Source organism: Cryptomeria japonica, chromosome 9 (genome assembly GCF_030272615.1).
Source record: "Cryptomeria japonica chromosome 9, Sugi_1.0, whole genome shotgun sequence".
Taxonomy (NCBI): Eukaryota; Viridiplantae; Streptophyta; class Pinopsida; order Cupressales; family Cupressaceae; genus Cryptomeria; species Cryptomeria japonica.
The window spans coordinates 119,290,973-119,435,151 of record NC_081413.1 but is presented as its reverse complement, the minus strand read 5'-3'; the positions used below and the strand labels follow the sequence as shown (position 1 = coordinate 119,435,151).

The following is a 144,179-nucleotide window of genomic DNA, read 5'->3' as shown; positions in this document are numbered from 1 at the left end:
AGATATATATATGTACACCAACATTTAGAGAAAGAAACTAGACATATATGCACATACAGATATGGAGACGTATAACAAAGGTGCTGACAACATAGGAATGAAAGGAATAGTGACAAGCTTATACGAACATACAAAGATAAAACTAACTATAGAATTATGTGTAGATATAAGCTTATTTGGTTAAACACCCATTTTGTCTGCACTACTATACCTGCATATGTGTATGTGCACATATGAAACCCTTCTTGTACAAAGGGAATCCTTTAGGAAGGCATCGAAACCAAAAATATATGCACATATAAACCAGGAGGCATATAAAGAAACTTGTGGATATTTTAAGAATGAAAGGAATACCAATAAGTGTATACAAACACAGAACGTTATAGGTAACTATACGTGTGTGTGTACATATAAGCTTGTGGGCTTGAAGACCTATAAATGGAACCTTAATCAAGCCAAAACTTGCAGATAGATGCACGCACTCACCAAATGCACAGACCGAACGACGGATGGAACCCTAAACAAACCAAAACTTGTAGACCAAAAACATTTGAAATAATAATGAGAAATGAAAACCAAACAAATAACAACCCATCAATTACCATTCGCCACACCTCCACATGGTCTAATACATTCAGCACTCAGTGAACACCAAATAGAACCTTAATCAAGCGAAAACTTGCAGAGGTTTGCACTGAGCCAACACCCAAGAACCCTAATCAACAAAAAAATCGTAATCAAATCACCAAAAAACTTGACATTAAACAAATAAAAACCTTTCTATGCGATCAAAATAGGTGACCTGCAACCACTCTAATGCACTCACAGCCCAAGCCTGCACTCAACGAACTCCAAACGGAACCTTAATCAAGCCAAAACTTGCAAACGGATGCACACACTCACCAAATGCATAGACCAAATGACAGATGGAACCCTAAACAAACCAAAACTTGCAGACCAAAAATATTTGAAATGATAATGAGAAATGAAACCCAGACAAAGCACAACCCATCACTTACCCTTCGCCACTTCTTCGAGATTCGTGCAAGGGACACATGTCAAAATATAAGCCAAACAATCAAGAAGCCACCTATCGCTCGCTAGGAAAAGTGACCGGTCATCTGAAAGCAACAGTCGCTAGATTGTATATAAACAAAGGTGCAGACAATGTACGAATGAAAGAAATAGTGACAAGCTTATACGAATATACAAAGGTATAGCTAACTATATAATTCTATGTAGATATAAGCTTGTTTAGTTAAACACCTATTTTGTCTACACTACTATACCTGCATGTGTGTATGTGCACATATAAAACCTTTCTTGTACAAAGGGAAGCCTTTAGGAAGGCATCAGAACCAAAAATATATGCACATATACACATGGAGGCATATAAAGAAACTTGTAGATATTTTAAGTATGAAAGGAATACCAATAAGCATATACAAACACAGAACATTATAGGTAACTATATTTGTGTGTGTACATATAATCTTGTGGGCTTGAAGACCTATTTTGTCTACACCCCTATGCCTCCATATGTGTATGTGCACATATGAAATGTTTGTTGCAGTAAGGCAAGCCTTTAGCAAGATATGGAATTTATAAAAGGACACAAACAATTATCAAGAAGAATCAAACATATATGCAGCTACACATATGCAAACAAACAAACAAGGCTATCATAAGAATAGGCATGAGTCCAACACTTGGAATGCCTATGATTGTATGTGTACATATGTGTAACTACACATATAAAAAAATTTAGTGAATGCATTTGTATACGTATCTTAGGTGAATGCAAAGACCTGTAAAGTGCAGCTAACTATTAACAAATGTCATCAAAACCAAAAATCTAGGCATTGTCATCAATGCCTTCAAAATTTTAGAAACGTATTGGTTATCTATCATTATAATGATTGTCATAGAATTGTCTATAATGTAGCAGGATTGTATGCATATAAAACATGTAAAAATGCAAAAGAGGAAACATGATAAGTCTTATATGAGAGCAAAGTATTTTAAATAGCCAAGAGGTGCAGTTTAGAGCTAAGGGTGTGCGGAGAGGCAATCAATCTCTGCAAGTAAAGCATTGCACTCAGTTTTATTATCAACCTCGCAGACCTTGTTAATTGTAACCTTCAACTTAGGCTTAGAATTGTATGTGTCGGTAGAAACCAATAGAGTGAACATGTAGTGATGTGAAACAACTACATTAACGATAGCACGAGGTGTTTGTGTTGTGTTGACATCATTTTGGAGCATGTAAAGCTCTTTTGCAGTTCTTTTTATCAAATATGTTCCTACCTCATCAAAAGCAATTGCCCAAAAAGTTTCGGTTGCATCTTGCAATTTCATTGGTAAAAGGTAACTATAATTGCATTATGCCATGCTCATTTGACATCTAGGACAGAACCATGAATCATCAACCTATTGAGTGCATTTTTTTTTGCAAGGTTTACCATTAACTTTCAGTGGACAAGCTACATAATAGAAGTCATCATCTGTTATGTTCACAAATCTAAAAACAACAACTATAGTGGTTTGAATTGTTTCTGGTCTAGCACTCATGTCTTCATGGATTGATGCAATAGTCATCTTCCTATATCTTCCATCAATATGAGTAAATCCTGAAGAGAAATCATGAGTATGCAATGGAAGAGGTCCTCTTAGCATGAGGGGTTTTGCCTTTGGGAAAGGAGGATTAATATGTAGTGTTGTTGCAGATGTCATATTGACAACCTTCCCATTAAAGTACCCTACACCGCCATTGCGTATAGCAAGGATAAGAACAGCATCAAGGGTTAACATATTTTTTAAATCATGGCCTCTTTGTTCTGATGTTAACCCCCATAGATTGACATCAATTGTGGGACTGGACAGATCATTAATTTTAACAACTTGCTTCTTAGTTTGACTATCATCCTTTCTATGGATTGCAATAACATCTCCAACATAGACAACAACACCGATGATGTCAATCAATGTATTATTAGTCAACTGAACCACTTCACTAATTGGGGTAAAAGGGGAGCAGCTCTAAGAAGGATCAACATCAGGGGTGCAACATTTCAATATTGAAGCATCAGATAAGAATTGTTAGTTAAGATGAGAGGGGGGGTGAATCATAAAAAATTCACTCTATAATATATTCACTAGATTCAACCTTAGTAGCCTTTATTGATATGCAACTATGACTGTAAATCATTCAATACTCATAAACAAATACACTTAAAACATCATAACACATTTAACACTAGATTTAACGTGGAAACCCAAATAGGGAAAAACCACTATGGGATTTCGGACCCACTAAGAAATATACCTTTCTAGAGTATGCTCAGTTAAAAGCTAATCCAGTTACAGATTACAAAGACACATTGCTAGATGTGACCCGGTTAAGGGATTTCCCTCAGACTTGTTAGAGTCTTGCACTTTGTTAAAAGTGACCTTGTCAAAGGATTTCAAACACTCATTTAGAATGTTACCTTGCTAGAGGGTTTACAAATAAGACTATTAAGTCCACTCGGTTAAGAGATTTCTTGTCACTTACAAACTAAATAACAGTAATAAAATATATCTGCAACTTCACATCTGAAATGCTAAAGCATATTCTATATGCTCAAAACAATCTTTTCATAACACTTATCTTGTCCCTTGTTGGGTTTGTCAGGCTTCTCAATTTGTTCTTCAATCAGATCTTCAAGCTTCTGTGCTCGATAAACATTACTGTAGCATCATTGTGCATACATTTACCCGCATACATTGTTCATCAACAATTCCTTATTTATAAACAATTTCTAACCGCTTAATCTCCTTGATCACATTTCCCATGATCAATCTTAGCCATCAAATTATCAAACTTGACTAGGTTCAATGTATCCTTCGATCTAAAAAATGTTGTACCTCGCCTTGGAATTTGCATTCCTTCCTTGGAACTTGTGCTAGGTTATTGCGGTTCAATCTGTGTTGTAGATCTTCCTCTTGATTTTTCATTGTCATAGATCCTTAACAAACTTCTTGTGTGACATACCAATCATTTATTCATCTCCAGCTCATCAGCATCCTTCATTAAATAATGCTTTTATTCATCCAATGCATTATGTTATTACTCGATTGTTACTCGGTTAATACTGAACTTCACTCGATAGACATTCTGCCTTCTTTAACCGATATCGATAACCTTAGGGTTTACCGACTAGGTACTTTAGGGTTTACCGACTAGATTCTTTGCTCGGTGACATGGTACAATATTAAACTTATAATCAACAACATATGTAGGATATCAAAACAATCAAAACAACATGATCTCATCATTGTCTAACACGGTAATAGTTGCCCATTGAATAACTTATTTCTCCCCTTCATTATCACATTCTTTTTGTGTCACTTACCGACCTCTTAATACTCATCAAAACATACTTCTCAAGATATGGCAACATCATACTGAATCAGAAAATCAATTTCTTGACATCAATGACAAAATAATATTATTAAGACAGTAATCATCCTTCTTTAGTTATATCAATAATCTCCAACAACCTTCTCAATATCCTTATTGAAATGCCAACAATCTCCTTTCTATTGTAATACCAACAATCTCCTTTTGTGAAAATGCTAACAATCTCCCCCTTTGGCATTGATGGCAATACCAACTTGATTTATTCCAGTTGATTCGGATTCAGATGTTGTATAGACTTCTCCTGAAGTTTTTTGGAATTCTCCCCCAGTCATTAGTCTTCTGACAGCTTCTTCTGTTAGTTTCTTATAAATTAGTCTTCTCCCCCTTTGACAACAATGCCAAAAAGAAAAACTAATTCATGATTTCTTCCTTTGTGACGTAATTTCCTTGCAGTCTCATTCACAGTCAGAGCATCTTTATCTTCAATCACTTTTTCCTGTACAACTTTAGGCAACCTCCTAAAGTGTGTAAAGCAGAATCAACTCATAAATAGTTATCCTTTAGATTCATAGAATTGATGCTTTCACCGAACTCTATCAGTGAGTACGAGATAGGGGTAGGACCCCTAACTGACTTCTGAGATACTCAAAAGTGTCCCTTGGCAATGGCTTTGTGAAAATATATGCTATTTATTCCTTTGAACTGATATATTCCAGCACAACTTTCTTCTCTTGAACTTCTTCTCTGAGATAATGATACTTTATAGAGATATGCTTTGTCTTAGAGTGCATTACCGGATTCTTTGAAATGTTAATGGCACTAGTATTATCACAGAATATAGTTACTGGCTCGATAACTTTCTCATTCATACCTTCCAATAGTTGTTTGATCCATGCTATATTGGTACAATTCAATGTTGCAGCGACATATTCAGCTTCAGCTGTTGACTGTGAAATGCATCCTTGTTTCTTGCTAAGCCAACTTACTAGTCTATCTCCCAAAAAGAAAGCTCCACCGCTTGTGCTTTTCCTGCCCAATCAGCATCAGTATAGACTTTTAAGTCAAAAACATTTCTCTTTTGATACACTAAGCCATAATCTTCAGTGCCTCTCAGGTATCTAAAAATTCTCTTGATTGTTGTCAAATGAGTTTCTTTGGGATCTGCAGAAAATCTTGCAACTATACCTACTGCATGTGCTATATCTGCTCTGATGTGAACCACATATTGCAGCTTTCCAATTATAGATCGGTAAAGTGTCTCATCAACAGATGCATATTCATCACTCTTTGATAGTTTACAATTGATAGTCATAGGAGTACTTACAGGTTTAGAATCCTCCATTCCAAATTTCTTCAAAATTTCCTTTATATACTTGGATTGAGTAATGAAAATATCATTTTTCATTTGTAGTATCTGTAAACCTATAAAATACTTTATTTCACTGATTAATGACATCTCAAATTCTTTGCACATTTCATTTCCAAAGTTCTTGCATAAGGAGTCATTACCACAAAAAATAATATCATCAACAAATATGGTTGAAAGTAGTATACCATTGTTTTCATCATTTTTCATATACATGTTGTTGTTTTCACTTGTCCTTATAAATCCAATCTTGATAAAAATGGAGTGCAGTCTTTCATACCATGCTCTAGGTGCTTGCTTTAAACCATATAATGCTTTGTTCAGCTTACATACCTGATCTTTATTCTTGTCTTCAATAAATCTTTTAGGTTGTTCAATATAAACTTCTTCTTCTAGTATACCATTCAAAAATGCAGATTTAACATCCATTTTATATACCTTGAAATTTTTGAAAGCAGCATATGCCAACAATGTTCTCACTCCTTCAAGTCTTGCCATAGGTGCAAAAGTCTCACCATAATCAATTCCTTCTTCTTGAGCATATCCTTTGCAAACTATTCTTGCTTTATTCTGAATGACCTCTCCTTTTTCATTTAGCTTGTTTCTAAAAATCCACTTTGTACCGATTACATTTTTCTCTTTTGGTCTTCGGACCAGTGTCCATGTTTCATTCTTCTTGATTTGTTCAATTTCTTCTGTCATAGCATTTATCCAATGTTCATTACTAAATGCCTCTTTTACTATCCTCGATTCAAATTCAGATATCAAACATGTGTTTTGTCTCAGTTTGTTCCTTGTCATCACTGGATCATCCTTATCTCCTATAATCTAACTTGATGCATGATTTCTTTTGACATACTTGGCTAATATGGGCTTGGTATGCTCTGTTTGATCTTCTTCATCACTCGGTAACTGAGTATTTTCTTCATTTTCTTCATCAACTTTCTCGGTAGGATTTCTCGGTTGAACATAAACAAATTCTTCATAATTTTCTGGTTCTTTGGAATTTCCTTCATCATTTCTTTCTTCAAATTCATCAATTTTCACATTTGCACTTTCTACTATTTTGTTAGATGATTTGATCAAACATTTAAATGCTTTACTTCTAGAAGAATAGCCAAGAAATGTTCCTTCCTCGCTTTTCTGATCAAACTTTCCATTTTTGTCATCTTTGTGAACATAACATCTACTTCCAAATATTTTAAAATAACTTACATTGGGTTTCTTATCATACCAGATTTCATATGGTGTCTTCAAAGTTCCTTTCTTCAGTTGTACTCGGTTCAGGGTGTAAACTGCTGTGTTGATTGCTTCTCTCCAAAATGTTTGAGGTACCCTCTTTTCTATCATCAAAGTTCTAGCACAATCTACAATTGATCTGTTTCTTCTTTCAGCTATCCCATTTTGCTGAGGTGTTCTCAGTGCAGACACTTGTCTCTTTATACCATGATCATTGCAAAATAGATTAAATTCATCAGAAATGAATTCTCCTCCTCTATCAGATCTTAGACATTTCAACTTTCTTCCTATTTCTTTTTCAACTCTAGCCTTATACCATTTGAACATTTGAAAGGCTTCTGATTTTTCTTTTAAAAACATAACTGACATCATTCTTGAGTAATCATCCATAAATAATATGAAGTATTTATCTCCATAATAACTTTGAACTTTCATAGGACCACAAAGATCAGTGTGCACAAGATCTAAAATTCCTTTATAAGTGTAGGACTTACTTGTAAAGCTTGACTTTGTCATCTTACCGATCTGGCATCCTTGACGTATTGCATTCTCTGGTTTTTCCAGGCTCGATAGACCTCTTACTCAGTGCTTCTTACTTATTTTGATCAGGTTATCAAAATTTACATGACAAAACCTTTTATGTCATAACCAGGTATCTTCTAGTTTAGCATACAGACAATTGTTTCGAGTTGATTCAAGATGAAATGTATTACCTTTTGTTTGTGTCCCGGTAGCAGCCAACTTTCCATGTTTGTCATGAACTTTGACACATCCCTTCTGGAATTCTATTCGATATCCTGTATTGTTTAGTTGTGCTACACTCAACAATTTGTATTTCAAAACTTCAACCTAGTATACATCATCACATTTAGCATTGTCAAGAAGTGTTATAGATCCTTTACCTTTCACTGGACATGGTGCATCATTACCAAATCTTACATATCCTCCATCATAGTCTTCTAATTTAACAAACTTGTGTTTATCACCTGTCATGTGATGTGAGCATCCACTATCTATGATCCAAGAATCATTTTTATTTATGTGAGATATTAGGGCTTTTTATTCATACCTTTCTTCATTTGATCCATCTTTGATAGCCACATAAACAACTTCCTCTATATCAGTCCCATCAGATTTATCATCGTTGGATTCCTCATCAGCTACTAGGCATGTCTTTCTATCTTTCCTTCTGAAGTCTTGGTGTCCTTTGTATTGGTTGTCTTTCTGTCTGTCATCTTGGTATTCTCTCTTTTCACTAGATTCTTTGTCAGGACAGTTAGAAGCCATATGTCCTATTCTATCACAGTTAAAAAAATTTAAAGGTAACTTTCCTTTATACTTACCTTTCCCTCTCGGTAACCTTCTAGCTAATAATGCTTCAAACTCTTCTTGCTTTTTGATTTCTTCATATAGTTTGTGTACCTCTTCCATGTTTTTGTGAAATCTTTCACTTGCTCCACTGTGATTTCCTTTAGTATACTTATACATTCTATCATTGTAATCATCAGATTCACCAATATGAAAAGAACTGAATGTAGATTCAACTTTATTTATTGAGGACCCACTGTTATCAAAATTACTTAACTCAAATGCATGTAGCTTACCGATGGTAGCATCCAAAGAGACTAGCATGTTTGGCACAGACCTTAATTCATTGATTGTAGAGACTCGAATGGCATAAGCAGGTAGAAGTGTTCTAAGCAACTTACTTGTTGCATCCTTTTCTTCAATTGTTCCTCCTACTCCTTTGATTTGATTAACAATTTCCTTTAACCTTGTACTATATTGGGTTATGTTCTCACCTTCATTCATTCTCATGGATTCAAGTTGACCTCTTAGACTGTCTACTTTTTCTCTTTGAACATGTTCATCACCACCATACACAGATATAAGCTTGGTCCACATCGCTTTGGCATCACTCCAGCCTTCTAGATCATTAAACTCTGAGTCGGTTAATGCAGATGTTATTTCAATCATAGCTTGAATATGTTCTTGCTTTGCCTTTATCTCTTCCATTGTCATCGAGTTGGTGCTAGGTGCTATGTAATCATTCTCCAGATAATATATTGCATATTCTCCAATTCCTGATAAATGCAGCTTCATCATTTTCTGCCATGTGGAGAAACTTGACTTGTTCAACTTTGGTGCATCCCTTTTATACATCTTTGAATCTTGCCTCAAGTACCTTTAAACTTTTCTTCCGGAGTCCAAAGCTCTGATACCAATTGTTAGTTAAGATGAGAGGGGGGGGTGAATCATAAAAACTTCACTCTACAATATATTCACCAAATTCAACCTCGGTAGCCTTTACTGATATGCAACTATGATTGTAAATCATTCAATACTCATAAACAGATACACTTAAAACATCATAACACATTTAACACCAGATTTAACGTGGAAACCCAAATAGGGAAAAACCACTATGGGATTTCAGACCCACTAAGAAATATACCCTTCTAGGGTATGCTCGGTTAAAAGCTAATCCAGTTACAGATTACAAAAACATATTGCTAGATGTGACCTGGTTAAGGGATTTCCCTCAGACTTGTTAGAGTCTTGCACTTTGTTAGAAGTGACCTTGTCAAAGGATTTCAAACACTCATTTAGAATGTTACCTTGCTAGAGGGTTTACAAATAAGACTGTTAAGTCCACTCGGTTAAGAGATTTCCTGTCACTTACAAAATAAATTAACAGTAATAAAATATATCTGCAACTTCACATCTGAAATGCTAAAGTAGATTCTATATGCTCAAAACAATCTTGTCATAAGACTTATCTTGTCCCTTGTTGGGTTTGTTGGGCTTCTCAATCTGTTCTTCAATCAGATCTTCAAGCTTTTGTGCTTGGTAAACATTACTATAGCATCATTGTGCATACATTTTCTCGCATACATTGTTCATCAACAATTCCTTATTTATAAACAATTTCTAACCACTTAATCTCCTTGATCACATTTCCCATGATCAATCTTAGCCATCAGATCATCAAACTTGACTAGGTTCAATGTATCCCTCGATCTAAAAAATGTTTTACCTCACCTTGGAGCTTACATTCCTTCCTTGGAACTTGTGCTAGGTTATTGCGATTCAATCTGTGTTGTAGATCTTCCTCTTGATTTTTCATTGTCGTAGATCCTTAACAAACTTCTTACGCGACATACCAATCATTTATTCATCTCCAGCTCATCAGCATCCTTCATTAAATAATGTTTTTATTCATCCAATGCATTATGTTATTACTCAATTGTTACTCAGTTAATACTGAACTTCACTCGGTAGACATTCTGCCTTCTTTAACCAATATCGATAACCTTAGGGTTTACCGACTAGGTACCTTAGGGTTTACCGACTAGATTCTTTGCTCGGTGACATAGTACAGTATCAAACTTATAATCAACAACATATGTAGGATATCAAAACAATCAAAACAACATGATATCATCATTGTCTAACTCGGTAATAGTTTCCCATTGAATAACTTATTTCTCCCCTTCATTATCACATTCTTTCTGTGTCACTTACTGACTTCTTAATACTCATCAAAACATACTTCTCAAGATATGGCAACATCATACTGAATCAGAAAATCAATTTCTTGACATCAAGGACAAAATAATATTATTAAGACAATAATCATCCTTCTTCAGTTATATCAATAATCTCCAACAACCTTCTCAATATCCTTATTGAAATGCCAACAATCTCCTTTCTATTGTAATGCCAACAATCTCCTTTTTTGAAAATGCTAACAAAGAATATCTCTAGATGATTGTTTAATTTATTGTATTTTGTGTTCACCTCCTTTATGTTGCCCTTTGAAATGACATAGTGAGCACCCACCTCAACACGATCACAATGTAGTTAGGCTATTTGATCGAAGCATGTGACCCTAACCTCACAACCCTCAGTGTCTATAATGTCAAAGTTGAAGACTTGCCCATTCTTGGTAGGTGTACTATATGGACGTATTTGGTATTTGTCGGTGACTTGTCCCTTGATTGTTCATTTGTTTTGGTAGGGATTTAAACTTTTAATAGCGCTTATGTTATCAGAGATCGTGGTTTGTGGAGATGGTAGTGCACCACCAAACTGAAGGGAACATTTAGAGGATGAAGGTGTTTCTTGGCCCAATAATTATGTTTGTTGTTCTTTGAATAGGTATGCAAGTTTACCAAAGAATTCATAGTTACTTTGTTTGACCTCTAGACTAAGTATTATAATATTCCTATAAAATGAAAATAGTTTTGTTTAAGTTTGTGAAGTTTGTTGCAACAAAGGATTCAATATCAAAGAAGGATATTTTTATAAACACAGTAGCTTTCCTACCTTGTGTTCCATACATATCTACAAGTATAACTTGTCAAGAGAACTATAGAACCTATTTTTAGAGTGTCTAAAAGTATCAGATCTGCATACTTAGGTGGCAGAATTGCCAGTTGTATGTATGTGCCATCAGACAATGCAAGTTTATATTTGTGTGTGTCATCTTCGACACCCTGCATTTTCTCGAATGACAAAACCTGGAGCAATGCTAAAGGAAGGTCTCCAACATTGATAGATTGAATTGCACATGGGGTGGGGGCACACTCTTGGGAAAGTGCCTACAAAAAGATAATATCAACACTGAGGACTTAATGTGAAGGGGTAGTAAGAAATATATATGACCATCGCTTCACATATAGTTGAGTTTTTTTGGAATGCATGCAATTAAATAATCTTGAACCATTGAATGTGGAAATGGTATAGAAAAGCATCAATTAAAGAATGCATAACTATATTTCTATATGCTAGAAAATAGAGAGCATGTACAAATGAAAGGCATGCAATCAATTAAAAAATTATTACGAACAAGGGATATTATCAAAGTAATGACCACAAAGTTGGGGTTTTGAAAAGGCATAATGTATCAACTTACCGAAGAGTCTGTTGCAGACTATTGTGAAGATTCAGAGGGAGCTGATGGAGACAACATATTGAAATGAGATCTTTAAAATTGAGAGGAAGGCTCTTCTATGGGAGAACTAAATGTGCATAAGAATACACATTTATTAACAATCTCTTATAATATTTTGTAAGCATGTTTTAATTTTTCTAAAAATTGCATATTGCATAGGTTGTTCTGAAACAAAGCTATTCATAGATAAAAACGTGCAGAAATCAATAACTTAGAGATATGGAAATAATTTTGCGTGTTTTTATTTAACCACAAAAAAGAAGGCATTTCATTTGTAGAGAAGACATATGCACATCGGAAGAGAAGGATAGTTTACCTAATTTTTAGTGGACAAATGATTCCAGTTTCACTGTGAGGAAAGGAGTGTTGTCGTCTGGACTAGTATGTTGCCTTGCAGAATAAAGTTTCTTTTGACCCTATTAGCAAACATGTTGTAAGGAGGTTGCAAATTTCCTTATTAGAAGACATAGAACGACATAATGGATTGAGAAATTATGTGCCCAGGACAACCACCAAACTAAACCTTAATGAACCGAAAACTTGCAGACCAAAAACAATTCACACGAAAATGAGGAATGGAAACCAAAACACATGAAAATTGCAAACACCCATTTCTTTCAATAATCACCTTAATTATAAACTCATTGGTAGGTCTATCAGAAGATTTATTTAGATATTGTTCCACATTTATATCTCACGTATTTCCATATCATTTGATCAAAACTATTCAGTATAGTCGTATGAAGGGCACCCAAATGGGCCACATTCTAATTCAATTAAGATGGACTGCTTAATATTTTCAATGATCAAAGTGCATGTCTCCCCCTCCAAAACTATTAATTACATACCCATTTCTCATTTTAATGTCAAATCCTCATCTCTCAATGGACACTTATAGTTTATGCCTGCTCAATCGTTAGGGTTGAGAAAAGCCAATACAGTTTACAGAGCAGTGAAAGATTCTAAGGAAGACCCAAACTCATACTCAACATTTCAAGGAGAGCTCAGAATTAAAAATAATGGGAAAAACCGAAGGAAGATAAGTTCAAAAATTGAAGTGCAAGCTCCCCTTGATGCAGTTTTGAATGTTTTGACAGATTTTGAGAAATTGGTTGACTTCATTCCAAGACTTGCTCTCTGTCCCTTACTGGAAAGACAAGAGAATTATGCCAAGCTATATCAGGTATTCATCCAGACTTCATCGTATATATAGATATATGTGTCCAAACAGATTCAGAGTCATACGTTGTTATAAAGCACGGCGATCTTAGCAATAGATTCATATTTGTGTTTCTTTTACTTAGGCAAACAGGGTTACACTGCTTAGAGAGCATACCATAAAAGTATAAAATCCAGGATAGCTTTTAGCTAAGAAGCTAAATCGTGATGGGTATTGCATCTAGCATTAATGGTAATTGCTTCTATCTTACGACTAGAAAATTTCTAAATAATAGTCACTCCACTAAAATAGAAAAAGAATTCAAATTATCATTTTCCCATAATTTAAAATTTGTGTAAAAATACTTCAACATACCTAACTATACACCATTAAAGTGAGAAAAACATTTGCTAATTGTTTTAACATGTCTTAAAGCTACTTAAAAACATCCAAAGCATCCAATCTTACAATTATTTAGCTCAAATAATCTAATACATCAGAATGATGTGATACGTAAGAGGGTATGTTCTAAGAAAAAATGACTCAACAAAAATCCGAAGTGCAATAAATTACTTTGTTAATATGATCTGAGGTTTTATAGCAAGCTATTTTGATCGGCTACAAAAGTTTTCTTAGTGTAATTTTAACACAATTTGTAATTTTTTCAATGTAATGGCTATCCATTTATGTGTTCATATATGTCTTAATATACATGTTCATATTCAGCACTTCATATATGTGTTTTTGTATTTCTTTATATATATATTCCTATCCTTTTATATAGAGTACAATACAGTGTATTTGTATTTCTCTATAATGTCAACATTCGTTGTAAAACATACAATGGACCAGAAGGAAACCCAAAATAGAGTAAAGTAAACCAAAATAGAAACATCACAGTGTCATGTGGATATTTCTTTTGTGTTAATTGTAATAGGTACACCGAGACAAAAATCACAGTACCGATTTATGAGTTCTACATATAAGAATGGAGTATGAAAAGTATGAAGATCACTTCAAATAACAAAATATTATCAAAATAAGAACTAAACCCATGAGATAGTGGCTAAACAACTCTAATCAGTATCTACACATGCAACCCACCCATCTTGATTATCATTCCACTTAAGGATCTTATCTCCTAGTTCAAAAACACCTATTGGATCAATTAACTGTTCAATAGTGGGTATAGGAAGAGGTCGGAGACTGAGTTCGTTAATACTATCATCATCATCCCCCATACTAAGAATAGTGGAAATAGGAGTGGCAGCAATAGGAGGAGGGGTTTTGGCATGCATGACCATTCTACGTTCCAGTTGATCAACAACCCTTCTGAGGTTCTTCTTTATCTTGTTGCTCTCTTCCAAAAGCTTCCTCATGACAGTGTTAACATCCTCTCTTTCTTGGATCCCTCTATTCATTATAAAATTTTGTTCAATTATTTGTGTCACTATTTTGTGGGAACCAACAAGTGAAAATGCATCATTAAGAAAATTCTCAAATATCATTAAAATAGCATGTTACCTTGCATATTAGTAAACACATATTCAATATTCTAGTTTTCTTTTGGGTTGACCGCCCCTTTCTACCCCAAAAAAGGTAAGAATAGAGGAGAAAAAGGCGGCCAATGCCAAAATAAAGTAGTTAATTGTTGAAGAATGCAAGAAGGACTAATTCATTGTCCATGACAACCACCAAACTAAACCCTTATCAACCGAAAAATTGCAAAGCAAAAACAATTCACAGGAAAATGAGGACTGGAAAACAAAAGAGAAGAAAATTACAGAAACCGATTTGATTCCCTAATCAAAAAATAGAAAATTGCAGAGGACCCTTAAATAAAAAATTAAACCTTTTTAGGCAGTGAAAAATGTGTTAACATTACAGTAAAAAATCTTTGTAGGTGGTCAAAATAACTCACCTCCACGCGATCTAATGCATTCAACACTCAGTGAACACCAAATAGAACCCTAATCAAGCGAAAACTTGCAGAGGTTTGCATCGAGCCAACGCCCAAGAACCCTAATCAACAAAAAAAATGTAATCAAAACACCAAAAAACATGACATTAAACAAACATAAACCTTTTCTATGCGGTCAAAATAGGTCACCTGCAACCACTCTAATGCATTCACCAAATGCACTCACTGCCCAAGCCTGCACTCAACGAACGCCAAACGGAACCTTAATCAAGCCAAAACTTGTAGATGGATGCACGCACTCACAAAATGCACAGACTGAATGGCAAATGGAACCCTAAACAAACCAAAACTTGCAGACCAAAAACATTTGAAATGATAATGGGAAATGAAAACCAAACAAAGCACAACCCATCAGTTACCGTTCGCCACACCTCCACGTAGTTTATTGCATTCAGCACTCAGCGAACACCAAACAGAACCCTAATAAAGTGAAAAATTGTAGAGGTTTGCATCGAGCCAATGCCCAAGAACTCTAATCAGCAAAAAAACGGTAATCAAAACACCAAAAAAATGACATTAAACAAACAAAAACCTTTCTACGCTATCAAAATAGGTCACCTACAACCGCTCTAATGCATTCACCAAATGCACTCACAACCAAAGCCTGCACTCAACGAATGCCAAATGGAACCTTAATCAAGCCAAAACTTGTAGACGAATGCACGCACTCACCAAATGCACAGACTAAATGACATATGGAACCCTAAACAAACCAAAACTTGCATACCAAAAAAATTTGAAATGATAATGGGAAATGAAAACCAAACAAAGCACAACCCATTACTTACCGTTCTCCACTTCTTCGAGATTCGTGCAAGGGACACACATCAAAATCTAAGCCAAACAACCAAGAAGCCACTTGTCGCTTGTCGAGAAAAGTGACCAGTCACCGAAAAGCAATTGTCGCCGGATAGCCCCTACTAAAAGCCTATCGGCTTAATAAATATTGAATATAATATTTTTTTCTATTATTAATAAAATAAAAGTTTTAAAAGTACACAATAAAAATGAGAATTATAAGTTTAATATTATGTGTACACGTGTAGCAGAGAAATGCACTGATCTTAAATGTAAAAATAATATATATAAATATTAAACCAAATAGATATTTTTTATTATTTATAAAAGAAATTATTCAATTTTTATTTAGTAAAAGTTATTTTCTAAAATATAAAATATGAAAGATATATTCCTCTTGTTAATGGGGTTGGGTGGGTTGATCTTCTTATGAACTTGAGACTTGGGGTTAAATGGGAAACACCAGAGGCAGGTTGGATAAAAGTTAACTTCAATGGATCCTCAAAAGGCAACCTTGGGAGGAGTGGGGCGAGATGTGTAGCACGAGATCATAATGGAAAGGTGTTGATAGAAAAGGTAGACTACTTGGATGAAGTTACAAATAATGAAGTGGAGTTTTGTGCTACTCTACTTGGTCTAAAATGTGGGCAATAACTGAAAGCAAAGAAACTGCATTTAGGAGATTCGCTCCTCACAATTAATGCTATTAGAGAGAAATTTACATTGAATTGGAAGCTAAGGAAATGGTTGAAGTTGATTTGGGAGAAAATATGGGCAATAACTGAAAGCAAAGAAACTGCATTTGGGAGATTCTCTCCTCACAATTAAAGCTATTAGACAGAAATTTACATTGAATTGGAAGCTAAGGAAATGGTTGAAGTTGATTTGGGAGGTGATTGGGTGGTTTGAAGAATTTAAAATAACGCATGTTTATCGCAAGGGAAATGAATTGGTTGATTCTCTTGCCAACTCAATTGTTCAATAAGTCATCCATGATGACGAGGCAAAAAGGACAGGGGAATCATTCCATGAAATGCAGATTCATTATTACTCGAGGGTGGAAGAGAGGGTGATTAAATGGGGCATTTACACAATTTCATGCTTGCTCACAGAGTATCAAGAAGCATTTGTGTGAGGTACCTAGTTAATCACTTTTGATTCATTAAATAGTGGTTGCAGCTGGGAGATAACATGTCGTTAGTTTCAATCTGGCAAATGTATGTTTATAGTAGGAGTTATGGATAGCCCACTTAGGTTGGTGAGTGGTAAGAGACAAATGACTTTTATATGTGAAGTTAGTGAGAAGAGATTGAAATATATTTTTCAGAAATGGTCATGGTTTGATCATGCATGCTGTAAAAGTGGTATTAAGGGAGGAAGTTCTCAAATATGATCACCATTATAGGGTTAACATTGATGTTGCGGCTATGTTTTTTTTGCCACTCTTCTTGACGTTGGACAAGTAAAGGAGATGGCTAGGGTTATCTGCAAGAGACTCATCTGGAGCACTTTTCTAGGAGAATTAGATGATGTTTTGGAGAATGTGGATCTTGAGAAGGTTGTCCCTTTGTTGAAGGACTACTATGTTGTGCAACGCTACAAGTGAAAGGTTGAGAAATTATCACTAATTCACTCCATCATTCTCTTCTACCCAAATTAAAGGTTGTCTTGAAAGAAGTACTTTGTTCCTGAAACAAATGTTTGAGTTAGTGTCGAATGTTGGTGTGGGTTGAGAAATTATCACTAATTCACTCCATCCTTCTCTTCTACCCAAATTAAAGGTTGTTCTTGAAAGAAGTACTTTGTTCCTGAAACAAATGTTTGAGTTAGTGTCAAATGTTGGTGTGGGTTGGCTTAAAAATTATTTGAAAGAGGAGTTGTTGGGCTATGGGAATGAAGATGAGGAAGAGGAAGAATTTGCGATGGAAATCAAAGAAGAGGTAGTGAAATCAGAAGGGTAGGTTACTCTCAGTGAGCGCATGGAGGACCATTTTCAATGCGGTTCGAATTGTGTGGTGCAAGGCTGCATGGAAGGTCAAAAGACTCATAGAGCCGATAATTAACATGGGTTTTGGTTTTTTGTCTAGCATTTTGCAGAAGGTATCGATAGCTTTAGTACATGCTTAGTTAAAGGTTAGTGTTTTTCCACTTCTACATTTTTACTCTAGAGAAATTTTGTACTTAGTTTCTATATGAGAGGTTTCTAGAATCTCTATTATGGTAGTTGTATAGTTTGTTTGATCGGATGGCTATGTTAGTCGTTGGGGGCTTGGCCATATATGACATGGTGGTTTTTCATAATCTCCCTAGCATTGAACCCATTCTGGGTATGTCAGGAAATATACTTGTAATACTTTCATATTTTAATATATACAAGTGCAGCCCCTTAGCTACCATTTAATTATCAAAAAAAATATACATATAAAATATATATTAATTATATTTTTTAAGTAAAATTTAAAATTATATATAAAATAAAATAAAATTATATAATATAATTAAAAAATTATGTTGGGTTGACCCCGCAGTGCAACGGTAAGTTTCAATCCACTGTTGATAGTGGGTCTTGTGTTTGAATCCCTGCTCATTCGCTTGTGTGTGCTTGCGCTGGAGGAGGTCGTTGGTTCATGCTTTCAATCCTGTCATGTAGCTTGTGGTTGGTGATGTCTGTTGGAGGCGTTAATGCCTCTCATTGTACAATTCTCGTACACTGACGTGGTGGTGTGTCCTATGACCGGCAATTCGATGAGGGTGTTAATGCCCCTTTCAATGCTAACTGTGTTGACAGGCAGATTAATTGAATGATGTGGTGCGACGAATAACACATGGAGTGATAAGGTGAGGGAGATAGAAGGGGTTATGATGGTGTGATAAGGAGAGACCATGGAGAGATAAGGAGAGGAGATTGGAGAGATAAGGAGGTAATGGTTGTTGATGTTAGAACTAATGCTTAGAGGTGTTAATACCTCAAATATGTAAAATCAGGGATGAGGCCCCCTAGTTTGTGGCCTCACCTGGAGATTGGACCAAGCTAAAAATCCATGTCATCGATCAAAAAAAAAAAAAAATTGTGTCTAGATATATGTATGTTGGTAATAAATTGGTATTAATATATTTTACAATTAAAAAAAAAAAGTTTTGTTAAAATGACTTTGTCTAGAATCAAATGAATCTATGAATATAATAATATAATAACCATACTTGGAGATATCCTTCCAAGGCATGCATTTCAGTTATATGAAAAATAGACACTTTTAAAGAATGTTTATATATAGACACTCCTAAAGTAAGTATATGTATATGTATATGTATATGTATATGTATATGTATATGTATATGTATATGTATATGTATATAGATATGTATATATATGCATGCATATATATACGTACACACACATATATGTGTGTGTATATATATGTGTGTGTATGTGTATATGTGTGTGTGTGTGTGTGTGTGTGTGTGTGTGTGTGTGTGTGTGTGTGTGTGTGTGTGTGTGTGTGTGTGTGTGTGTGTGTGTGTGTGTGTGTGTGTGTGTGTATTATATATGTACATACATACACACACATATGCACACACACACACACACACACACACACACACTACTAGTTTATTTATAATTTTAGCTTGAATTAATTAAGAAATGGTTTATTTAATTTATATTGTTTACTTTATTTTTAATTTAAGAGCTAGTTTTAGTTACTTGAGATTTGTTTTATAGTAATTTTATTTATTTAATAGTTGTTTTGTTCTACATTACAATTTATTTAATTTTGTCAGTAAATTTGATATGCCAAGAATATCTAAGCGACTCATAAAATATCTTTCTAGAGTGAGTCCATAGTCCAATCTTCTAAAAGGCTTTGTGTAAGGATGGGCTCATGTTCTCCATTAAAAGAGGAGGTTGAAACCTCACCCACTAAAGACAAAAGAGAGAACTAAAATAACTAAGGGATCTTAAATTATCCCAAAGTATAGTCCAACTCGTAGCATCTAAGCCCAAAATATTTATTTCTTAGCCAAAACCAAAGTCTTGCAAAAGAAAGCATGGCCCGCCTTCCTCTTCCAACAAGAGAAAATCCAAAAAGAAAGAACAACCAAGGCGGTGTTCTCATCACCTCATGAGTAAAGGTGTTATGCATGGATATATCTCTCATGAGAAGGAGAATGTTTTTAGTGTGGAAACAGAGTCAGAAAGAGAAGATTTGTACAAGTATAGAGAACATGAAGCCTTGAAACAAAAAATACATGAAGTATATATAAAATCTATCTCAAAACAGGAATCAGATGAAGAGCCATTTATGCCCAGGAAGAAGGTCAAACCTCCCCAAGGCCCAAATCAACAAATTGAAATAGTTTCCCCTATTGAATCTCATGAAGGCATCAAGATGGAGGATGTACCAAAAAAAAAATTAAAAGGAGAGGAGAATAATGAATTGCAAGAGGAACTTAGCAGAATTAAGGAATTAGAAGATCAATTGAGGGAATGACAATAGAAATAATTGGGACTACAAGGGAGGGTCAAGAACCTAGAAAGTTAATTGGAAGTTTATCAGCAACATGGGATATGATTGGATCTGCTAGCACACATAGCTATAATTGAGATAAATGAGTCAAACCCTGTTCACAAGGTTGACCTTCTTATGGCTCCTATATTTCCAACAACATTTACTCTTGGGTTTGCATTGAGAGATAAGATGTAGCAAATGTTTAATTAAAACAAGATTGAGAAAAAGAAAAGGAAGATACTAAGGCAAAGCATAAGGTTGAAATTGAAGAAGAGACTCAAAGATTATAAATTTAGTTGTCAAAAATGAGAAACTAGTTGACTTAACAACCCAAGTAGTGAATTGTAAAGCCCCTGCTCGAGTCTATGCATTGTATTTGGAAGAACAATTTTTATTCTTTTAGATTAGACAATTGATTAATGATCTCCCTATTTCTATAATCACACCAATGTCATTTTTTACTACCCTTAGAGTTACCCTAGATATGCAAGCTCAACTTTGCAAATTCTATTTGCATAATTTAGTTGCTCCATATAATATTGCATGGAATCCTCTAATTTATGTAGGAGATATTCAGCTCCTCAAATTTTTTGCATCATGTCCATTAAAAATGAACATCAACAAGGACTATTGATACAAAAATACCAAGAAAGGGAGAAATCAATTCCCCCTCAAATAAGAGCAAAGGCCTTAGATCCAGACAATGTTGTAGAGGAATGGATTGGGTTAATCAACAATCCTAGGGTACCTATCAAAATCCTAGAATGTAGGCAAGAAGTGTTGGCTTGAATATGGTTTTATTCCACTCACATACACTTAAGTTTATGTAGGTTTCTAACATATCACTTTATTAGATATTCATTGCATAGTATTTAATAATGTTTAGTATATTTAATACTTTTAGTTGGTAGTTAGTTGGAGGTTATCGCTACCTCATCACAACTCTGCTATTTATATAGGTTGTTTGTACATTTTTAATCATCTCAATACAATTGTTCACATTTGGTGAACTAGCATCTCTTCGTGTTGTTTCTCTTTGCATTGTGAAGGTTTCTTTTGGTTTTGCAGGTTGTTCTCCTAGGTGCTCCAACAAGAAGATTACAAGAGATTTAAAAACTTGGTTGCAAGACCAAGCAGAGAGGCATTAGGATTTTTTCAAAGTAGGTGGAATAAGCTCACTTCAAAGTTGAAAAAGAAAGCACCCCACTCTATTTATAATTATCACAACTTCTAGGGAAGACAAATATATCAAACAATCAATGGACACTTATATTACATGATTCCCCTCACATTTGATTTGCCTCGTCATCTTTACCCAATTTTGAATTGGTTGGGAAGAAGAGTTGTGGATGCAACAACTAAAAGGAATAGATGGGAGAAGATAGCAAAGTAGAAACAGTTCTATCTAAAGTAGGGTGAAGGAGTGATTGAACCAATAGACTGCAGACTCATAGCACTACAATATAAATTTGAGACCCTATCTTGTTTAAGGACAAGTAAGACTCTAGTTGGGGGGAGTGATGATCCTAGGGAATGACCTTGTTTGTCCTATTTTCCTTGTTTTAGTTCATACTTAAATTCATGACATTTTATGTCTTTAAGACAATTAACTAAACTTTACTAAGCTATCAAAGTTTAATAGATGACATATATGTCATATGATAAATGGATTTATTTTTTTGGATATCATGTGGATGCTATTGTTTTTTATGTTATAAATAATAGTTAATGTGATTGAATTATTTTTGAGAAACTAACTTACAACAAAAAAAATCAATTGCTAACCCACAATTGAAGGTAAGTACCCATAGCATGTTGTTTCTTGAACCTCCCAAGGTAACTTGGTTGTGGTGGTATCAGTCACATTCTAGTTGTCACTTAGGATGTGGAGTGTTTGTTGTTACTTTGTGTCAATGAATAATAAATACAATCAAGGAAAAGGAGAAGGTTGTGGAACAATAAGAGCATGGCTCATAAATACATTGTCTTGTTCTTGCACATGTCCTATTCTAACTAGTCTTGATGTAATGTGAGTTCTATTAGAATTGTAACACCATCGACTCATAGTTAGGCCTTTATTACTCTTGGTAAAAATGGTGTCTTAACCTTGCATTTACATGAGGTTGCTATATAGTAAGTTTTCATTTGAGTATGAAATGGTGCGAAATTCTCCCTCAAGCTTCTGGTTGGCTAGATAAGCATTCCAGTAAAGTTACGTTGCAATATCACAACTAGTTTTGAAGATATTAAATTATCCATTTTGGAGGGGTGCAATGAAAAGTTTAAATTTAATTTTGAGGAATTTAGAGGCCCTGAAATACCTTGAAAAGTGGCATAAGCGGCATAGCGGATTACAAGGCAATAGATAACTTCCCGATCTTTTCGACGCTTCAAACAGCTCGTCAATAGGACACACAGGTCTCAAGTTATGGCCTCCGGAAGTTTGTACTCCTAAATAGGGAATACAAAATACATCATACACATAAATAAGATGTAAAAGGGAGGGAAACGTGTTGATGTGTGTTTTAATATATCATAGGGAATCTAGAAGGGAGATAAGGTTGACAAAACCTTATTGGGTGGTTTTAGCCCATGGTTTTGTAATATCGTTTGATAGTTTCTTGTATTGTATCTCCTATATATGAGGTGCGTGAGATAGAGGTTGTGTAAGAGTCTTATGGCTAATGAGTTACCTCTGAATCTCTGATTAGTGGTACTCATGTGAAGAGCTTGCTTTGCAAGTATATTGTAATCTATTTTTTTATTGTTGAATAATATATTGGGTGGCTTTTGGAGTGTGGGGTTTTTTTCTCCCGACAGGGTTTTCCCCACGTAAATTACTATGTTATGGTTTGAATGTTATTATGTCTATTTCCATTTTTTGTAATTGTTGTGACGATCTGTTAAAATTTTTACATTATCCTCCTCTCAAGGTTAGTGTAGGAAGTTGTTATGCTACTTGACTTATTTACATGTGGTATCAGAGCTTGATCACCTTTGGTTTCAGTTGTGTGTTGTTGGGTTTTTTGAACTAATCCAGGATTTGAGCAGGAGCTTGTGCAGAAGACACTTTTTGATCTTGTTGCAAGAATTTCAGATGGAAAGTTTGTTAGGGAGAATAAAGGTGGAGAAATTTAATGGAACGAATTTTGAGATGTGGAAGTTGAAGATGGAAGATCTGCTAATAGATCAAGATTTGTGGGATGTTGTTGATGCAAATGTCCAAAGACCCTCAGATCTTACTGCAGCAGCTTAGTATGATGTTATGGACCAAAAATCCCAGGGTCTAATCAGATTGTGCCTGACAGAGTATGTTCTGATCAATGTCCACAAAGAAAACTCTGCAAAGAAGTTATGCACTAAGCTTGGTGAAATGTATCAAGCGAAATCTTTATTAAATCAAATTTTCTTAAGGAAGAAATTGTATCCCTTGAAGACGAAAGAGGGTAGATGAATTGCAGACCACCTAGAAGCATTCAATATATTGGTGGCTCAATTGGTATTTGTCAGTGTTAAGATGGACGAAGAGGAGAAATGCCAGATCTTGCTTTGTTTTTTGCTTGATTCATGGGATTCTCTTGTTATGGCTATCAGTAGTACTTCTGTTGTTTTCAAATCTGAAGATGTGGGGGGTGCCCTACTTGGTGAAGAGATGCGGAGGAAGGTATCCATCAGTTCATAGGAAGCCCTAACCATTTGTGGAATACCTAAGGAGAAAGGTAAGAAGAATGAGAAGCGCGATAAGTCCAAATACAGAGGGAGATCAAAATCTCCTGGAAACTCCAAAGTCATTTGCTAGAATTACGGTAAATTGGGTCACATCTGTAAGGATTGCAAAGAAGAAAAGAAGAAAAAAATAGAAAAAGTTTGATTTTGATTTTGAGTCTGAGAAGGAAGATGGTGATGCATTCATTGCAGCTTTGGTGACTCATGCAGGTAATGATGTGTGGTTAATTGAATCAGGTGCATCTTTTCATATGACTTCCTATAGAGATTGGTTTTCTAAATATGAAGAATTTAATGGAGGTAAGGTGTACTTGGGTGATGATTCACATTTAGACATTGTTGGTCGAGGTAAATTTAGAATCAAGATTTCTGATGGTAGAATAAAAAATATTAATGGTCTATTGCATATCCCTAGATTAAAATGAAATCTATTATCTGTGAGCAAACCGATAGATGCGGGTGTGCAGGTAGTCTTTTCTGAAGCAAGATGTAAGATGATTAAGGGTGTTATGGTAATTGCTAGAGGTGTCAGGTTCAACACTTTTTTATAAGCTAGACACATACACTGTTGAGTGTAATAGCACTTATGTAAAAAGTAAATATGTGGATACTTCATCAGAAGATTTGAGGGTTTCACCTTCAGCAGATGGAAATGCCTTTTGGGTACCTAAGGGTGCTCTTTCTTCTGAAGCAAAGTTACCTGCAGAGAAGACTATGTTATGGCACCAGAGGCTTGGCCACATTGGCGAAAAGGGTCTAAGGACCTTAAAAAAAAACCTTGTTGAAGGTTTGAATGATTGCAATCTTGACTTTGATTTTTGTGAGCATTGCATTTATGAAAAATAAAATCGCGTTCAATTTTACTCGAGTTCTCATAAAACTTGTGGTGTTTTGGATCTTATTCATTCTGATGTGTGTGGTCATGTAGATGTTCCTTCAATTGAAAAATCCACATATTATATTTCATTTATTGATGATTTTAGTAGAAGGACATGGGAATATTTTCTCAAGAGTAAATCTAAAGTTTCTAGTCGATTTAAAGAATTTAAAGCAATGGTTGAGTTGTAGACTGGAAAGAAAATTAAATGTTTGAGGACTGATAATGGCAATTATTTTTTCTCTAATGATTTTGATATATTATGTAAAGACTGTGGCATTAACAACAGAAGAAAACTCTATATTCTCCATAGCAAAATGGAGTTGCAGAAAGAACGAACAGGACACTGATGGAGAAGGCTGGGAGTATGTTGAGTGCTGCTAGTCTAGAACAAAATTTTTGGGTTGAAGTTATTGTCATTGGTTGCTACCTGATTAACAGGTCTTCTACATCAACTCTTGTTGATAAAACGCCTATGGAAGCATGATCGGGTCACAAGCCTTCATTGAGACATCTTAGATTTTTTGGTTGCGAGGCATATGCATATGTGCCAAAGGAGAAGCAGACAAAGTTGGAGAAAAGGTTGTGAAATGTATCTTCATCGGGTACAGTTATGGTGTGAAAGGATACAAGCTTTGGGTCCTGATAAGGAGGTAGTGCAAGTGGGTTGCCCAATAAGCTTGTATGTCATTAGGTGATAGGTCCTTCGTTAGTTTCAAGGTGTAGTCACCAAAAACAGAGTGCAAAAATCTCAAAGGCAATCTAGAAACTCTCCTTGTTCCACCTCCCTAAGTTAAACTCTCCTTGGTTACTCAAGGGCTTCAACTCCATAGTTGTTGGCTTAGTAATCTAACACTTTACTCACTCAATTGGGATTCATTCCCTTTGTCCTTGATCTATTCTCTAACTGCACAAGGTCTCCTTTTATTGGATTGCAAGTTTGTGTCAAGTTATACCCCCATGGGTGTCTTTGGCCTACTACGTTTTGGAGTGTAGTGGTCCTTCACAAGTGCTACAAACCAACTTATGGAGTCTACCTCACCAAATATGTTCAATGTATGCAAGAAAAACTTGTCTCAACTAGATTTGATGGGTTTTAGGCTTTACATCCTCCATTTGTGTGCCCGATTTGACAAAAACCCAAGTTTTAGGCCTAAATCGGGCTACTAGGAATTAGCCCTCCTTTTGGGGTTTTGTGCTCACCCTGCTCCAACGATGGACTTCCAGACTGAAAGAATCTCATATATGGATACCCTTTTGGGATTTTTTGAATATTTTCTGAGTTTTAAGGTCCATTAAGCCTTCTCCATGATTGTCCCAAAAATGGGTGCAAAAAGGAGGGTCTGTAAGGGTTTTGATGGCAAATATTGTCTAACAAGTTGGAGACCTTCAATATGAACCATACAAACTTGGTTCTACCACTTTACATGCTAATTAGGCCATGAAAAGATATTTTTTACACCTTCCAAGGGTTAGGAAACAAGATTTACAAAAGTTGCTCATAAGGAGCATGCAACATTGACAACTTTTCCATTATTGTTGTCTACAAACACTTCTTTAGTATGGAAACCAATTACATTCTAAAACATAAGAACATGTTTATCATTAGAGACACAAAATTATCACACTAGCCCTACACAAAAGGCATTAGGCAATTACAAACAAAGAGTTGTTCACTATCAAGGAAATTATGACTGCATTTTTGCCTTCTCACTGTTTTTCACTTTAGACCTGCACTTTACACTGTCAAGATTCTTATTGAAGGTCTGATCAGTGCTTTTTAGCAATACTCTATCTTTGGATGCTTGATTTCCTTCATACCTGCCACTTGGAAGATGAAGATTACAAAAACCAATCAACCAAGAATACAAAAATCAGTCATAAATGACTGTGACAGCCAACTGGGCATTACAACCTTGCCTAAAGGATCATTAATTGATCTTTGGCAACCTCAAGACCCATGGGCAGGGTCAAAAACCATTCCCTAATCTTGTTTGCAAACAAATAGAGAGAGTTACAATGCTTTACAAACTCCAATGTATGGTGGAGAGTAAGCAAGTGAAAGGAAATTAACTCCAAAACAGTGACTCACTGTTTTACATCATTTTCACAAACTGAAAATGCAATCAACCTCATTATGGCTTAGAAATCCTCTTTTCCTTTTACATTCATCCTTAAAAATCAAAATAGGTCTGATTATCTGATGAGTGCATTTTCTATAGAAGAGCAAAGCATCAAATTTCTTCAAGACCCTAGCCAAATGGCACACTTGCCTAGGGCTCTATGGCCACAAAACTTCTTGCACCTGCATTTTGGAAATAAAAGCATGTATATACATATCTTAAAAGTTGACCAATTGGTTCTTGAGAATCCATGAATATTTAGGGCTTCAAGAAGCCAAGTTGGTCAAGCATCCTTGCCAATTTCCTAGACAAGGCAGTGAAACTGTCAAAACTAGATAATTTTGCACATAACTCAAAACTTAATGAAATTCAATGCCACCAAAGGGAAAAGCTTAAGGAAACATAAGAGAACTAAAAAATGCAAAAATATTATGGCCACGTACATCAGGTGTACCGACTGCTGCTCACATGGAGTCAAAACATAGGGAAAACAAGGTAAAAAGTAGTGCAAACTTGCAAAATGCTTGATAAATCTAAATGATAAACCCTTACAATGGTTCAAACAAGAGAATGAATACCTTTCCAAGTCAGTTATCCTCCTGTACGGACAGGTACATGTCCAAGAGCACACAAATTTGACATTTTCAAGTCTAAAATGACAACTATTGATGCCTAGATGATGCAAGGTTGATCTCAAAAACCACCAATCATCTTAGAACACTACTCACACCTAAAAATCAAGCACAAAACATGTCTAAACACTTTTCAAAACAAAAACACATTAAAAACTCACTTTTCCCAACATTTTGCCAGGCAACTCCAAACTGGTAATTTTGAGCAAAAAGATGAAAACAGGAAACCAAGACCACACAATGAGTTCAAAACTCATCTAAACAAACTAGAACAAATTCAAAAACATCTTAGACAACTTTCCAACTTAAAACTAATAAAAACCAAACTTGCTACCAAACTTGTGGTGAAAAATGAGGCTAGGTGCTCCTGCACCAGGTCCATGTTGCACAAAAGGTAATTCATAGTAGAAGTGTTATTTTTAGATAAATTAAGTCTCCTTTTGTTACCTTGCAGCCAGAATAGACTTAAAAAAAGATGTGATTCAATTCCCTTCTACACCTGAAATAGTTGAATCGAGACCCCTAGATAGGCAAGAAGTTGAGGAGAGCTCGACTAGCTTTGAATCTTTAGAAGAGGAGGAAGAACCTACAACTCAACTTGTTCAAAAGTCTACAAGACATAGACAACCACCTGAAAGGTATTCACCTGATGATTGGAGATGTATTTTTGCTTTGAATACTAATGTGGATGAACCAAAATTTGTAGAAGAGGCATTAGGTATGAATGATGCACAATCCTAGAAGATTGCTATGGAAGAAGAAATGGCAGCTTTGAAAAAGTGATACATGGGATCTTGTAACATTGCTTGAAATACGGAAACCTGTTGATTGAAAATGGGTGTTCAAGAAAAATATTGGTCTAGATGGAAACATTGAGAAGTATAAAGCAAGGTTGGTTGCAAAAGGCAACCCTCAGGTTGAGGGTGTTGATTATGGTGAGATATTTTCTCCTATTACCAAAATGGCATCCATTAAATTTTTGCTTTCTATTGTTGTTGCTTATGATTTAGAGATTGAGAAAATGGATGTGAAAACTTCTTTCCTTCATGGTGATTTGGACGAGGATATTTATATGACATAGTCAGAGAACTGTGTGTGAAAGGTAAAAGTAATTTGGTCTGTAAATTAAAGAAATCTTTGTATGGCCTCAAACATAGTCATGGGATGTGGTACCCGAAATTTGATACATATGTGTTGAGTTTGGGATTTGAACATTCTAAATTAGATCATTGTGTTTATTATGAATCTGATGGTGATCATTTCTCGTACATTCCATTGTATGTTGATGATATGTTATTCATTGGTAAAGGGAAAGGTGTGATTTTAGAACTAAACTCTTAGCTCGCTACTAAATTTGAAATGGAAGATCTTGGTGCAATGAAACACATTCTTGGGATGGAAATTAGAAGAGATAGAGTGAACAAAAAGCTATGGCTAGGCCAGAGTAGGTATGTGAATTCAGTGTTACAGAGGTTCAACATGCAGGATTGTAGACCATTGTGTATTCCTTTTACAATTGGAACAAAATTATATGTTGCAAATTGCCCTACATCCCCATCGGAGATGGAAGACATGAGAAAAGTACCTTACCAAAGTACAGTTTGAAGTTTGATGTATGCTATGGTCTATACTAGACCAGACATTGCCCAAGAAATGGGAGTTTTGTCCAAATATATGTCTAATCCTAGTAGAGTTTATTGGGATGTGGTCAAAAGAGTCTTCGGATATTTGAAGGGTACCTCGGAGTATCCTTTGTGTTATCATGGTAATTTAGTTGGAGACTTAATTTCCCTTTATATTCATGGTTATGTGGAATCATACTGGGCAGGTGATATTGATAGAAGAAGATCCACCAATGCTTATGTGTTTACTTTATTTGGTGGTGCAAGTAGCTGGATGAATACGTGACAGGTTGTGGTTTCTTTATCCACTACTGAAGAGGAGTATATGGAAGCTACTCATGCTTGTAAAGAGGCCATTTAGCTTAAGAGACCATGTTCAGATATTGGAATAAAATAAGGAGCAGTGACAGTTAGAGTGTGATTTGCCTAGCTAAGATCCCGACATTTCATGCCCAAACCAAGCACATTGATGTTCAGTATCATTTTGTCAGAGATATGGTCGAAGATGGCAAGGTGAAGCTGGTTAAGGTAGAAACTTTGATGAATGTTGCAGAATCTTTAACTAAGTTTGTGAGCATGGAGAAGTTCAGATGGTGTTCAGAATCTATGGGCCTCATGGCCCCTAGCAATTGATTCATTGTGTTGATACTCTCTTTGCTCTTGCAAGGTGTTCGACAAGTGGGAGAATGCTGGGAAAAATGGTCTCTCAACCTTGCATTTACATGAATTTTCTATTTATAGTAAGTTTTTATTTGAGCACGAAATGGTGTGAAATTATCCCTGAAGCTTCTGGTTGGCTAGATAAGCATTCTAGTAAAGTTACGTCGCAAGATCACAGCTAGTTTTGAAGATATTAAATTTTTCATTTTGAAGGGATGCAATGAAAGGTTTAAATTTATTTTTGAGGACTTTAGAGAACCTAAAACACCTTGAAAAGTAGGCATAAGTGGCGTAGCGTCTTACGAGGCAATAAAGCACTTCGCAAGCTTTCTGACACTTCAAACGATTCGTCAATAGGACACATGATTCTCAAGTTATGGCCTCCCAAAGTTTGTACTCCTAAAATAGGAAATATAAAATACATCAGACACATAAATGAGTTGTAAAAGGGAGGGACACGTGTTAATGTGTGTTTTAACACATCATAGGGTATCTAGAAGGGAGATAAGGTCAGCTACACCTTATTGGGTGGTTTTAGCCCATGGTTTTGTAATATCGTTTAACAGTTTCTTGTATTGTATCTCCTACATATGAGGTGTGTGAGATAGAGGTTGTGTGTAAGAGTCTTATGGCTATTGAGTTACCTCTGAATCTCTGATTAGTGGTACTCCTGCAAAGAGCTTGTTTTGCAAGTATATTGTAATCTATTTTTTATTGCTGAATAATATATTGGGCGTCTTTTGGAGTGTGGGGTTTTTCTCCCGAAAGTGTTTTCCCCATGTTAATCATTGTATTATGGTTTGAATGTTATTATGTCTATTTCTGTTTTTTTTAATTGTTATGACGATCTGTAAAAGTTTTTGCATAAATAAATCCTCCTCTCAAGGTTAGTGTAGGAAGTTGTTCCACTACTTGACTTCCTTACAATTACAAGTTATGGAAAGAATAAGTTGTTCCGCATTTTCATAAAGGAACAATAAGTGTTAGATAATTTGTTTGAAGTCCTAAAGTAATTTACTCTCAAGTTTCAGGTATAAATCCTAAATCCTATCAAAATTGGATGGTCGCCCAATTACTAAAAATATATTAGTCAATTGGTTATTAGATTTTGTCATAGCTTTCTTGTTAATCAATGATATCATTACTAGCTTATGTATTTCCTTTGAATCTAAATAAATGAAAGAATGTTAATGAATTTCTGAGTTTTAAGACCAAGCATTGTTAGTAGAGGTCACAACAATCAAGGGCCACTTGATGTATTGTAACTCTCTTTGTAGTGTAGATTACTGTTGTTTACCAGAGTTAGATTGTTAGTTAATTTGATAGATTAAATTGTCAAGTTAATTTCTTTGATTTAGATTAATATGAATAGTTGATAACATTGTTAGAATAAGTCGCGTGTCATAAGTTGTATCATAGTCAACAGTCTAGCAATTAATCACCTATAGCCATTGTTGTGTTAATTGATTAGTGACTCACAACAACTACTATGTCAATTGATCAGTGACCCACAATAAATGTTTTGTAGTTAGACTTACTTTCAAAATTATTATGTTTTCAATTCAGTTTATTTCATTTCAATTAACTTTCTATACACAGCCAATAGAACAGCTTATAGAGCCCTTAGCTGCACATATGGTACCAACATCATCCAAGAAGACACATCCCTAGTTGATAATTAAATGAACCCCTATGAGATAATATGTTTTTGATAAAAAAAAAAGCAGCATTAACAAGGGCGTTGACCCAACAAAGAGACCTCAATCCCTCTATAATTAGCGTTAACTTGCTAATTGTTTTTGAAACAAAGCAGCGTTAAGAAGGGTGCTGACCCTTTACAAAGCCAAAGGCTATCAAAATTTAAAGACCATGCAGGGGTGCAAACCCCAAAAGGACAAAGTCGGACCAACCAAACCAACCAGATAAACCATCAACACCCAAAACCAAATCAAGAGGGGGGAGAAAACCCCGACTCTTGAGAAAGGAGGGCTTGGGAAAGGTGGTTAGATTTTCCTTTCCGCCTACGACAAACCATATTATCTCATAGATATTATCTCATAGGGATTGAGGTGGTTAGACCTCAATCCCTATGAGATAATATGTTACTTGTTAAGGGGATGTGTTGTTTTGTTGAGTCGTATGCATGACTTTTATGCAGCAATCTATTACACTTAGTAGGAGTTGGTCAAAGATATGTTACTAAAGTTGGACATCTCTAAAGCTTATGATAAAGTTTCCTGGAAATTCCTATCTAGACTACTTAAAAAAATTGGTTTCAAAAGAAAATTTCTTAAGTTGATTGAAAATTGTGTGTACTCTTTGTCTTACTCTATTCTTATTAATGGTAGCCCTCAAGGTCACTTCTAGGAATTTGGGGGTATAAGACACAATAGTCAAGTAAAGGCTTTAAACCTTCCTCCCACCTTCAACTTGTTTCTTATCAATATTTTTTTAATGACACCTTTCTTATGGTAGAAGATTCTATTAATGAGGCTACCAAACATATTAGAATCCTCTCTAATTATGCTCAAGTTTGAAGACAAAAAATCAACATTAACAAAAGTGACATTTTCTTTTTGAAAGTTCCTATAATATTACAGAACAAAATAGCTAAGATATTTAATTGTAGTATCTAGCAGCTTCCTACCTCTTATTTGGTCATGCCTCTTACTATAGGGAAAATTGATAATTCTACTTGGACTAATTTAAATTGAAAGCCTTTATAGGAAGTTGGCAGCTTGGAAGGGGGTTCCTTTTAAGCAATGTTGGCAAACTTTAGCTTCTCAAAGATTCTCTTCAAAGTACATAAGTCTATTTGTTATCCTTATTCAATATACATGAGATTATGCTTGATAAATTGGAGCAAATTCAAATAAGATTCCTTTGGTTTGGTTTTGATAAAAGAAAAATAAAGGATCTCATTGGTGGATTGGGACATTGTCTGTTCTCACAAGAAAAATGGAGGCCTTATTATTAATGAACAACTCTCTCTTATCTAAAATCAGTTGGAAACTTCTAAAGCAACAGATGGAATAGGCTAATATAATGAAATAAGCATTTGAATGGTAGAGATGGGGTCTCGTTTCTTCACTCTAATCAACTATTGAGAAGCTCTAACTTTTAGAAAAAAATTTAAAGAATAAAAAGACTTTGAGAAAGAGAATGTGTTAGAAGATTGGTAATGGTGAGAAGGTTTTATTTTGGGAATGTTGTTCGGAATCCATGAAGCTATAGCCTTTAGGATCCCACCAGGTTACAACCAACCATAGAGAAAGTCAAGAAATGCAACAAGAAATTTTGATTGATTGATGATACAAAGAGTATGAATGTTTTCTTATATCGGCAAGGCAATAGTGAATGGAGGGCACTGAATTAGATATGTGTCCTAGTCATGTGCGGAAGTAGATAGGGTAGGTAATCTCAACTACCTAACACAAGTATTAATGCATATTAGGAAATATAATATGACATCTAATATGCCTAAGTGTAACTTAAGCAAGAAGAGTAAATAATCATTTACTCTAACAGGGAAAACTCGTTCATCTTTGTTATACCCTTGGAGTTCCACCCTATATTTTATGTTATTCAAAATGACCTAGAAAGAAGGGTTGGCTATTTGGTGAAAGACTATAGGGATGGTGCTTCCAACTCTCCCTCACGGAGAATTGATCCCAATTTGTATGGTCCTCCTTTTAACCCTATTGGTTGAACTTCTTAGAGTTATCTCCAACCATATGTTTTACATGATTCATTTATTGGTCAACATAATGTGGATGGACTCTCAATATGGGAATTTATCTATCAAGTCTGGTCATGATATGATTTCTCCTAAATGGCTTGCTCCTTTTGATTGGATGTGATTATGAAAGCATAAAACCATTCACAAATTTGGCTTCTTCTGGTGGACAGTTCACCATAGAAATAATCTAACTATCGACAATCTCAAAAAAAGAGGAATGCAACTTGTGAACAAATAGAGGGAAACATTGATCATCTCCTAATTCGTTATGACTATGCTTAGAATATTTAGCAAAGGATCCTTGGCAATTCCTTTGTTAGTTGGGCATGGTAGCTTAACATTAAAAGTATCATGAAGAATTGGATCCACCCCTTCTCTCATCCCCTCATTATGGAAATTTGGTGGCAAGACTTCCTTCAAATCGGGTGGTGTATCTAGAAAGAATGTAATAAAAAGGATTTTAGAAACAACCAAAAATTGTGGGAGGTCTTGGCTTATTCCATTCTCCATAGCATGAAGTAAAATATTAAAGGCGTTGCACTAAAAATCCCAAAAGAAAACCCTTTCAAGCTAGAACTAAAGATTTCCCAAAGATGGGACATCTCAAACTTACTTTTAACTATTGATCTCCATAGGATGATCTCTCATAATTCTACTTTTTGGATCCCTTGATCTTGACTGGTTTAAGATTTTGTTGGACTCTCTAAAGGGAACTTGGTTCAGGGAAGAGGGGATGGAATCCTTAGATATTATAGGGGTCTCATTATTTTTGCATATTGTGTCAACCTAGGAATTCATTCTTCCAACTATGTCGAGGTGGCATTTGTGTTCCATGGGATTCATGATGCTAAAAATAAAAGCTTAACCAAGGTGATAGTTGAAGGAGACTCCAAAAATGTTCTCTACATATTGCAAGGAAAATTCAATCCAATATGGTTTTATCAAGACATCATTCATGAGTTATGTCTTAACATGATTAACTTTGAGGGTCAAATTGTTAAGCACATGTACAAAGAAGGAAATATGACAATAGACCTTCTTGTCAATATGAATTTCAGGTAGATTCAATAATGATTTGGACCTATGCTCCATCTCTGATCATTTAAGAGTTAATATAAAAAATGAGGAAAATATTATCAAATCCCTTAATGTCAAATGAAGTTATAGTTAATCTAGGTGACATGATGGATCAATCTCTTCATTGGGTTCCAAATTATGAAAGTATTAAGAAGGTAATTTTTCATCCCTTCCCAAATTATCATCACATTTCAATATGCTTCCCCTATCTTGTTTTCATCACCATCCATAAAAGCTTCTAGTCTTTTGCCCATATGGTCATTTGTTGCCTTTCTTCTACCTTAATCTATCTGCTAACCATGAGGGGAGACCTTCTTCAAATCAAGCCCAAAGATTGTGAAATCCTTAAGAATGACTAAGAGGTGTGGGGTATTATTCAAAAGGATAATCTATCACCCTACCTTGAAGCCATGAATAGCTATGATTCTATTCTCTTGGTTAAATTTATCAACTCTTGGAAAGTGGGTGTAGTTTGTCTTCATGGCACTTCCTTCCATGTTTCTATGGAGCTAATTTTCATTGCTACAAGTCTTTCCATGGATGGTGCAAGGGTTCCTAAAAAGGTAAAAGAAAACTATAAGGAGGTTATGAGGAAGTCCCTAAAGTATGGGGAGAAGTGAACAGGTTGCTAAATGGTTTCAACAAGGAGTACCTACTTGGCATCTAGAAGAAAATTATGGAGGTTTTAATGATGTCCATTAGTCTTGAGGACTACTATAAGCAATTCCACGCCTACCTTTTTCCTATGTTGAAACTTTTTTTTCACACTATCAAAACAATTTGTCTTAAGTTATTTTCTTTGATGGAATAATTCATTCAAAAAGTCTTTGTCACTAGTAAAACCATGCCCCTCCACAAAATTCTTATATACCTCTTGTATTTGTTTAATTCGACCCACTCTATTCATCCTCCCATAAAAAATGGAAATCTATCACCACTTCCATTTTTTTACGACTATACCCCTCCTTGTGTGGACCCTAGCTCCTTGGTTGACCCATTCCTTCCCTTCAAAAGGAAAAAAGGTTTCATTTAAAGACCCCTTAATGGCCTTTACTTCTTTGTGTCTACTAAAGAGACTAACCATCTAATCTCTCCAAGTCCAGTCTCTATGTTTGATGATAAATCTAATCCTCAAAAATCTCCATGTTAGGACCACTCTACAATCCCTCTTATTATGTGCACTAGAGAAATATTAATATGAAATTGCAAGAAATACAATGCATTGAAAACCCTCATACTCTCAACTCGCTCCCTTGCAACTTTTATATCCATCTTGAAAAAAAAATTAATAACTTGCACAACACCTACAATGGGCATAATGATATTCTAAAGTGGCAACTCAAGTAATGGCATACTACCAAGAAGAAAAATCACAATCATGAATCCATTGCATTATCTAAATCTTTGGAGTGGCTTGATGAAGCTATTGATGACAATGTGTGGGGCTTGTTTAAATGGTTTGTTGCTAACTTTGACAGATAGGATCATCTTGAAAAGGAGATGAAGAACATTAAACATGTGACTAGTTCTTTTGAAGATCAAAAAATAAATAAATAAAAAATTGGAAAAAGAGTTCAAGAGTCTCAAATCCAACCAAGATGATATCTATAAAAATATTTAGGAAATTATTGTGTATTACAAAGAGTCTATGAAGAATATTGTGACTACCCTCTAGGCATTTCAAAGGGAGCTAGAGAAGAGGAAATCCAAACTCAATATGGATGATTTTGCTACCCAAACTCTCCCTTGTGACTATTAACATTTCTAGTAATACTAAGAATAAAGGTAAAGATAAAGTTGTATCCTAGAGTGAACCCCTCAGTTCTTGTTGAAGCCAAGAGCACTATTGTAGAGATAACACTATGAAGAAGAAAGGTAAAGCAAAAAATCTGACCTAAAACACTTCCCCCTTAGTTCCTGTTGAAGAAAAGAGTACTGCTACCAAATATCTATCTTTTGAGGAGGTGGTGGATTTTTTGAACAAACAATGGCAAGTTGTAAAAGGCTTGATGTTGTTGGGTAACCCTTGGTTTTTGTTGGTCATCTACTAGTCCTTTTTAGTTTGGCCAGTGTCGGTTTTTCTTTGCTATAAACTCTTGTTTTATCTTGTCTCACTTCTGGTGCAACTCATCTTATCCACCTTAATGTGTAATGTCCTCAAAATTAATTTTGATATTAATTTTAGATCTGAAAGTAATATTTGCAATTAACACCAAAATAACACCATTTTCTCCAAACTAGCAAGTTAGTCTCTCTTTAAAGACTCCAAATTTAATGGAGGGCCATAAAATGTTATTGATTTGATTTTTCAAATACATATAACATATAATTAATTAATTGTAAAATACCAATTTATAATAACAACAAATATTATAGCTCCACACCACAAAAATTATGCAAAACAAAACTATTACAATTGAATACCACCAATGTCACTCACTATCAACACCATAAATTGATATTGTTTGATTTCCAAACATAAAATACATATAATATGACAGAAAAGAAAACCCTTGCAGCACATACAACACCAAACTACAAAGAAAAATTGGCAACTATGATGGGAAACTCATAGTGGAATACAACCCACAATGCTAAAACAACACAACACTAACCAACCACATGTAGAACCAACACAACACTAACCAACCACATGTAGAGCCAATCTTTGGAATTTGGAAAATGATGAGATATAGAAAACACTCAACAAATATAATGGAATCACAGCAGCAAAACATAACACTTCTAGAATCACTGTAACAACACCAAATGAGCCTCGCACACAAACAATGGAAAACTGTCGAACCTGTTGAAATCTTGAAGCCCTAATGTAACATTGGATGAAGTTAATCTATGCAAAAAATGGGACTTCATCCACCATCCACCTAAACCTTATGGGTTTCCATCAACAAGCCTTTAATATTGTGATAACCCCCGCGTTATCACCTAATGTAAAGTTATGTAATAATATTAAAGGATATGGATCGAGTAAATAAGATTATTGTAAATACATGAATAATATGATAATATAAGTATTATATTAAATAGAGGAAATATATTTACATAATAAAGGAAAGTATTATTTAATATGTAATATATTAAATATATACATATAATAAAAGAAGTGTTATGTTATTATTTTAAACATATAACAAATGAGAGAAGTGTTATGTTTAATATGTATATATGTTAAAAAGAAAACATTATTATTATTATATATCTTAATTATAAAGGCAAACGTTATTTAAATACATCTAAAGGCAAACAAACAAATTTAATAAACCCTCCCGAACCACCCCGCACAAAGAGGTGCAAAGGTAATCGCAGCCTGGGCTGCGATTACCACCCCACCCCTTCATGCGGAAGGGGATCGTGGAGGGTCATAGCCCTTCACGAGGCATTAAAGGGAAGCAGCCGCCGCAAGGAAGGGGAGAAGGAGGGAGCACGGGAGGTCATTCGGAGTAGACTTTCGTGACCAGCGAGTAAGAGGTAAGGTATTACGTATTATAATGAATTAATATATTAATGTTGATTAACGTATATTGTTTATTGAACATAGATAAGGAATGTGTTAAGGCGGTTAATAATATGCATTAAAATTACCATTTACTAAGTATGATATTTAATATGTTAATATTAATTAATGTATATTTCATTTAGCATTGGTAAGGAATATATTAAGGCTAATAATGTGTGAATTAATTAATACAATTAATTAATATACTAATCTACACAGAGAGAAAAATTAAAGAATATAGATGTTATCAAGGAAGATGTAATGCGTATGTTAACAATGATAGGGTACATTTGATATGTATATATGTTAAAGAATACATTAGGAATACATGTTAACATAAAATGCGGATTAGGAAATAAAATAGTAATTGTAAAGCGGAAAATCGCGATCGAACCCTAGTTCCCCTCTTCCAACTCCAAGGAGAGAGAAGGGAGATTCACTAGGCTTGATGGTTTTCACTTAGGGGAGAGACTTTACATTCAAAAGAGGGGTTGAAACCCACAAGATCCAATCCCACACAATGAAAGATTGGATGCTAAATGTGTTTCAAGGGTTAAGAAAGCAAGGCTACCCTCTTTTGTAAAGAATGTTGATAGAAGAATTAAGCTAGGAATGCATAGAAAGTGATAAAGATTCGCTTATAAACTGAGATAGGGATATGATATGAAGCTGCGGACTTGGAATTAGCAGTAAAATGTCGATACGGCACTATCCTACAAATTTGAGCAAAAGTTGACGGGACGATGGCACCCGGCATGCACACGGTCCTCCGAAAAATCCGCGAAACGAAGGGGGATCTGTTCGTCTCTGCACAAGGATTCCAGATCTTCAATTTCAGCCGCGTACCTGCAACCTACACACAGAAAATCAAAGACGATTGGGGGGTTAGGGATTAGGGGTTTGCCTTTAGGTCAAACCCCGGTTTTGGAATTAACCAAGAAATGAGAAATGCTGTAAATGTAATGTAAAACAAGTACTAATACCTTGTTGTAAGGATGTTTGTATCCTTATGTGCGAAGGTATAGATGTTGTTGTTCGTTGTATTGTTGTATGTTGTATGTAGCATGTAGTATGTGATCTCCTCTTCAATGGTTGAATCCTTGTCTTGAATGCAACACTTAGCCTTGAATGGAGACTTAGAATGATCAATTGCTTGAAAGAATGCTTGAATGCTTGAATGCTTGAGTATAGTTTCCACGCTTTTTTCCATCATATCGAATGAAAGAGGAAAATGTAGTTTATATACTTGTCAATTAGGGCTGATAGACTGATTTTCCCGACCTTAGGCCGACCAGGAAAGATAATTTTCCAATTTGCAAACATAAAGACCCGAAGTCCAAAAGAGACCGGGCCCAAAATAGGACCCAGGGACCAGGGCACTGGGCGCCATGGTCCTGGGGGACCAGGGCACTGGGCGCCCTGGTCCTGAAGGACCAGGGCACTGGGCGCTCTGGTCCCACCTCCCGGGACAGCAGGGTGCAAAGGAGGTTCAGGCCAGGGTGCAAGAAAATGCAGTTTTTGGTGTCATAATCAGGTTTCGGGGTCTCCATTCAAGTTGCGTGTTGCATCGCCATCGTGAAGACCCAAATGCGGTCGAAATTGCAAGTGTCACAATTTTAGGACGCTACATTTAGCCCCCACTTTAGCGGGAGTATAAGCGTACGCTCATACTTCCGGTAAAGTACAAGGAAACAACATTGAAAGACTTTCACCACGTCAAGGAGGCAAGATACACCAAGCCCCCAGTGGACTAAGGATCTTACGACTTCGATTGACGAAGTAAAAGGGAAGATCACGAGGGAGAACCATGACTGTCAGTACTAAGGTTCCCTCACTATGAGTCATGCGAGAAAGATATCAAAAATTTTCAAGGCAAAGCTAAATTTGTCAAGAAATTTTCAAGTATCTTGAAAAGATATGGACGGGATGTATGCCCCCCTACGTTAAAGCGATCGCACACGCCTCACTGGGGGTGATTGCTTTAAGGTAGTGATACATATAAGAAATGAGAAAGGAGCACGTTATCACAAGGATTTAGCCCCCAAGTGTGAGATAAGACCAAGGATAATAGATACAAAACACAAAGCACGAGGTGACTTCACTTTCCTCGGGGTCAATATGCTGTATGATTATTCATGTATATCATATGTATGTATGCATAATTGTTCTTCATTCCCCAATCAAGGAAGGTCACCTAGAAGAAGGGAACACATGTGTCTTTTGAGTCAACATGAGAGAGATCGAGAGATCTCAATGCTTTGCATCGTCCTCAAGTAGACAACACTAAGGACAACAAATAGAAGAATGAGAATAACACATAGAAGAAGTAACGAAAGAGAGGAGGAGAGAATCTGCTATGCTAATGAACTAGTCTAGCACGTCATCTACCCCCCGATCTTGCTGATCAATGTTTCGGGAAGGCAGGGAACACGCTAGAGGAGGAACATCCAACACAGCAGATGGAGCTATCACAAGATCCAAACAAGGGCTATGTTCATATCCCAAGCCGCGGTGTTCTTGTCTAGGAGCTAGGATAAGTGCTTTAGAAAATTCGTTAGATAAATGGTTATCAATATCAACAAGTTCATATTCACTATTAGAATGAACAGGACAAGTAGCATTTTCATCATGAATAACATTTTCATCTATATCATCATCAAGATTTATGAAAATAGGATCTTTAACTCGCACAGGATCAAGACCATCATGCATCTTATGTTTAGGAGATTTCGGCTCAATCGTCGGCTGAGGAGAAAATGGAATAATGCTTGTTGAAGGTGTTTTTGGGGATTGCAAAGTTTGAGCTCTAAGACGACGCTTTCGCCGGTGTTCACGTGCAGAACGATTTCGTCTAGTCTTAGTAGGAAGATTAGGAGATTGAGGAGGAGGATTGTTCTCATCCTTAGCACTTGGGTGTTTAGGTTGTGGTCTCTTAGGTTGAATAATAGGAGAAGAGGAAGGTCTCTTCTCTCCATAAGAGGAAGGAGGAGGAACTGCTCCATATAAGGGAGGAATATTTGGTTTAGGAAGGAGACCAAGTCCATCATGACGAGGAGGTATAGGTCTACTTTTAGGAAGTTTATTAGATATAGGCATAGTCACATCCATAGGGATGGGTTGGGAATCTTCTTGAGGAAAGACATTAGTTTTATCTTTCAACGGAAGAACTTCCTTCTCAAGAATGATAGGAATGTCAAGTTTAGGTGTTCTAGGTTCACTTAGAGATAGGATCATATCTGTTTTCCACTTTTGATAAGATTTGAAAAGATGATCACTTCGCGGAGGAAGAGATTGGAATTGTTTAGGCCAAAAGTAATCAAGAGGAACACTAGAAGTTCTTTCAGCTGGTTTAAAGAGACTATGATTGATAGTAACAACTTCACCATTATGGGGAAATTTCAAACACTTGTGAATAGGAGAAGCAATAGCTTTCATGGAAGATAGCCAAGGATAGCCAAGCTTCACACGAAATTGTTCGGAAGATGGAATAACAGCAAAGTTCACATCAAAGGATTTGTTACGGACCTCAATAGGTAATGTAATAGAACCAATTGCAGGAGAAGAAAATGCATCAAATAGTTTCACAACCACATTTGTTTCATCATAGATCACTTGATTCGATTGCAAAGTAAAAAGAAATTCTTCAGTAATGACATTAACCATACAAGAAGGATCAATAAGCACTCCACGGCAAGGTGTGTTCTTGACTTTTGCAACTATATATAAAGGACCATCAGGTGCCCTAATGGTTTCACTAGAATTAAATGTGATGGAAGGTTCTTTAGTGATTTTCTGTTGCTCTACAAAGTTAATCACATTCGGAGTCATGGACACAAGATCATCAGGTGAGACAGAGGAATCAGTAGTATCCATCGCATTAGAGGTATGAGAAGGTAATGGATCAGTGAAAATCTGAAGATTTTGGTTAGGAGGAGCTACAGATGTATTGCCTTTATCATTCACACCAGAAACAGAGATAGTATTATTATCAATCAAATCTTGAATTTTCCCCTTTAAAGCAAAACATTTTTCAGTATCATGCCCAGGCTGACGATGAAATTGACAAAAAGATTTGTTATCAAAATAGGGTGAATTAATCTTTGCAGGATCAATTTGCCTTATAGGAGGAAGAGTAAGCACATTTTGTTCCAATAACTTATTCATAATACTATGCAATGATTCATTCAAAGGAGTAAACTTTCTTTCTCTCTTGAAAAACTTAGAAATAGGAGACACACCTGATGCTGCATTCACATTGTTGTTGATGATGTTTTCATTGAATTTAATGGACTCTCTGTTCGGTTTAAACTTCCCAAATGGTTGTTGACTACTATCACCCTTATCACTCGGAGTCATAGGATGTGATTGTTCCATTTGACTCACAGTCAGTTGATAATTGTGAAGAGTTGCGCACAACTGTTCGAAAGAAGTAAACTCAGAAAACAGGAGTTCGTCTCGAATATCTTTTTGTAAATTAGAAATAAAGATTCTTTGAATATCATTGTCAGGCACTGGAAAAGAAATTTGAGCATACAAATGCTTATATCTACCAATGAAATCAGTCACTTTTTCTTTAACACCTTGTTTACAATGCATTAAATCAATCAAAGTAACTTTAGGACTTATATTGTTTTGAAATTGTTGAATGAAAGCATTTGCAAGTTGTTCAAAAGAAGTAATAGAATAAGAAGGCAACGAGCAATACCATTGTAGGGCTTTGTCTCTTAATGTTCTAGTAAACAATTTCGCAAGCAACCTTTGGTCATAAGCAAAATCAGTACATATTGTTTGAAAGGTCTTAACATGTGTTAGAGGATCACCCTTACCATTATAAAGCTCCAAATGTGGAATTTCAACATGTTTAGGGGGAATAGCTCGAACAATGTCAAGAGAAAGTGGGCTCGCAACATCAAATGTGGGCACACTAAACTTAGATTGATTCATAGAGGCAATTTGTTGCTGTAAAGAAGAGACAGTTTGTGCAAGATTGTTAATGGTCGCTTCAGTCGAAGAGTTCATATTAGACGTGTTAGATTGTGATGGAGGTGTTATGTTATTGAAAGAAGGTAGAGAGTAAGGTGGTGGGACACTATGATAGTTAGTCATAGGAGATGATTGGAAAGGAGGAACACTACAAGGAGGAATGGAAGGGTTAAATGAATTGCCCCCTTGCGTCATGTTCATTTGCGGAGATGTACTAGGAACACTCATTGAAGGAATGAATGAAGAAGTTGGATTGAATGAAGGAAGAGGGTTAATTGAAGAAGAGGGATTGCCCCCATGACTAGTGATCATAGGAGGAATATCTTGTATTGAAGTAGTCATTATGTTTGATGTAAAAGTAGGTATACTAGCAATAGGAGTCGTCAAAGGAATAGAATGATTGTCTTGAGTAGGAGGTTGTGTATAACCTAAGGTTTCGGCACAACTCTTCATAGGCATCACATTTGAATCCACAATGTGTGCAATACCACGCAAAATATCAACTCCATTCTTATCACGTTGAAGCATACATTTTAGACCCTCAATTAAAGGAAGAGCTTGACTATCAGGGTATTCTTGAGACATCCATTGTCAAAAATCGTCAAATTGGTTATCCAATTTTGAAAGTTGTTCTACAGAAACCTCATGGAGAGCTTCTTCATCATTAAGAGGATTAGAGGAATTACCCATGTCCTCGTTAAAAAGGCCATTCAAATTAGGTTCCATCTCCTCAGTAATTAAACCTTGGAAGGACTTAATTCTAAGGCTTCGTCTAAAAGGAATAGTGTAAGTAGGGCTTACTGTTGTAAAACTCATGCACTAGAGAGAGAGAAGATTTTGAATTTTAGAGGTAGCAAATTTCAGTAAAACCAGCCAATCTTCCAGATTTAAGCTGTTAAATACAATCAGGACAATCTCCCGAAATTTCGGAAAAAATGTCCGGGACCGTGGCGCTCGGAGTGCACACGGTCCTCGCAACTTTTTTGGAAATTTGCAGGGATGAAAGTTATGATGATTTTACAGCTAACCTGAAAAAATTGAGTGATTTTACGATCTGTAGATAGGCCAAATTAAAGTTGCAATCTCAAAATTGAACCCTACCAAGATTGTCGAAAAATGCAAAATTTGAATTTTGAAAAAGAGAGGGAAACTGAAATTTTGAATTTTATGATTTTAGAGGGAATACCAAAAGCAATGTAAGTTTTGAAATTTGAAAGTTGACTCAATTTCACGCAAAATTCAATTTTAAAAGCGGAAATCAAAGTTGTAATTAAGCACTTAATTTCAAAAGTCACAAATTGCAAGAATTTGAATAAATCACTGAAATTTCGAATGAATGCCAACACACTTTTCAGATTTAGGACAGTAAGAAACACAATTTTGACACAAATTTCAATTTCAACAATTTTTGAATGATTAGAAGCCTCAATCCAAGCAATCACTAGACCAACTTTGACTATAATTTTGAAGGTGTTAAAATTGATAAAATCAGCCAAAATTCTGGATTTTAGCAGGAAAATACAGTAAGATCTCGCTCCCGAAATTTCGGAAAAAATGTCGGGGACGATGGCGCTCGGAGTGCACACGGTCCTCGCAACTTTTTTCCAAATTTTCAGGGATGAAAGATATTGTGATTTTATTGTGGAATCCAAAGTTACAGCTGATTTGGAGATGTTTTGATTAGTGAAATTATCAGTCAAAGGTTGAATCAAGAGGGTTTCAAAAATTAGGGTTTTGACACTTAACCACTTAATTTTCAAAATCAAAGCACAAATATGAATTGATAATTTGTAATAGAAGGGCAGATCTGAAACAAGCATCAACAATTAAACATTTCACAAGTTTAATTACTTAAAAAGAAAATTTAGGGTTTTTATGCAATTAACCTCTAAAATTTTGCAAAAGATCAAACATGGAAATGTAATCAAGGAATCCAATTTTCAGATCTAACTATGAATAATCAGAAAGGATGTTCACGTTGGGTTCACCAAAATGTAAAGCGGAAAATCGCGATCGAACCCTAGTTGCTCTCCCCTCTTCCAACTCCAAGGAGAGAGAAGGGAGATTCACTAGGCTTGATGGTTTTCACTTAGGGGAGAGACTTTACATTCAAAAGAGGGGTTGAAACCCACAAGATCCAATCCCACACAATGCAAGATTGGATGCTAAATGTGTTTCAAGGGTTAAGAAAGCAAGGCTACCCTCTTTTGTAAAGAATGTTGATAGAAGAATTAAGCTAGGAATGCATAGAAAGTGATAAAGATTCGCTTATAAACTAAGATAGGGATATGATATGAAGCTGCGGACCTGGAATTAGCAGTAAAATGTCGATACGGCGCTGTCCTGCAAATTTGAGCAAAAGTTGACGGGACGATGGCGCCCGGCATGCACACGGTCCTCCGAAAAATCCGCGAAACGAAGGGGGATCTGTTCGTCTCTGCACAAGGATTCCAGATCTTCAATTTCAGCCGCGTACCTGCAACCTACACACAGAAAAGCGAAGACGATTGGGGGGTTAGGGATTAGGGGTTTGCCTTTAGGTCAAACCCCGGTTTTGGAATTAACCAAGAAATGAGAAATGTTGTAAATGTAATGTAAAACAAGTACTAATACCTTGTTGTAAGGATGTTTGTATCCTTATGTGCGAAGGTATAGATGTTGTTGTTTGTTGTATTGTTGTATGTTGTATGTAGCATGTAGTATGTGATCTCCTCTTCAATGGTTGAATCCTTGTCTTGAATGCAACACTTAGCCTTAAATGGAGACTTAGAATGATCAATTGCTTGAAAGAATGCTTGAATGCTTGAATGCTTGAATATAGTTTCCATGCTTTTTTCCATCATATCGAATGAAAGAGGAAAATGTAGTTTATATACTTGTCAATTAGGGCTGATAGACTGATTTTCCCAACCTTAGGCCGACCAGGAAAGATAATTTTCCAATTTGCAAACATAAAGACCCGAAGTCCAAAAGAGACCGGGCCCAAAATAGGACCTAGGGACCAGGGCGCTGGGCACCATGGTCCTGGGCTGGGTGCCCTGGTCCTGAAGGACCAGGGCGTTGGGCGCTCTGGTCCCACCTCCCGGGACAGCAGGGTGCAAAGGAGGTTCAGGCCAGGGTGCAAGAAAATGCAGTTTTTGGTGTCATAATCAGGTTTCGGGGTCTCCATTCAGGTTGCGTGTTGCGTCGCTATCGTGAAGACCCAAATGCGGTCAAAATTGCAAGTGTCGCAATTTTAGGACGCTACAGTACTAAATCATCAAAGTGTATTATAAATGCAAAGGTACCACATGTTGGAGGCTATAGGGAGGAAACTCCCTTAGTTTAAGGGAGGGATTATGAAAATCCCTAGGGCAGTATATATACTGATTATTGATATGCATATGTATGGCTTGGTTGATTAAGTTCAACCAAGAGGAGATGGATCTGGCCGGTCCACTCTTAGGACTTGGGTGATGGGATGCATCACCCAAGGCAAGGAATGACACATGGTATTCCTTGGAGGGCTTGGGCGTAAGAGGTTACACCCAAGACAGGAATCAAAATAACCTTCAATTTCCTTGAGGGCTTGGATGTAAGAAATTACATTCAAGAAAGGAGTTGAATTCACCTTCGACTTCCTGGAGGGCTTGGAACCAAGATGGGTTCCAAGAAGGCGAGCTTCACAGCCGCCTAAGGACATACTTTGTATGGCATTCTTATCATTTTTATTAGATTAAAATTATGATTATGTTAATTAAGTATTTTAAAGTTCGGTTGCAATTTAGATTACATATATATTTATATGTCTGTTGTATTCTAACAATCTGTTTTTGCAGGATAATGATCCCTAACTAGTAGGGACATTACAGTGGTATCAAAGCATAATCCTGCCAACCTGTGGGAAGGGGTTCTTAGTTTATGATCACGTATCAGAGAAAGAAAGGAGCAAAAGCAATGGCCGATCAATTGGCCAAACAACTTCAGATTTTCATGGAACAGACCAATGAGAAATTCGAAAGAATGAGCCAATTAATCCTTCAAAGTACAAACAACAACAATAGAGATATGCAAAACCATAGAAGAGAGGTACACTCTAATCACGTTGATAACGAATGATCTCCTCAGAGTTCTAGACAAACAATTCCCGAATTTCTACCCAGAGAGGAACATGTAAGGGAAGAAGAGGAACCCGCCACACTTGGGGTGGAAGAAATCGCCCAAATTTATGCTAGATTAGAGCTAGAAGTTCAGAGGGTGGTGTCCTTCGGGGACTTCTGTGAATCCAAAACTAGTGAAGGTAGAAGGAGAAAACCTATGGGTAATGACCTTAGAGCTAAAGTCAACAAGATGTCCCTACCATGCTTTGATGGGACAGGGAAGGATGTCGCCCAAGCTTGGGTACAAAAACTAGACACCTACTTTTCATACAGCCCCATGACCGAAGGAGATGCTATTAAATTTGCCATACTACATTTAACCGAAACCACCCATAATTGGTGGCATAACGGTCTCATTACCCTAGGACACAAAAATGTCTCCACCTACAATGAGTTCACCCAAAAGCTCATTAGCCGATTCGACCAGAAAGACTCCGAATGGTACTTCCAAGAGTTAACAAACCTTAAACAATTAGGAACCATTGAAGACTATATAGACCAATTCCAAAACTTGTCAGTAATGGTTCCCGACCTATCCCAGAAGAGGCTCACCTACATGTTCTTAGAAGGCCTAAAAGACTCTATTAAGAATTTTGTGAAACCCCTGGAACCACAGAACTTAGGAGAAACCATCAAGAAAACTAGGATGGTTGAATTTAGTGCTCCCAAGAATTTGTCAACCAAAACACCATATAGGAATGAAAGACCCCAGAATGACCACAGGGAAAAACCCTATTGCTTGTGCAAGAAACCTTGGAGTTACAATCACCAATGTAAGGAGAGAGACAACTTGGTGGAGAAGGGGTTATGTTTTAAATGCAAGGCCCCATGGGGGAGAGGCCATGAATGTAAAAGAGGACAGTTAAATAACACAGAAGAAGTATAGGATGAGGAAAGACCCTACAAAAGAGCCAAATTTGAAAACAACGAACCAAGTACCTTGGCAGTCATCACTCAAGGGAGTGAAAATAGATGCTTCAAGCTCAAAGGAACTATCAAAGGACAGAAAGTAATTGCGTTAGTGGACACAGAAGCATCACATGACTTCATTAGCAAACACTTGGCAGCAAAGAGAAGGTTAAAAGCTCAAGAGTTTGAAGGGTTTGAAGTGATTATGGGCAACGGAGTCATAGACAAGTGCACTAAAGTTATCCCTCAATTGGAAGTCACCCTAGGGGGACATACAATTACGAGGAACTTCTTCCTGGTAAACCTAGAGAATGACATCATTTTGGGAATGCCATGGATAAATTCATTGGGACGATTCACCATGGATAGTCCAAATTGCGAGATATGCTTCCAACATGAAGGGAGGGAGATAAAATTAAAAGGAATTCCCGACGGTTCTCCAAAGATAGTATCTTGCAATAAAATGGAGAAAATTCTTCGACATGATCAAGGAGAGTGGATCGCTCAAAGTATGATCTTGGATAAATCTCAATCCAAAGGTCAAAACATTCAGAGTGATATACAACCCATCCTTAGAAGATACAAAAAGGTCTTCGAAGACATCCCTCCAGGCTTACCCCCAAAAAGAGGATTTGAGCATTCCATTGAATTAGAAGAAGGAGCAAAACCAGTGATTACCACTCCTTACCGCCACCCCCACAAATTCAAAGAAGAGATTGAAAAAACCATAAAGGAATTATTAGAAATGGGACATATCCAACCAAGCAACAGCCCTTTTGCTTCTTTATTAGTATTGGTCAAGAAAAAAGACGGGACGATGAGGATGTGCATAGATTACCAGGCCTTGAATAAAAAGACTATAAAGAACATATACCCTATCCCAAGAATTGATGAACTAATGGATGAACTTCACGGGGCAAAATATTTCTCTAAAATCGATCTAAGGTCAGGGTACCATCAGATCAGAATGAGAAAAGGAAGACATAGCCAAGACTGCATTCAGATGTCACTATGGACATTTTGAATTTTTGGTTCTACCGTTTGGCCTCACTAACGCACCGGCCACCTTTCAGTCATGCATGAATCATACATTCAGGCAACAGTTGAGGAAATTTCTTCTAATCTTCTTCGATGATATACTCATTTACAGCAAGACATGGGAAGAACATCTCCTGCACATCGAAGAGGTATTAAATATTCTTGAAACTGAATCCTTATAAGCTAAAGCCTCCAAGTGTGAATTTGGGATGAAAGAAATCATATACTTAGGACACAAAATTAGTGAGGTAGGAGTAAGTGTGGATGAGGAAAAAATCAAAGCCATAAAGGAATGGCCCATCCCTAGAACCTTAACACAATTAAGAGGGTTTGTGGGACTATGCAGCTACAATAGACGCTTTGTAAAAGGTTTCTCCAAAATAGTAGCACCCCTCACCGACCTAACTAAGAAAGGAGCCTTCACATGGAATGACCAAGCCCAACAAGCCTTAGAACAACTTAAAATAACCATGAGCTCATGTCCCATATTGGCCATTCCCGACTTCTCTATACCTTTTGAACTATAATGTGATGCATCCGGGGAGGGAATTGGGGCAGTCATCATGCAAAAAAAATACCCCCTAGCTTTTGAGAGTCGTAAACTCACCAAAGCAGAGAGACACTACTCTATCTTTGACAAAAAGATGCTAGCCATAATGCACGCCTTAGCCAAATTTCGCCAATACCTCGTCTATGGAAAGTTCGGTGTGAAAACCGATCATAACAGCCTATGCTTCTTCTTAAGCCAAAGAGACTTTAATGATAGGCAACAAAAATGGGTGAGCAAAATACAAGCCTATGACTTCGATATAGAATATGTGAAAGGGGTGAATAACAAGGCAGCAGATGCATTATCCCGCAGAGCACACCTCAATGCCCTTACCAGCATCTCAAGGGACTGGAAGGAAGAAATCCTTAATGAATACAACCAAGATCCACAAACAAAGGGAATCTTAGAGGGAAACCTTCCCAATGAAGACTTTCAAGTTAAAGGAGACCTCATATTGTATAAGGGAAGGGTATACTTGACCCCTCAAACCAAGTTCAAAAACAAGCTCCTAAAAGAATTCCATGATAACCCCCTGGCGGGACACCAAGGATATTATAAAACTTATAAACACATCAGGGAAAAATATGCATGGAAAGACCAGAAGAGAGACATCCAAAAATATGTACAAGAGTGCCTAACATGTCAACGCAATAAAACAGAACTCACTCACCCAGCCGGATTACTTCAACCATTACCTATCCCCAAACAAAAGTGGGAGAGCGTCTCGATGGACTTTATAACAGGATTGCCATGGACACAAGGCAAAGATAGCATCTTTGCGGTGGTAGATAGACTCACAAAATATGCCCATTTCTTTGCGGTCTCCACCGAACACAAAGCCCACCAAATAGCCGATTTATTCTTCAATGAGATTTTTAGACTCCATGGACTTCCCCTGAATATTGTCAATGATAGAGATAGCAAGTTTATTAGTCAATTCTGGCATAAACTCTTCAGAATGGCAGGAACGGTTTTGACCCCTAGTACCAGTTACCACCCTCAAACTGATAGGCAAACTGAAATAGTGAACAAATGGATAGAGGGCTACCTAAGGAATTATGTTACAGGGCAACAAACCGCCTGGATCAAGTGGTTACACCTAGGAGAACATTGCTACAACACAACACACCACATGTCAATCGGGATGAGCCCTTTTCAAGCCTTGTAGGGCTATTAGGCCACAAGTTTTGGAGAACTAATAAACCAAGAAAGCAAAGTACCAAAAGCACAAGATTTCGTTCAACAAAGTAGGGATATCATGAAGACCTTGAAAGAGAATCTACAACAAGCCCAAAATCAACAAAAAATCTATGCAGACAAGAAGCGTTCAGAAAGGACTTTTGAGGTCGGAGACTCGGTGTTTTTAAGACTACAACCATATAAGCAATCCTCCCTCAAGAAGAATGGGGCTGAAAAATTGAAACCACGGTTCTACAGGCCCTATAAGGTAATTTGAAGGGTTAGGGAAGTAGCTTATGAAATAAAACTCCCCAAAGATAGTAAAATACATAATGTATTCCACGTCTCCCGAGTCAAAAAGTTTCTCGGGCAACACTTGGCTCCTTGCAGTGAACTACCACCCCTAGATGACGAAGGGAAACTCACCTTGTACCCCGAGATCATTCTAGATACACGACAGAAAGAGCTCAAGAACCAAACCATTACCGAACACCTGATTAAATGGAAGAATCTCCCAAACGAAGATGCTACTTGGGAAAAGGAGGAAGACCTAAAGATGCTTGAGGACAAGCAAAATTGAGACGGAGGGACTGTGATAACCCCCGTGTTATCACCTAATGTAAAGTTATGTAATAATATTAAAGGATATGGATCGAGTAAATAAGATTATTGTAAATACATGATTAATACGATAATATAAGTATTATATTAAATAGAGAAAATATATTTACATAATAAAGGAAAGTATTATTTAATATGTGATATATTAAATATATACATATAATGAAAGAAGTGTTATGTTATTATTTTAAATATATAACAAATGAGAGAAGTGTTATGTTTAATATGTATATATATTAAAAAGCAAACATTATTATTATTATATATCTTAATTATAAAGGCAAATGTTATTTAAATACATTTAAAGGCAAACAAACAAATTTAATAAACCCTCTCGAACCACCCCGCACAAAGAGGTGCGAATGGGCTGCGATTACCACCCCACCCCTTCATGCGGAAGGGGATCGTGGAGGGTCACAGCCCTTCACGAGGCATTAAAGGGAAACAACCACTGCAAGGAAGGGGAGAAGGAGGGAGCACGGGAGATCATTCGGAGCAGACTTTCGTGACCAGCGGGTAAGAGGTAAGGTATTACGTATTATAATGAATTAATATATTAATGTTGATTAACGTATATTGTTTATTGAACATAGATAAGGAATGTGTTAAGGTAGTTAATAATATGCATTAAAATTACCATTTACTAAGTATGATAATTAATATGTTAATATTAATTAATGTATATTTCATTTAGCATTGGTAAGGAATATATTAAAGCTAAATAATGTGTGAATTAATGAATACAATTAATTAATATACTAATCTACACAAAGAATGATTAAAGAATATAGATTTTATCAAGGAAGATGTAATGCATATGTTAACAATGATAGGGTACATTTGATATGTATATATGTTAAAGAATACATTAGGAATACATGTTAACATAAAATGTGGATTAGGAAATAAAATAGTACTAAATCATCTGAGTGTATCATAAATGCAAAGGTAACACATGTTAGAGGCTATAGGGAGGAAACTCCCTTACTCTAAGGGAGGGATTATGAAAATCCCTAGAGCAGTATATATACTCATTATTGATATGCATATGTATGGCTTGGTTGATTAAGTTCAACCAAGTGGAGATGGATCTAGCCGGTCGACTCTGAGGACTTGGGTGATGGGATGCATCACCCAAGGCAAGGAATGACACATGGTATTCCTTGGAGGGCTTGGGCGTAAAAAGTTACACCCAAGACAGGAATCGAAATAACCTTCGATTTCCTGGAGGGCTTGGATGTAAGAAATTACATTCAAGACAAGAGTCGAATTCACCGTCGACTTTCTGGAGGGCTTGGAACCAAGATGGGTTCCAAGAAGGCGAGCTTCATGGACACCTAAGGACATACTTTGTATGGCATTCGTATCATTTTTATTAGATTAAAATTATGATTATGTTAATTAAGTATTTTAAAGTTCGGTTGCAATTTAGATTACATATATATTTATATGTTTGTTGTATTCTAACAATCCGTTTTTGCAAGATAATGATCCCTAACTAGTAGGGACATTACAAATATCCAATGGGTTTTTGTCTATAAAAAAAAGCAATACAAATCTGCAAGCAAGAGAAAAAATGAGGCAAAATCAATCACTCCAAATAAAAGATTTTTATATTTTATATGATTCTGGCATGCCCAAATTCCAACACCCTGTAATTTTTGCTATTGCCATTTGTAACTTTCAAAAAAACCTTCATTTCCACCTTGAAATCAATTCTTGAGATCCTTCATATCCCAATGCCCCAAATGAGCACATAGATATTTAATTTAATATTTGAATGCTTGAAATAATATATAACTTGTATTAGGAAAAGAATTAATTATTAAATCAATTAATTTCCCTAATGTTGCCCAATTAACCCACAAGGAATAAGGATGGGTTATATTGCTATTGTAGTTAGTTTTAGAAACGAGGCGTAACATAATGGCTATTTTGTAATCAATTTTGGGCCCTTTCTTGTGTTTTGATTAACAAAATTATGACATGGTAATACTTAGGGTCTCTGCTACGTTGCATTAAATAAGATAATATCTCTGTCCATTTTAGATGTGTGCTTTGATTTTCATCAGTACTGCTCAGAAGTGGCTTCGGTGGAATCCCAACTTTTTGGCATCGTGGATTTTTATTTGCATTTTAGTATTTAGATGCACCATATGGAGTTCATGATTACTAGTGCTTAATGCAATCATTGCGGTATACGAACATTCTATATTTGAAATCACAAGATGTACAAGAGATCAGATGGAAATGCAAACTAAAATCCAAGCAAGGTCACCGTTAGATGAAATTTGATCATAAATATTCAAAATGAATCAATAAATAACAAAACTATAGGCCACAAAAAGAACTATTCTTGACAATAGCAAGGGTCTCAAACCTGTAAGGAACTATTCTGAAATACAAACTACCTTCCGCGTATATCTTAAAAATTCCCTCTTACATGGCTGAAGCGCATAAAATATGCAATTGAACTCAGGTGCTTCTTGTGAATACTTTACGGTTGCTTGAACACAGGTGGTTGTTTCTAAAAATCTAACCACCAAAAATTCTTTGAACTTTTATAAAATCCTATTGGACAAGCATATCCTAATAGAACAATCTGTTGAATGGAAAACCTTGTAAAAGGAAAGCTCGGTGGATTAGAGAACAGAAAATATAGCAAGAATAAATGCTTCACCAAAATCTATGCTGGATTTTGAAACCATTCTACAGCCATATAAGAGGAGATAAGCTCCTTTTGGTTATATTGAAAAGAACACAATGCCTAAACATTTTGGTGGCAATTGGTTTTTTCTGTTTGTGATTTTCATCCTCTTCCTCAATCTAGATCATTTTCAAAAAGCTTCTCATCATCAAAAGCATCAATTGCTTCCCCAGAGAACCAAGACACTGCATGGGGGATAAGCTTATCCCTGATTGTAAATCTGCAGAAAACACAAAAAATTACTCTTAGTGAAAACTGACTTCAAATAAACAGGAAATATAAAATTAACCACTTGGTAATAGACAAGAACAAACCCAATCTCGAAGTCTTGCTCCATCGCATTTTGAAATTCCTCAGCCTACGAACCACCCCCACAAATTTATTAGAACACAATACATTAAACACAAAGGATCTCGAATTCAGAACATAGGGAACAAAACAAGCAAAACAGATCACTCATCGATACTCACAGCATCTTCATCAATATCATCATCTTCAGGAAACTTGGGTGGATCAAAGAAATTGAAAAAGCTCTGGCATTTCTCAATTTTGGTCACTGGCTTTACATCCTTGGCTCCTTTCTTTGGCTTCTTCCTCAAGACCTTTCGTGTAAGGTTCTTTCCAGGTAACCAATCAATTTCGGTTCTGCAAGACAAATAAGAACATCATTACATGTATTGGTAAATCAAGTTCATAAAAGAAGATGCAAGTGTTTGACTCACCCTACCACACGATCCAAGATAGGTTCATTTTCATCTATCATGTAGTATATCTTTGTTAACTGCAGGGCAAAAGGAATAAGAAATTATAAAATGAACAATAAATTGGTAATGCATTGAATATAAACATGCCTTAAACCAAGAAGAGAGAATTAAGAAACTAACAATAAAATTGAAATGGACAGACACTAAAGCGAGGATGCTTACCACACTGTTCTTAAAATAAGGGTTCTCACTGAAGAAAAATTCTAACTTAAAACCACTCTCGTGATTGTCACTGTCAAAAGGAGAATATCTTATGTCCTTCAAGAATTTCAAGGCATCTTCATCGCGTTCTGTTATCTGTTTATCAAACAAGTCAACTTTCACTATACTCAAGAACTAGGTTATATAGTACAATAGTCTATTCGGTATTTACAGAAAAAGAGAATCATTCTACCTGCATTGCCAAAGTGTCATTGTTTGTCATGGCCGTCAACCAAAATTCAGGAACTCCCTCTTCTGTCACCATCACAAAGATATCATGATTTGAGCTTCACTACCACCAAATTTCAAACCACAAAAATAAAACTGCTAATTACATACCAAGATCAGCAGCTTCTTGCTTTTTAGCGTCTTCAACATCCACTACTCCATTCACAATGTCATAACGCTGCAATAAAACAAAACTCCATCACAAGCATATAAATTATTGAGGAATGGTTAAACAAACCCAACTCATGGAAAAGTAATTAACCTAGAGCTTCTTCTTTAATGGATAAAACATCTTGACGTTATACTACTGAAAACAGAAATACTAATTTCTGCTTTCTTGAGCTCCAACAGTTCAATCATAAGTAGATGCTACATTATATTTTCAATAGTGTCAAAATAACATAATTGTCATATCTTCCAGAAAAATAACTCAATTGGGTGATATATCTTAATAGCTAAATTTAATTTGTAAAATTGAGGAGCTTCTAAATAATTTGTAAAAATCTCTACCAACTACTGTTGCAAGTTCTCCTGTAATAGATGACAAAAATTACTTTAGTACTATTATATTTATTACATTATGATAGATCTTATCTATTCATCCATTTTTTGCTGCTCTTCTGAGATAAATCATAACCAACATTGGCAACTTGATGAACCAACCTAATAAGCGATAAAAGTCGCGAAATGACATGAGAGCATCTCACAATATTAACTGGATCAAACAAAAATAGTGGTGTGTAAAAATTGGGAGATCCAATCATAACAAAGGAAGGATACAGCGGAATGCAACGGATGAGTACATAAAGTAAATTTAGAACAATGAAGAGCATAAGACAATCAAGGACTGTATTGAGATAATGAGTATCCCAAGAAAAAAGTCGGGAATTAACACTAAACAATAATAAAAGTGATCGATGTATATTTGCATGTTTGTGAATCATGCTCTATCAGAATTGTAATCCGCTACTAATAAAAATGAAATAGAAACAGATAGTAGCATCTAAGTATAGCTTAAGTAATGAATAGCGTGTCTTTCATTGTGTCTCTTCATTGGTCAACCATTATCAACTAAATCTATAAATATATATGAATTTACCATGTATTGAGTCATGCAACATATCTATGAGACTTAATTTGTTGAAAATTACTAAAAGATAAAATGGGTACCTTCTTGTAGAGAGGTTCATAAAGATTTTGATATTTGATCTCCAAGGCAACCTTTTCTTCAAAATAATTGATCTCTAGCTCCTTATGTTGACCCTTTATTGAGAAATAAAAAGTCAAAAATGTCCTCTAGATAAAAATTGTTAAATTGTTTAGCCTGAAATAAAAAATCTAGAATAACAATACCTGCAGTTCTTGCAATGCTTCTACTCGTTTCTTTACTGGGGGAGGCAATGATTCGATGTACTCTGATGAAATGCCGGCAAGAGTCGGGAAATTGTCCTGAAAAATGTCAAGGAAGACTTTTTAAAATTAACTAGTAAAAAAAATTCTTATAATTATCCAACTATATGCAACCATTGAACCAACAAGATTTTACAACTTATCCTAGACCTATAAAGCCCATTGTAATTCAACACCACAAATCGCTAACTTTGCACCAGATAATGAAAACATGTAAATAATATAAGAAGTTGACCACATCATCCAATATTAAAAATAATATGAAATTTTAAGATACCCACCAGATCTTCTGTTGCCTCGCCTCCTGTAAACAAATAAAGAAGATATTTGTCAGGTGCATAAGGTAACCCTCAACCTCAATATATAATTACACAGCCTACATTCAAAACTTCTTGAAAAGCAACTCATCCCTCTAAAATCTCCTTAACATAGAAAGATTAAATTACCATCATGGCTATCACTACCATATTTTTTAACTACATGGCAAATACCAAACCAAGTAACAAAACCCATATAAAAACCATGCAACGCACCAATAGGTGCCTGCAAAATAGTCATTATTATGTTTATTTTGTATGTTTGTATATTTACATTCATTGCATGTAGGTACATTTATATGTATATATACATGGTATTATGTACATGTTTGTATATACTATCATGTCCCCTTTTTCAAGCAAAGTTAATCAAGAGCAAATTAGCCTATTATTTTATTTTCTATAGGCTAAAGGGGTGGTTAAGGTAAATAATTTAAGTTGTTCATTATTAAAGGCTACTTATTCATGTTTTATTGTTGAAGTGTCGCTAGGCCTAGGATTCGAAAGTAATGTTTTTTAAAAGAGACTTTCTTGACAATTTCCAAATATAAGTTTTGGAGGGAAAAGAGAAAAAAGAAAATAATATTTTCCCTCAATGTGCCTATAAAATAAGGAATTGAGCATTGAAGAAGATTATGCATTGTATTGTTGTCAAAACCCCTTTTTTGAAGATCAAACACCTAACGTTCATCTTTTGGCTGAAAGACAAAAATGGATTGGATTTAGAGACAAAAATCCTCATTACCCATTAGAGGCAATTCCATCCAAGGATTGCATATGTGCAGAAACATTATTACAAGAGCATGTTGAAGATTTTAGTTGTACGGAAGAGTGAAGAATTACCATATTTCAGTTAGTTTGTGGTTTTTCCAATTTCAAATTTGGTGTTAATAGTTACTTGTGAGTTTGAATATTTCAATTGAAAGTGATTTCTGATAATTTAATTAAATGTTCAGTAACGAATTTGTTTATATTTTTTGAGCCATACCAATATTAGTTTATTAAAAAAAAAAAATTGCAACTTGTTTATGGTACTACTGTACCATATTAATCTGATTGCAACTTTTATTAAGTTCAAAGTGATTGCTGTTTATAACATTCCTAGTTGTACCACTTATTATCATTGTTGAATTCAAAGAATTATTATTATATTGTAAGGTGGTCGTATTAATATGAGGGATGCGATTCATATTAAAGAAGGCTTGACCATTGTTGAAGCCATGTTATATGATACAAATGCTAATTCCTTGCTGCCATACTATGCTATGATGGGATCGCAGCCTTGTAGCTGCCTTTTTGTTAATATTGTATGAAGCTTTAAATATGAGAATTTTTTTTATATATTTAAAAATATTAGTAGATAGTGAGTTTATCTAAACATTAGAATATTTTCAGTTATTTTTTGTTGCACCAAAACTGATACAAGCTACTTGGCTTGGATGAACACTACAAGTAGTTCAGAGACAAACTCTATAAGCCCAAAACTGGGTCCAGACCTTGGATTATGAGGGTTTTCCTTTTAGGTGTCGTAGATGCTTCAAAACTAGCCATGCAGCAGGGAATTGTGGGCTTGAGAAGAGAAATTTTTCGGCCTCGTGGTGGTCGGGGGCCTCTCACCGGCATTATACGGTTAGGAAATCTCTGGACACTTCTAAAGAATTGTTGGATGATAGGGTTTCTACTTTGGCTGGATCGGATTCTTTATTGACAATGAAAGATTCTTCGGATGCCACTAAGGATGCTTCTAAGATTAAAGATGTTGTGATACAGGATGCTGTTGTCCCCTCTACTGAAAATGGATTGCTGTCTCTTACCCCGCCGGTTTCACCGTGTATTGACACAACTTTTGCCCCACCTGCTGGTTGTGGTCCTGTGTCCGCGATGGTGTCTCTTACCCCGCCGGCTGCTTCACAGTGTGTTGGCACAACTTTTGCCCCATCTGCTGGTTGTGATCGGTGTTGGGCCCTTCGGATTGGTCAGTTGTGGCAGCTAAAGTTGAAGATGGATGGATTACTATAAAGGGGAAGCATTCAAAGACGTCCAAGCCTTCTTTTGATATGACTCTTCGTTCCCACAAGGCCAATTGCAAATCTTGAGGGCCCTTGTAGTTGGTTGTTTGGGCTGGTTTTATTGGCCTTTTCTTTGTATGAGTTGCCTGTTGTCTTTAGGGGCAGTCCCTGTTTTTTTGGTTGTTCTATCTAGCTGGGCTTTCAATGCTTTATCTATTTTATAATCTGATGTAAAGGGTTTTGAGGCCCCTTCAAAACCTGCTTTTCACTTAATCAAAAACTCTCTGAGCCCAAAGATTTGTCAACTCAAAAGCAAACATTAGTCATGATGCAGGTTTTCAGACCAAGTGATTACCATCCATCTCCCTCCAAAAACAGAGTCGTTGAAATAGTTACTATTCTTCATCTCTACAAAGGAGAATTGGAGTTTCAGTTGGCGGTGAACAGGGATCAAATGCACACCACAAGTTTCTTAGGCTTGTCCAATTTACTACTCTGGCCACCAGATGCATTCATTAAGCTCTCCCCCTATTCACAATCTTTCTGATTGCTCACTAATGATCCTGATGACCTCAGAAACACAATCTAATCTGTAATTGGCTTAAATATTTCAATAATGATTCACCAACGTGGATTTAGTTTCATTTATGTGCCAATACAAAGTTTTATGCTACTGAAATCAACATACATAAAATTGCAAATTGATGTTTGCTACTCCTATGGTTGCCATTTACATCTTATACTCAATGTGCAATTGAATGCATGCTGGCTTATGTACCTACAATGCTTATATATCAGATTTTACACACTTTTCATGCTACTACCTGTTGTGACGTTTTCATACATCGCCCCATTCCAAATGGGGACCCCCTACTTTTTAGGCCTTCTCGGTCTTTTGTTTTGGTTTTTGGGGTCTTTTGGTGGCAGTCTCATCAGTCTCTTTGCTTTGCAGGTGTTTGGGGGGTTGAATTGGTCAAGTCTGTTAGTTTTTAGTGATCAGATTAAGAGTATAGAACAGAAAACCAAACTAAAATAAAGCACACACATAACACGCTTATACCCTGGAAAAACCTCCCTCTTGGAGGAAAAAACCCAGCATGAAAGATTCAGATCAGATTCTTATTATGAGCAGATTACATGAATCAGATTACTTATCTGATTTGGATGCCAATCTAGGGCAGACTGAACCTAGCATATGCAGCTGTAGTGTGTCTTCAGGGAGAGTATAATATCGACATCAATTGAAGAGGGAGATCACTCAAGTATAGCGCATCACCTTGCCCAGCAAGTTGTCCAATGGATTCGCTCTCTAAAATGCCTGATTCGCTGACTGTTCTTGCATAAGGCTAATCGCACTTGATAAGGATGTTTGTTGTGTAGAATGGATCTTGTTTATATACAAGATTCATGTTCAAGTCTTCTAAGTCGGCCTTAACTAATTTCTTTATTTTACATATTCACTTTGCACTTTGGCGCCCAATTTGGGGCCTACATAACTTGTGACACGTTTCCTGTTTGAGGCCCAGCCCTATGAAATGCCTAACTACACGTCTCATTTAGGCCCAGCCCTATAAACATAAATGCTTAACCACACGTTTCATTTAGGAATACATAATGTGTTGCGTGGGAACATTTATGGGTCCACACGTTTAGGAAATGGTCCTGTCATAATACAAGATATGGTTATTGGGCCCAGCCCATTACATGACTAATTCACACGCCACATAGAAGAATGGGTCCAGCCCTATTACTTAAGTTGAATTCTAATGTTGCCTTCAGCAATCAGAATTCAACTTTTATTTTTCTACCTAGTTACAAAAACCAACAAAGTCTGCTTTTCCTTTGAGTAATTTTGGTGAAGTCTAGGACCTGTTTCGGAATGTCTTCATTTTGCCAAAAAATCAAACTTACTATTTTTAGTAATTTCTATTTATAGTAAGTCATCCCTGTGTCCTGTTTTGGGGTCTAACGTTGACGTTCTGAAAGTTTCTATTTTTGGAAATTTTATTTCTGACGAGACCATTCAAGCAGGCAATGAAGATCAAGCATTCACGACTACTTCTAAATCCGGAAGGTTTGAAAAGCAGATAGAATCAGTCAAAATTGGCTAAGTATTGGAAGCCCATTCCTGAAGTGGAAAGCTTGAGAAATTTGTCCGTCCAAGAAATCACATCAAATCTATATATGGTAACCTGATCTGGAAGAGGCCCAAAAATTCACCCAAGTTAGGAAGAAAGGAATTCATGAATTCCTCCACCTAAGTAAAAATCCGCCCAGGAGTGAGTTAAGGCGCCAAAATGAAGAATGCATGGAAAGTGTGAAAGATGATGAATTCCACCACCTGTGCAAAATTCCGCCCTAGCATTGTGGAAGGCGCCAAATCCAAGGGATGAAAGAAAGTCCAACAAATCATGAATTCCTCCACTTATGCAAAAATCCACCCTACTCCTCAAGAGGGCGCCAAAATGGAGAAGTCAGGGAGGAATAGAAAAAGTGTGAATTCCTCCTTCATGGTCAAAACCCGCCCAAAGCCAGGTGAGGGTGCTAAAATGGAGTCTCCTTGGAATGCATGGAAATTTGATGAATCCTTGACCAAGTCAAAATGTCGCCTAGGAGTGAAGGAGGGCGCCAAAATGGCATGTCAGGGAGGAATGGAAAAAGTGTGAATTCCTCCTTCATGGTCAAAATCCGCCCAAGCACTATGAAGGGGCGCGAAAATGAAGAATACATGGAAAATGTAAAAAAAATCATGAATTCCTCCCTCCTTGAGGAATTGCGCCCTAGCCAAGGAAGAATGTTGAAATGTCTAAGTCAAAGAGAATCAAGGAAATGATGAAATTCCACGACATAGGGAATTCCACGCCTAAAGTGGAAAAATGAAAATTTGTCTAAGGCATGAAAATCCAAGGGTCAAGGAGGAAATTGAAGGTTAGGAATGGATTGAAAAAGCAGAAAATCCACTCGAGAAAAAAAAATTTAAAAATCCATTTTTGGACACCAAATCTCTAAGAATTTCAATTTTTTTGCAAATTTGGATTCGTAAGAGAATTTTCTATCTCCTAGACCTGGGACCTAAATTTTAGGAAAGTTCCTAAAAAATAGGAGATGTGAATAATTGGTCAAAAAGCTCCCCTGCGGACATGATGAATTCAAAGAGCACAAAAATTCTTTCCTCAAGGAACAAATTTCCAAATTTTCTTTTCCAGTTCCAAAATGTGCCCAAGGTTGGAAACAAGACATAAAAATCAAGGTTCGGGAAGAAAAATTCAAAATTCAAAAAAATTCCTTCCTCAGGGAAAAATTGCGCCCAAGAAGAAGAAATTCCAAGAAAGTGGAAAAATTGACTAAGTGATGGAAATTCCTTCCTTCAAGACAAAATTCCAAGAAAGTGAAAATTGACTAAGTGATGGAAATTCCTTCCTTCAGGACAAAATTCCAAGAAAGTGAAAATTGACTAAGTGTTGGAAATTCCTTCTTTCAAGACAGAATTCTTGGGAAATGTGAAATTTGGCTAAGGCATGAAGGAATTCCTTCCTCAAGGGGTAAAGTAGAATCAAGGTCAAAATGAGGTTAAGGAGGAATTTTTCCTCCACATCAAAATTCCTTCACCATGGAGAAAATGCGCTCCGGGAAAGGAATGGGTGCCAAATGAAGGTAAAGAAGGAATTTTCCTTCCAAGATGAAATTCCTCCATGACATGAAAATTTCGCCCAAGGAAGAAGATGAAAATTCCAAGGCAAGGAAGGAATCAAAGATGAACAGAACGAGAAAATTCCCCTCGGGAAAAATTTTGAAAAATCCATTTTTGGGCATCAAAACATCCAAATTTCAAAAATCTTTCGGGAAAAATTTTGAAAAATCCATTTTTGGGCATCAAAACATCCAAATTTCAAAAATCTTTCGGGAAAAATTTTGAAAAATCCATTTTTGGGCATCAAAACATCCAAATTTCAAAAATCTTTTAGATTTGGATTCGTGGGAGAATTTTCTCTCTCCTAGAACCTAGAACCCTATTTTTGGAAAGTTCCTAAAAAATAGGAGATGGTGGAAAATCATTAAAAATATCCTCCAAAGCAAGGAAAGTTTGAGAAACTTCAAAAAAATTCTTATTCTTCTCTCACTGAAGTTTTCTCTCTCCAAGGTTTTCTCACCAAGTGGTAGCCGAGTCAACGCACGTTGAATTAATGAAGCATCTCTTTGCATGCAACTGTCACATTTATGGTATTATGGCAGATTCCTTCTGCGTGCAGCCGTCACATTCGGGAGATGATGGTGCATTTATGGCATCATGGACGATTTTTGCATAAGGGTACATTCAAAAAGTGGGTACATTCATTGCATAGTGGGCACTTTTTGAATGTAATAGTTAATTAATGCTTTAAGGGTGCCATTTTTGGCAAGATTGTAATTAATTGTATATGGGCTTTATGGGGTATTTATTGTTGCTTCCCACCTTGTTGCATCTTGAGTGGAGAATCTTTTGGGGAAACCCTAATTAGAGCTTGCATGTTATCATAGCTTGAGGCCTATATAAAGGGGTAACCCCCCCCTCATTTGTAAAAGGAGAGATTATTGTCTGAGATTGTTGCTAAGGATTGTTGAAGTAGCCAACTTAATACATTGTTCGACTTTGATGGTGTATTCTTGTTATATTTTAGCAATCTGCATGATCTTGCTCTCTTCATAGATTAGATTTGCTTTCATATTGTTAGAAGAACTGGATTTGATAGGATTACCTATTGCAAAGTCCAAGCTCATACTTTTGGTGTGTAGCTGATTGTTGCGTACTGTGCAACGTTAGCCTGAGCCTCTGTTATGTGTGTATGCTTAACTTCGATTATCAGTGAAGAATGTTCGATTTGATGGTCCACATTGGCGATCTGAAAAACCTCTACACACCCTTTGAAGATTGCACTGCCTTCACATAGTTGTGCTCTGCTGGCGAAGCGAAGCATGGTTTGATTTTGCATAAGTGATCTTGTCTCTTCTTCTTAGGATTAGATTAGACTCAACATAGTTCTCTCTACCCTATTCTCATTTACTTTTCTGCATCTCTTAAATCCAAAATCCGAAAAAAATAGGGCTTTCATTGCAAATCATTCACATAAAAATCCTTGAACTCACATAAGTTTGTTATCCTCTTCAAGTGAATACATAAGGCCCCTTGGGTTAATAGCAAACCCATCAATCAACTAAGTCACATCCATGCATTGAAGGAACCTTGGATTCGATTGTTTGAACTTTCTACAATCTTAGCATGCAATCGTACTTTGATCAAGAGAGAGTGAAGTGACCATTGGTAACTTTATTCTGTGTTAGACACTATCATAAAAAACACGTCAACACTACCAACATATGACCATTCCAATCTATAAGATAATGATATAGTGAAAAAGGTATGTCGATACTATAGATTGCATATGACTAATATTTCTTCTTATTTGCTATTGTCAAAAAGTACCATGCCTGCATAAGCTCAACATGTCAATTATGTGCTTTGCATAAGAGCCTGAATAAGTAATGTAGTTGCATATAATGTACTAAGGAAGTAATGAATCAAACACACATGAAAAGAGAGGTTAACACAAAAAATTGCCCTACAGAAACTGAACATAAGAAAACTCCAAAAGAGGCGGATTAGACCTCCCCTACTTTGCTAGCATCTTGGTAGTTGCTCAACTTGAACCTTCAAATGTGGTCCATACTTCCTCTAGCATTTCTAAACGCTCATAGAACACTCTATCCTTTCTTCACTTCTACCTTGCTGATCCAAATTGGATCATGATGTGTTAGCAAAATACACTAAGTCACTATTCTCAGGAAGATGGAAAATATAGCTTGAAAACACTTCTCGATGATCATTTCCCATTAAGTTTCGCAAAGAACAAATAATGCAGGTGGTTAATAGAGGCAGAGACATGCCCACAGTGATCCAGACACCTTTGATGTGATATTTATTTCAGTAGATTCCAAAAAAGACAGTTCTGTGAGGGTAGCAGAATCATCAATTCAAGCAGGGGGCAGTTGTACTATCACCTACTTATGCAGGCAGCAGCTGCATAACTGTCCATCTCTTTAAGGACAGTTTTGAATCCGCTGCAGTGGTTACATTTTTGTCACCTGGCAATGCGGCATGTTGAGTTTTACCACAGGTATTGATTCTTTCTTTTATTGCTGCATATCGGTGCCCATCTACATATTGTCCATTAAAAAAATTGTATGTGTTCATCACTTCAATTATATATATGTTGGTGGTGTCCCTTCACTAAGGGTCACCACTTGGCCCAATAATTATATTATGTTATTATATAACATAATTATATTATTATATTATTGAATCATTATTATATTATCATATTATTGTATCATAACTAGCAATTGCACCTTGGTGTGCAATGGGTATGCCAAATTGGTGTGGGATGTCAATTATAAAAAAAAAATTGTTCTTGAGAGATAAAGGGGTAAGGAGATAGATCTAAGGGACAAAAATAGAGGATAGGTGAGAATTAGAGATATATAGAAAGATGGAGTGTTAGGGAGAGAGATGCATGAAGAGGTAAGGAGATAGAGATAGGGGAGAGAAATAGAGAGGAATACAAAGATAGAGATGGAGAGGGATAGGGAGAGAGGGAGGGAGAGATATAGAGACGGATAGGAGAAAAGGATAGAAGCATTTATTTAATCGACTCGTGTTTCTCATATCATATGATTCATTAGAAGGAGCAACTATATTCCTACCATGGTTACGATGGAGGATAAATGTATCTAGGTGGCAAGAATTTGCATCAAATTGTTGGTTATAGGAATGATTATTACAACCACATTGGCACTAATGAGTGACAACTAAATGCACATTGAAGACATAGATCCTCAATAACTTAGATATAATAAATTAATTAAAAGTATTTATATATTTATTCACTTAAATATATAAATAAGCTAATTCATGATTTACAAATTTATTTAATTTAACTTATATAAATAATAAAAATATATTATATACTTAGCAAAAAAAATATATTATGTAAAATATAAACTACAAATAACATAATATATGAATGACGTACACATGTATGTTTTTCTCTCCATATGATTCACCTCAACGACACATGATCAAATTTTGAATTGACAAAAGCTTGGAATAGAATCGAGGGTTTCCTACTTAGGTTTTAATCACAAAAGCTCTACAAAATATAGAAAATATTTGGAGATACACTAGTAGAACATCATCATACTATAGGTGTTGATTTATGTAGGCTTTCCTAGTAAGGATGATGATAATACTGTATTGAATTTAGGATGATGTTTTTGTAAGTGGAGATTACATAAGACTTTGATAAGTCATTGTACATATAGAATTAAGACATAAATAAATAAATTTCAAACTTAAATCTAAATTAAAATGAAATTTATTAGAATGATTAAAATATAATTTATAATTTAATATATTATAATTAATTATTGTTTATATATTATATACATTACAATATAACAATTCTTCAAATTTATAATAAATAAAAGAAAAACTTTACAAAAATTTAAACATATATTTTTTATGTAAAAGTTGAACAAAAGTGAGAAATTTAAAAATAAAAATAAAAGTAAAAATCATGAGACCTATGAAGGACCATGGCAAAAGAAGCTAGGGATACCAAAAAAATTAGTTATATGCCAACAAACATATGAATAAAAAATAAATAATAGGTTGGTCACAACTAAAGGAGAGGATGTCCCACAAATTAAATACCCCTTTTTTTATGGGCAAGTAAAAAAAAAGCATGTCGAAAGAGAAGAAAGCAATACAATTTCCAGTGAAGCCAAAAAAAAGGGCAAAAAGTGACCAAGCAGTAGACGATTTTAGGAAAAGATGGTGAAATCTAAAACAAGACGAAATGAGTGAACGTGAAATCGGACGATGAAAAATCTTCTAATCATCTTGCACGCTTCTCTATTACTATGGATCGTTGATTTGTACACTCAACTTGTGGATTTCAAATTAAGATATGTCTTTGGCGTAATTTTTTGGTCTATTTTTTTGCATACATTTGTGTACTACATGAAGTCAATTAGGAGGCCCTTCCACAAATGATGACGTTTGTGCAACAAAGGTATCGATGAAGAAGTGATAGGTTCAAATAAATTATGCATCCACTCAAAGGGATCCAAACATGATTGAAAGGATAATTAGGGTCCACTACCAATGAGCTCATACTATGTTTGCACAATAGAAAGAGAGGGAGAGGAAGAAAGACTTGGGAAAGAGTGAGAAAGAGTAGGTTAAGAAGATAAAGATAGAGAATAAGGTGGAGTTTGCGATGGAGGAGGAGAGGGATATGGTGAGGAGATGGAGATAGGTAGATATGGAAGATATATATATATATATATATAGAGAGAGAGAGAGAGAGAGAGAAAGGAAAGAGGAGAGATAGAGCTAGAGAGATATGAATAGAAAGATATCAAAAGGAGTGAGTGAGAGATAAAGAGAGATAGAAATATAGAGGAGGATTGATGGAGTAAATAAGAGAGAGGTAGAGATAATAAAATATATATAAATAGAGAAAAGGATGGAGAGATAGGAAGATAGAGATGGAGGGGGGCATGAGTGAGAGAAAAAGAAGGTGACATACACAAGTAATAAACATAGAGGCATAGAGAAAGGAAGAGATATAGAGAAGGGGAAAGATAAAGAAAAAGAGATAGAAATATAAGGAGATAGAGAGAGAAATCAAGATCTAAAGATATATAATAAGAGAGATAGAGTTAATGAAAGAGACAGGGGGAGGGAGGGAGGGAGTGATGTATAGAGAGAGAGGTTAGGGGAAGATAGAGATAAAGGTATAGAGTAGGAGAGATGCAGGGTGAGATGAAGTGAATGAGAGTGGGAGAGTGAGAGAGGGAGGGATATAGATAGAGGGAGATACAGAGATATAGAGAGGGATAGAGAAAGATAGAGAGACATAGATAGATCTAGAGAGATATGGATAGAAAGAGATAGACATGAGCAAGAGGGAGATAGAGATTGAGGGAGATAGATATATAGACTAGGATAGATGGATTTAATAAGAGAGAGAGAGGCACAGATAACATGATATAGATAGAGAGGGGGAGGTGGAGATAGAGAGATAGAGATAAAGAGGGTATGAGTGAAAAAAGAAAAAAGGTGACATAGACAAGTAATAGAGAGAGGCATAGAGACAAAGGCAAAGTTGGAGAGATACAGATACAAACAAAGATAGGGAGTGTGTATGACTGGGAGAGAGAAATGGAGAGATATATATAAATAGATATAGAGAGGGTGGATAGGTAGAGAGAAAAGGAGATATGAGAGAGAAGTAGACAAATATAAAAAGAGGAAGCGATAGCGAGAGAGGGGGAGATGGAGAGATATAATAGAAAACAATGAGAGATAGAGACAAAAGGATAAATAGAAACAATATTAGTTTAAAAAAAGACAATTAAATTATATATTTAAATATATTTGTTGTTTAATTCCAATTACATATATTTATAAGGATAGATATAAGTTTAGAAAAGACAATTAAATTATATATTTTATGCATTTTAAATTACTAAATGTAATTTACAAATCAATTAAAATTATATATTTAATTTATATTATAATAATTATTATTAAATTTTCATTAAAAATAAGCTATTAACATATTAACTTGTTATTTATTGATTTTGGTTGAAAGTATAAAGATAAGTTAAATATAAAAATATAAAATAATTAACTTACTAAAACTTACAATTAAGAGAGAAAACTTATAATATAAATATAAAAAAATCGAATACACGGCTATTTCAATTTTTTATGTTATCTTTCAAATTAAATCAGAAACGATGCATGAAGCTGAAATACGTGCCAATCCCATTATTTATAATATTGAATAAGCGGAAAAAAATTGGATATGATGTTGGAAAAAATGAAATTCATATTTTGAATCATATCTTGTGGGCAATGTTTCCCAAATCACCAATATTGATGAGAGTAATTGTTGAATGTATAAGTAGTTATGGTTTTACTTCTCGGACAGATAAATTTGTACATAATGGCCTCATTATTTTGTGTCTTCCCTACAACGCTACAACCTGTAGATTATTCCGATAAAAAAAAGGATGAAAGAACACGAGACGACAATTTAGACTTTGAAAGGGCACCAGCCACATAATTTAATGTTTGTCAGGTGCTTTTAGGCAGTCCATTCAATAATGTGCACACAAAACGAGACCAATGAATAGGCGATGATATTCACGAACCGTCAGACACGATCATCGTCTACCCTTATATCACTGGCAAAACAGTCGAAAACGACAAAAATAGGGAAAAAAATGGACGGATGATATCGGTTCGATCGCCTTGCTGCTCTTCTAGAGCATTACCCATCATTGGATTAAAAACTTTAGCTCGTCCATTTCATAGAAAGAGACGCCTTCGGCGTAATAATATAATATAAGATAATTATATTATATTATATTATATTATATTATATAACCTCAATAATAATAATAATAATATTAATATAATTATTATGTCATAATAATTATATTATTACAAATATTATCCCAATATAATAATTATAATGCCTATCAATATAATTAATATATCACAATAATTATCACAACCTTTATGTTATCTATGTCAGCCTATAGGAAACACTTCATCTTCCTCAAATAGTGATAACCAACGCTGCCAATCTTCAACACTCCCTCTCAGCTAGGGAGGATACTTCCAGCTGCATAAAACATATCACCTCATAGTGATGTTGACCACGATGGCTACAGCCATATGTGGAAAGGAAAGATATCACCTTACTGTGATATCAACCATCATGACTCATCCATAGAAATCACCTCACGTGATATCAACCATTATGGCTTATCCACGGATATCACCTCACGTGACATCCACCATAGATATCTCCTCATGTAATATCCACCATTATGTCTTATCCATAGATATCACTTAACATGATATCCACCATTATGGTATATCTAAAGATATTACTACATGGCATGTCCACGGATTTCACGTCACATGAAATCCATCATAAATATCTCTTTATGTAATATCTACCATTATGGCTTATCCATGGATATCACGTCTCATGATATCCACCATTATGGCATATCCATAGATATTACTACTAGAGATATAAACCATTATGACATATCCATAGATATCACGTCCCATGATATCCATCATAATGGTATGATCAATCAATATCGTAAGATCGTCACCTTACGATAATGATCAGATGTACAAGTGTTCACTATTGAGAGATTGTCACCTCACAATAATGTTCACAAGGGCTCATCAAGCACTGAACCAAAATTGTCCTAGAGTCACACACATGACATCCACCATGAACCATATCAGAGGGTGTAGATAAGAGCTTTCTCCTTAAGTCTCTCAAAGAGAAATGCAATCACAAGAGTTTACACTTTAAAACATCTTTTAAAAATAAGAATACATTAGTGAATAGCATACCTTTCCACCATGTCTCTAACATAGTGATACTTCATCTCCACATGCTTTGACCTTTCATGAAATACCAAGTTGGAGTCTGCATCAATCTTGGTGTATTCCAAGCTCACCAAGTATTCATCTATCCAGGAATATCATGACTTCTAGCCTACATAAATGGGACTCCATCTCATGAATCATAGTCTTTTGATTGATCACTAGAGAAACCATCTTGACATGGTCCACTCCCTCTGAACCAATATAACCAAGATCCTTGGATATCAATAGAAGCACATCCTCTTAGCTGCTCCCTCTGTTACGGAAGCATCCCCTGCTCACATGGTCCCAATCATGGAAGATATCTTGCTTTAGGAGACTCTACTGTCATAAGATCAAATGATGTCCACCATTGATCTACTGTCATAAGATCATGCCCTAGGCAAGAATGTGATCCTCTTGGGATTTAGAACAAAATCCCCTTTCAGTATGCTCCCTCTCACTGAGAGAGCCCTCTTGTCTCAATCTTAAGAATTATGAGCAACAAAGAAACAAATCTCTCAACAAGACATCCAAACGCATCTACCATTGTCCTTGATATCATAGTTGCCACTGCCACGGCCACTGACCTTGACTACGCGTCCACACTTCAAGATTTCAAGTTCTTAAGAGTCATAATCATTTTTACAAATTACATTCTCGCTTTCAATGTAAAGAGGGTGAGATGAAAGTGTTTCACAGAAAGATGCTGAAAATTTAAACTCATGTGAATTGCTTTCAGAGACAACGCTAGACTTTTTGCTTTGAAATTCATGGCTTTCAAAGACATCGGTTTACAATTCTAACCTTTCACAGACGATGTACTCTTCATTGCAAACCAATTCAACACTTTCATTGGCACTTAATTCAACAGTTTCTTCACATGGTCCACAAAGTTGGGCAATGTCAGGGGCAATGATATGCACTTGGTCCATAATGACTGTAATATTAGTCAAATCTGATTCTTTGTCAATCATCGTCTCCTTGTCGCCGCCCCCACCAGTTCTGGGCTGCGCCTCATTGACGGTAATATTTTTACTGTCTAACTCTTTGCTGTTCATAGCCCTTATCTGTGTTTTTATTCTTTATTTTAATCGCTGCTCATCTGCTTGTTAATAAACTTTCCATTGCTTTCCTTAACATCTTTGACTCCTTAATTAAGTCAACCCTTCTCATATGTCTAAGTGTATGAGAATGATGCGAATATTATAACTACTGCAAAATGATATTCCCACGATGATAATGTTGCTGTCTTCAAATACAAGTTCTTGTTAACAAATATGTCACTTGTTTATTAACATCATTCACTTTGATTGATCACTAACCTTTGTAGACTCTTGTTAACATATTTATTAATTGGTAATTACATTTTTATTTTTACCACCCTAAATAGTCAATAGATTTGAACTCTTTTATCATTGGTTCCTCGAAACACGGAGGTGCTGACCCCAACATATATTGCTGTGCATATGGCCAGCATGTTCATGTATCACTGCATATTGATGTTTTCTCTATTTCTCATTCTAATCAGCATCAATTGCCATAGCATGAATATAACCACTGCTTTATATAGACTGTAATCTATTCTTCTTAAAAATCGTTGATCCTTATATCATCGCTATTCTTCATATTTAGGGTTATTAACATTTATATATTCAAAGCATATGTTTGTTTGTTTTAATAAAAGCATATGTTTGTTTGTTTTAATAAAATCAATGCAATTGCTTAACGTTGCCTTCTTATAAGACGATCTCTGCATTATCTATTTTGTCTCTCAATTTGCCAGACATATAGACGATCTAGGCCCTTTGTAACTTCCAGCTAGGTTTCCTTTTGCATCAAGATAATTATTATTTGACAGTCCACCAATCATGTTCAGACCCTGTCTAATAGATGCACTTCCCAATTCAACGACTTCACTAAGAAATGACTTTCTATCATCCAATGGCATTTCAAAATTAGTATTAGCAAACCCTTGAATTCGTTTGTTGACATCCTCTGAAGCAGTTGCTTCTCCTCCGCAGCAAATATGGCTGCTACCACTTCATGGGCAGTATCACAGACAACCTTATTCAATGCATCACCTCTAAGAGCATCTGGCTCACCTCTGTAATGAAACATCTGACGTATAACTCCTGAATGTCGTTGCCTTTCTCTTCGGAATTCTACTCCAGCCTTTGCTACTGAATATTTGATAAGCCTCAAAGTATTTTGCTTGACCCAAGGGCTTTTGTGATCGATGCGTTTAAAAACATAATCGGACATCTCCTGGACAATTGCAAATGGACTGGAGCGAAGCGTCTCGCAAATCTCATCCATCTTATAAATCGGGGTAATTTTATTGTCATCTGTCGTGGCATTGTCGATCATGCGCGACCTCCAGTACGCTTCCACAGCCCTCCTGCTCGACTCTGTGCCTAATCCCCTCCTCAATTCCTTATCTCCCATTAAACCCCACAATAAACATAACAAGGAAATTATCCAATTAGCCGACAAAATTTTGGGTTCAATTCACTCTATCTGTGACACTCCTCCAGCCATGACTTCACATTATTGAAGTGTCCATATAGTGGAATGTGTTGTTTCCCCGTTTCAGTCTTTCATCTTGTCTTTGCCTGTTGAACACATATCCGTATAAATCTAGGGCCTCCACTCCCTGGAATGTCCCTACTGCTTGTCCTTACAATAAAGTTAAATACTCTTTCTTAGCCTTTCCCAGTTTTCGTACCCGCTCTGATACCATGTTGAGTTTTACCACAGGTATTGATTCTTTCTTTTATTGCTGCATATCGGTGCCCATCTACATATTGTCCATTAAAAAAATTGTCTGTGTTCATCACTTCAATTATATATATGTTGGTGGTGTCCCTTCACTAAGGGTCACCACTTTTGGCCCAATAATTATATTATGTTATTATAACATAATTATATTATTATATTATTGTATCATAATAATAAAATATAAGATAATTATATTATATTATATTATCTTAATAATAATAATAATATTAATATAATTATTATGTCATAATAATTATATTATCACAAATATTATCCCAATATTATAATTATAATGCCTACCAATATAATTATTATATCACAATAATTATCACAACCTTTATGTTATCTATGTCAGCCTGTAGGAATCTGATCAACACTTCATCTTCCTCAGACTGGAAGTGATAACCAACGCTGCCAATCTTCAACACGGCAGTTTTGTATTCACCAGCTACAAGATGTAGCAGATTTTTCCAATGACAAAGAAAAATTAGTGTAACTGCTGCAGAAGGTGTCTCTTCCCATTTTAAATCATTCTAGCTTTCTCCTTAAGCTTCTAGAAATACAGAAATATTTAAACCCTTATGGGGCTGTTGTGGTAAGTTGATTGGGACAGCTTTGAATTGTTAACAGCTTTGAGTATGTTAGAGAGTTTGAGTGAGAATGGGAAGTGGCATAAGCACATTACAGAGCTTGTATAGGTGTTTGAGCATGCCATTCATGTAAACAATGTCCATGGAGGCCTCAAGAAGGCAGTAAACGTGTCATAGCTCAAAGGGATAAATGCATGAGGGGGAATACCCTCACTTTGATGGACTTTTCTCCCAATTTCAGTTCTCTAGGTTAAATTCTGTTTTGTGTATTGCTCTTTGTGTTTCATGCTGTTGTCAGCAAGTTTTGTTCTTCCTTTTATAAAAGTAAAGTTGACAATGCAAAGCTAAGTACATAGTGATTGTTTTTTAATTCAAGTGCATCAGGAACAACAACTTATTCAATCAATGAAATTTATAAATAAACAAGATTCATGTTGATGAATTAACTATAGACTGTCCATACTAATTGCTTGACTACTGCTCTAAGTTGTACAATCACTTGCTCTTCCAGTTTGCTTTGCTGTAGAGTAATTGCTTATTCAACATGCTTGACTACTGCTCTAAGTTGTACAATCATATTCTACCTCAAGGACTCTTTCAATGACTTTACATGACCCCAAAGGCTAGATTTATGCTTACATGTGAGCAATTGAGTTATACAAAGGATTCTAAATGCTTTTCACATAAAAGAGACAGAAGATAAATCAAATCAATTTCCTGTTGGTCACTTGATTGTATGAAGCATTTCCTTGGCAAGTCATCATCTGTATTTCCATTTCTCAAGTGTGCAAGTTTGTACCAAAGCAAACTGCTTGATGAGTTCACCTTAAGCTGAAACTGACATGTATGGCTGTGTACTCAATTAGTTAATAGCATGTCCTCAAGCATGTCTGGATCATCCCTAAGCCTTCTTGAATCTTTCTCTCCGCACTCTATTTGTTTAATTCCACTTCTTGGAGTTAGTGAGCCTACACCTTTAAGCACATTGGGAGTCACATCAACAATGAAGTTAAGTTTATCAAATCAATCGGTTCAATTATAGTAATTTCCAGGATTCAATCAGCACGCACAAAAACAACCCTAGAACTGCAAATGGTAAAGGCCCAATAGTCTCAATCTTTGTTTATCTGGTTTGCCCTACATGGGCAATAAAAAGTGATAAAGTGGGAGCAACTGCTACAATTATGACCGTTGCAAGCTAGCCTAAGTTTAAACCCCAGTGGACCCACCTCCACCTATTTAATTTCCAGATGTTTTGGGAGTCACCTTGGTTCTCAACCACACTAAGTGCAAATCACACTTAGATTTTGATTGAATAAAAACCCTTTATGCAATTCATTGGTTTGTGTTCTATCAAAAAAACTGATGGGAGTTACTAAGCTTGGCCCAAGTTTGATTGTCATTGGACTTCTAGATTCTAAATTCTACCTGCGTAACACATCTCAAGTTTGATCCTCTCTAGCCCAAGAAGCCTCACCCAAGATACTCATTTTAAAGCACCATAGTAGAAAAACTCTTTCTCGTTATTGACCCAGAAAATTAAAAGATAAATATTTCTTCAATTAATCAAGAAAAACTCGACCAATATCAGGAAACTAAAAACATTGTAAAATTCATAAAATAGGGAAAAAAGTTTCATTTGACAGTTTCATGCCGAATCAGGATTAAAGAAAAAGTTTGCAAATAAATCATAATTTTTGGTGCCACGGAATTCATGTTTGAGTACAGAGAAAAAATTAGCGCTTCAATTCAGATCAGTTTGCCAAACCTGCCAAATGCCAATTACTCCTAACTCCTGAGTAATCATGATTTTTTGCAGAGTTTTGCTAAATTGAAACTTAAACTGCTTATTATGTCTCTAAGCCAAAAAGTATCTCAAGTTTGACCATGCAATACTAAATCTTTTGTGGTAGTGTTTTGACCTTTGATAAATAATTTATTTAAATTGGAAGTACGGGGGATTGCAACATAATGGTAATGAGTGATATTTGCAAGAGACTAACCCAAGTACAAATCCCTCCAACGAATATACGGCATATGCACCTTGTGGTCTAGGAGCAGAATAATGGAGGCAGAAACAGTATCAACACCTTGTAGCCAAATCACAGTCAGGTGCAAAGGTTTCACTTGTATGGGAGACATTTCTAAGAGCTTGACTCAAGTGCAATTCCTCTAATAAAGATCTTGTGCTTGAGGGAAGAGGCAACAATTTGTGTCAAAGAGGCAGGGTATCACACCCATGCTCAGATCACACCGAAATGCAGGAAATGGCCTCGTATGTGAATATGTTACTCTGGTTGGACACAACAGGATGTAAACCCTAAGAGAACTTAACCTTCCCTTCCAAAGCAATACATCAGCCCATAACTTTAGTAAGAATGTTCCTAAAATTGTGTCTAACCACTTGGGGAACATTCATAAGAGCTGACCCAACTTCAATCCCTCAGGGGAAGATCCTGTGCTTAAGAAGGGAAGGTAAGAATTCTAAATTCGAGGAGGTAAAATAAGACCCCATAGTCTAAACACATTAAGGTGAAAAGATTGAACTCATTTGCGAAAATACTACCTACTTATGGCCGGCATAATTCATCCTAGACTTTAAAGAACCTTAACTTTCCTTCACTGAGCAACAGGACTGTCCATAACTCTAGTAGAATCTAGAAAGTTATGTTTTGGGCGTGAACTATGCTTACAAATCATTCTATTAAGAACATGACCTAAACTTATTTGGAATGTAACCTATGCTTGCAAATGATCAAGAAATAGTGCTCTGAGCTTATTTGGGGTTGAACTTGTGCACACTAATATTAAAAATGTGTTCTCAGCTTACCCAAACAATATTAAAAAAGTGGTCTAACATCAACCAAGCTTTACCAAGCAAAAAGGCAGTTGAACGTACCAGAATTAAATAACCAGATAACTGATATCAAGACAAATAATACAAAAAAAAAGCAATGGGTACCTGGGGTTTCAACCTCCATTGTTAACTTGTCATCTGTTAGAGAGATTGTTTTTCCTCTTGCCTTACAAATACTTTGAAACGCGTTCCTTTTTTCTAAAAACATTGGAATACTTTGCTTTTGCCGGCTAATCTTGGAAGAGGAGTTCTGTAGGAAACTAACATCGCACCGCGGCTTCAAATTTTTGCAGAGAGGCACAAAGCTCGTGAATCTTGCGTGGCATGGTGCAGTGCTACAACATAAGAAACTTCCTATTTCCATTGATAAAAATTTGGAAAATTTTCCAACTGCTGTTGTGAGCCTTCAGAGAATAACGTTATCCGTTCCCAGCTTAAATATACCTGCCGACATTACCTATCGGCGTGGATATGGAATTACCGGACTTAAATCGAGTTATACGAGAAAAATGTAATTTCGGATGTAAAATATTTGGATCTTATATTGGATTAAAAAAATTATAAATGACTGTTTCGTTTTAAGAAGTGGGATTTATGTAAAATTCATATTTTAAAAAAAAATTTAAAAAAAAATCTAAGCTAATACTTTACAGTTAAGAACTAAGGTATTTATTTCATCAAAGTCTATCTTTATTTTTATGGTGTCGGGGTCTTATATTCAATAAGGCTTATTCTTATGAGCACATTCAAATCATTCAACTTTACTAACAAGTCAAATGTCATTTGAACTATAAAAACAATGGAAAAGAATATAAGGTTTTAAACTTTGGTAGCTTATGGAATAATTTATTTATTATTTTTTTTAAAGATTTTTTAAACAAGGGGGGAATCAATTGGTGTAGCCCAACAACTTGGAGCTTAGCTTAAGAGCCCTCCATAAACCCCTTAGGTTGTACACTCGGTTCGATCAAGCCAATAGTCAGATAAACCTAGTTGGTGAGAGTTGAACCTTGGACTTACACGTGAAGAGCCCAAAGCATTAGCAAAATCTTATTAATTGTTCTGGCTAGGAGTGAACCTTTTTTTAATGCTAATTTTTTTATTATTTAATTTGAAAATAAATTCTTAATTAGTTAGATTGGATTTAATTTATGATGTTGCTTCATTGAAATCTCATTTTGCTTCCAAACATGCTCTTTAAAAATTAAACTCTTTGCATAAAAATGATAGTTGAAATAATCAAAATGTTGGTGTGAATAAGGTTTTGTACCTAGTAAACATCTTGTACCTAGCTAGTTCCTAATGGGAACTTGTTCACGCAACTTGAGTTTACTTAGGTCCTAGGTGTCATTCAAGAAGTTAGTTATAATGAGGCCATGTTCGCCTCATCTACTTTTAGATGCCTAGACATTTAATATTTGCATTAGGCATTTAATGTTTGTGTCATGCTAGTTGTTCATACTATGTTACATATTGCCTTTATAAGCAAGGCATCTCATTGCAATATATCATGTATCAATCATGTAGTCATCATAATGTATTCATTATTTGATGGAAAAACATCTTATGTTGTTGCTTCTCTCTTGTCGTGTGGAGGTTATTTGGTGTTGCTAATCCTAGGTGCTCACTCGTATTAGTGTATGAGTGTTCTTGTGTTTCCAACATAAAAGAAAGACACTTTTAAAAGATTTTAGGTGCATAATTTAATTCCAAGTAAATTGTCTTAGAAAATATCTAGTCAAACCCTACAAGTGTCAATACAATTTAATTCTTGAATTATAAGTTAAAGATAAAAGAAAAAATATTATTTGAAAAGAAGAAGAGCAAATATAAGGTAAACATATCACCTAAAGTTTTCACCGAAGAAAATTTGAACAAGAGTAAGAAGTCATGGATGAAGCAAAACAACAAATGAATGATTAAGTGGAATATCAAGAGTGAGAAGCTATGGATAAACCAAAACAACAAAAGAATGAATAAGTGAAATATAAGGTGATGACAACTTTGGGTCATATAGTTGCCTTATATTTACTCTTTTCTTTTTCAAATAATGGTTTTCCTTTTCTCTAGTTTATAATTTGAGAATTAAATTAAATTGATACTTGTAGGGTTTGACTATATTTTCCAAGACACAATTTACTTGGAATTAAATTATGACTAGCAAGCAAACCAACCCAATAAATTATAGGCCCAAGGAGTTATACTACTAAGCCAACCTCCCTATAGATGCATAAGACAATTTCATTGAGGAGTGAATGCAGTTAGTCTCTTCACCTTCCACCTTTCAATGGCCTTCGAAGGTGTTTGGGAGGGGCGATAGGGGGAACTAATTGAAGATGTAAGGTATGCTCAAGTTGCGTCCAAGACCTTTTAAAAGTGTCTTTTTAAAAATATTTCAACCATCATTTTTACATAAACAATTTAATTTTTAGAGAGCATGTTTTGAAGCAAATGACATTTCAATGATGCAACATAAAAAATTTGAAATCCAACCTAACCATTTAGGGTTTTTATTGACTTTACAATTTACATTCATCAAACCAAATAACGCCCATAAGATTTATTTGTATCTTCTTCTTTTTTAAATTTACATGACTGATATGAAAACTAAGTCAAGACATAGCAAATTAGGTCTACACAATAAAGTCTCTTTAAATTGTGCAATGCTCAACAACAATATCTAAAAGAAAATTTAATATTAGACAAATATAAGTTAATAAAAAATAATTTTATTTTAGGTAACTAATATTTTATGGTTGTCAATTTTCAAAGAACATGGCACCCAAAACTTTGAAATTAAAAAATATGCTTTAATGTTGGTCAATCTGCAACACCATCTTAAGGAGAATAGCATTAACTAGCATGGCCAACTCCCATATGAAAGCATGGATAAGAAGGATTAAAATATAGTTCGAAGTCAAAGTATAAATTCATCATTTAACAAAAGTATGGTCGACTTTCTACCCAATGCCAAATGAAGGAGTTTTAAGTTTAAAATAAATTATAACCGTATGTAGAAAATTGTGAGTGCAAGATGAAGAAGATTAAAATGTTAAACTAAATATCTAAACAAACACAAAAATCGACCACACTCATGATAAAGATGCTAAAAGAGAATTTTGAAAGCAAATGGTAAACAAAAGAAATGAAAACTCTCTTAAAACCCTTGATTTGATTGTCTTCTGGTTGGTTGTGTGCTTGCTATGTTGCAAATGCTCGATTTCGCTCCATGATAATGCAAAAATGCAAGATGCTAAGCTAATGGTGGATGCAAATGCTATGCTAAAATGATAATGGATGAAAAGGATGAGTGAATAATTTGGCATTACGATGGTATGGAAACATGAAAAAGTAGATGCAAAAATGGATGTAAGGAGAGGATTCAAAAGGGTATTATAACGATATGAGAAATGAAAGTGGATCTATTGTGAAGGAAAATGAGGGGATTAAATAGGTCAATTTGGGAGAAGAAGAGTCATGAAAATGAGACACTTGTCCTTAATAAGGAAAAATGTCGTGGATGGAAATGACAAAATTGTCCTTGAGAAAGGCAACTGTCATGAAAAAGAATTGCAAGTCTCCTTGAGGACACATGCTTATTTGAGAGAGAGACACCCAAGTATGAAGACAATTCCAAATATCAAGATAATTAGGATATTTCCCCGAATATTAGGAAATTTAAGATATTTGGGAATGTACATGCATATGAGGTGCGAAAGAGGTTGGAAGGAATAAAAGGATTTATTTCCAAATATTAGGATATTTTGGAATACACACATATGGGGTGGGAAAGAGGTTGGAAGGAATAAGGTTGACTAAAACCCAAGAAAATAAAAGGATTCATTTCCAAATATTAGGATATTTCCAAACTTAAGATATTTAGGAATACACACATATGGGTTGGGAAAGAGATTGTAAGGAATATGGTTGACTAAAACCCAAGGTTAGTTAAATGAGGGTCAAAGCTAGGAGACATGTGAGAAAATAGAATTAATTTAATTAATTAATTCCACTAGGGATATTAAGAGGAAAGGACAAAAATGAAGTAAATAGTCAAACTATGCATTTGATTTATTTAATAGAAGAAGGGATCAAATTTAATTAATTGATTGATTTATGATTGTCAATTAATTAATTAAAGGAGGACTATAGCATAATTAACAAAAGTAATTAGTTAGAAGGAGGGAACACTAATTAATTAAATAATGTGTAATTATTTAATTTAAGAGCATTTAGGATAGCTAAATTCAATTAATTAAATTAATCAAATTTAGGTGTCTACAATATCTATTACAAGGGGTCAACTACTTAAAATGTAGCACTCCCCATAATAAGACAAGAAAATTGTCTTATCCAAAAAGGTGATGTATTTTGTCTCATTCATATTTTATCCTATTCTCATGTGAAGTGGTGCAATTTATTTATGCTCTAGCAAACAATTTTTTTTTTAAGGTGCAATTTTTTTCAATGGAGAGTTATTATCTTTGAAGGTAAATTTTTGCTTCTTATCATAATAGGTATGTTCATTCATGAGGTCTCCCTCCTTGGGAAGATATATTAAGAAGTTTGTGAAGTGCATTTGAGGTGAGGATAGGAATAAGAGTTTTATATTGGACATATAATTGCAGATCTGCAAATGAGAAGATGAAAGGAAGATCATTGAAGAAAGTTTGAAGGTATATTTGTAAGAAGGATGCATGGCATATTTGTAAGAAGGGGCAACTGGAATATGTGCATATATAAAAGAGGAATATATGCATACATAAAAGAGATGTATATGTAGATATAGAAGAGGGATATATGCAGATATAAAAGAGATGTATATGCAAATATAGAAAAATATGTGGAAAGAAATTGAGAAGGAAAGTTTATGTAGATTTGAAAGGAAAGTAAATGTACATGTGATTAATATTCTTGTGAAGGAGATAAATGATATCATCATGAAGTAAATCACTAGTATGAATAAGATACATTTGGAGATCATTCAAGGAAGATAAATCAAAGAGGAAAACTGGTATCAAACAAGGGATCTAATTGTCCATCATTCGTTGAAGGTGCAACATCCAAAAAGGTGGAACCTAGTTTTGTTTTGGAAGTTGGTGCTTCATATAGGAGAGATTAGTGTCTCTCACTAAATTGGTGCTTAGTTGTGGGAGTTGGTGCCCTTAGTAGGTTGGTGCCTACAAATTGAGGGGATCATTATCTCTTGTGAGTTGGTACCTACAAACTTGCAAGAAGATTATATATGTAAGCAATATAGTGTCATGGTTTTCTCCCATAAGGGTTTCCATGTTTTTTGTGTGTTCTACTTATGTTGCATGATTATTGCATCAAGTATGTTATTAATATAATGCAATTGATGATTTTGTGATTGTTAAGTTAAAAAGTTGAAATTGTATTTACTAATTCATCCCCACTCTTAGTATATCATGTGCTCTTCATATTTTTCTCAAAATTTAGTAATTTTTTAACCCTAAACCCATATTATTGTAGGGTTTACAATTAATATTACACTTTTTTCAAATAGTATTTATCAATCTTTTTTCCTAGACCTTAATTCTTTTTGGAATTTATAAATAAAGTTAAGATTATATATTTGTAATTTTCTAATATGTAATCGTTAACCCTAATTGTTTGAACTATATTATAAAGAATACAACTTTTTAATATCAAAATGTACCACTAACCTTAACCTTATAGTCTTTTTAAGGTTTGTAATCAGGATTAAAGATTTTTTTGAAATTATCAATATAAGTTAATTATTAGTGCTAACCCTAAATCCTAATTCCTTTTTAGGATTTAAAATTGGAGAGGTTTTTTAATAGTATGTATTAATCCTAACTCTTAACCTTAAATTTTTATATGGCTTATAATTAGGGCTAGGGCTTTTTTAAACAATACATATTAAGGCTAGGATTAATATTAGGGATTTTTAAGTATGTATTATGTTACGATCATATGTTGTAAAGGTTGTTTTTGTCCCTTATTTTATAGATTTAAGGTTATTTTCATGCAAGAAAAACACTTTGCATTTATGTATGGTACAATCATCTTTAACTCAAACAAAGTCAAATGTAATTATTATGGCCTTGAATTTTGTGGAAACATGTATCCTTTCAAATGGAATTTAGTAAAGGAATTATGACCTATGGAAGACTAAGAGTCGCAAATTAGAATCCACTTATTAGAAACCACCTAGAAGCCAACTATGGAAGACTAAGAGTCACAACTTTGAATTCCATATTAGATGCCCCATTTGGGATTTGAACTTTTATCTCCACAATGAGAACTAAATTCTTTAACCAATAGAACACAACCCCTTGGACATTCACATCTTAAGTTTACTTAGGACCTAGCTTGTGTTTACGTTAGTTGTTATAAGGGCTCTTTATGTAACTTGTTATTTAATTATGTTCATATGATCATATTTGTTATCTTAGATAGCATTATAGAGGATGTGAGGTCATGTCTCATTATTTAATATTTTCTTTAGGTATTTATCATCATGCATTGGTCATTGAATGTTTGTATCAAGAATAGTTGTCCCTACATCATCACACCTTGCTTGTTTATACAAGGTTCTTGTACTTTGTACTGTATCACATTTTCATTTCCATTTGATCAATGTCGATTCTCTCGTTCATGTAAGTTTGTGTTGCAAAATTCTCTTGCGATTTCCATCTTTCTCAGTTGATCTTTGTGATAGTCTTGAAAATGACTTGGCGAAAAAATTTCATGCTTAGGCAAAATATTGGTCATTTTGATTTTATTTGGCTCTTTGTCTTGTATTTTTAGGCTTAGGGTTTAGGGTTTATGTCATCCGGTTGAGTCTCATTGTTAAAAAACCCTAAACATCTTATATTTCTTCATTACATCCTTTTCCTAAGTCTAAAGGGTCTAAGCTCGTTGGCGGGGCCATTTTATTTCCTAGGCATAAATTTGTTCGATGGTCCCTTATATTTTGTCCTAAGTCCGCATTTTATTTCCTATGGTTGGGTCCCCTTTCTGATAAGCCTAGCAGATTATATTTCTGGCAGATACAGTTCCTCGCAATGCCGCGATCAAAAGATGTTAACCGCCATTGCTCCACGACATCGTGAGATCTTTTCGCGTTTCCCTCTTTGACCAACAGTTTAACCAAAGCAATAACCTTAACTTTGTGGTTACCAGTCACTTTCAGTTAAAAATCAAGCTACTAAAGCTTCATAATACCGCACATGAAAAAAATAAACAACCATGTTTTAATCTGAATCCAAAAGGTGTTTGAGAGTTAGCGGCCAGTGTTAGGCAGTCATTGTGGTCGGTGGATAAAGGGTGAAAAGATCCAACGGTCATCGCAATCCCATGAAGGAAGATGCAAGGAGGTTAAGGATTGCGACATCATGAGATGATGCCATGTGTCCCAAGCGGACCGAGAAGTCTGACAGTGGGGCCATTGCTAGAGTTGAGTTGGAAGGTAACTTAGCGATGCTTAGTCAGGCTTTTGACAGATCCACATGCCACATTGGAAGGTCACTGTCAGGTTGACCGATGGTGATCACATGATACGCCAAGCTAGATAAAAACTACAGTGGAAATTCATAATGTATTTCAAAAAGGTGATTGAAGTTGTTTGCTTTGTTAGGATAATCGGTGAACAACTAAGAGGGGGGTTGAATCTATTGTTAACAGATTATATTATTTAAACCCTTTAATAACCTTTGACCAGATTAAGTACCGGTAAAGTAGAAACAGATACCGGTAAGCAATAAAACTTAACAATGAAATGGATAATCAACAATATGCAACCATACCACATAACACCATGATTTGTACATGGAAAACCCAGAAAGGGAAAAACCACGGTGGGAAGCCTACCCATAGTCATATGATACTTCTCCAAAAAGTATATGATACAATGAGGGGCCTGCACATGCAAGAAGGCACACTTCCTAGAGCATACTTCTCATTACACAAGAGTCTCACTGACTACAGAGAGGCAACAACCATCTCAAGATAAATGGACAACAATCCAGAATAATGAACTATCAGAGATAGCATCTACCATGCCTAATTACAGTCTCGGTTAAGCTCAATACCAGAGGCCTTTGACCTCTTCCTTAATCCCAATTCGATCACCTATGATCGAACAAATCTCCTTCGCATATGATATTGCATTCAAAGACCACAACACACATAATCCTAATTCCATACCCACGATCTACAATGAGATCTTACATCATTTTATACCAACCCTAAGGCCTAGACCAATTAGGTCGTCCACCTAAAAGATATTACAATAAGATCATTACATTAATCCATATTATAATGATATGCCATGTCGGCTTAAGACCAAAACAACAATAACCAATCCATAGAACATCTTGAAACATCTTGGTAATGTGTAGAGTACACGTTAACATGATACCGGTCCATAACCTAGATAGGTACCAAACCTATTATGGGTCCACTACGCTAAAGCAATGTCTTCAAGTAGTTGAAGCATGATCAAATAACATCTTCAACATCCTGAAGTCCATCTAGAAGCCACACCAACACCACTTATGTATTATGTCAATATTTCTCAGTGAAAGCTCTGTCGGTTAAACCTTAAACCAATGTCGGTAAGGGTATACAAGAGCGTATGATAGCATCCGACTACCAAGTCAATACCAACTGACCAAAACTTGTTGCCGGAACATGTAACACATAAAACAAGCATACTCCATTGATCCAAACATGTCGGAAGTGTCCAACAGATAGTCTCTTCTACCGGTAACACTAGATCTTCTACCGGTAACCAAAAGCTGTCTCCCAGTAACCAACCATAACAGCTAGTGTTGACATCAATGACAAAACATCAATGCAACACATAATCAATTCATCCATAATGCCAACAATCTCCCCCTTGGCATTGATGGCAACACTAGATGTAAAAAACATCTAAGTACCAAGAAATGCCAAACAAGTCTCCCCCTATGGAAGACAACCAACAATCTCCTGAATATCAATAACTCTCCCCCTGTGAATGATATCTTTGTAAAGTTCTGAATTTATTTTTCACATCACTATCTCTCCCCCGTTGACATCAATGCCAGAAATCTGACAAAAATATCAAAGCAAGAATATAAACCTCTGAATCTCAAAGCTGACTACTCCCCCTGAGTAGTAGCACCACTCATCAGTGTCGGAATGAATAATATCTCTAATAATGCATGTTGGATGGATACCCAACTGCATCAATCAAGTCTCTGTCAGAGGGGTAAAAACCCCTAACCTATCTCTCAAATACTCAAATGATTCCTTAGACAGCGGTTTAGTGAATATATCTGTAAACTATTCTTTAGTGTTCACGTAAACCAATTTGACTTCCTTTCCTTCTACCTTGTCCTTCAAAAAGTTATAATTTATTGATATATGGTTTGTCTTAGAGTGAAATACTGGATTCTTAGACATGTCAATAGCTACAGAGTTATCACAGTAGATAACTACCAGTTCACTACAATTTACCCTGATATCCTTCAACATTTGCTTCATCCACAAGACTTGAGTGCAATTAGTTGCTGCTGCAACATACTCAACTTTTGTAGTAGATAAAGAAATGCATGACTATTTTTTGTTGATCCATGAAACTAGTTTCTTTCCAAGAAAGAAAAGTCCACCAGAAGTGCTCTTCTTGTCATCGGTATCTCCTACCTGATCTGAGTCAGTATATGCACATAAAGTGAAATCATCATTTTTAGAATACCATAAGCCATATTATGTTGTTCCTTGCAAATACTGGAATATCCTCTTTACTGCACATTCATGATTTTCTTTAGGATTACTTTGATATCTTGAAACAATACTTACTACATTCATAATATCCAGTCTAGTCTGAGTTAGATATAACAAACCACCAGTCATAGACTTATACCTTGTCGAATTTACCGGTGTAAAAGTATCATTGATAGATAATTTCTCACTTGTCACCATAGGAGTACTTATCGGTTTGGAATTATCCATACCAAACTTCTTCAACAATTCCCTTACATACTTAGTTTGACAAATAAAAATGCCTTTGTTAGTTTGAGTAATCTGCAAACCTAAGAAAAATCTCATCTCACCAATCATGGACATTTCAAATTCATTTTTCATATTGTTAGAAAATTCCATGCACAATTTATCTTCTTCTCCAAAAATGATGTCATCAACAAATACTTCAATAATTAGAATATCATCATCAGTGATCTTATAACATAAATTACTATCAACATTGCCTTTAGTAAAACCAAGCTTCAAAAGATATTTGTCCAACCTTGCATACCAAGCTCTAGGAGCTTGTTTCAATCCATATAAAGCTTTCTTCAATCTGCAAACCATATCTTTATCATCTGTCAGTGAAAATCCATCAGGTTGCTCAATGTATACTTCTTCCTCAAGTTCAACATTCAAAAATGTACATTTAACATCCATTTGATAGACCTTATAGTTCTTATAAGCTGCATAGGCAAGAAATAGTCTAACAACTTTAATTCTAGCTACAGGTGCAAATGTCTCACCATAATCAATTCCTTCCATTTGAGAATATCTTTTACAAACCAATCTAGCCTTGTTTCTTACAACTTGACCATCCTCATTCAGTTTATTCCTAAAAACCCATTTAGTTCCAATAACATTCTTATTTTTCGGTCGGGGAACTAAAGTCCAAGTCTCATTCTTTTCTATCTGATCTAATTCATCTTCCATAGCCTCTAACCAATGTTTATCTTTACAAGCTTCAATAACAGATGTCAATTCAATTTGAGAAATAAGACATACCTCTTCATTTGCCAATCTTCTTCTTTTCACAACTCCCTTGTTCCTATCTCTAATGATTTGATCTTCAGAATGATTTAACCTTACATACCTTGGTGTTTTCTGAACTTTAGATTCACTGCTATGATCATCAGTCACAGTTGAATTTCTTGATTGTGTCGGTGTAACTGTTTTAGTTTCCTATACTGGTTGAGGCATTGTCGGTTCAGTTATGATCATTTCCACTGTCGGTTCCCTGTCATATGATATAGATTGATTTATGTACTTCTCATCCACTTTCACATTAGAACTCTCCACAATTTTCTGCAATCTTTTGTTATAGCATCTATATGCTTTCCTTTGAATAGAATAACCAAGAAATATCCCTTCATCACATCTAGGATCAAACTTTCCAATTGATTCATCTCTTTTGATATAGCATTTACTTCCAAAAATTCTAAAATATTTAACAATAGGTGTATGTCCAAACCATAATTCATAAGGGGTCTTATCGGTTTCACCTTTGATGTGAATCTATTGAATGTGTAGACCGTTGTACTCACTGCTTCTATCTAGTAGATGTGAGGCAATTTGGCTTCCATCATCATAGATCTTGTTGCATCCAAAATGGTTGTGCTCTTTCTTTCTTCTACTCTATTCTGTTGAGGAGTCTGAGGTGCAAATAATTGTCTCCTGATTCCATTTGTCTCACAGTAACTATTATATTCATAAGAAGTGAACTCACCACCCTGATTGGATCTTAGACATTTGATTTTCAATCCAGTTTCTGTTTCAACCTTTTCTTTAAAGATCTTGAATTTCTCAAAAGCTTCAGACTTCTCCCTAAGAAAAGTCACCCACATCATCCTAGAATAGTCATCAATAATCAACATGAAATACCTCACCTTGAAAGCTTCTAGTCCTTGCTGGACCACATAAGTCAATGTGAATCAAATCAAGTACATCATTAGATTTATCATGTATGCTCTTAAAAGAAGTTCTAACTTACTTTCCCATTTGACATTCCTTACGTACTGGATTATGAGGCTTCATAATCTTAGGTATATCTCTAACTACCTTAGTTGAACTGATCTTAACAATACAATCAAAATTAACATGACACAACCTCTTATGCTATAACCAACTCTCATCAATATGAGCAATCAAACATGTCTTATTACCAATGTTCAAGTGAAAGATATTACCTCTAGTCTAAATACCAGTTGCAATCTCCAAACCAGTTTTGTTAATGATTTTACATTTTCTATCTTTAAACTGAATTTGGAAACCCTTGTCCACCAATTGACCAACACTCAAAAGATTATGCTTTAAACCTTCTACATAATAGACATTATCAATATTATGCTTGTCATCCAGAGAAATAATACCTCTACCTTTGATCATACATGCTTTTTCATCTCCAAATCTGACTTGACCGCCATTGTATTCTTGCGGGGATAGAAATTTCCCTTTATCTCCAGTCATATGATGTGAGCATCCACTATCAATTACCCATTCATCCTTATCTTCAACTTTTGTTGCCAGGGCCTTTTCTTTATTTATGATAGCCAGTTCTGGTTCATCTTCCTTTAAAGCATAGAACACCCATTCCTTTCCATTACCGGATCCATTAGTAGAGTCTTATGTCGGTTCATCTCTAGAGTCATCACTTACTCCTTCCTCATCCGCTATGTAGCATTGTTTACTTTTCTTGAATCTATATCTATTCTAGTTAGGCTTAAATGATTTCTTAAGTCTTTCCTCAAATCTCGTATTCCTTTTAGGATATCTAGATGCAAAATGACCAATCTTATTACTGTATACGGTGAAAATGGATAACAACAATGTTGAAAGGCTAAATGAATTCAACCACAAAAACCCTAGCCTAACAACAACAAGGATCCATCATAACATATGAAGATTACCTAAGACAATGCAAATCAAATGAAATCACAAAGATTATACCATCACAGTCCAATAGGGTTTGGATCTCCATTCTTCCTATCTCCATTGATCTTGCTTGATATATTTGCTCTCAGATTTTATATGTGCACGAGAGCTCAACAAAGAACGGAATGTGGTTGCAAGTAGGATCCCATATGAAAAGCGTAGTATAGTCAAGTGCATAATTAAGTTAGCCAGTTAGGGTTTGATAATGAAGGAAGCATCTCCTTATATAGAAGACACTATATGAAATGGAGGGATAAGATTGAGAGGTGTAAAAGAGGTCGGCTATGATTAGAGGGTAGGTAAAAGAAATAATAAAATAATGAGAGGGTAGGTAGTGTATGAATTAAGAGATGAATGACATGTGTCATGGGTAGAAAAGGCTAATGAATTAATTAAATAAATAAATAAAGATTTATTTAATTAATAGAAGAAGTGGGATCAATTAAATAAATAAGATATTTATTTAATTTAGAAAAAGGATAATTTAAATAAATAAATGTGTTTATTTAAATGAGAAATAAGGCTAGAAGAGGATAAATGAATTAATTAAATAAATAAAGATTTATTTAATTAATAGAAGAATTAGGCTTAAAATAATTAAATAAATAAAGATATTTATTTAATTAGAGATGACAATTTTAGGTGTCTATATTTTGCCCCCCTTTGAGACAATGTAGCTTGTCGTGTTGTTTCAAAGAAGATAAGATGAACTGATACAGAGTTGCCCCAAGATGGGAATGATATGCCCCCTTGAGAGATTGGATGAAAATGTCTGAAAAGATCACAAACAATCTCTCGATAAGAAAGAAAGGCTATAATGGACTGACCGGATAGAGTGACAGAGCCACGAGATAAAGAAGACAGACTCAGGAGACGAGGGCTAGAGCTAGGGCTAGGGTAATCTATAAAATAGACCACGAGGGGAAAACATCCTCATTGTCATCCACACATCTAAGAGATCAGAGTGCAGAGAGAGAATAGAGCAGCAACAGTTAGCACCGATGGCATTGGTTCATAGATTCGATAGCGTTCGCCGATTTCAGAGGCCAGCAGATGCAGGAGAGCCGGTGAGTACCGCAAAACCTCTTTGTACTTTGTCGCATTAATTGTTGTCATAAATGCATGCTAGGTAGTGAAATAAATGAGCTTTAGAATAATGTCAAAAAATGTCAAAGACGTGTAGGCACGTCTGCGTTGGTGCCAGGTGTGTCTATGTTGGCTAGGCATGTCTGCATTTGTGTCAGGCACGTATATGGATTTAGCAGCGTCTATGTCAAATGCGAACGCGTCTATGTTGTGCAAACACATTTGTGAAATGTGTGTATGTCTGTGTAGGACAGACGCATCTGTGCAGAGCATAGGCACGTCTGTGTATTTCAGGTGCGTCTGTGTAGTATGTAAGCGCGTTTATGTCATGAAGGCGCGTTTGTGTCTTCAAGGTCAAATCAATAGTTCTGTGATGATCATACAATGTCGATTGGATAAGCAGCTGAGAGGATACACTCAAGCAGGTCCTCTAGGGAAGACTAGGATAGCAGACAGGGCTAGGTTTGACAATTCTGTGATAGAACATATGTTGCCAATTAGGAAACTACTCAAGAGGATACACTCAAGTAGAGGCCCTAAGATAGGATAGATCAAGGTACTTTGTGATGAACAGTGAGTACCAAGATATAGTACTTTGTGATGAATAGGGAGTACCAATAGGTGCAGCACTTTGTGATGAATAGTGAGTGCAAATGTAAGCAACACTTTGTGATGAACAGGGAGTGCAAAACTCGTAGTACTTTGTGATGAATAGGGAGTACCACTAGGATAGATAGCAACACTTTGTGATGAACAGTGAGTGTCACTAGGATAGAAGCAACACTTTGTGATGAATAGTGAGTGTCACTAGGATAGAAGCAACACTTTGTGATGAACAGTGAGTGTCACTTTAACTGACATGATTGCTTTGCAGGAGTCACAAGAGAGATTCCCGTCGACACAGAGACTACGACCAGAGCTGACATTCGAGGACTGAGTTGCTATTAAGGCTATGGGTCTAAGATATATCTTGTATGTGCCTGAGTTTTGGGCGAACATGGGTTTGTTGATTGCACTTGCTGAGAGGTGGCACTCAGAGACGTGTACATTTCATTTGCTGATGGGTGAGATGACAGTCACCTTGGAGGATGTTTATAGGATTCTGAGGATACCGATCGATGGGGAGCTAATACCCTATGATTGAGATGGAGACAGGGAGGCCCTGAGATGAGTGTTCCAGGATCTGGGACTAGAGATGAGGGTTGGACATGTGGCATGGGATACCATGACAGCGACAGGACTGGCACTACCAGCAGTGCTAGGAGGAGTGATCAGTGGGTTCCTGTGTCCAGACAGGGTGACACGAGGGTTGGCTATGGGCTGGGGGAGCACCTTGGAGATGTTGGTTACACAACACACCAGATATGCCTGAGGACCGTGTGTGCTGGCACACTTGTACTATGAGTTGCATCAGTTTGTGTATCATGGATCCGTAGGATTAGGCTGCGAAGTTACATTGTTGCAAGTGTGGGCATATGAGCATCTGCCAGTTACTCGATCGATACATTTCAGGGGCAGGGGTCATGGACGCAACTTTGTTCATTTGTATGATATGATTACCTCACAGCCACAGATTGGTAGGTTGGAGCATTGGCATCAAGTCCTAGATGAGATCGACACTGTGATATGGAGGTCATACCGTGAGTGCAAGCAGTGGGAGGAGGACGCAGTGGATCTACCGTATACTTTCTAGAGCAAATATCTGATTGAGTGGATGCCCTATGTATTGGAGAGATAGCTTATTGACAGGGTGTGCAGGCAGTTTGGCCGTATTCAGCGGATGCCATGGAGTTCTGGGATGTATGCTTGGACAGTCAGGGATCAGGCACACTTTGGGCCGTTGCTATCATATGATCAGGCAGTGATGCAGCTGGTAGAGATGGTGTCGATGCCATGGGATATGTGGCCAGAGATTGAGGATGCAGGCATGGATGTAGAGTACACGGCGTATTGGGATGAGCATCCCTTTCCATGACTGACAGACCCAATGGAGCCTCTAGATGGAGATGGTGAGGGGAGAGGCCAACGGAGGAGATGGGGTGTTGTTGGAGAGAGGAGGGTGGTCCCAAGGAGAGAGGGTGGGGAGGAGAGACAGGCTCGGGTAGTGAGGGGTCGTGGTGGATTGCCACTACAGGTGCCAGCAGCATAGGGTCCTAGACAGGTGTAGGGACAGGGGCAGAGGTAGGTACAGGTAGAGGTACAGGTACCAGTACAGGGGGAGCCATAGGTAGAGGCACAGGGGGCCGAGGAGGAGGAGGATGAGCTGCTTGAGCTGAGGGAGATCTGTCAGGGAACGACAGATGAGATCCGGGACCTAAAGAGGGAGATAGCTAGGCTCAGGAGGCGACTGAGGGAGATAGAGCATGAGCGAGATCAAGCTATCCAACACCATACTGAGGTTGAGACAGCACTGAGGGCTGGGAGGCAGGCGGCAGAGGACACAGGGGCTGGATATGCCTATGTTCTACGAGCAGGGGAGGAGATAGGTTACTGGCGAGACCTATATTACGGGGCAGTGCCACCAGAGCAGCGGGCGAGGAGCTTTCGCAGACCATCACGGACAGCGACGGCTACGGGAGGAAGCCAAAGGAGACAGGCGTCCAGTGGTGGGGTTATGGGTCCTCCACCACCACCAGATAGAGGGGGCAGGAGAGATGATCCTGGGGCGGGTCCTTCTAGGGCTCAAACTCCGTCGAGGCCAGGCAGCTCTGAGGGAGGGAGTTCATCATAGCCATAGAGGGCTCCCTATGTATTAGTTTTGTACCATTTTGTATGATGATGTAGACACCTTCAGGTGATTTTGTAGCCATATGTATTTTGACATCATCGTATCATGACACTTATGATTATATATATATATATATATATATATATGAGATGATTCATCTTTGCAACAGCTATATGCATGTGTACCTATGTGATGAGATGTTTCATGATGTATGTTTCTATGTGATGCCTATGTTATGGATGCAAATATGTACATAATGAAATGAAATATTTTTGTTCTTTTATGTTTTTAATATGTTATGCATGATGCCAATGTGAATGTATGAAATGCAGATGAATATGATAATGCAAATGATTATTTACATGATAAAAATGCAAGATTGCTAACATGTGTTGTGTGCAGAATGTGATGCAATTGTAATAGCTATATGTATGTATGAAATGCTAATATGTGATGATGCAGGTGTAAACTACATGAAATGCAGATATTTTTGGTGTGTCATTATACTTAGTCATGTGATAGCAGGCTACACGGACTCAAGGACTATGGAGGTCAATCAAGAAAGGGGGATGTAAGATAGAAGATATGAAAGTGAAAGAGCTTCTTGTGCGTTATCATCATTGAGCTTTATTATGGCAAGATAGGTTATGACAATCGAGGCATATGTTCGACCCAGAAAGTCATTGTACTTGTTTGCATGGAGATAAGACAGACTCAAACAAAGAATGCCCCAGTTCACACTAGACTCACAGTGTCCTCATATCCTTGGACAAGTCATAGCATTACTAAGAGACAATCCATAGACAGTAAAGAAAAATAGGTGATGATACCCCATCCTCGCCTTTCTAGTCAGAGACATCCTGGAGATAAAAATCTCTAGTCAGAGACATCCTGGAAAAGCTAAAAGGCATGTCACAAGAAAAAAAAAAATTAAAAAAAAAATAAAAAAATCAAGACTCGACACCAACATCCACTGGAGTCCTCAAGTTTAGTGTCTTTTGTCACTGGTATAAGTCTTATTTGATTGTGGTCACAATGTTTACTTTCACAAAAAAGGATAGATAGCACTGAACCATAATGTTGTCTGAGTCTGTTGAAAGATTTGATTTGTTGAATCCCATTGTTGCTACTATGTCTCATCTGAAACTGACTGAATCCATGCAACTGATACTTTATTGCGGATAAGACAAAACTTTATTACGGATTGGCGATGCAAATGTTGCTTTATTGTGGATTGTGTGCGTATAGACTGAAGAAAACTGGAAGAAACTGTATTCCTCTAAACATGTGATGCTCTCAGTTCCACACCCATCACTAGATGTAGGATTTGCCTTAGCCACAGATAGGGTCTGATTTATTATGGATGAAAAGGGTGAAAAGGGGGTTTATTATGAATGGTGAACCAATCTTGGGTAGATCAATAACAAGCCATGATGGGAATGTGTAAAAAAAAAATTGTTGTTGTCACAAGGCGCCTGTTTGCCAGGTTTTCACCAAGTAACGATTTTTTTTGTATTTTTGATATTTTTTTAATTTTTTTTAATTTTTGCATTATGATACTCGGAAGAGCTATGTGTAAAACCTGCGAAGGTGCATGCTATTGATAGGATCCTCCAAATGTTCACCCTCTATGGTTGAGAGCTGATATGCACCAGATCCATACACTGCTATGATGATGTAAGGACCAAGCCAGTTTGGTTTGAATTTGCCCTTCTTCTCTCTGTCTTGTTGATTTTTAGGATTTTCTCTAAGAACCAAGTCACCTACCTCAAATGTGCGAGGCTTCACTTTATGATTGTAACTGCGACTCATTCGTTGTTGATAAGCCTTGGGATGATTAAAAGTAGTTTGTCTTCGTTCATCTAATAGTTCAAGTTCTTGTAAGTGAGAGACCCTGTAGTCTTCATCACTGATAATGTTTTGCAAAGAGACTCATAAAGAGGGTAACTCGACCTCAATAGGCAAGATAGCTTCAGCACCATAGACAAGTGAATAGGGTGTAGCTCCCGTAGGTGCGCGGATACTTGTGCGGTAGGCCCAAAGTGCAGGATTAAGTTGGATATGCCAATTACGGCCAGTGTTGTCGACTGTCTTTTTTAAAATTTTAAGGATTGTTTTATTAGATGCCTCATCTTGACCATTACCTTGGGGGTAATATGGAGTGGAGAAATGATGCGAAATATGGAAGCGGTCACAGAGTTCACGAACATCCTAATTTTTTAAGGAACGCCCGTTATCTGTGATGATGGAAACAGGAATATCGTATCGACAAATGATATAGTTGAGAATGATTGTAGCAATTTGTTTTCCAGTGACTTGTGTGAGAGGCACGGCTTCGATCCATTTTGTGAAATATTTTGTGGCAGTGATTATGAATTTATGACCGTTGGAAGATGGAGGGTGAATCTTGCCTATGAGATCGAGTCCCCACTGACAAAAGGGCCAAGGAGTCGCAATTGGTTGAAGTTCTTGTGTTGGTGCATGGATGAGGTCTCCATAGAGTTGACACTGCTTACATTTCTTGACAAACTGATATGAATCTTTTTCCATATTGGGCCAGTAATATCCAGTCCTAATGAGTTTCTTGGCTAAGGTAGGACCACTAGAATGTGGACCACATATCCCTTCATGTACTTCACGTAACGCAATCTGAGCTTCGTCGCTTTCTAAACCTCTAAGAAGAGTGCCATCTAGACCTCGACGATATAGGATATTGGCTAAAATGACGTATCGAGAAGATTGATGAATGAAAGTGCGACGCTGGTTATTGGATAGGTCAGGAGGTAGGATATTGTCATGAAGGTATGCAAAAATGGAATCGTATAACTGGGACTTAGGACCGACGACACCTATCATCTCAGTAGGAGTGATTTCATACGAGGGAACCAAAAGGTTATCCACCAAGAACTCATAGCAGGTCTCATTCGGAGGTAGATCGATCAGTGAAGCAATTGTAGCCATGGCATCTGCGGCTCGATTCTGCTCTCTTGGTATCTGCTCAAAGTCTAATTTCGTGAAATGTTGTTTCAGGTCATCCACCATTCTTTTGTAAGGCATTAATTTCTCATCCTTTGTTTGGTAGTCATCAGTTGCTTGACGAATTACAAGCTGAGAATCCCCAAAAACATGAAGTTCCTGGATCTTCCACTGAACTGCAATTCGTAATCCAGTTGTTAATGCCTCATATTCTGCTATGTTATTAGTGCAGGGAAATGATAATCGATATGATTTTGGTATAGAATCCCCTTGAGGAGTTATGAAGAGGATGCTAGCTCTTGCCCCATGCTGTGTGTATGAGCCGTCAAAGTATAGTTGCCATGGCTTTGCATGTGACACTGTTAAAATGGATTCATCTAGAAATTCTAAAATTAGAGGAACGTCATCTATCATGGGAGCATCTGCTAACTGATTTGCGATAGCTTGTCCTTTTATTTCTTTTCTGTCCACATACTCGATGTCGAATTCACTCGGGAGCATCAACCATTTGGCTAGTCACCCAGTAAGTGTTGCTTTATTGAGAAGGTATTTCAATGGATCGATCCTTGCAACCAACTTAGTCTTATGAGTTAGCATGTAATGTCGTAATTTCTGTGAAGCAAAGACCACAACGAGACATGCACGCTCAATTGGTGTGTAATTTAGTTCATATCCCACCAATGTGCGACTGATATAGTATACTGCCTTTTCTTTGCCCTTAGCAACTTGTTGTGCTAATAGTGCCCCCAGTGTTGTTGAAGTAGCTGATATGTATAGTTATAGAGGTTGATCTGGAACTGGTGGCATCAAAACTGCAGATTCAAAAGATAATCTTTGAGTATTTGGAAAGCCTGTTGACAGTTATCATCCCATTTGAATTTGATGTTTTTATGTAGCAAGTGCTGAAAGGGATTACATTTATATACAAGTTGTGCTATGAATCTTCGTATGGATTGGAGTCTCCCTTGCAAAGATCGAAGTTGACTGATATTTCTTGTTGGTTGCAACTCTAAGATGGCCTTGACTTTTGTCGGATCAGCTTCGATTCCTCTTTTTGAGACAATGAATCCCAGGAGCTTCCTGGAGGTCACTCTAAAGACACATTTCTTGGGGTTTAATCTTACTTTATACTTTTCCAACCGATCAAAGATGACTGAAAGTATGTCCAAATGTGTATCTTTGTCTATTGATTTACCCAAGAGGTCATCAACATAATCTTCCACCGTAACGTGCATGAGATCATGAAAAATAGTTGTCATGGCTCTTTGATATGTAGCGCCTGCATTTTTTAGCCCAAAGGGCATGACATTCCAATAGAAAGTTCCCCAAGGACAAGTGAATGTTGTTTTGTGCTGATCCTCAGATGCGATTTTTATTTGATTGTAACCAGAGAATCCATCCATCAAAGATAACATCGCATGACCTGCTGTGAGATCGACAATCAAATCAATATTTGGTAATGGAAAATCATCCTTAGGACAAGCTTTGTTGATGTCTCTGAAATCTGTACATATTTTGATACTACGATCTGGTTTACTGATAGGCACTAAGTTGGAGATCCATTCAGGATAATCAATTGGGCATATGAATCTAACATCCAATAATTTCTCAAGCTCTGCTTTGACTAATAATGCGACTTGTGGGTGCATCTTTCTTAATTTCTGTTTCACTGGTTTTACCCTTGGTTTAACTATCAAATGGTGCATTACCAAATCCGAATCCAACCCAGGCATATCAGCGTATGACCATGCAAAGTTGATTTGTCATTCCGTGAAGAAACTTATGAATCTTGACCTTTCTGACTCTGTCAAAGATTGAGCCAGGAATATGTTGTGTGGAACTTCTTCTGTACCAATGTTTATTTTGATAGTCTCCTCTACCAACATGGATGACTTTTCCTCATATGATGTTGGGAGAATGTCGAGCCTTCCATCTTCGGGTGCCTCAGAGAGGTTTTCACCCTTAGATACGTCCTTTCTTTTTACTTTTTTGGGGTCAGACAACGCCACATTGTGGTTTTCGCCATAAGACCCTTGTTTTGTTTTTATTTTTATATTTTTGCAACTGGAAGGTCCGACACCCTCACCAAAATATGCCATGTTGTTGAGTTCTATAGTGTATCCCGCTTTATGGTCCCCAGGGGGAAGATCATCTCGTATGCCAAGATAGTCAATAAAGGCTTCATCATTTTGCAATGCATCAAACTGTGCAGGTCCTTCATGGTCCCAGTCAATAAGTTGGTGGTGAACAAGGGGAAGGCCTTTTATGTCTTCGAAGTTAGCGGGGCTAAGAGTGAAGATGCAGTTATATTCAGGTATGTCGAGGTAATTATCAAGGTCATCGTTGGCACTCTCCTCATCAGTCTCGATCGTGAATGAATCCAAATTATCATCACTAGTAGTGCATTCTAGGACAGGTGTTCTCATTCTAAGTGATTTCATCCTAGGACTTAGAGGCAAGGACTGTATGGGATCCTCCGAGGTTATTTCTTGACCAACTTTGAATTTTTCATAAAATTCCTCTTCTTCTGTGGGTTCCTCTGGCTCCCTGAATGTCTCGGTGAGCTCGTAGTCATTGGAGGATTTGTCTGAACCCCATTCCCATTCATTGGAGTCTGTGGAATAGCGATTCTCTTGTTGAATTTTGGCAGCTTTGATTTGTAATGCTTACTTTTTTCTTTGAGTGTTTACCTTGTAAGTCATGAAACCAAGTCCTTTCGAGCGTTCCTTTTTGAATGTCAATTCAGGTTGTAAAGGCTCAACGATGCCTTCCTTTCTTAAGCCAAGAGGGCTTTTGCCATCATACCCAAATTTTTGTAGAATCTTAAACCCTTTGCCATACTTCTCACATGGTATGCTGATGTGATCTTGTGTATCATTTTCAAAGTCTTTGTAAAACATTTTGTATAAGTCTTCCTCTTCCAGTTCACCCCATCTTTGAAAGATAATAGGGTCCCATTTGAGTATAATGATAGATACCTGCTTATTAGGATGTGGTCTTCCATATTATTTTGGTGAACTCATGACTTGTTGTAAGTACATGGTTTGATTCAAAGTGTATTCACCCATGCCCTTGTCCTGGAATTTCCCTTTAAGCTCACCTTGTTTTGATGTCGAAGGTTTTAATGACTCAGGATCAATGTATGCAGAAGAAGGAATAGCTTCCCTATTACTTGGGATGATTGTTTCAGTTTTCGGTCTCAAGTTATTACAGTATATGAATGGATTAGGATCTCCATTAATTGTTATTTCAACTCCATTGTGAGGAAACTTGATGCATTGGTGATATGTAGATGGGATTGCCCTCATTTCATGAATCCAAGGATGTCCTAGTAATATATTATATGTGAGATCTAGGTCTAGGACTTGACAAACCACATCCTTTGTAACTGGCCCAACTCTGAGAGGTAAGGTGACTGTGCTTGTGGATGAACGCTCTTCATCATCATATGCCATGATGGTAATTTTGTTTGTAGAATTCATAGCTTTATCAGAATATCTCAATTGTTTAATAGTGCTTGATGTACAAATTTTAAGACCTGATCCTCCATCTATCTAGACTCGTTTTATTCGATGTTTGTGTATGAAGGCTTCAATGTGTAAAGGTGCGTTATGTGGCTAACTTACGGAGGCGTCATCGGCTTCTGTGAATGTAAGGGAGTGTGGAACGGAAAGGTATCCCACCATGGCTTGAAACTGGTCCACGTTCAGATCAATAGGGACGGAAGTGTCTCTCAAGATTTTGTCAAGAATGGCTTTATGTGCAAGGGATATGCGTAAAAGCTCAATGATGGAGATGAGCGTGGGTGTCTTCCCTAACTGTTCTACAAGGTCATACTCAGGCTTGGTCAATGAGGAAGCGGTGTTTTTAGCTAGAGCACCTTGCAAAGTGAATTTACCTCGACGGGTTGTAACATGACATTCAGAGGTAGGTTCGGAAGAAGATCCAATGCCTTTTAGGACAATTTTGGGTCTTTGGGTAGAATTCTCAGGTGTTTTGTCCTTGATGATAATGGTAGAGACATAATTGTCCATCGAGATGTGATTGATAGTTGAATCATAGTTATAAGATGCTCTAGTATAGTTGGTTTGGTCATCTATGGCTTTGGCTTTTCCCTTGTCATGTTTTGGGAATGGTTCCTTAAACATCTCATGTTCTTGATTGGATGAGTGTCCTTCAATCTCAATGTCACCTCTATCAATGAGATCTTGTATGATGTTCTTCAGTCGATGGCAATTTCCTATCTTATGACCCTTGCTCTTATGATATTCACAATATTCATCATCATTCCACCTATTTGGTTTAACCTTTGGCTCATATGGAGGAAAATCTGGAATTGTGATTACTTTGTTTTCCACTAGCTTCTTGAAAATTGACTCAAGTGGTTCTCCCAATGGGGTGTACTTCCTTTGTGATCTGGAAGTTGTTTGAGTATTTACTTGATTGTTTATAGAGCTTGATCCCAAAAAAATGATTTTGGGTCGCATTGTATTGGCATCCACAACACCATCATTGACTGTGTTCTTGTTTTTATTCCAAAATCTTGGCTTATCTTTTCCTTTAAAGTCATCTTTCTTTTCCTTGAATATCTTAATGACTCCTTGTTCAATTAGGACCTTCTCTGTTGCTAAGCCTTTTTCAATGACGTCCTTGAAGGTGGACAAACAAGCCTTCCTTAGATCATAGCCAATGTCCTTGTTAACATTCTGAGTGAACATCTCTACCATTTGTTTTTGTGGAATTTTGCAAGAGCATCTGCTAGCTAGATTCCTCCATCTTTGTAAAAATGATGAAAAAGACTCTCCATCTTTTTGCTTGGTGTTGCACAAAGTGGTGACTGATATGTCTGTCTCTATGTTGTATGAGAAATGTTGGATAAATGCCTCTGCTAAGTCACCCCATGACTTAATTCCAGGTGGAAGTTGGGAGAACCATTCCATAGCTTGATCTCCTAAGCTCTATGGGAATAATCTCATCAAATATGTCTCTTCTGCTGCTACCTTAATGCAAGTTGTGAAAAACTATCTTATGTGTGCCTTAGCATCCCCTTTTCCTCTATACTTATCAAACTTAGGTGTCACAAAGTGTGTAGGAAAAGGAGGCATTGGAATGCTCTTGTCAAATGGATAAGGACATATGTCTCTCATTGTGTATGTTGGCTTTGGTGTGTTTATGTCCTCCATTTTCTTTTGTAAGTCCTTGATTTGTTGCTCCAAATTATTCTTAGGTGGAGACCGACTTCTTGGACCATACGACTTCTTGGACCATACCCCATGCTTGAGGCACCAATTGGAGGAGGAGCATGTTGCATATATGGATGATATTGATCATACACATGTTCATATGGAGGAGGTCTATAATGATGTTGTGTATAAGGACCACTTGGTATAGAGTCATGATGAGGAATGGAATATCTTCTTTGTCCATGTATACCATACTCTATAGGCATGTCATGAGTTTGTTCTAGTGTGTTGCCCCCAAATTTGACGCGAGGTTTCCTTGTGTCCAAATTTTGAGCATGCCTTTGAATATCCAATTGCTTTGGTGGTTGATCCTTAGCATTGGTATGTGGTTGAGCATATTTTTCTGCATAAGACCTCCACAATGGTCTGCGAAGGTGAGTATCATATGCTTGACCATGTGTATGTGGGACCTCTAGTTTTTGAAACAAAGATGATGGTGATTTAGGCACCATATGTGGTCCTCTATTGCCTCCACTATTAGGTCTCCTTTGGTCCATGTTTGAGTGAGATTGTTGCAAAGGTCTATGTTCCATTATTTGAGACATGTCAAAATCACGAGGGATCTTGGCTCCACTTTGTGCCATCACTTGTAGAAAGTATTGTCTATCTCTCCTCATTATTTCCTCAACCAATCGATTGAAATGGGGATTCATAATGGTGTCTTCCGCTTCTGCTGAATGTATGGAAAAGTTGTCCATATTGTCATTGTGTGTATCATTGTTGTTTGTAGTGTCCATGTTCTCAACATTTGGAATGTTTCTATAGGCATCCATGTCAGGTAATGTAGTATGATCAGAAATGAAAAAGATATCATTGCCATACTCATAAGAACTCATGTTTGCGGACTCTTGAGCCTCTTTAGTTTCTCTCCTAGATTTTTGTAAACGGGTTTCAACCATGAACTAGGTATTGACCAAGATGTGTGAGACTAGATGAAAATGGAAAGAGAATGGAAGACCAAGAGTTGGATGAAATGTAAATGAATCTGAGGTTTACTTGCAATGTCCAAAGTGTAAGACCAAGTATGTATGAAGTAGAGTAGGTGTTGCTTCCAAAGAGATGATAGTTTCTCTTGATGAGGTAAGTTGACCTTGACTCTAAGTAAGACCAAATGAGACCCAAAGGTAAGAGACCTTGATGAGGGACCACTTAGCAAAGTGTTGTTGTATGTAGTATGTTGACAAAGTAAGATGAGGACAAGCAAGTGACCTTTTGACTCAAGTTTAGACAAATGTGTATGTAATGTAAGGTGTAAAGCAATGATGGAATTTGTGAGACCCAAAGACAGGTTGAATGCTAGATGAAAACCCCAGAGAGATAACCTAGGAAGCTCAATAAATTTGTAACTGACTGTTCTTGTTTGCTGAATTATGAAAGTTTTCAATCCTGAACACAGACGTGTCTGTATACTTCACAGACGCACTTAAAAGGCACAGACGCTATTTTGACAGACACATACGCATTTTTGAGATGTTGTAAATGCAAAGTTTCTCAAAAACACAGATGCGTTTTTGCCCTTCACAGACGCGGTTATATGACACAGACGTGGTTCTGTCAGACACAGACGCGTTTCTACAAAATTTGTGCAATTTTTCCAATCTGTGAAGTTGCTTGTTGTGACCAAATCTGAATGTTTGACTATTTTTCGTGACAAGAGGACACAATGTTGTTGAAGACTCAATGTTTGCAAGTGTTTTGACTCCAAAATGACTCAAAGACAACTGTGTTGTTTGATGTAAAAATGTTTTGCATACACTTGAAGACACAAAAGACACAATGTTTGCTGTTTGGTCTTGAATGTTTGATTGTTCAAAATAAGTCAAGCACAATTCTTATGGCTGGCCAAGACAATAGTTGTTGATCCCACATGGAGTTTCCCCCGAGGCTACGCTATTTAGAGTGGATACTTAGATGCTTGACCCCACTGGCTCCACCCTCGGCAGTCACTTCTCGGGGTAGCCAAGCATAAGTCCCCACGAAAACTCCTCGTGGTGAACTTTGTATCTCTACTAAGAACCGTATGTGTGTGGGCCGCTACCAGAGGTCTGACCTCCTGCCTCAACAACTAGAAGGATTTTGGCTTCTAAAACAAAAAGGTGCTAGTAAGGGCATCCGCTTGTGTGGCCATACATGCGGCACTTTCAGCTCTGTAAATACAGAAGGCTCCCAACCGATAGGGGTTAAGCCCTACAACTGATCAAATAAATTTTATCAAATGGGTTTATGGGGAGACATAGTGTCGGTATGAACTAATCAGCACACGTTATTCATAGTTTTCACCATGAATACAATTATTTATAGTGGTTTGGAAGAAGATGGTTTTTCTTTTGCTACCACTTGGGTCGTTCTCTCCTCACTAGTAGTCCTAATGACCACACGGGGAGACAGGCCCTCTAAAGATTAAACAAAAAGAGCCTATTGCTCAAAACACAAAAGACAATGATTTAATTTTAGTGCACCAATTGAAGTGTTTGCTAGTCTATGAAAACAAAGCACACAATAAAAATTAAAAAAACCCTTGCCAAGGACCTGCAACAAAGATCTATTAGTAGTTTGGATTGTTTCAAGTGATCACCCCTTCCTGTAAGCACACAAGTTAGGTAAATTTTAAAACCCAAAAGACTTTGTGAAAATAGGGGCCTTCAACAAAACGATTTTGCTTTCAAGACAAGCTGCACCAATTCTGTTAGCTAGATCTGAAAATGTTAGCTCAAAATAAACCAGATCTGAAAACCCGAATGACAAAAAACGGAATCAATGAAACCCAAAATGAAACAAGTGCACATAGACGTGGTTATCAGAAACACAAACGCGGCTTCTAGATGCAGACGCGCTTAGATGAGACACAGACGCGGCTTCTGGACACAGACGCACTTGAAAACCTCATAGACGCGACTAGGGAACACAGACGCGACTTCCAGAATCTATTAAAAAAAAAATTGTCGAGGATGCAAACACGATCCCAGATGTCTCAGACACAACAGAAAACCAAAAACGTGATCCAAAAGTACGCAGATGCAAAAAATATCAAATGTTGTCAAAAATGTCAGATCTGCAACTTCAAAACACGAAATTTGCAACAAGGATGTTAAATGCAAAAGGGACAAGGGTCCCACCGGGCGTGCCAAAATGTATATGGTGAAAATGGATAACAACAATGTTGAAAGGCTAAATGAATTCAACCACAAAAACCCTAGCCTAACAACAACAATGATCCACCATAACATATGAAGATTACCTAAGACAATGCAAATCAAATGAAATCACAAAGATTATACCATCACATGTCCAATAGGGTTTTAGCAATATCATGCAAGGAGTTACTATGGACTTTTTGATACCAGATGGAAGTCCCCTTTTTTGAGTGAGTATGCTTATAGTCAGTGGAGCCTTCAAAGTAGGTAGGATAGTCAGTGGAGGCTTGAAATTCATTTCTCATATGAAGGAGCCCCTCGTGACACATCCTGTACTTCTCCTCAACCACTAGTTGGCATGGGGTGTTAGGAAAGGTCCCACAAAGGAATAGGAGTAGGATAAGGTTGGGTTGGGGGCAGTAACTAGTCAGATTTGCAACGACATGGAGGTTGTGACCCTTTCCCCTCTTATTGTGTTCCTCTGTGAGCTCTTTTTTCCACTTTCATTGAGCCTGGGCATGAAGTGTGAGTTCTTCCTCTAGTTTGAGGGCGACTTCACTTCTTGTCGAGCTCTAGATTACCCTTGTGGGAAGGGAAATGCTCTATAGGACAAAACGACGTATCTCACGGTCCATCTAGAGGCATCAAGGGTTTTAATGGCATGGCTCAAGGAGTTTTTGTTTCTACCAAAATGTAGTTAGAAATTTTGGTTCTACCTCATCATGAACGCTACTATGGACATCTTTTGGGAAATTGTAAGGAATATTTTTGTAACAGAATTATGGGTAACTGGTCACTTTTGAATCATAGGTGTCTCCTCTAGCCCGTAGCTTGTTTGCTCCCTTATTTTCTATAAAACAGAATGCAAGGCCAAGAGACAAGGTCTGATTTTTTATTTATGTATTGAGTATTGCTAAGTCAGAGTCATAGGTCCCATTTAGCAGGTTTTAGGTGAAGATGAGCAAGATGTAAAGTCATTTATAGAGCAATGAAAAGCATTTAGTGTCAAGTTTTGTTGCAAGTTCTTGAAGGAGCTATATGTAAATTGTTTTGTGGTAGAAGATAGTTGATCAAGTCAATAAAATATAATTCAAATCCATTTCTCCAATGTATAATTCTATCATATTTTGAATGAGTAAAATCAAGGGTTTTTCCATTCATTGCACTATTGTGGTGTATGCATTTTCTGTTCATGCTTCGATCTAAGAGGTGATTAAATGCTTGAGTGAAATTGCAGAGTGGTAGGGCTTATGGAGGGATTTTGATAAGTAGCTTGGGTTGGGATTGCAGATGAGATATATTGTAAGGCAATATTATCTTGGATCCTATGCTATTAGATAGGATTCTATCATTTTTTCATTTTATATCTTGTAAATTCAGGTACCCAATGGAGTAAGGCATTGATCACAACTTGTAATTGTCTTTAATTTCAGTTTTGTGTTCAAACTCACTGACAACTTGCTATAATTTGTTGAATATCATAATATCTTTTCATTTTTCATATGTTACTATTTATTGAAGACATCTCATGCTCCAATAGGTTGAGGATCACTGAAGAATTTGCCATTCTTAAGTATTCTCCCTCTTTGTTGAGCCTTATATGAGATTATCTGCTGTCTTTTTTTCATGTTGAATTTTTATTGCCATTTGCATGTATGGTGCAGATGTTGTGAGTACATTAAGGGATCACCCTCCTTGGTTTTGCAGAGCCTAAAGTTTTGAAGGGTTTGATATACCCTTGTGTGTTGGTCCAAGCCGAGGAAATTACTGATAATTGGAGTTGGCTTCTCCATAGGTAGTGGAATGATCAGCTTGGTTACTAGTCATTAGTGTAAACCCTATTTTAGGAACCAACACTTTGAAGTCTACATCTTCATGATGTGTTGTTTATCATTCAAACATGGTATCAAAGCTTTGTCCAAGTAAAATCCTTCCCATATCGGATAACTCATCTTTTTTTATCGATATTTATTGTAGGTTTTCAAGGTTTGAAGTAAGCTAGTTATCAAATCTAGGAGGTAGTTGATTGTCTGGAGCAATTTGGGCCAAATCTTGCCTCACCATTGCATCCAAAAGGCTTGAAGCAATAAACCCAAGAAAATATATCAAATCATCGAATTTGGACACTTTCATCACAGGGTCACAAAGTTGTTTTTTTCAATTTGCTTCATCTGTAAGACATCTAGACATCAAAAAATTTGGTGTATTTTTTGGGTGTGTTTAGGCACATATTCGACCTCTTTTCCATGCACATTATTGACTTTGTATTTTATTAGCAAATCAAAATTCGCAAAGATACTTGTTATGCCTTGCATACCTAGCCCCATTAGTTTTCTTGTCTTTAAAATATGGGTCCCCTTTTTTTTGCTTTTTGTAGCTTTGTTTTTTTTCATGTTTTTTCTTAACACTTGAAAACCTCAGAACCCCGAAGTCCCGAGGAGTTCTTTGTTTGTCTATGAAGTACTACCCCGGAACCCCTGAGTTCCGATATAGGCACTTGTTTTCTATTGTGTTCAGACCCCGGAACCCTGGAGTCCCGAGGTAGGCTTTTTTTTCTTATGTTTGTCACAACCTTGAAACCCTGGAATCCCGGAGTCCCGAAGTGGTGCCTTGTCTCTTTTTTTTGTTGAAGCCTCGGAATCCCGGAGTCCCAAAATTCTGAGTTCTTCATGTTTTATCGTTAGTCACTTCGGAACTCTAGAGTCCCAAAGTTGTTTTGCTTGTTTTACCTCGAAACCTCAGAGTCCCGAGGTGTCCCTGCTTGTTTTTGACCTCAAAAGTCTGGAGTTCTGAGGTCTGTTTGTGGTTTTCTTGTGTTTCACCTCGAAATTCCAGAACCTCGAGCTCCTGACGTGTTTTTTTTTTGCCTTTTTGTGTTTTTTCTTGGGAATCTAGAGGGTCATGTTTAAGGCAACTGCTCGAACAAAACATTGAGGGTGTAAATAGAGGAAATGAACTTTTTGGAACTCATTTGTGCATTCAAGTTTTCCAACTTCCTAGCTCTGCCTCTTGACTTCACGCCTCCGTGTTGCCGAGTACTTTGTGGGTTTTCTTTCGCCAGGTTGGTGGATTTTTCTCCCTTCTTTGTGTTTTTTAGATCTTCTCTTTTTTTAGCTTAGATTTTTTGGTTTCTTTTTTTTTCTTGTTTTGCGTGTTTGTTTTTCCCGCGTCCCTTAGGGTTTTCCAACCCTGGAACCCCATAGTTTCGAGCTCTATAGTTTCCCACCCCGAAACCTCAGAGTCCCGAGGTTGATCTTTTCTTGGTTCGTGCTTTTAAATTGGAACCCCGGATCCCCGAAGTTTCGGACCACCTTTTGACCTATGGATGAACTACCCCTAATCTCGGAACCTCGGAACCCTAGAGTTCTGAAGTTCTTTACTCTACAACCATTGTTTTAACTTGGAACCCTAGAGTTTCGAAACATCTTTTGGATCGTCATTCGAATTACCCTGGGACTTCGGAACCCCAAAGTCCCAAATGAGGTGTCCTAACTTAGTCCACCCTAGAACCCCAGAGTTGTGGGTTCCATTACTTTGGTCCACCCTAGAACCTTGGAATCCCAAAGTTTCGGGCCATGTTATTTTAGCTTATCTTTACCTCGGAACCTCGAAGTTCCAAGGTCAGGTGTTTTAGAAAGAGTTTCCCATCCTGGAACCTCGGAGTCCTGAAGTGGGTGATTTAATTGATATATTTGATTATGTCATAGGCTAATTTGTGGTTCTTTCCTGCAGATTAGAAAAATTAGATGGACCCAACCTCCAACAAGAAAGGCAAGGAATTGGATAGACTCCCGACAACCATAAAGTACCATTATCAAGGGCAGGTTTATGTTTTAAAATTGGATGATCAAATCAAATGGGTAATTGACACAGATGTGGGACAAGTTGAATTAGAGGATATTCAAACACAATTGGATAAACCACGGCTAGAGGCTCCTTATAGGAGAATCAAGAGATCAGGGCTAGTAGAAGCAACTATTTTTCCGTAGTCTATCCAAGCCCTTGAATTCATTATGACCATGGCGCAATTCTACAATGCAGACACTAGGAAGTGCACTGATGCCCAAGGAAGGATAATTTTAGATTTATCTACTGATATGCTAGGATTTGTGTTTGGTATTCCATTGAGAGAGGAAGAGATGTCATTGAAAACTAAGGCAGAAGCCGCTGAAGTATGGGATGGGGATATTGCTTCAAGCAAAAGACACATGAATGAAAATTGGCTTGATGAGGAGAGGAAAATATGATTGAAATCCAATGATATTCTAAGGGCTTATTTCAAAGAGCCACAACGTGACTTGATTATTATGATGAGCAAGGCCTTTGGCAAGACAAATTGTTGACACTTCCACCCATGGATGTTTCATTACATGACTATTGTTCTGATTGGAAAGAAATATTTTGATTGGGCTCAGATATTATCAGATAATATACATAAGCAATTGGTGGATGTGCATAGGATGAAAAAATTCTTCTTCACCTCATATTTTGTCTGGGTAGCTGCCTGAGGAGGTAAGTTTCCAAGGTTGCAAATAGAGGGCCAACTTAGAGATGAGGAAGGACAAAAGAAGGTGTGGGAGTATTACACCCAACTTCCTCTAGGCAATGCAAAGGCACATTAAAAAAGAGTAAATGATGCCTTCCTTTTTCTTGTCATCATCAAAATCACAAGGGATACAGGTTATAGAATGAGCCTAGAAGCAATGGCCATAATTAGGGAATAGGCATGTTGGTTCATTCAGAACCAACGTTCCACTTATATTAGGGCCAGTGGATTCACAGGGTGTCCTATGCTGCTGCCAAGATATTGCAATGACTGCATTATATTATTAGAGTATGTCAGGCAAATGCTTAGGTTACGATCAGTTTTGTCTTCAAAACATAAGACAGGTGTGGATTTTTCTGTTTCTATTGGTTACTTTTCCTGTTCCAAGATTTAGGTGGCTAAGACAACAAAGCAGGAGTTGCAAGATTTAAATTTAAAAGAATTCAGTTATGCTTGGGAGTATTATGACCCATACGACAAGCTAAAGCAAATAATGCCAAAGGCATATGAGGGACATAATTCAAGATTGGAGGATTTTTGGGCTAATCTCCAAGATAGTTTTGAAGTCAGATAGAAAAATTATTCTAGGCTCTCAGTTCCACAAATAAGGAATTTTGAAATAGAGACTAATCTCCCTAAAGAATTAAGGGATGATGGTGATTTATTAGACCCTATATATAAGGAATGGGAAATTGACAAGAAGCACCTCTCTCCAATCAGATGGTTAGGGCATGAAGAGGTGGATATAGATAGAATAACTCAAATTGTTGTAGATAGAACTAGGCAATGGTTAACTTTGAGGGTTAGGTCGAGTGCTTCAAAGGGGAAGCAAAAGGAATCAACCTCTAGTGTTCCTCAATCAAGGGCTCATAAAGAGCATGCCCATGGGACAAGGTCTGACTCCAAAAATAACACGTCTACAGACCCAGAGGAAGCTGCACAACCTGAAGAAATTACAAAGGAACTCTTTAAGCAAGTCAAGGAGAAAATGAGGAAGGCCAAAATTTTCAAGAAGGCTGCTGATTTTTGAATAAGAGAAGGGTTTGGAGCGGTGCCATTGGCAGAGGTAAATCCCATAAGGAAACCAATTGGGCAAACACCAAGACAGGACACTCAGGAGGAAGAGGAACAGGGGAAAGCTGATGAAAGTACACAACCTCTTCCTGATATGACAAATGCATCAACTCAACCCCCACCAACAACAATCACATAGGCTCCAATTTTGAAGTCAACCGCTACAACCCCTCTGCCAACATCATCCAGTATTTTTGTAACAACATCGACAATGTTACCTCAAGTAACCACAATATTTACTCCTGTTGTATAAAATGTCAGCATTCATAACGTTGAGTCAGATTCTGACAAAGAAGATGAGAAACTTATAGAAAAATTGGTATAAAGATGGATTGAAGGGAAGAAAGAAACAAAGAGGTTTACCAAGCTCAAGAAATAGGCACCTGCTGAACTCATGAACATTGATGAACAAGGTTCACTAGCTGAGTAGCTACTTGGGGGAGAGAGGGAACAAAATGAGCCTGAGGATTCACAGGATGAAAGATTGGTCTTAACTCCAAAAGACCAAGAGAATTTGATAAAAGAGATAGTTGTCGAGGGAGAAGCACAAGAAACAAACACAGATGAAGAGGGTAAAGAGTTTGAAAAAGAGGTAAGTGACAAGCTAGGGGAATTGTACCAACAACAACACTTGAATGTTCATTCTTCTCTCCAAGAAAACCTGGCTCATCAAATTGCTTCAACCCAAGGACCTCAAGAGCATAAGAAAATAGAAGAAGAGGAGAAAGATGAGGCAGGAGAGCAGTCAAACGTACATGTGGTGACTACCGACATCGTGGCACATGAAGGTGAAAAAGATAAGGATGTGCCACAATGGCTAAACTTCACCTTCAAGAAGAATTAGAAAGTTGTGCTACCAAAGGTTACATTACAACAGGTTGTCATTGAAGAACCACAAAAAACCAAGAAGGCAAAAACAGTGCACCATTTGTCAAAGACGGGTTTTGGTGAAGTGATTGTTGATGTAGTAGTTCCAACATAAGCTGAAGGGCAGGTTTCCCTGAAATACCATGTGTCACAGGTCAAATTGGGTAAACAGACCAAATGGGGAGAACTAGATACCTTGGAACTTGCTACTAGTGTCATCAAGGGCCAAATAGAAAAGGAGCACATCTCCCATTCAGAGGTCAGGGCACAAATGGAACAATATAAGCAGTTATTGGTAGAGATGGGTAAGCCCCTAGATACATGTATAGATGGTAACCTACCTTCAACTTAATCACTCCCAGAAGGAGATATACAAGCATTGGTTGAAGTAAGACAGGTGGCAGCTACAACAAAGGCATGGGCACAAACAAATGCCTCTAAAATTAGATTATTCTTGCAAAACACCATGAGAGAATATGAAAAGGCCATGTAGGTTGGAGGAGTGTTAGCTTCTTGTTCTCAGCAGTGGGAGTGGAAGCTCAACATTTTTGACAAACAGTTTCAAGTTTTGAATGAAGTTTTGAATCTAGAGGAAGAAGTTATTATAGCAGAAGACCTCTTAGGCGGAGATAGTTGTAAAAATTTGCAATCCTACATATACATTTTGCAGTTGAATATTGAAATGCTCCAACAGTATGGGAAGGATATAACAGGTATTCAGTCTCCCCTTCTCAGTGTAGTAGAGAAGTATGAGAAGTTTGTAGGGTACTTGTTAGGAGTTTTTGGTCTTGGTATAAGTAGTGCTAGACATTTGGAGGAGGACAAGGTACATCGCCAGTGGGATGCATATGAGGCACAGTATTTTGCAGCTCCTTCTCAGTTTGATGTTGTGTTAATGTATAGGTATACATATTTGATAACTCAGTGTCAACAGGCCGCATAAATAGTAGAGGAGTTGGAAGGTGGAAGAAAGAATGCGAAGGAGATTTTGAGGAAGTACAAGTTCATAATCAAATATGTTGTTGACCCTCCTATTGAAGTGATTGCATGTATCATTAGCAACTACAAGACCTATGAAAAGAAGTGAAAGATAAACATATGGTTGCTAATGATAGCATGACCTATTGAAGGAATTTTGCATGACACTGCACTTGGACTTCAACTGCACCTTCAACTTACACTTTACTTTTGAGAAAATTTTGCATGACTATGAAAGTTTGGCTCATGCAACACCATTTTCATAGTGCTCTCTTAGCCCCAATTTCGTAATAGCTAACTGGAGTCTAAGGTAGAGACTTGCATGTCAACTGTGACTCCTTGCTTTTTAGTTCTTAATTTAGGTAGATTTATTTCCTAGAAAGTAGGATAAGAAACTCTATAAATTGGAGAGTTTGATTCATTTGTAACGGTACACAAATTGATGATTTGAGGCCCACTTAGAAATTTTAGATTATTTTATGTAGATTGTTATGAATTAGAATTTTTTTGTGATACATTCGCTGAAGTTAATACATGAAACAACTTATAGATTGCTTGATCTATGCATGTGTGCTATTAATTTGTTCTTTGCAGTTTGGTTATGTCTATTGTTTGAAATCAACAAGTTGTTCTAGTCTTATGTTTATTTCTTTATGAATCATACTGCGCATGTAAGTGGTGTATGAGAATTACTGGGATAGATGATATTGTGGTGATATTATTGCCATGAATTTGTGAGGTTGTTGACTTTGCAGGTTTATTGGAGGTCCGTTATTGAATGCTGGTTTAAATAATATTGATGATTTTTGGATTGCAGGGTACTAATTGAGTAGTTCATTAAGTTGTGATTGCATTAGTTTCATTGTTATTTTCTTGTTTCCTTGATCTATCCTTCGTAGTTTATTTTAAAAGAGTTTTAAATCATAAAATTAAAAAAAAAAAGGACGAAGTTATTGGAAGTTATTGGGATTCATTTAACCAAAAGGCCCCTTAACATGTATAGTTGCATCAACCATTGAGTTACCCATCATCATCGAGACCTGACTATAGAGACCTTGGAGCGGTTAGTTTCTCGAAACTTATTATTTTTTAGGAGATAAACTACCTGACTGTTGGTGAGTGTGTCAAAACACCCGTCAACCGTACTATTTATTAATTTCAATATTTAATTATTTTTTTAAATTCATTTCTCCCAATATCATACATTCATCAGTTAGTGGGTTTGATATCATGTTTGGGTCTAAATTTCACATCATTTGATGCAGTATACAAATTGGTGGGTTTGAAACTTTTTATTGATTGTTGTATATCATTTTGTCTAAGGTGATATTATTTTTTGATGCTTAATATTTGTGGTAGATGTATATTTCATTGGTGGATGCATCCTAATTGTGGAGGCTAGAGTCTTTTATTTATCAAATACCAATGCCTTTCAATGTCAATGTTGTCTCCCTCAATCACTGAGAGTATTTTTGCCAACCGGGTCTCAATCCCCGTCCACTTTTCCACTTGCCTTTGTATCCCATGTGCCTCATCAACCGAGGATTTGTGTCATCACTAGTGCCTTTGTTTTGAATCTCAAGGGTTTTTATTCATCGATATTTACCTTATCAATTGGCAACTTTAAATGTCGATTTATCAGCCACCTTTGCTTACGTCCCATCGGGAGCCCCCACCATCAATATGTTGCCCAATTTCGGCTTCTCTCAACCGTGGTCTTTGTGCCAAGGGTCATCGACACTAGGCCCCATGGTTTCAAACACCCAAATAGGTTATTTTTCCAAAATTAGCCCCCACAGGTTTTTCTTTTTTTCCTTTTGAAGCAAACTGATCACATCAACAATTAGGCACTAATATGACTAGGGCTTAATTTGACCCCTTATTTTTTTCATTGGGCTTCTTTTGGTGATTTTTTCTCCATGGAGCATATCTTGGGCATACAACCTGAAAATTTTATAAGCCAACATGTATCATTAGAAAGTTGGTTCCACCAACTTAGCAATGGTGCAGGGCAATCCACTTGATTTCGCCATTTATCAATCTTTTGTGTAGCTTGAAGTCAACCCTTATTTTTGGATTCTAGAGCTCATAAATTTTTGCCACAATATTCAATTTTTGTGACACTTGCAATGTAGGAAAGGTATTGAGGAGCTCAATCATTCAACCTATGTAGTTGTTCTAGTTTCAACACCACGTACTATCTATTGAGTTTTTGCATTTTAGGGCATTTACTTGATACCTCAGTCATCCTAAAACTTGGATATGTGCAATTTATTGGGGGGATTCATTTTTAGTTGCTTATCATATCCAAAAAGTTTGAAGTTCAATTTCTATTAGATATTTTTCTACTTTGCTTGATTTGCGTGTTGTGGTTCACATGGTTGATTCAACATTTGAGGTTCTCATCCCTCATAATTATACACATGGAAGGTGAGGATGCAAATATTTCTTTGGTATAAGAGATTATGGTCTACATACTTCACCAAGGAGTATGAAGTATTTTCACATAGGAACAAATGTGATGAGGCGATGGGCTTGATTGCCATACATGTTTTAGATTCCTTGTTCTTCCACGTTGAGAGGTGCACTACACCTAAAGAGGTATGGGATAAATATAAGGATCTCTTTGGTTCATTTAGTGATGTTAGAGCTTTACACTAAGAGGTAGAATCAACATTTCTTTATATTGATTCATTTCCTACTATCAAAAACTATTTGGTTAAGTTCAAGTCTTTGCATTCTCCATTAGTGGATTGTGGGAAAGATAAAAATGATAAGGAATGCATATTGTTGATTTTGTCTAAATTGATTGATTTTGTTTCATATTTTGCCACTTATTTTTATTTCACTAGGGATGGGTTGGCTATTTCACTTGTCATGCTATCATTTGAGACATTTTGTGAGAGATTGACTAGGGAACAATAAAAACTTTGTCAACACGGTGCCACTTTTAGGTCTCAAGCATTGATAGCTACTTCACGTAAGGGAAAAGGGAAGAAAAAGAACAAGCCTAAGATAGAATCTAGTGATACTTCCACCACTTATTCTAAATAGGCTCATCCTAATAAGGAGAGACCCAAATTTAACTTATGTAAGAAAGATGGGCATAGTGAACCAAGTTTCTATCAAAAGGAATTTCATGAGTTAAAACAATTACTCAGAGAGCATCATATTTTCATTCCTTCTTCATCTAGTTCACCTCCTCCTTCTACCAACCTTGAGGAAACTTAAGCTAGTTACCAAAGAAGGAGTCATATATTAATTACCACTCATGAAAATATGGATGTTGGATGTATTATTGATTCAAGAGCTTCAATTCACATTGCTTGTTCACCTGATTTCATGGTACCTAGTACTATTAGAGATCCATATTGTGATAGACTCTTGACTACAAACAATTAGTTTGTTCATGTTGGAGTGGTAGGTGACATCTATTTGGGTGATGGTTCAGTGGCTAATGTTCATTGCATTCCCGAGATTGCTTGTAATCTACTTTCAGTATACCAAATTACATAGACAGTATTATCCCCAATTTGGAAATATTGGGGTAACCCTATAAATTTTTGGCCCATTCGTAGTTAAAATGCTCTATGAACACTTTTAAAGATGACTCTATCACCTCATGCATGGTTGCTGTTTTTTTTCTTCCTATAATTCCCCCCCTTTTAAATTTTAGGTGTTAATCAAACCTATAAACCTGATTTACACTGTTTTGGCATTTAGGTGTAAATCGGGCTCATAAACCTGATTTACACCTCCTCTATATGTTTTTTTCCTTTTTCACTTAGGTGCAAATTGGGTTTATGAACCTGAAATGCACCTTGATCTAGCCATAAGTGCAAATTGGGTTCATGAATCCAATTTTCACTTATTAATTGCACTTCGTGTTGGATTTAATGTCTCCTATGCCGATTTGATTTAGGACTTCTATATTTCATTTTTAATCTTTTTGACCTGCATTATTTTTGGTTGATCTATAATTTTTCTTGAGGGCAATTTTGTGGAGCATTCTTCTCCTTTGAAATTGCAGGGTTTCTTTTAAGTTTTCACCGGTGAGTTTCCTTTCCATCATTTTTCCTATTGTTTTCATCATTTTGTTTTTATGCCCTCTTTGGGTTGCCTTTCCCTTTCGAATCTATTTTCCTTGGCTTAGTGTGGTCGAGATTAGCAAACCCTAGCCAAATTATGTTATTTGTGAGGTGGTGTGGATTTAAAAATCCTTAATACACCATTCTTTGTATTGTTTTTACCTCAAATCCTTGGTGGTATTTGGGTTGGTGAACCCAAATCCCACCAATGTATGGTAGTATTGAGGTTCATCAATCTGAATACCATTTTGTTTTATCATCGATTTGCCCCTCTGTTTGTACATGGTGTTGTTTGGGTCTATAGACCCAAATAGCACCATGTTCCTTTATTATTGTGATGTTTGTGTATGATGGTGTTTGGGTTTATCGACCCAAATGACGCCATTTATATGGAGTTGTTTGGGTCTATAAACCTGAATAGTACCATGACTTATCCTTTCCAAATGCTTGTGTGGTGGTGTTCAGGTTTGTAAACCCAAACCACACCATACCAATGGTTTTGTTTGGGTTTACAAACCTGAACCACACCATACCAATGGTGTTGTTCGGGTTTTCAAACCCAAACCTTACTACCTTGTGCCACCTTTCTTGGTGTTGGTCGGGCCTATAGGTCCAACTTACACCATGTTCTTTCTTGTTAGGTGTAGTTAGGACTTGTTGACCCAACCTACACTTGTTATATCCAATGCACTATTTAGGTGTAGTTAGGACCTATGTATATGATCTACAGTAATGTTTTACCCAAGTGTAGTTCAAGTTTGTAGGTTAGAACTATACCCACTTTTGTTCTTCCCTTTTTAATGTGCAGTTCAGGTCTACGAACCCAAACTACACCTTTGATCCACACTTAGCTTTGAGTGTAAATCGAGTCTATGAACCTGAATTACACCAAATGAACGCACATGTAAATAGGGTTTGTAGGCCTGATTTACACTTGTTCTACCATGATACAATGAGTGTTTTTGTAACCCTAATGACACAAAATTTGGCACATACATGATCCTATTCAATTCTAATGATCAAGATGGTTGGTGAATGTTCTCAAGTATTATTGATTTCTCTATGCTACAGTTCCATTCTTGTACAAATGATAGAACCATCTCTAGGAAAGAAGACCATGAAGTTCAAGAAGCAAGATCTACATTTGGTCTTGCCACCTTCATTGGTATCTTCAAATATTGATAATATAAGGGATACTGAAATAGGTCATGTATACCTAGATGAATTTATCAGAAGGATTGAGTAGCCACCATCATAATATATGATGGAGATTACTATTAATAGCAGTATTCATCTGGTCTCATCATTTCCAATGTCAGCTTAGTATCTTGAATTTGTTCTTGTAGCTGCAAATCACTTTGATCCTATTAGCAGAAGTGTGAAATATACTAGTGGAAAAAAGCTTATCAGGCTTGATAAGGACTTCTTCGACACTATCTTTAATTGTCCAAACATTGAGAAGTATTCCAATATCACCATGTAATAAACATAGGCTTATTATGATAGGAATTCAAATAATTGCAAAAAGAATATGAATGACAATTGGTTGAAGACCTCAAGACATACAATTGGCAGGTGGTCTAAAACCTTTCACATAAGTGAACTTATTAAAGAGGTCAATGACTTGGTTACTATTTTGAGTAGGGTGAAGGGACTTCATACTTCATAAGCCTATTATGAATGGATGTATTAGTACATCCATGTCATTAGGAAAAACAAAGAGAAAATATTTTGGGGTAAACAAATAAGAGATGCCTTGTGTGAGCAACTCACTAAGGTACCAACTACCCTCAAATTATATATGACATCTTATTTGGTATATGTAGTAGCTTCTATGAGACATTTCCCAAGTTTGTCTACATCTTTGTCTACGTCAAGAGACCAAAGGCAAGTTGCTTTGTATGAATACTATTCCCAGTTGGTACTAAAGAATAGCTTCCATCATTTTCAAAGGGTAAATGATGGATTATTTGGCTATCATACATGCATGTTAAACAAAGATGTATACAATAAAAGAGTGTCAAATCATGTAAGGGAGTTATGGAACTAATATGGGTGTATGTTCCTCCAATTCCCTACTTTCACCTACTTAAGGGTGGGATGCTTTAATGGTGAACCTTTTATGCTCTCAAGGTATCCATCAGATAAAATTGTCTTAAAGGAATTGGCTCATCAAATGGTGGTAGTACATGAGGCACAACATAAGATAGGTTTCAAGTTCTTGTTGACTATTGGTGGGTACTCCATCAATTCAATTTTCAAAGCTAGGGCAATGGAAGAAGAAATGAGAAGAGTGATTATGAAATTATTTGAGGCTAGAAGAGACTTTTATTATAGAGGAATAAGGAGTAAAGTGAAGAAGGCATATATCCATGTGCATCGCATTGAACACATATGGGTTGATTGTAGGACAAAGCATGATATCAGAAAATTGGATTATTGCCAACTCACAGAGGAGTAAATTTGGGAGCTTCATCTCACAGATATTCCAAATGAACTTGAGGATGATGGTAATGTTCTAGATCTTGCCTATGTAGAAATGAAAGTTTCACGAACACCCTTGAGAATACCAATATTTGGCTTTCTAACAAAGGAATCCAGTTGAAGCCCTTCTCTACTGGTTTTGATGATGATACTATTAGATCTATTGGTTGAAGGTCAAAGATCAGGACAAAGAACAAACAAGATCCTGCTACTCCCCAGAAGGCTCCAAAGTTGAAATTCATAGTTGGGGATAACAAAGGACGAACCCAAGGAGAGCCATCTATTTCAAAAGCTCATGAGGAAAAAGAGCCCAAGGTACAAGGTGAATATTTAAATAATGAACCTCCTAATCTAGAGCCTATTGATGTAGATCAACTTGAAGGTGACGAGGAGAATAATGAATAACATGACAATGAATATAATGAAGAGGGATTACCAGAATCTTTCAAGACTTCTTAGTCAGATAAGTGCCATGAGTCCCTTCCACGAGTATCTCTTTCTTCTTCTACTATGGGTCATGTTCTTGTTTCTACCATTGAGTCAAAACCATTTGGATCTATTATAACTTGTATTAATCCTAGTACAGTTGTCCATGATCCTTCCACTAGTACTAGTGAGTCTTCCTTGGACACCCCTCATGACAACATTGAGAAAATTTTCTCCACCTTTCCAAGTTTGTCTGAAGTGTTAGCCACCATGTTAGATGACTTTGATAAATTTGTGATAGAAAATGGTCCTAGACCTAATGAGTCATCCCTTGAGAATAATCTTGTCATTGCTACTAAAAATTCACCTATTGTGGCTACTACTTCTTAAGAACAAGCAAATTTGTCTCAATCTTTAGTCACGGGGGTTGATGATGATTCCTCTTTACCACCATGGTTGTTCTCCAACGCTCCAAAGAGGAAGAAACAAGTCGTATTTCTAAAGGATTTTTATTTCAATCAACTTATTTCCACCAAGCCCTTAACTACCAAGAAATCCAATACCTTATCAAGGATAAAGGTAGACAAAGCTAAGAACAAATACGTAGAGATTATCATTCCTCCCGCTAATAAGGATATTGATCAAATTCAAGAATTAAATTATACCATTAGCAAGGTTGTTTTGGGAAAACAAACTCATGACTTCATCAAAGGAGATATTCAAATAAATTTAGATGATCTCATTGATAGATATTATGAGGACATAATACAAAAAGATAAGCTTAAAGCACAAGTTGAACAACTCACTATTATTCTAATCAGGGTGACCAAGTCCTTTGAGGCAATTGAACTAGTGACTTCATCATTGGATGAGAAGGTCATGAAGAGAGTTGAGAAAGTAGCTTCACAGAGTAGAGTAGTGGGTGAGTGGATGGATAGAATGCTCAGTCAAGGAACACAACTCCTTAGCTTAGCTATCACCATAGTTAAGAATCTTGACACTGTGAAAATTGAGGTTGACAAAACTATAGAACTCTTTTCCCAAGAATTAGAAACAAAAGAGGACTTTGATTCATGGTTGAAACTTGAGGATTTTGACTCAAATTTTCTTTTAGAAAGTGATGTCTTTCCTTCTCGCAATTAGAATAGCAGGAAGCATTAGAGAATCAAATGAATACTCTAGAGAGGCTTATCAAGGACATGAGAAAGGCTCAAAAGTAATGCGTAGATAAAAAGAAGGAAATTGTTGATAAAGTATCAAAAATTTCCTACACTTTCTTAGATGAAAACCAAAAATCTCTAGATGTGGATATAGTCATCAAACAATTTAGTTTGTTGCTAACTGCTGAAATTGAGAAAGAGGACTTCTCCTTGTCCTCTATTGACAAATTGGTAGATCTTCAATTCATTCTGGATTTTTTGGATTCTCTCTTGAAGAAGCATAAGAAATGTTGCATTGATTTGGGAGATTCTATTACATGAGTCAAGGTCATCACCAGTCATACTCAGGGACCCGATGAAGCCCAAATGAAAAATGCTCTACAGAAGTTTGAAGAATTCCAAAAACAAGACCAATATAAACATGCAAACACTTAGATTAATCTATGCTCTCTTAGTGTTATTTTATAATAAGCTATTGACACCTCAGGTGTCATTCTATGTATACATTAGTACACATATAGGATTGCATGTGTCCTAATTCAAATAGGTTTCTACTTTTGACTTAGTCACAATTAGTTGTAACTTTTCCCTATTTTTGTGCATTGTTCCTCTTCTATATATATGAGGGATCTTTTTGTAATAACCATATCTTGGCTAATACATCAAAACTCTGTAGAATTAAAAAGCTATCTAAGACTTTGAGCTTGTGTATTCAAGAAGTTTAATCAAAGAAGAAAAGAAGTTGCATCCAATCTTTGTCTTGGGACTACTTTATTGTGTGAGGGAATGTTCTTATGTCATTCTTGTCTACTTTCTTTGAGATTAAATTTTTCTTTGTGAAAAGTATTTGAGTTAAAAAAGATAAAGTAAAATATTGTAGCCTTTGTGTCATGATATCTTATCAAAAAAATTGTATTAAGTGGTGTGATGGTGAAAAATGGGATTAGGTGGTTTAGGACCTAACCCCACTTTCCTCGAAACATTGGAATATGAAAGATCCTAAGGAAGTAATTCACTTTGATTAACTCTTGTGAAAGAGGGTTAGGGAATAATCTTAGGGTTCCTATTCCTTTACTTCTATGAAGGGGAAGTGAGCTAAATGTGCACTAATGATGAACTAAGTTAGGGAGATGAATGAAAGTGATGATATAAACTGAAATAACAGATAAATGCAAAATTAAAACTGAGATATAAACCATAGAATTGGAAATGAAATTAAGAATTGAACTTGATATCAGAAACTAAGCTGAAATGAGTCAGCCCAAGGCATTGGGCACCTTGGTCCTTGCTACTAAATTGCACTGTACTTCTGCATTCTAAAAATTGAGGTCCTAAAACATTGAATTGTCGAAATAAACCTACAAACTCGGAGGACCAAGGTGCCCAACACCTTCGTCTCAACAAATTGAGGTCTATTTATGGCTTTGGATCTGCACCTATGAAATATGTCTTCCCGAAAGTCTGTTGCTCCGTCAAAATCCTGCAAATGTGTCTGCAAGATGGAAAATAGTGTATAGGTGGCTATATAGGGTTTTTCCTTAGTCAAACCCCTTGCTTTGGTGGTTTCCACCTCCATAAATAGACAATAATGTATCAAAATGTGTGTGTGCTAGAATCTTATGTGCTTACTATTGGTTAACAGATTTAGCCTTTCGTAATTTTATGAAAAAATGACTCATGTAGGCCCTTAGCTTTGTGAAAGACAAAAAAGAACCAATTGTTGAGTAATTCAATAAGTTGTTTACCCTCTGCATAAGGGAGCAGCTACCCATATAATGTTCAATGAATTTTTAAACACACACAAACATTATCTTCCCTTTTAACCAAAAAGTGAAAGAAAAAGGCTTTTCACATTCATCAGTCAACACCACATGAATGCTAGGAAGATAAACACTCTATATGTAAACCCATAGATTTACCATCAATAATAAATTTGTTTCAAAAACTAAAATTAATGAAACGATAAAATCATGGACTCTGATTGAGTCTCTCTCATGTCTCACAGGACAAGGGGAATCAGATCCACGCAATAGTAACAATAGAATTACTCATTCTATTTATTTGCAGACTTATGAAAGTGGATAAGTAAAGAAGCAACAAATTCAACACAAACAAATTTATCCCAACAAATATTTTATTTTCTGCATTCAAATACATAGATTTGAAAGGTTCTGAAAATGTCTAACTTTTATTCACTGATAAAATTGCCTTCCTTGATAATCCACAAATATCCAAATAAAGTTTGTTGCTCTATTCAAAATTCCTCGAACCCTTCTAAAGTCTTTTTCTAGAAATATATATCTAAACTTTCTACCCTAACCACTCGGTAACCACATAGTTACACCGCTCTTCCCAGGGGTAAGTTAAAATAGTTTTTTTTAAACTAACTTAAGAAACCATTTTTTAGCTAAAAACAACAAAAAGAAAAGAAAACAGGGAGAAGTTATCCGATTCGTGGCAACGAGTGACCAGTTTGATCTTTCTTCCATTCTGTGAATACTTCCGTGAATTGCTGAATAACAAGTTCATTTGGAATGCCCACATGTAGAATCTGTTGCTGCCAAACTTCCTTGTCACGAGGTACCTGTTTAATCTTATCAACATGGTTGTTCAAATGATATATGTATAAAAACAATAAAGATTCAATTTTAGCAATAGAGGAGAAATCTTTCTTTGTATCCATTGTTGCATTCTTGACCATATCAATCTGTACTTCATAAGACTTGCTTATGGCTTCAGCAACGTCAACTATTTGCCCATCCTCCTTCAAATATTTCACTCCAATACATTTCAGATCATTAAGCATGTTTTGTATTAACTCGGACAATTCCCGCACAAGTCTACCGAATTCCTCATAGCCTTGTTTGATTATAGAATTCTCCATTCTATGTTCTTCCTACAAATGTACAGAACATTATCATCGAATCCCTGTATAGGATTTTCTACGAGGAACTTCATTACGCCATGCTTTTGAACTTCTTCCATGTGAGCTATTATTCGGGCCCATTTGGCCTCTTTGTTCTTCTAGGTTGTGTTTTCCTTTCCCAATTCTCAGACAACTTTTGCAACGTCCTTATACACCTTGCTTAAATGTCCAATATATTCTTTTCCCTCTTTCCTGACTGTATCCAACCATTCTAGGAACACTCCATGCACCATATTGTTCCTTTGAACTTCTACAAGTAACTTCTAATTGCTAGGGGATTTAGGATCAACGAGTGTCGGTTGTGCAGACAAGGGTTGGGGATCTGGCCCATGAATCACATCAATATATTCTACCATTTGTCTCAAGGTTTCTTTCAATTCCTTTTTATCTCTTTCATCTTTCCAGGTTCTCGTTATGATCTTTTTAGTGGAGGCCTCGAGATGAAGGACATTTGTAGCTCGGGAAGCTGCACCAATATTCACCTTTTCAATAGAAAAATCTTGGACTGTAAAAGGTCCCCTATTTTCTCATCTTTCAATGGGAGTGCTATTTCTGTAGTCCAATATCCAGTGTTGACATCAAAGTTAATCTTTGAAATGGTTTTCAATTTCTTCACTTTGGGGGTCTTCCCCAAGCATTTTCTCACCATATCTTCTAAAGGGACGAAAAATGGAACTATGTTCCTTTTCTTGTTGTTCAAGGTGTTTTCTAGCCAAAGAGGCCCAAAGCGCATAGAGGTTTCATTTGAACCTAATGTAGTTTCCTTTTCATTTCTTACTACCAATGTGGTACTAGTGTTCGCCAAAATATCTACCTATTGAGTGTCACTAGTATCATCAACATTTAGCACCTCCAAGTCTGGGTGAGCTGAAGGATCTTCCATGACAGGGGAGGCTTCTAGATCAAATACCATCGAATACATGGGATATTTCTTTTCTCTGCTTCTAGTTCTAGCCCTGGTAACCCTGGTGGGAACTGGTTCTTTTTTAATCTCCGTTGGCATGGCACTCTGACTAACTCTGGTATGTGTTCTAGATGATCCTGCAACACAAGAGGTAACACGGGGGTTAGCCAATGAGACTTCAGAGGATGAGGTTGAAATTTTCTTTGAGCCTTTTCCCATTCTCGCTCTCTTAGCCACTTTTCAGTTCTTCGAATAACTAGGAACATCCTTATTTGAATCTGGTCTTCCTCATGTTTTTCCCAATCCACCTTTGGAATAGATCCCTTCTGCCTATCATCCACAAACCAAGGATCCATCAATTCACTTCCATCATCCTTGACATTAGAAATGTTTATTTTCAACTCAAAGGCTATGACCTGTTGCAGGGTGAACCTCTGGTGTGTCCTTTTTCTAACTTCAAACCCATCGCTACAATCAGCCAAAAAATCTTCAATATCCAGCACATGAACAAAATCTTTCCTCAAAGTTATATGAGCGGCAACAAACCCTTTAGCATCAAAATTTGTTCGCGGGCCATATAATGGAAAATTCAATTTCTTGAATTCAAGTTCCAAGTTCAAGGCATCAGAAACACTGTTACAAATAAAATAAGTTAATTCAATTGGAAATGAGACACCTGATTGATGTCTAGCTCTGTATTTTGTGTCAATATAGGCTAACTACCTACATATCTCCATTAAAATAAGTCTGTCAAATGCATATTTGGGTAGCCTGTACGGTTCTCCTTCAAAACCCTCTACCCTTAGGTAGGTAAACTTGGGAAACTATATGAAAAAATAGCCATAAATACCAATCAATTGCATTGCTTCATCTGACAATATTTTATGAACATTTCCCTTCAATTCATATACCATCCTACCTAGGAAAATGTCATGCAGTTTTTGATAATTTTCACAGGACCTTTATTGTTGGAGATGTGGATGATATTCAAATATTCTCATATTATCCACCCATACTTTATGGTACAAACCAGGCCATGGTCTAACACATGCCAAGCAATACAAAAGATATGATGACATGTAGAAGTTTTTGTTACCAAAGCAACTCATACCTTTGTGAATCCTATCTACAATTAATTCCACCTAGTCAATATATCTCTTCTCGCCAAAAATAATCTATATAAAGAAATACATCCAAACTTCCCAATTATAGGCAATATGATTTCCTCTCACTCTATGTAACAGAATGATTATGCCCCTGAATTCTTTAATTAGATGTTCCTAATTCAATGGACTTGGGAGTCGGGGCCTCCTCTTTGAAACTTTAACAACCAATTCCTTGCAATAACATTCCTATATAATGATTTCTTTTATGAGAATATCCCTTGTGACTTACACATCATCTAGTCCTCATATTGTTCCTTCACTGGTATTTTCATAATGGCTGCAACAACCTCCCTACTAACCCTAAGAAAAACTCCCCCATCTGAACTTCTTACACATCTCTAAACAGGATCATAATTGTTCATGCATTTGAGAACCAGTTCAGGGCATGACACTGTTGAAGGGAAAGCTGCTCCTTCCACTAACCCACTATCAAGAATCCTCTGCATTAAGGGAGAACCAGTGGGATTTCTTGCCTTGTCATGGAATTCATCTAGGTCTACTGATAGCAGAAAAGTGTCTCCTAATTCCAGCAAGGTACACACTAACCAAGACTTTTGGTCTATCTTGGGCAATTTAGGTCTCATTTTGAATTTACCAATAGAAAGAAAAACACAACAAGGAAGATGAACTGAACCGACTGAACAACCAAGCAAAGCTTTTAATGTAAGAAATCATAGGTATGAGAAGAAGATTTTGAACTCACCTTTCATGCAGAGCTCGGAAATGCGAAGAGACAAGAGAAGAAAATACTGCCTATGCAAATCCCTTACTTAGCAAATTAGGCAAATGAAGAAGGCAAGTACTTCGTGTTTTTTTTTTTTAAATAAAGCTAATCTTGAAAATAGGCTTAAAAATCGGTCACACGATTTAGTGTAATCATAACCACATGCTTATCCATGCCAAATTATTCTGAAAAGACTTAATTCTGACAAATCATTTATTACAAGTGTTTTCCCACCAATCCTTCCTTGAAATAATTATTCTCAAGTACAACTCTTCATCATGACACATTCCCTTGAAGTTCAGTTTTGTTTTTAAATTCAGAATATTCCCTCCATGTTGATGCTTCATCATTTCTATGTCCGCCACTTTATGTCTAAAGTTAATCAATTCTTGAACTTTTAACTTTGAACTCCCCGAAAAGTATTTTAACTTTGAACTCCTCGAAAAGTAGTTCAAAAGTTCAAGTTCAAAAAAACAGTACAAGGACAAAGCAAAACAAAGACAACACAAGGGCCACGACTTACATCTTATAAAAATAGGACTTAACAAGACTCAACTTTCCCAACTTTGAACTTGAACTTTGAACTTTGGAAAATGTTTAAGAATTCAAGTTCAATAACAATTAACACATAGACCATTAAGTTTTAAACTAGAACAAAGCCGCGATATAACATGCTCCACTTGAACCTAAACTTTGAACTTGAAAAGGTTCAAGGGAGAAGTTCAGTTCAAGACATAATCTAACAAGACCAAACTTGAGAATCACACAAACTTGGACTAAATAAATACTCCTTATTTAAATAACATGAAGACAAAATGCATAAGGAAAATAAGGAGGGTAACATTTACAAGATCCTAAATGAGCTAAAATGCAAGAATTGGAGTTCTATCCTACATTATGAGCATAAAATCCTAAGTGATTATAAATTGAATGTAAATGTTTCAAATCACAAATGCAATAATAGATCTAAATAATGAATGTAAATTTGAAGACAAGTGTTGTGAAACTCACATAGAGATATGAAAATAACATGAAATCATACCACACCCAAAGGGAGAGGTACAAGCTAATCACCAGTCAATGATCTCCTTATTATTCTTCAATATCTCCAAAGCTTCAATTGATGATAAAAATGGTTGATGAAGAATTGATGAATGCTTTATTTTCCGATTGAATACTTCACATAAACTTGCACTTTCACTTCATAAGAGGCTCCTTCAATTGCTAAAGAATGAGATCCTTCAAACGAGGAAAGGAAAGGCTATATGTATGAAACCCTAACTTTGTCTTTTGATCATAGGTCGACCTAGAAATGATATAAATTCGCACCAAGTCAAATTTAAACATTATAATACCACCAAAACATTATCCCAAATTTAAAGAGAAAAAGTTGGGACCGTGGTGCCACCACCATGGTCCGACCGACTTTTTCTCAAATTTTTAGGGATGGAAGGTATCATGATTACAAAATAAATCCTAGCTCGGTGCGACAATTCAAGGTGTTTAGATATGTGAAATTGGGCCTTGAAGGTATAAATAGGACATAATTAGGGTTTTTGATAAATTAATTAATTGAAAGAATAAAAAAGGGCACACCTAGGATTAAGGGCCCAATTTTATGATGTGTAGAGCAATGAAAGAGGACTTTAGATTTAATTAAATTAATTAATTAAATGCTTAAAGATAAATTAGATGCAAGATGCAACACACTAAGGTGGGTGCTAACCTAAGTGTGGAATTGTACCACTCAATTAAGGGTGTACAATTTATGATGCTACAAGTGGATAATAAGGTGAAGACTTTGTGCTTTGTTGAGTTGTCTTGTTAGAGTAGAAAGTTTGGTGATATATTTGGAATACTTAGGGCTTATAATGTATCAATATTTGGGTTACATTGGTTGATAGGACTTGAGTATTTGAAGGAGACTTTGAGCTCTTTATATACAAAAGACCCATCCCTTAAGTCATTTTCAAAAAAAGGAAGCAACAAAAGGCTTTGTACTTTCATGGACACTTCGCTTTGCCAATTTTCACTTAGAGGACTTTACATTCAAAAGAGGGGATGAATCTACTAGACCTAATCCTAAATGATACAAGGACTGGATACTAAGTAGATTGATTGTGTTAGGAATGTGTTTGACCCTCTTTTGTAAGTTGAATAAGTAAAAAGTTGATATTGAAGACAATACAAGTGGAAACAGTGAGTACATATTTGAGATTTCATCGCACACCTGGATTTGAGAAGTATGAAATAATTTGGAGCTGCTCTATGAAATCTGCCAAAAGTAGCAGGGACCATGTGTTTGGACCAAGATGCCCACCCACTTGGTCCTTCGAAATTTCCACGCATCGAAAAGGGTTTTTCTGTCTCTACAAATAAGACTTAATTCCAAAGGTACAACTGCGCACCTATTTACCACACATAGAAAGAAGGAGAAAGGGGTTGGGAATAGGGGTTTTCCTAAGTCAAACCCTAGTTTGGAATCAACCTTGAATTAAATACTGCAAATGCTTGAAATAAATGATGGAAAGGTATACCTTCAGATTTGCATAGATGATGATGATGCTTTGCTTCTTAGATGTAATCATATATGTTGTATGAAATGGAATGAACATGAAAAAACCATAACACACACTCATGCTTGCAAATGATTGATGTAATAATGCTCCACAATTGATGAATGAAGAATATGCAGCCTTAAGGAATGCTTGATGAAGAATGCTTGAATGTAGTCTCCTTGATGAAGTATGCTTGAATGTAGTCTATCAAAATGAGAGAGGAAGACCTCCTTATATACTTGCCTATTCTCATACTCATCAATTTTTTGACATAGGCCAACATGAGGAATTAACTTCCCGCTCAAATTTGGGATAGGGCCTAGGGGCCAAAATAGGTACCAATCAGGGAGGACGGAGGCCTACCCCAATTTGGGCTAGGAACTGTTGGTATTTTGGTATGGTTTTGTCATTGATGTCAACACCTGCTAAATACACCTACTTTGGAGATCCAGCAACATTCACCGGCAATTAGTAAAACTGTTCAAACAATCACCGGTATATGGTTAACCGGCAGGATATAATGTTCGCCGGTACCTGCAATGACATGGAAGACACTTGGTAATGTCAAAGACATCATGTGGACACTTTTCCTTGAAGTAATATCATTGGTATATTCTTATTTGCATATTTGCTTTTACCAACAAATAGGTCCAGGTTACTAGGGTTACACCAGCAGGTTTATATTTTCCAGATTAGCATGGCACGCTATGGAGATGATTTATTATTGTTATAAAAGCATTAAGCCGACACGTTCAATCGGTTATTACATCGGATATTGTATTATTTGTAAAATGTTTTATTGTAATATCTTGTAGAGCCGACCTACTAAAATTGGTCTTAGGGTATGGTATAAATGTAAGATCTTATTTGTAAGATCAAATGTGGAATGCGAAAAAGATTTAAGGAAGGATATATGTGAGATCAAGCAGAGATATACACGAAGACATCATTTGAAGGTGAAGTTAGGTTTTTGTAGAAGCATATCAGCATTACACCGGTACTGAATCCAACAAATGAAGATGCTATTTTGTGCAGTACATTCTCATTGGATTTAACCATCCAACTGTAGTCAGTGTGACTCCCATTTGTGTTTGAGCAATGAGCTCTAGGCTGTTGGCCTTTCTGCATGTGCAGACCCCTCTTTGTACACTTACTATCTGCAGTAGTATCATCTGATTGTGGGTAAGGTTTCCCACCGTGGTTTTTCCCCTTACAGGGTTTCCACATACAAATATTTGTGTCATGTGTTGTGGTTGGCTTTGTGCTTATGTTTCATGCATTAATTCTTACCGGTACAACATTTCCTGTTAACACTGTTTATCGGCACATTTAACTGTCTTACCAGTATTAAGCATTAAGTTGGTTAATAAGATTTTGGTTTGAATTTATTAGACAACTGATTCACCCCCCCTCTCAGTTGTCCCTGGGACCTACAATTGGTATCAGAGCCTAGTCCTCTTTTTTTGCAGAAGTTTAACAACTTGAGGAGATCCAATGTCTACTAATTATTTCAGAAAGGATAGTCCTAAACTTGATGGAACCAACTATGGAATATGGAAAATCAAAATGGAGACACATCTGAATTGCATTGGTAAAGACATCTGGGAAGTTACTAAGAATGGTTATACTGCTGCTGTAGCTGGTCAACCTGCTCCTATTACTTTAGCTAAAGATGAAGAAAATGATTGCAAAGCAAGAGAAGCACTTTTGAGTGCATTATCAGATCAACAAATCATGGGATTATCAGATAGATCTACTGCAAAAGCTATTTGGGATCATTTGGAAACACTGAATGAAGGGGATTCCACAGTCAAAATTGCAAAACTTGAAAGCTTCCGAGTCAGGTATGAACATCTGAAAATGGAAGAAGATGAAAGAATTTCTGCTTTTATGGAAAGAGTAAATGAAATTGTTTTAGGTATCAAATGTTGTGGAGGAACCTTGAGTGAAGATGAGATTGTTTCAAAAATCTTAAGAGGTTTGCCACCGGCATATAAAATGAAGGTTACTGCTATTAATGAGTTGAGAACAATGCCTAATACATCAGTAACTAGGGATACATTGATTGGAAAACTTTCAGCTTTTGAAATTGAGGAATTTGGTCCTGTTGCCACTATAAAAACTGATTTGGCCTTCAAAGCATCAACATCATCTGCTCCATCTTTTGACAAATCAGACTGGAGAGCCTTTTATGCAAGAGAACTTGAAGAAACCAGGAAGGAGAATGAAGAGCTTGAAGAACTTGAAGCACTATTTGCAAGAAAAATGCCAAAAGGTCAAATTGGAAGTAAGTATGAAGGTAAAGCACCCTTTAAATGTTTCAACTGCAATAAGATTGGTCATATGGCTTCAAGATGCCCTGATAGACATGCTAGACTAAGAGAAGAAGATAGAAGGACATACAAACCTAATCCTGAATATCAGAGATACAAATTTAAGAAAAACAAAGATAAATCTTGTTACATTGCTGATGAAGGTGTGACTGATGATTTTGATGAGGATCCAACAGACAACGACTGGGTCTTTGTTGCTATAATAGAAGATCAACCGATACCTATTGCTCAACCGGTAGAACAAGCCCTAGCAGCTAAAGTTGAATCGAAGGATGAATGGATTATTGACTCAGGATGCTCACATCACATGACTGGAGACAAAGGCAAATTCTTGAACTTTCAAGAATACAATGGAGGTTTAGTAAGATTCAGAGATGACAAAGCCTGTTCAATCAAAGGTAAGGGTTCAATATCTCTTGATGGTAAACATAACACTGACAATGTTTACTATGTTGAAGGATTAAAACATAATCTTTTAAGTGTTGGTCAATTAGTTGAGAAAGGTTTTCAGTTACAATTTAAAAATGGAAAATGCAAAATCATGAATAGAACTGGTTTGGAAATTGCAACCGGTAATCAGACTAGAGGTAATATCTTTCATTTGAATAACAGTGAAAAGGCATGCTTAATTGCACATATAGATGAAAGTTGGCTATGGCATAAAAGACTATGTCATGTAAATTTTGATTGCATGGTAAAAATCAGTACTTCTAAGGCAGTTAGAGATCTACCTAAAATTATGAAACCTCAGAATACAATTTGCAAGGAATGTCAATTTGGAAAACAAGTTAGAACTAGTTTCAAAAGTATTCCAGAAAAATCCAATAATGCTCTTGATTTAATTCACACTGATTTATGTGGTCCGGCTTGAACTAAAAGCTTACAAGGTGATAGATATTTCATGCTAATTATTGATGATTATTCTAGAATGTGTTGGGTTACTTTTCTCAAGGAAAAATCAGAAGCACTTGGGAAGTTCAAGCTATTCAAAGCAATGGTTGAAAATGAAACCGGTAAGAAAATTAAATGTCTAAGATCAGATCAAGGAGGAGAATTCACATCTAGAAATTTTAATACATTCTGTGAAGTAAATGGAATCAAAAGACAGTTATCAGCACCTCGAACACCACAACAGAATGGAGTTGTTGAAAGGAAAAATAGAACTATTTTGGATGCAGCAAGAAGTATGTTACGAGAAGCAAATCTACCACATGTGTACTGGAGAGAGGCAGTAAGCACTGCTATCTATATATTCAACAAAGTTCACATCAAAGGTGAAACCAGTAAGACCCCTCATGAACTATGGTTTGGTAATACTCCTACTCTTAAGTATTTCAGAATTTTTGGAAGTAAATGTTATATTAGAAGAGATGAGTATATTGGCAAGTTTGATCCTAGAAGTGATGAAGGAATATTTCTTGGTTATTCATCTAAGAGTAAAGCTTATAGATGGTTTAATAAAAGATTACAAAAAATTGTTGAGAGTACAAATGTAAAGATTGATGAACAATTCAGAGGAACTTCAAGGTATATAGACTCTGAACCGATAACATAAATTATGACAAATGAACCAACAGTAAATCCACCAGTACAGAATGATGATCCAGTTACTCCGGTATCATCAGAGGATACCATATTAATTGAAGAACAACAATAGACTAAGACACCCCGGTATGTAAGACTGAATCATTCTGAAGATCAGATAATTGGAAGCAAATTTTAAGGAGTCATGACAAGAGGGAGATTGGCAAATGAAGAAGTATGTCTTATTTCTCAAATTGAACCATTATCTATCAATGAGGCATGTGAAGATAAATTTTGGATTAAAGCTATGGAAGAAGAATTAGGACAAATTGAGAAAAATAATACTTGGACATTAGTTCCCCGACCTGAAAATAAAAATGTAATTGGAACCAAATGGGTATTTAGAAACAAACTCAATGAAGATGGTAAGGTTGTCAGGAATAAAGTAGACTAGTGTGTAAGGGATATTCTCAGAAAGGAGTTGATTACAATGAAACCTTTGCACCGGTAGCCAGAATTGAGGCAGTTAGATTATTCTTGGCCTTTGCAGCTCACAAGGATTACAAAGTTTATCAAATGGATATTAAATGTGCATTTTTGAATGGAGATCTTGAAGAGGAAGTATATATTGAACAACCAGATGGATTTTCTTTGACAGATAACAATGATATGGTTTGCAGATTAAGAAAAGCTCTGTATGGACTAAAACAAGCTCCAAGAGCCTGGTATGCAAGATTGGATAAGTATCTTTTAAAAATTGGTTTTACTAAAGGAAATGCAGATAGCAATTTATATTACAAAGTAACTAATGATGACATTTTGATTATGGAAGTATTTGTTGATGATATAATCTTTGGAGGAGAAGATGGATTATGCAAAGAATTTTCTCTTAAAATGCAGCATGAATTTGAAATGTCTATGATTGGAGAAATAAAATTCTTTTTAGGATTACAGATTTTACAGACAGATAAAGGCATATTTTTGAGTCAATCTAAGTACTTGAAAGAACTACTCAAGAAATTTGGGATGGAGAACTCTAAACCGGTAAGCACACCTATGACTACAAATGACAAATTATCTCAAAGGGATGAATCTACACTTGTTAATCCAACTAGATACAAATCTATGATAGGAGGTTTACTGTATTTGACACAAACCAGACCTGATATTATGAATGCAGTATGTATAGTTTCTAGATTTCAGAGTAATCCCAAGGAAAATCATGAATCGATAGTAAAAAGGATTTTCCGGTACTTACAAGGCACAACAAATCTTGGATTATGGTATCCTAAAGATGAAAATTTTGATCTATATGCATACACAGATGCAAATTGGGCAGGAGATGTGGATGATAGAAAGAGCACCACTGGAGGAGCATTCTTTCTTGGAAAGAGATTAGTTTCTTGGTTAAGTAAGAAATAGAGTTGTACATCTTTATCAACAACAAAATTAGAATATGTTGCAGCAGCAACAAACTGTACATAGGTACTTTGGCTTAAGCAAATGTTGAAAGACATAAAGGTAAAATGCAAGGAACCTATTACTATATATTGTGATAACACTGCAGCAATTGATATATCTAAGAATCCAGTATTACATTCTAAAACAAAACATGTTTCTATCAAACTGAATTTTCTAAGGGAAAAAGTTGAAGAAAAGGAAATAAAACTGGTTTATGTGAATTCTAAAGAACAACTTGCAGATATTTTTACAAAACCTTTGCCTAAGGAAACTTTTGAGTATCTCAGAGATCAGCTCAGAGTCTTACCTCCACCGGTAGAGACTTAGACAGTTGATGATTGTCATCAACCAGCAGAATTAAATGGACAAATCTTTTATTCCGGTATTTGATGAGGAAGCTACTTCTCAGGGGGAGTAGTTGGTATATTGAATTGGTTGGTATTTTGTATGAACTTGACCTTTTTGTGACTTTGGCATTTGATGTCAAAGGGGGAGAGATATATGGAAAAACATTAAGGAAAAATATATGGAAAAATGCATTATCTTTTTGAGGAGAGATTGGTATTGTAAATAAATCTTTGTATAAACACATATTACTCCTAGGGGGAGAATTGGTTTTTGTACTTGGCATTTCTATTTTGGCACTTTGATGGTTTTTCCATCTTGTGTTGCCATCAATGCCAAAGGGGGAGATTGTTGGTATTTTGGTATGGTTTTGTCATTGATGTCAACACCTGCTAAATACACCTACTTTGGAGATCCAACAACATTCACCGGCAATCAGTAAAACTATTCAAACAATCACCGGTATATGGTTAACCGGCAGGATATAATGTTCACCAGTACCTGCAATGACATGGAAGACACTTGGTAATGTCAAAGACATCATGTGGACACTTTTCCTTGAAGTAATATCATTGGTATATTCTTATTTGCATATTTGCTTTTACCGGCAAATAGGTCCAGGTTATCTAGGGTTACACTGGCAGGTTTATCTTTTCCAGATCAGCATGGCACACTATGGAGATGATTTATTATTGTTATAAAAGCATTAAGCCGACATGTTCAATTGGTTATTACATCGGATATTGTATTATTTGTAAAATGTTTTATTGTAATATCTTGTAGAGCCAACCTACTAAAATTGGTTTTAGGGTATGGTATAAATGTAAGATCTTATTTGTAAGATCAAATGTGGAATGCAAAAAAGATTTAAGGAAGGATATATGTGAGATCAAGCAAAGATATACACGAAGACATCATTTGAAGGTGAAGTTAGGTTTTTGTAGAAGCATATCAACATTACACCGGTACTGAATCTAGCATATGAAGATGCTATTTTGTGCAGTACATTCTCATTAGATTTAACCATCCAACTGTAGTCAGTGTGACTCCCATTTGTGTTTGAGCAGTGAGCTCTAGGATGTTGGCCTTTTTGCATGTGCAGACCCCTCTTTGTACACTTACTATCTGCAGTAGTATCATCTGATTATGGGTAAGGTTTCCCACCATGGTTTTTCCCCTTATAGGGTTTCCACGTACAAATATTTGTGTCATGTGTTGTGGTTGACTTTGTGCTTATGTTTCATGCATTAATTCTTACCGGTACAACATTTCCTGTTAACACTGTTTACCGACACATTTAACTGTCTTACCGGTATTAAGCATTAAGTTGGTTAATAAGATTTTGGTTTGAATTTATTAGACAACTGATTCACCCCCCCCTCTCAGTTGTCCCCGGGACCTATAGGAACAAGGGGCTATGTAAGGTGCAAAGTGAAAAGATGAAGCTTGTTTGCACGGGGGAGGAATAAAAAGGTCCTGATCAAGCATGGGGAGGAGGCCGCTAAGGTGAGGGCCCCAAATGCGGTCAAAATTGCAGGGGGTGCAATTTTAGGACACTGTAAAGAATTAGAGAAATATTTGTTCTTAAAAAAGAGAACTAAGTTATTGTATTATCCTGAAATTAGTGTAAAGTTGGCAGGTAGATTAAGAATAGATATATATTGCAGTAGAAAGGGGGAGCCTTCCCTTATAAATAGGAGGGACCATATATTACCTTCTGAGAGGTATTGTCTCACACACTGAGGTGAAAATCCACATTTTGTAAGCCTCCCCAAGTTTACAAAATTTTCACCCAACAGACAGACAACACAATTGAGTTCACTTCATATTAAATGTTCATTCAACATCCTAAAGGAGAGGTTTTTGCAGTGGCCAGGGCTAATCATTAATCCAAGATGTATTCCTTTGACCACTTCATTGATCTACGTGAGCCATATATTACTTAGACTCCTCCATCTAGTGTTGGGAGTATTTCAGATCATCATAATGAGTTAGTGGATCTAATCATGATTCCATCAATTATTTGTTACATTAGAATTGATAGTTAACATGGATTCCAAGACTTCAACATAGTAGGACATCTTTGTTTTTTCAAAATTGTGGTTTCAGGATGGCTTCATTTTAGGTCTATCCAACTTGGCTTCTTATTATTCTACTATAGGTTTGGAAGAAATGCTTGAGGGGGTAACACTTCTCTTTGAAGATTTTACATTGGAGGATGTTCTTGAGTCTCCTTCATCTCTTATTTCTTCCTTTATTGGTGATCTTCCTAGTCTCGATGAAACATCATTGGAGGCAATTGGCTCTTCTTTAGAGCTTCATTGGTGAGACTTCTAACTTCTCATTTATTCAAGAAGATGGAGTTTCTTCTACATGTACTATTAGATTTATTTCTTCCCAAGGAAAGACGTGTTGTTTGTCATCATTGGATTCTCTTTTGGTTTCATACATTCTTTAATGGTTTTGATGATACTTTATTATGGGGGGGGTATCTCTATCTTTCCATCATTGGAGAGGTGCTTGTATTGTATTATTGTGATTGATACAGTTCTTGAGGGGTATTGATGTTGAGACCTTTGTACATCACATGATCTATCACTTGTACATGAGTTACATATTTCTCTTTTGGAGAGGAGTTTTTTCCCATAGGGTTTTCTCCTTTTCTCCATTTGTGAGAGATTAGTTATATGATTAGTTGTGCATGGATACCTAGCATGGCCTAGTTGTCAAAACCCATATTGTATCTTCATATTAGTTTTGCATCATTTGCATAATAATTTTTCTCCCTATGTTTCACTTAAGGGAGGAGTTGTTGTGAATGTGGTTATATCCTAACTAGTTCTTTGTTAGAAACTATTCACACGTTAAGTTTACTTTGGACATAGATTGCATTTAAGTTTGTTGTCATAAAGTTACTTTATGTAACTTGTCATTTAATAATGCACTGAAGACAACATGATACTGAAAAGGGAGGTGAATTAGTATCTTAAACCTAGAACTCCTTACTACATCTCATGTTAAAACCTTTACTTCATAACTAAGCAAATTTGCAACAATGTAAAAATTAAAAGAACAAGGCAAATCACACAATGCATGAGATAAAATTGGATTTACGCGTAAAAATAAACAAGGGTAAAACCATGGTGAGAAAGCTGGTTAGATCCATTGTCCAAATCCAACCTCACAATAATATGAACAATTTTACAATTTTGTTTTAGGGCTACAACCCAAGGAAGCAAAAAATCCCTTAATTACAACTTTGTTTTAGGGTTGCAACCCAGAGAAGCTACAACTCCTTGATAGTACAATATTGAAACAAAGGATTGATGGTAACTAATGGCTTTACTTCACTGATTAGTTAACAATTATTTTTGTTTTGCACCATTAGCTCCCTTTGACTCACCACCTTCAACATCAGCACATTATCAACACACTCTCACCCTTTCAATCAAAAAGTTGATCTTATATATATATATATATATATATATATATATATATATATATATATATATATATATATATATATCAATCTTCAAAACCTCAATTAAGTCAGCTCCAAAATGACTTATAGATGATACATGAATTAATTTTATCTACTGTCAAAACATCAATTAGTTTAGTTGTAAATGAAGCATGTAGTACACTATTTGTCGAACACAAAACATACATATCAAGAGAAGTAACATGTTGTGGAGAAAGACATTCCATTAAATTGGGCTCAAACAAATCTTAATGCAATCTCTCAAAGTAGCATGAAACTAATGTCAAGTTAGCCCATCACCCATTAGTCACACAAAGAGATTGATACTAAATTATTTGTGGTAATGGAAGGAGATGATTATCACTATATAGATCAATATACGTACACTTATATCCTTACCAAATAACTCTGCATATATACATCCTTTCCAATATATGACCAATACATGCTAGCACAAGTGCACAATCACTTGTATAGGTGAAGATAAACCATACCAAGCAAACTGTGTCTCTTGGGCACTATTAAAACTAAACTTTTGGTATACCACACAACATGGAACTTGAATGGAACATACCTTAGATATCAATGAACATATCCTCAAAACTGCATGGCCATGTCAATCAGTATGGTGAAATTCAGAGCATTCCAACTTGTCTTTTGAGGCCCTTTACTTTGTCTTGGTGCAATCTAGTACATAGTAATCTCTATCTTTCTTTGTAGAAGAAATTGTAGCCTAAAACTATGAATATACCATCTCTATAGCTCAACAAACTCAAATTTTGAACCATAAGAAGAGGAGTGCATACCAAATTACTGTGTCTCTACCTTAGTCGATAGTTTGTTTATACCTTGGACAATTTTCTTGTGCCTTAGCATTATGTGTTGTGTGCCAAATTGACAGTTAATCACTGCCAATCACTTTATACATGTGCACTTACTATTGCACCTTACTTAGACATTCAATTTTATTATATTTGATATATATCTCATAAAAGTACTGACTCATCAAGAATACATAGTATGGATGTGAACTTCAAAAGATATGGTACAATTTTGTGTAGTAAATACTTACTCGTTGTCTTCTAAATCATTACAATGTTGAATATTTGTCTTCCACATCTTTGCAAGGTTGAACTATACCATGATGATAACATGCAGGTGCCACACCTACACTAGAATCCCCCTTAGCATGTCATAGGTTACTTGCAGCAATCTCCTTTAGTCATTTAGGTGTATCTTTGGTTGGCATCATGGGTTGACACTAATGACAATATATCGCTCTCTATCTGCAAGATAATGTTCATAGGATCGTGTTAATTATCCTAGGTGGCATTCTAGAAGATATGAGATCATATCTCATTATTTAATATTTTCTTTAGGAATTTATCATTATGCATTGGGCATTTAATGTTTGTATAAAGGGTAGTTGTCCCTACAACATCACACCTTGCTTATATATACAAGGTGCTTGTACATTGTATTATATCATATTTTCATTTGCATTTGATCAATATCAATACTCTTGTTCATGCAATCTCATGTTGAAACATTCTCTTGTGGTTGGCATCTTTCTTGGTTAATCTTTGAAGTTTGAAGCTTCATGATGGGTTCTTTACCATTCCAACAAGCACAATGTTTATCAAATTCATGGATGTGTTAAATGACATGTAACTAGAGAAAAAGTATTTTAGTCTATTTGATGAGGTAGTCATTGAGGCATGGCCACAATATATAAATTAATTTAGTAGTATTTTTGTTGGGATGATTTTGAAGGAGAAGTAGCCCATGCATGTCATTTGGTCTTAACTTAACCCTACAAACATAAGCAATTTTTCATGGATTAATCTATGTCGAAGAACATTTACACCATGACCAAATTTATTTATAATCACACGAGGGTGTTAAGTATGATGCACACCTTCATAGATGTTAACTAACTTCTCTGGATAGAGGAGATGAGATGTTTTACCCATATTTTTGCCTCATAGTCCCTATATTTATAATATATGAATTTGAAACAAATGTTCATTTCAAATTGAAGTGGGTTGAGGCCCATGGTAGACTATGTTTGTAATGAGATAATTTGGATAGATGCGCTTTACATTTTGTAATTTTCATAATCATTAAAGTTAGAGTTTTGAGAGTACCCAATGGGATAAAACCCTACGTGGTTTATTTGTACAAGGCCATTAATAAGGTCAAGGAGAATATTAGGTACAAGATGAAAACAAAATGAAAGAAGTACATACCGATATGGGAGATTGCCAACAATAGATGAGATTAATAAGTGCATTTATCCCTCCATGCCATTAAATATTATCTTAAACTAGCATTGGTTTGTTGTGACTCATTTATAGACACAATAGAGGTGACAAAGAGTCTCCTTAAACATGTCAATATATGTATACCCTTTTTAAAAGGATCAATCAACAACTATGGTAGATATGCTTTGAGGTGAGTAGGCAAAGGATTTGTATATAGTGTTTGTGTTGAAGGTAAGACCACCTTTAAACTAGGTATTTGTAATTAACCTCTATCTTTTTCTCTATATTTTGCACATATACATTATAGAGGTTAAGCTATAAATATATTATAGGTGATAAAACCTTGTTAAAATGTGGGTTTTTCAACCTAATGGTATAATTTTTAGCGAATAACCCAAAAATAGTCAATAGATGTTGATACACGTTATAATCTAGTCACAAGGTTATTCAATTGCGAGATTTTTTAAAGTGTGTTTGAACACATAAAAATAAATAAGTGTAACTTTTCGACTCAACAACAAATGAATTGTTGGATATTTATTCACCATAATATCTATTCAAACTCAAGAAAATTTGAGATTAGCAACACTTGCAATTCTAATTATTCATTCTAATAATTATTATGTTGCTATTTGTGATTCTATTTTCTAATAATTTTTTTTGTATATATAAAAAAATATGCATTCAATTTGATTAAATCAAAGGACATTAAGGATGATCAACTAATGATGAACCACTTTTTTATGATGAGTACCTAGCTATCTTAAACAAGGGAGAGGACCTAGTAGTTGTGCACCCTAACTTCGCGCTTCTCAAAATCCTATGTGGAAATTTCAAATCACTCTGAATTTTTTACAACAACTTACTTGTCAAGTTCCCTACTTATAACTAAGGTTTCAGGGCCACATCATCAAATATGATACTACATCAACATGGTTCTTGCCAAGGTGTTCAAAACAACCCAAAAGAAAAGGTTAAACCAATAGGTGTGCAAAAGAGACCCAATACTTGTGCAACTAATGTGGCATCACATGATTGGTTGCTTTTTAAAACAAATGATATATTTCATTCAATTATTGGTACTCATTATAGAAATAACACATTTTAAGTCACAACTATTGGTGCAATGTTGTAGAAAAATTGGATATTAAATCAACACGTATGGGGGTATTATATCAACAACTTCTATCACAAGAATTGGAACGCGCTCAACTACTGGGTCCTTTCCCCTAAGTATATTGTATACACATAAAATTGGCTATGAGCAATTAAATAAATATTTTATATTTATTTAATAATTATTCTTCTATTAAATAATTAATTTGAAAAGATTAATTTATTTCATATTCTTCTATTAATTAATTTAATTAAAACATTTTATTAATTAATTCATTATCCTTTATTCTAATCAATTAATTAAATATCTTATATTTAATTATTCTTTTATCCACTATCCTATATTCTCTCAAGTCTTCTTCTCAGTCAAGGTGAGATGAATGACACTTGGCTTCTCCTTCCACCTTTTCCTCCATCTTGTAGGTGTAGGAGGAACATCTTCCACCTTTCTCTCTCACATCTTAAACTCTTTCTCATAGCCATCCAAATTGCAAGATTTAATCATGGTCGTTTATCTCTGCCACCTAAGTTTATGCACTCAAAAATCTATAAATAAAGGTCTCCTAAGCCATTTTTGAAACTAATAGCTAATCTTACAGTCAATCAGGAGTCTTTATCTTTGCATCCGTGAGTTCATTTGCTTAGCATTTTTAGAGTTGTTTTTGAGCAATTTAGCATAAATCATTATCATAGTTTAGTTTTGCATATCATATCAATTACTAGTCCATTCCACACTTGCCATCTTCAAAGCTACCAGTGCTTGTCTGAGAGAAAAATCATCTGCAACCAAGAACAATGGGGTTAGGACACAATGAGACATAAATCATGAAAGTATAATCTTTTATTTGCTTTTTCATTTCATGTTGTTTCATTGGTTGAAACTTGAGTTATATTTGCATGATAGACTAATGAGTTTTCAGGTTTAATCTCTGAGGTGAAACTTAAGTTGATACATTTTTGGTGCCCACTGTGGGCCTGAGGCATCACACTTCATTTTTTAATATCCTGTCTAATTCTCGCTAACACAATGTATTAACACTTTTGTAAACCTATTTCATACTCGTGTGAAATAAGGTAGCACTTTTACAACTTAGGATAGCCCTTTTGACCCTTAGTTTAGCATTTTTGCTTCATAGGTTCGCATTTTTATGACATAGGTTAGCACTTTTGCTTCCTAGGTTAGTTCTTTTGCTTAAGAAATCATGCTTTTACTTAGCAGTTTAGTGCTTTCATTGTGTAGGTTAGCATTTTTGTCTTGAAGATTAGCACTTTTACTCAATAAGATAGCGGTTTTGTTGTTTTATCATTTTCACTTCACTTTGCTGCAAAAAAATTAAAATTTTATAATCTACCTGCTAACAAATCCTTGCAGGTTCAACCGTCCAAGACCAATTTTTCCAAATTACTGACTTGTGTGCTTGCAAGTTTCATTTTGAGCAACTTTTTAATGCATTTTCTCACATAGTTTAACTAGGAGTATTTTGGGAAGTAAAAAAACCATACATGTTTCACCTAGTTTAACTAAGGGGTAAATGAACAACATGCAACTTGCATCATGTGTTTTTAGTAAGGTAGTTGCACATAGGTAATCTAAAGGGTAAAAGAACCATTTGTCTATCATGCTAGTTAAAAGTAATAGGTGAGTATGCTCTCACACTAATAAGATGACCAGAAATCTAGACCTATTTTCATTTCATGTTTTACCTTTAGAGGGCCTGCCTTCCTGAGCTGCCTTGAGGGGGCCAGTGAGTGGGGAACAACCCAAGTGAAAATGGGCTAATACCGAGTCCTTCCGATCCACTCTAAATAAATTGTGTCTAAGACAAAAGTCATGGACAACATGTGCTGATTAGTTTATACTGACACTATGTTTCCCCATAAACCCTATGGAGCGCAACCTCTATAGGCTGGGAGCCTTCTATATTTACAGAGTGTAAAGTGTCACATGTATGGCCACATGATCAGAAGCCCTTACTAAAAACCATTTGTATTGGTTGTCAAAATCCTTCTAATTATTAGCGTAGGAGATCAAAACTCTGAAGCAGCTCACACACATACAATTCGTAGTAGAGATATGAAGTTTGTCATGGTGAATTTTCATGGAAATTGGTGCTTGGCTACCCCGAAGAAGTGAGTGCCGAGGGTGGAGATAGTGGGATCAATCACCTAAATATCCACTCTGAATAACGTAGCATCGGGGGAAACCCCATGTGAGATTCAACAATTATTGTCTCGGCCTACCATAGGAGTTGTGCTTGTTTGTGCACTTTTCTTTCCAAACATTATGTCTTTTGTGTTTGCAAAACATTCTCAAAATGGTCAAAAACTTGAAAAATCATCATTCTGAAATAAGTCAAAAATATGACAACTTGCTGGAAAACTAAAAATTTCATTTAACACAGTCAGAATCACGTTTTTTTAACGTAGAACAATGCTTTTACAGCGTCGAACAACGCTTTTGATCAACAGTACAACGATTTTGACCTTTATGATCACACATTTTCTCAATAGAATAATGCTTTTGCACCTTAGGGTAGAGCTTTTAGCGTGCAGAGAAACACTTTTATTCAATAGAGTAGCACATTTATTGCGCAGGTTAACGCATTTGTTTTCTCGCATCTGCAACAGTGAGCATTAAGCATTTCCACATATCAGACCAAAATTTTAACATCATTTTCAGATACCCTTTTTCGAGGAGGTTTGTTTTCCACTG

The 144,179-nt window shown here is 36.1% G+C and overlaps 1 pseudogene across 1 annotated transcript; it reads right to left on the bottom strand.

The window, feature by feature from the left end:
- Positions 1–54,082: 54,082 nt before the first annotated feature.
- Positions 54,083–77,623, bottom strand: LOC131062770 (nucleosome assembly protein 1;2-like; annotated as a pseudogene). The gene is made up of 11 exons (XR_009110946.2): positions 77,275–77,623; positions 57,394–57,416; positions 57,056–57,151; positions 56,873–56,965; positions 55,814–55,880; positions 55,668–55,729; positions 55,436–55,570; positions 55,232–55,290; positions 54,980–55,154; positions 54,824–54,867; positions 54,083–54,729 (listed from the first exon to the last, which is right to left on the bottom strand). The product of XR_009110946.2 is annotated as a nucleosome assembly protein 1;2-like (transcript).
- Positions 77,624–144,179: the final 66,556 nt, after the last annotated feature.